Source organism: Rana temporaria, chromosome 4, assembly GCF_905171775.1.
Source record: "Rana temporaria chromosome 4, aRanTem1.1, whole genome shotgun sequence".
Lineage (NCBI taxonomy): Eukaryota > Metazoa > Chordata > Amphibia > Anura > Ranidae > Rana > Rana temporaria.
In genome coordinates this window covers 79,167,491-79,311,669 of record NC_053492.1, presented here as the reverse complement: position 1 = coordinate 79,311,669, position 144,179 = coordinate 79,167,491, and the positions used below count along the sequence as shown (strand labels likewise).

Here is a 144,179-nt window from a genome sequence, read left to right as displayed (position 1 = left end):
ATGTCAATTGTCGATAATGCCGTTCAGCGATGAGAATTGTCGATAACGCCGTCCAGCAATGAAAATTGTCGATAATGCTGTCCAGCGATGAAAATTGTGGATAACGCCATCCAGCGATGTCCATAACACTATCCAGCGATGAAAATTTTCGATAACGCTTTCCAGAGATGTCAATTGTCGATAATGCCGTCCAGCGATGAAAATTGTGGATAATGCTGTCCAGCGATGTCCATAGCACTATCCAGCGAAGAAAATTTCGATAACGCTTTTCAGCGATGTCAATTGTCGATAATGCCGTCCAGCAATGAAAATTGTCAATGCCATTCAGCGATGTCAATTGTCGATAATGCCGTCCAGCGATGAAAATTGTCGATAACGCCATCCAGCGATGTCCATAACACTATCCAGCGATGAAAATTTCGATAACGCTTTCCAGAGATGTCAATTGTCGATAATGCTGTCCAGCGACAAAAATTGTCAATAACGCAGTCCAGCAATGAAAATTGTCGATAACGCCATCCAGCGATGTCCATAGCACTGTCTAGCGATGAAAATTTCGATAACGATTTCCAGCGATGTCAATTGTCGATAACGCCGTCCAGCAATGAAAATTGTCGATAATGCTGTCCAGCGATGAAAATTGTCGATAACGCCATCCAGCGATGTCCATAACACTATCCAGCGATGAAAATTGTCGATAATGCCGTCCAGCGATGTCAATTGACGATAATGCCGTCCAGCGATGAAAATTGTGGATAATGCTGTCCAGCGATGTCCATAACACTATCCAGCGATGAAAATTTCGATAACGCTTTCCAGCAATGTCAATTGTCGATAATGCCGTCCAGCGATGAAAATTGTCGATAACGCCATCCAGCGATGTCCATAACACTATCCAGCGATGAAAATTTCGATAACGCTTTCCAGAGATGTCAATTGTCGATAATGCTGTCCAGCGATGAAAATTGTCGATAACGCCGTCCAGCGATGAAAATTGTCGATAATGCTGTCCAGCGATGTCCATAACACTGTCCAGCGATGACAATTTCGATAACGCTTTCCAGCGATGTCAATTGTCGATAATGCTGTCCAGCGATGTCCATAACACCGTCCAGCGATGAAAATTGTTGATAATGCCGTCCAGCGATGAAAATTGTCGATAATGCTGTCCAGCGATGTCCATAACACTGTCCAGCGATGAAAATTTCGATAACGCTTTCCAGCGATGTCAATTGTCGATAATGCCGTCCAGCGATGAAAATTGTCGATAATGCCGTCCAGCGATGAAAATTGTCGATAATGCTGTCCAACGATTTCCATAACACTGTCCAGCGATGAAAATTTCGATAACGCTTTCCAGCGATGTCAATTGTGGATAATGCCGTCCAGCGATGAAAATTGTGGATAATGCTGTCCAGCGATGTCCATAACACTATCCAGCGATGAAAATTTCGATAACGCTTTCCAGCAATGTCAATTGTCGATAATGCCGTCCAGCGATGAAAATTGTCGATAACGCCATCCAGCGATGTCCATAACACTATCCAGCGATGAAAATTTCGATAACGCTTTCCAGAGATGTCAATTGTCGATAATGCTGTCCAGCGATGAAAATTGTCGATAACGCCGTCCAGCGATGAAAATTGTCGATAATGCTGTCCAGCGATGTCCATAACACTGTCCAGCGATGACAATTTCGATAACGCTTTCCAGCGATGTCAATTGTCGATAATGCTGTCCAGCGATGTCCATAACACCGTCCAGCGATGAAAATTGTTGATAATGCCGTCCAGCGATGAAAATTGACGATAATGCTGTCCAGCGATGTCCATAACACTGTCCAACGATGAAAATTTCGATAACGCTTTCCAGCGATGTCAATTGTCGATAATGCCGTCCAGCGATGAAAATTGTCGATAATGCCGTCCAGCGATGAAAATTGTCGATAATGCTGTCCAACGATTTCCATAACACTGTCCAGCGATGAAAATTTCGATAACGCTTTCCAGCGATGTCAATTGTGGATAATGCCGTCCAGCGATGAAAATTGTGGATAATGCTGTCCAGCGATTTCCATAACACTGTCCAGCGATGAAAATTTCGATAACGCTTTCCAGCGATGTCAATTGTCGATAATGCTGTCCAGCGATGTCAATTGTCGATAATGCTGTCCAGCGATGAAAATTGTCGATAATGCTGTCCAGCGATGTCCATAACACTGTCCAGCGATAAAAATTGTCGATAATGCCGTCCAGCGATGTCCATAACACTGTCCAGCGATGAAAATTTCGATAACGATTTTCAGCGATGTCAATTGTCGATAATGCCGTCCAGCGATGAAAATTGTCGATAACGCCGTCCAGCAATGAAAATTGTCGATAATGCCGTCCAGCGATGAAAATTGACGATAATGCTGTCCAGCGATGTCCATAACACTGTCCAACGATGAAAATTTCGATAACGCTTTCCAGCGATGTCAATTGTCGATAATGCCGTCCAGCGATGAAAATTGTCGATAATGCCGTCCAGCGATGAAAATTGTCGATAATGCTGTCCAACGATTTCCATAACACTGTCCAGCGATGAAAATTTCGATAACGCTTTCCAGCGATGTCAATTGTCGATAATGCCGTCCAGCGATGAAAATTGTGGATAATGCTGTCCAGCGATTTCCATAACACTGTCCAGCGATGAAAATTTCGATAACGCTTTCCAGCGATGTCAATTGTCGATAATGCTGTCCAGCGATGTCAATTGTCGATAATGCTGTCCAGCGATGAAAATTGTCGATAATGCTGTCCAGCGATGTCCATAACACTGTCCAGCAATGAAAATTGTTGATAACGCCATCCAGCGATGTCCATAACACTGTCCAGCGATGAAAATTTCGATAACGCTTTCCAGCGATGTCAATTGACGATAATGCCGTCCAGCGATGAAAATTGTCGATAATGCTGTCCAGCGATTTCCATAACACTGTCCAGCGATGAAAATTTCGATAATGCCGTCCAGCGATGAAAATTGTGGATAACGCCATCCAGCGATGTCCATAACACTGTCCAACGATGAAAATTTCGATAACGATTTTCAGCGATGTCAATTGTCGATAATGCCGTCAAGCGATGAAAATTGTCGATAACGCCGTCCAGCAATGAAAATTGTCGATAACGCCATCCAGCGATGTCCATAACACTGTCGAGCGATGAAAATTTCGATAACGCTTTCCAGCAATGTCAATTGACGATAATGCCATCCAGCGATGAAAATTGTCGATAACGCCGTCCAGCAATAAAAATTGTCGATAATGCTGTCCAGCGATGTCCATAACACTGTCCAGCGATGAAAATTGTCGATAATGCCGTCCAGCGATGTCCATAACACTGTCCAGCGATGAAAATTTCGATAACGATTTTCAGCGATGTCAATTGTCGATAATGCCGTCCAGCGATGAAAATTGTCGATAACGCCGTCCAGCAATGAAAATTGTCGATAATGCTATCCAGCGATGTCCATAACACTGTCCAGCGATGAAAATTTCGATAACGCTTTCCAGCGATGTCAATTGTCGATAATGCCGTCCAGCGATGAAAATTGTTGATAACGCCACCCAGCGATGTCCATAGCACTGTCTAGCGATGAAAATTTCGATAACGATTTCCAGCGATGTCAATTGTCGATAATGCCGTCCAGCGATGAGAATTGTCGATAACGCCGTCCAGCAATGAAAATTGTCGATAATGCTGTCCAGCGATGAAAATTGTCGATAACGCCATCCAGCGATGTCCATAACACTATCCAGCGATGAAAATTTCGATAACGCTTTCCAGAGATGTCAATTGTCGATAATGCTGTCCAGCGATGAAAATTGTCGATAACGCCGTCCAGCGATGAAAATTGTCGATAATGCTGTCCAGCGATGTCCATAACACTGTCCAGCGATGAAAATTTCGATAACGCTTTCCAGAGATGTCAATTGTCGATAATGCTGTCCAGCGATGAAAATTGTTGATAATGCCGTCCAGCGATGTCCATAACACTGTCCAGCGATGAAAATTTCGATAATGCTTTCCAGTAATGTCAATTGTCGATAATGCCGTCCAGCGATGAAAATTGTCGATAACGCCGTCCAGCAATGAAAATTGTCGATAATGCTGTCCAGCGATGTCCATAACACTGTCCAGCGATGAAAATTGTCGATAATGCCGTCCAGCGATGTCCATAACACTGTCCAGCGATGAAAATTTCGATAACGCTTTCCAGCGATGTCAATTGTCGATAATGCCGTCCAGCGATGAAAATTGTGGATAATGCTGTCCAGCGATGTCCATAGCACTATCCAGCGAAGAAAATTTCGATAACGCTTTTCAGCGATGTCAATTGTCGATAATGCCGTCCAGCAATGAAAATTGTCGATAATGCTGTCCAGCGATGAAAATTGTCGATAATGCTGTCCAGCGATGTCCATAACACTATCCAGCGATGAAAATTTCGATAACGCTTTCCAGAGATGTCAATTGTCGATAATGCTGTCCAGCGATGAAAATTGTTGATAATGCCGTCCAGCGATTTCCATAACACTGTCCAGCGATGAAAATTTCGATAACGCTTTCCAGCGATGTCAATTGTCGATAATGCTGTCCAGCGATGAAAATTGTCGATAACGCCGTCCAGCAATGAAAATTGTCGAAAATGCTGTCCAGCGATGTCCATAACACTGTCCAGCGATGAAAATTGTGGATAATGCTGTCCAGCGATTTCCATAACACTGTCCAGCGATGAAAATTTCGATAACGCTTTCCAGCGATGTCAATTGTCGATAATGCCGTCCAGCGATGAAAATTGTTGATAACGCCATCCAGCGATGTCCATAACACTGTCCAGCGATGAAAATTTCGATAACGCTTTCCAGCGATGTCAATTGACGATAATGCCGTCCAGCGATGAAAATTGTCGATAATGCCGTCCAGCGATGAAAATTGTCGATAATGCTGTCCAGCGATTTTCATAACACTGTCCAGCGATGAAAATTTCGATAACGATTTTCAGCAATGTCAATTCTCGATAATGCCGTCCAGCGATGAAAAATTTCGATAATGCCGTCCAGCAATGAAAATTGTCGATAATGCTGTCCAGCGGTGAAAATTGTGGATAATGCTGTCCAGCGATGTCCATAACACTGTCCTGCGATGAAAATTTCGATAACGATTTTCAGCGATGTCAATTGTCGATAATGCCGTCCAGCGATGAAAATTGTCGATAACGCCGTCCAGCAATGAAAATTGTCGATAATGCTGTCCAGCGATGTCCATAACACTGTCCAGCGATGAAAATTGTCGATAACGCCGTCCAGTGTTGAAAATTGATGATAACGCCGTCCAGCAATGAAAATTGTCGATAACGCCGTCCAGCAATGAAAATTGTCGATAATGCCGTCCAGCAATGAAAATTGTCCATAACGCCGTCCAGCAATGAAAATTGTCGATAACGCCATCCAGCGATGTCCATAACACTGTCGAGCGATGAAAATTTCGATAACGCTTTCCAGCGATGTCAATTGACGATAATGCCGTCCAGCGATGAAAATTGTCGATAACGCCGTCCAGCGATGTCCATAGCACTGTCCAGCGAAGAAAATTTCGATAACGCTTTCCAGCAATGTCAATTGTCGATAATGCCGTCCAGCAATGAAAATTGTCGATAATGCCGCCCAGCGATGAAAATTGTCGATAACGCCATCCAGCAATGAAAATTGACGATAATGCTGTCCAGCGATGTCCATAACACTGTCCAGCGATGAAAATTTCGATAACGCTTTCCAGCGATGTCCATAACACTGTCCAGCAATGAAAATTGTTGATAACGCCATCCAGCGATGTCCATAACACTGTCCAGCGATGAAAATTTCGATAACGCTTTCCAGCGATGTCAATTGACGATAATGCCGTCCAGCGATGAAAATTGTCGATAATGCTGTCCAGCGATTTCCATAACACTGTCCAGCGATGAAAATTTCGATAATGCCGTCCAGCGATGAAAATTGTGGATAACGCCATCCAGCGATGTCCATAACACTGTCCAACGATGAAAATTTCGATAACGATTTTCAGCGATGTCAATTGTCGATAATGCCGTCAAGCGATGAAAATTGTCGATAACGCCGTCCAGCAATGAAAATTGTCGATAACGCCATCCAGCGATGTCCATAACACTGTCCAGCAATGAAAATTGTTGATAACGCCATCCAGCGATGTCCATAACACTGTCCAGCGATGAAAATTTCGATAACGCTTTCCAGCGATGTCAATTGTCGATAATGCCGTCCAGCGATGAAAATTGTGGATAACGCCATCCAGCGATGTCCATAACACTGTCCAGCGATGAAAATTTCGATAACGCTTTCCAGCTATGTCAATTGTCGATAATGCTGTCCAGCGATGTCAATTGTCGATAATGCCGTCCAGCGATGAAAATTGTCGATAATGCTGTCCAGCGATGTCCATAACACTGTCCAGCAATGAAAATTGTCGATAATGCCGTCCAGCGATGAAAATTGTTGATAACGCCATCCAGCGATGTCCATAACACTGTCCAGCGATGAAAATTTCGATAACGCTTTCCAGCGATGTCAATTGACGATAATGCCGTCCAGCGATGAAAATTGTCGATAATGCTGTCCAGCGATTTCCATAACACTGTCCAGCGATGAACATTTTGATAACGCTTTCCAGCGATGTCAATTATCGATAATGCCGTCCAGCGATGAAAATTGTGGATAACGCCATCCAGCGATGTCCATAACACTATCCAGCGATGAAAATTTCGATAACGATTTTCAGCGATGTCAATTCTCGATAATGCCGTCCAGCGATGAAAAATTTCGATAATGCCATCCAGCGATGTCCATAACACTGTCCAGCGATGAAAATTTTGAGAACGATATCCAGCGATGTCAATTGTCGATAATGCTGTCCAGCGATGTCCATAACACTGTCCAGCGATGAAAATTTCGATAACGCTTTCCAGCGATGTCAATTGTCGATAATGCTGTCCAGCGATTTCCATAACACTGTCCAGCGATGAAAATTTAGATAATGCCGTCCAGCGATGAAAATTGTGGATAACGCCATCCAGCGATGTCCATAACACTGTCCAACGATGAAAATTTCGATAACGATTTTCAGCGATGTCAATTGTCGATAATGCCGTCCAGCAATGAAAATTGTCGATAACGCCATCCAGCGATGTCCATAACACTGTCGAGCGATGAAAATTTCGATAACGCTTTCCAGCGATGTCAATTGTCGATAATGCCGTCCAGCAATGAAAATTGTCGATAATGCTGTCCAGCGATTTCCATAACACTGTCCAGCGATGAAAATTTCGATAACGCTTTCCAGCGATGTCAATTGTCGATAATGCCGTCCAGCAATGAAAATTGTCGATAATGCTGTCCAGCGATGTCCATAACACTGTCCAGCGATGAAAATTGTCGATAATGCCGTCCAGCGATGAAAATTGTTGATAACGCCATCCAGCGATGTCCATAACACTATCCAGCGATGAAAATTTTGAGAACGATTTCCAGCGATGTCAATTGTCGATAATGCTGTCCAGCGATGAAAATTGTCGATAATGCTGTCCAGCGATGTCCATAACACTATCCAGCGATGAAAATTTCTTTTTTTTTCATTTAAATTTATGTTTATTTTCAATAAAAGTACATACATTTGTACTAAAACAGCAGTATACAATTTAGTAATACACAGTAAATAATAAATCCAATGCATTGTTTTACATAGAAGATGTTCTTGTCATAGAAACTGACTATCATATACAGCCATATCATATGCTATCACCATATGGTGAGAGTATGACATATTGTAATAGATAATAGAAAAGCTAGGTATAACCAATAATTTATAATTAAATAAATAAAAGGATATTTCCATATATTATATAATTCCTTAAACTTATTGTCGTCACACAATAAAAAAAAAAACCCCATGTGTGTACTGGGTTTAATTTCATGGAATGAACAAAGGGTAGGACTTCTGTATAACCAAGACCTCTCTGACACCCCTACTGGGAACAGTCTGTGTCCAAGAGGTTAAGCAAACCCTTAAATCCCCCTTTCCTCCCTCCAATAACCAACACCAATACCCACCAGTAACTGTAGATATATATTTTCAATACCCTTAACATACCTAACATCCCCAAAAATTTGGTGGAATCTTTAGATAACTCAAACATATGCTAATACAAATGTTTATATATATCTTTTTTTTTTTTTTCTAAACATATCACTCTGAGAGTGAGAAATAACAAGGATGTTATCCTCGTGTAAAAAACAAAATTATCAAATCAAATAACAATCAATGAAAAGAGAAAAAGAGAAGAAAAGAAAAATAAAAAGAAAGTCAGGGGAAAGTAAAAGGAAAAAGAGATGGCAGCCTGCCTGCCAACGAACAACATCGTCTTATGGATATATATATCACCACAGCCTTTATGGGATAAAAGATATTCCCATAAATTTCATCCATGGTTCCCATATTTCATGGAAAAGAGTAGACATATCCAACATGGAACAGACCCTCTTTTCTTGTTCCATAATCCATGTAACCTTTTGTTTCATATACCTGATGGAGACAGTAGATTTTTTCCACGCAGCTGCAATTGTGATCCTGGCACCTGTCAGAATGTATAGGATGAGTTTTCTAGTAACCTTGGAGGTTTGGGGTAACATCCCGTGAAGTAAAGCGATAGTGGGGGATTGATGCAAATTACAGCCTGTGACACGTCTTATTATGTTGAACACCTTATTCCAGTATCCACGTATTTTGGGACATTCCCACCATATATGTATCATAGACCCCAATCCTTGACAACCTCTGAAGCAAAGGGGCGAAGTTGACGGATACATGGAAGCCAGTTTAACGGGAACCAGATACCACCTAGTGTAAATTTTAACATTAGCCTCTATAAGGGATATATTCACATATCCTTTAATGGATCTAGAATAATTACTGCACCAGTCAGATAAGTCCCAGTTGATATTAAGTTCCCTTTCCCAGGCCAGCATATGAGGTAATTTGGTGTAGTTATTAGCAAGCGATTGATATATGATTGAAATATTCCCCTTCCTGATTAAACCCTGATCACAGTTACTTTCATAAGGTGTCAATAGTCCAGATATCGAGCCACTATCCCATAGACTTTGTGCATAGTCATGTATTTGAGAAAATCTTAATTGTTCTGAGACAGGAAGACCTAGCTTGTCAATGAAGTGTTGTTCAGGAAGTGGACCCGAGCGCGAAAAAAAACGGCCTATACGATACAACCCTTTGTCATGCCACCATTTGAACGAATCTACTTCAATTTTAGAAACAAAGAGTGGGTCTAGAAAAATACTCGATAAAGGTCTGCCTTTAGAAATTAGAGAAGGATTTTTTTTTAGTGAGTCCCATAAAACAAAAGTTTGAGAAAGAGTCGGAGATAAAATAGAAGGTCTATTCTTGGTAGAACTCCACATTAATTCCTCTATCGTTAGATTCGGGGTCGCCTGCTCTTCTATATCTAACCAGTCAGGGCGTTCATGTTTAAGAAAAGTTTCCGATAACTGTGCCAATCTTGCTGATTGATAGTACCATAATAAGTTGGGTACCCCCAGACCCCCCTGTTCAGGTAAGTTATAGAGAGTGCGAGATGAAAGGCGTGGACCCTTATTGTTCCAAATAAACTTGATGATCTTTCCTTGAAAGGATTTTAGATGACTTTTAATTATCGGTATGGGTAATGATCTAAAAAGATACAAAAGCCTAGGGAGAAGAGTCATCTTAACCAAGTTAATTCTACCAATCCAACCTATATTCTGAGTCCCCCAATCTCTCAAATCTTTCTCAAGTTTTCTATACATAGGTGGATAATTAGCCGAATACAAGTTTTGGATGTTGGGGGTCAAATATATACCTAGGTATTTGATATAAGAGGTGTCCCATTTGAATCCATAATTTTCCTTCAGTAGAGAAACCGTGGATTCAGAGAGAGAAACATTGAGGGCCCTAGACTTGGCCATATTTACGGTTAGACCTGAAACCAAAGAAAATTTGTCTAAAAGAGAGTATAATTCCGGAAGGGATGTAACTGGAGCGGTCAAAAACAGTAAAAGGTCATCTGCAAACAAGGCACATTTATGCTCCATTTTGGCACATCTAACTCCTCTGATGTTTGTGTTTTCACGAATGGCTATAGCCAAGGATTCCATAACTATTGCAAACACCAGGGGAGACAGAGGACAACCCTGCCTAGTACCCCTATGAATCTCAATAGGTTCCGAAAAAATACCCTGAAAGCGTATATTAGCTTTAGGGTGAGAGTAAAGTGCAGATAAGACTCCAAGAAATTTCGTGCCAAACCCCCAACGTTTCATCACTTCTAACATGAATGGCCATGATACTGAGTCAAATGCTTTCTGTAGATCAATAGAAAGAAGCATTCCCCTTTGATTAGTATCACCAGTCCAACCCGAGTTCAAAATAGAGATCAGATCCACAGCCCTCCTAACCTGATCAGGACCTTGCCTTCCAGCTATGAAGCCTACCTGATCTTTACTAACATATTGGCCAATGAAAGAGGACATTCTATTGGCCATTACCTTAGTGAGTATCTTAAGATCGTTGTTTATGAGGGATATAGGTCTATAGTTTTCCACCAGGCTATGGTCTTTTTCTGGCTTTGGGATAACCGAAATATAAGCTAAGTTAAGTTGCCTGTCTATGGGAACTCCATCGGTCATGTGATTGAAAAATTTAACCATATAGGGTGTTAAAATGCTCGAATATGTTTTATAATAAGCACTTGAAAACCCATCAGGTCCCGGGGCTTTATCTAATTTCAGGTTTTTAATTACTAACGACACTTCTTCAGCTGATATGGGAGATTCCATCATTTCTCTATGTATTTCAGTCAATTGAGGTAGGTTCAAATTGTCTAGAAAATCATCCATTCCCTCTGAAGAAGAATCGTCAGTGGATGCATAAAGCTTAGAAAAAAAATCATGAAAGGCCTCCATTATCTTCCTAGGATTCAGGGTAAGAGAACCATCAGTCATCCTTATTTTAGGGAGAGATCGTGATTGAAATCTGGGAGAGAGTTTATGAGCTAGCATCGGGCCTATTTTATCTTTAAATTTATAGAAATTAGCTCCAGTCCATTTCATATCTTCCCCAGCTTTAGTGGTAAGTATCAAGTTTAGGGCTGATCTAGCTGCATCAAGTGCCTGAGTAGGAAAGTTAAGAGGATCAGATTTATGTTTTTTACGGAGCTCTATGTAGTTGTTTTCCAGCTTCCTTATGTCTATGTTTCTTTGTTTCTTAAGGCCAGCGGCTACTTGTATGATTTTGCCTCTGATAGAAGCCTTGTGGGCAGCCCACAGAGTTTCAGGGGACACATCTCCTGTATCATTATGCTTAAAGTATTCTAGAAGAGATTGCTCAATATCCTTCATTAGGGCAGGGTCCTTCAAAATAGACTTATTTAGTGTCCAATGAGACACTTTAGGAGAAGTGTCCTCTCTCCTCAGTGACAATAGAACCATCGAGTGATCTGACCAAGAAACATCAACTATGTGAGACTTAATAGCAGCTGGGACGTGATGGTTAGAGATTAATATATGATCTATACGCGAATAAGAATGGTGAGGGCTAGAATAGTGAGTATAGTCCTTAATTTTGGGGTTCAACTCCCTCCAGATGTCAGTTAATCTAGACTGATGTAGAATGCGTGCTACTTGTAGACTAAGTTTAGTCGGTCTGACGATTCCATTGGCAGAAGGTTTGGATTTATCCAATCCCGTGTCAAAAGCTAGATTAGAGTCTCCACCCATAAGAATGATCCCCTCCATAAATGGTCGAAGGGTATCAAGCATCTGTGAGAAAAACTTTTTCTGACCTCTGTTAGGAGCATAATAAGAGATAAATGTGTATAGTCTGCCATCAAGGGTACCTTGTATCAATAGAAACCTACCTTCCGGATCTCCAAATTCTTTAGTCAGGCTAAAGTTACAATACCTAGAAAATAAAATGGCCACCCCCTTAGTTTTGTTTTCTGCTTTAGCTAGGTAAAACAATGGAAAGTGGGCATGCATAAAGGAAGGGTTGTATCGTTTAGGAAAGTGGGTTTCTTGAAGGAAAACCACATCTACACGGAGAGACTTGTATACTTGAAAGGCTTTGCGCCTCTTAACAGGAGAATTCAACCCCTGAGTGTTGTGAGTAACAACACTAAGGGGTTTAGATACATCATTCGATCCAGCCATAAGTCTTGTCTACATCTATGAACATGCGGGACCGTACAGTTATCATCAATAGTCTCGCAAATACGAACAATGGCAGGCAGGCTGAAGAAACGAAGAGAGTATGAAGAAGAAAGAAAAAGAAGTGAAAAGGAGAGATAAAAAGAGAAAAATAAAAAAACATATGGCACAATAAACTATTAGATCGTGTAAGGTCAATTCGTGACCCAGAATGGGGGAAGAGAATGATTCTCCTTCCCTCATTCAAACAAGAAATTTTTGCATAGTCCCAGAAAAGGACTATATTCTTACCCATTGGGTCGACAAAGTGTCGACACAAGAGGTAAGTTGAGGTTCAATACCTCACCGTCGTCAGTTGCCGACATATTAAACATTACACCTTAAAACAAGTTTAAGAAAAAAGGCATGTGAATCATAGGATGACCCAAAAACAATAGGAGAATAATCTAAAGAAAAACGGCATTAAACTAGACATGTAATTCTGGAGTCTTCTTTTTTAAAACGCATCCAGGATAAAAATTCATCTGAATTAAAGATTAAGAGATACGTCCTGGGTAAGTCTATTCAATATCAGGGTGTTTGGTCACCTCCAATTTTCCTGTACTTGACCTTGTTCCAAGGATTTTGAGTCGGACTAGTAGGTGTGTTCCTCTTGGCAGATGGAAGTTGAGGCGGATTAGTGTCCATGACAGGATCAAGAGATATAATTTTCAGATCATACAGAAGTCGTTCACCTTCTTGGAAATTATGAATTATATGGTTTCTACCATTATAATTGAATTTTAAGGCGAAGGGGAAAGCCCATTTATACTTGATATTTTTGTTGATGAGGGCAGACAATAACGGTTTCATTGCTCTTCTTTTCTGAATGGTATATGGTGAAATGTCAGAAAATATTTGTATATTAGTACCTTGGTATTGAAGATTCTCCTGTTGCCTGGACCGTTTCATAATGTCTTCTTTGGTGGAGAAATAATGAGGTTTGACCACCACATCTCTGGGCAAACCATCTCTTCTCAGTGGACCTAATGATCTATGAGCCCTATCAATTTCCAATTTTATATCAGGTGCAGATGGAAGGAGGATTCTCATAATGTCTCGTATTGCTGAATGAACGTCCATAATGGACTCAGGAAGACCCCTAACCCTGAAGTTTTCTCTTCTTGACCTGTTTTCCAAATCGTCTATCTTAGCCTGAGCGGCCTCCAGTTGGTCTTGTAGGAAATGGATATGATCATCATGTTGTTCAGTTTTAGAGACGTTAGCGTCCAATTTATGCTCAACTGAGTCAATCCTGTTGCCAAGACATTGGAAGTCTGCCCTAATATCTTTAGTAATTTTCTCAGCCGTGTGAGCTAAACCCCTTTCCAGCATTTCAGAGATCCTGTTATAGAGTTCAGTAACATTAAAAGAAACTTCTGGGGCAGTTTCAACATTAGCAGTTACTTGTATAGGGTCATGTGAGGGAGAAACCATAGGAGTCCCGTGATCAGCCATTATAGGTATTATACCCTCCCTTACTACAGATGAAAATAAAGCTGAAGATGTAGTAGTATTTAAGGGAGGAGGTGATGAGGAGGGTGTCACATGAGACGAGAAATGTACAGTAGACTTAGGATCCACCACCGGCACCTGAGGACTTGTATGAGGAGGGGTGTCCATATCAAAAAGACTCTCCTTGATAATCGAGTTCTTATTTTTTTGCCCTGTTTCCCCTTCATATATAAGAAGTGCTATAATGAATTTGAATCAGCAGGAGTTAAGTCGTACTATATTTCAGAATCAGCAGTTCACTCCTATATAAGCTCCTATAGGTATAACAGTCCTATAACCATCATCATTCAGCGGGTGCTAATCATGTGATCAGTCCAAACCTAGCTTTGAACCTTTACAGTAAGTATTGTAGAAAGACCAGCATCATAAAAATGCCTCAAATTACGTATCATGCAGATGTCATATTAGTGGATAGGTCTGCAGCTTTCGTCGACTAACATCTGACGGTGAGTAGGAACACTTCAGTAGTTTTCCATTGAAGGGATAATCATAGGATAATCCAATAATGTATAACACAGGCCCTGGGCACCGTATCGAGTTGGTATCCAATCTCTGACTACTGTGATTAGTCTATTATTGCAGTCAGGCATCCAGTGTAAAAAAAAAAAAATTACCTCAGTTTAGAGAAGGAATAAATATAATAAAAATTCAAAAAAGTGTGATATAATGAATTATTTAGGTTGCAAGATGATACGGTGACCTGGAGATAAAATCCATCTACATTCTATCAGATCCTCGCAGTAGTTTTGTAGAATAATGGTCACAAGTCACCACACACTGAGTTTTAGTCACTGAGTTGGATTATGAGAGAAAAGTGTTTAATTTCAGCAGTTTTCGCCTCAGAAAAGCAGTTACACTTTTTTTTTTTTTTTGAAGTCTGTGGTAATATACTCGTAGGCCACAAGATGGCGGCGTCGCTTCCTCAGTTTAAATATATATCAAGTTTGTGGTAATATACTTACAGGCCACAAGATGGCGGTGTCACCTCTGTATTTTAGATATTAATTAATTAATTGGAAACAATAAAAAATAAAAAGGCCAATCTGAATCCATGCAGTCTATAGTACATAAGAACTAGTTCTGTAGTAATATATTCTTAGGCCACAAGATGGCGACGTTTCCCCTCACAGCCTGATTATAAAGTCCCGTGACTGGATTTCAAGGGCCTTTTTTCACCTTACCAATATTGTCAGGCATCCATCCGAGGAGATGACGCAGTAAATTAAAGAAAAAGTTCTCTTTTTTTTTTTTTTTTTTCGCCCTGAGGCAGTACTGGGCCTAGAGGAGGAAGGAGCATACAAGATGCGATGTAGTGGGTGAAGCAAGATGGCCGCCGGGCCTCCGGAGGCAGGCCGAGACTGCAGACCCTGAGTGACTGATCCAGAGGGGAAAATGTCACCCGTCCTCTCCGACGACCGGCAGAAGAGCAGGGGACCAAACCGGAGGTAAAGTAGTTCACATAGGAAGCGGTATTGTTCTTGGCGGGTAGCAAATCCCGATCGAGTCCGCGGATCACGGAGGGAGTATAGGCCTCAGGGGTGAGGGATCCGGTACGGGGCCTTCTGATTGCTTTGTCCCCACCGGGGAATGATCCTCACTATTTGGGAGGTTTGGCGATCTCCGGATACTATAGACTGGTCCGATCCCTGTCAGGAATATCGTCCCGGAACTTTCACCAGGCCTCAAGATAGCTATGGGTCTCCAGGTTAGAGGCCTGCTCCCGCCCCAATAATTGCCTCAAATCTTCACCCGGTCTTGTGTCTATCGGGCCATCACCCAGATCGCTGACCGTATGAGGTAAAAAGGCACAGTGGTAGTATCGATAACCACTGTGTTCGCCTTACTCTAGCGCGGCTGTGATTAAGGCCTCGAAGGCCCCAAAATGGCGACGGGATGCTTCAGACTGAACTCAGTCACGGATCTTATTTCACCGCCGGCTGACCTATATAAGGCACAAAAACGGCACAGGGCTGTGCAGGGAGATTTCCTGAATCAGGATGGTGGGGTTAGGAGCCCAAATCACTGATTCTCGGTACCGGATGGTATCGGATTCAAATCAGCTAGATGGAGCCTCCTCAGAATGCGTCCATTGCCATCCGCGTCCAGCCACGCCCCACGTCTCCATTTCTGTCACACATGAAAGACTTCTAAGATGGAGAGGCTCACTACTAGGCTCCTCTGGCAGGCTCAGAGATTTACCAAATCCTGCGTGTCCAGCGATGAAAATTTCAATAACGCTTTCCAGCGATGTCAATTGTCCATAACACTGTCCAGCGATGAAAATTGTGGATAATGCTGTCCAGCGATTTCCATAACACTGTCCAGCGATGAAAATTTCGATAACGCTTTCCAGCGATGTCAATTGTCGATAATGCTGTCCAGCGATGAAAATTGTCGATAACGCCGTCCAGCGATGAAAATTGTTGATAACGCCATCCAGCGATGTCCATAACACTGTCCAGCGATGAAAATTTCGATAACGCTTTCCAGCGATGTCAATTGACGATAATGCCGTCCAGAGATGAAAATTGTCGATAATGCCGTCCAGCGATGAAAATTGTCGATAATGCTGTCCAGCGATTTTCATAACACTGTCCAGCGATGAAAATTTCGATAACGATTTTCAGCAATGTCAATTCTCGATAATGCCGTCCAGCGATGAAAAATTTCGATAATGCCGTCCAGCAATGAAAATTGTCGATAATGCTGTCCAGCGATGAAAATTGTGGATAACGCAGTCCAGCGATGTCCATAACACTGTCCAGCGATGAAAATTTCGATAATGCTTTCCAGTAATGTCAATTGTCGATAATGCCGTCCAGCAATGAAAATTGTCCATAACGCCGTCCAGCAATGAAAATTGTCGATAACGCCATCCAGCGATGTCCATAACACTGTCGAGCGATGAAAATTTCGATAACGCTTCCCAGCGATGTCAATTGTCGATAATGCCGTCCAGCGATGAAAATTGTTGATAACGCCATCCAGCGATGTCCATAGCACTGTCTAGCGATGAAAATTTCGATAACGATTTCCAGCGATGTCAATTGTCGATAATGCCGTCCAGCGATGAGAATTGTCGATAACGCCGTCCAGCGATGAAAATTGTCGATAATGCTGTCCAGCGATGTCCATAACACTGTCCAGCGATTAAAATTTTGATAACGCTTTCCAGCTATGTCAATTGTCGATAATGCCGTCCAGCGATGAAAATTGTGGATAATGCTGTCCAGCGATGTCCATAGCACTGTCCAGCGATGAAAATTTCGATAACGCTTTCCAGCGATGTCAATTGTCGATAATGCTGTCCAGCGATGTCAATTGTCGATAATGCTGTCCAGCGATGTCCATAACACTGTCCAGCGATGAAAATTGTCGATAATGCTGTCCAGCGATGTCCATAACACTGTCCAGCGATGAAAATTGTCGATAATGCCGTCCAGCGATGAAAATTGACGATAATGCTGTCCAGCGATGTCCATAACACTGTCCAGCGATGAAAATTTCAATAATGCTTTCCAGTAATGTCAATTGTCGATAATGCCGTCCAGCAATGAAAATTGTCCATAACGCCGTCCAGCAATGAAAATTGTCGATAACGCCATCCAGCGATGTCCATAACACTGTCGAGCGATGAAAATTTCGATAACGCATTCCAGCGATGTCAATTGACGATAATGCCGCCCAGCGATGAAAATTGTCGATAACGCCGTCCAGCGATGAAAATTTTGATAACGCTTTCCAGCAATTTCAATTGTCGATAATGCCGCCCTGCGATGAAAATTGTCGATAACGCCGTCCAGCAATGAAAATTGTCGATAACGCCATCCAGCAATGTCCATAACACTGTCCAGCGATGAAAATTTCGATAACGCTTTCCAGCGATGTCAATTGTCGATAATGTGTATGGAGGGAACTAATGCGCAAAACCAACCTAACCGTAAATATCTAAATAATATCAATAACAGCTAAAATGTATAAAAGCAGCAGCCACTACCAAAATAGTGCTCACGCACCAAAAGACATATGTAAAAGGGGTATGTAGAGGCGCTTGCCAGTTAAAATAAATAAATAACTATAATGCCAAATATCGCACAGCAACGTATGGATAATGATCATTAGATCCAATATATATGTTCCACTCCTTTTTTCCAATAACCTTCAAAGCATCTACATTGAGATGTGCAAGGTGGAAATAGTGAGAATTAATAGAATTAAAATAAAGACTAAAAATATTAATTGATAGTCAATACATTAATAGCAATCCAATATTGTCACCAAACAGTGATAACGTGAGTGATAATTTCCATAAGAAAATCCAAAAACACACAGTGTAAACTCTGGGTGATAAATAATGTAAAAAGGCAAAACATCAATAATTGTGAATAAATACGTCCAAGTAGAAAATTATATATACATACATAAAAAATATAAAAAATATTATAATTAATATATTCAAGTTTATATAGTGTTCCAAGTCAATCTCAGCTTTTGATAAAAAGTTCCAAAAACAGGTGCAAAAAGACTTATAATAAAGTGCGAGTCCAAACTTTTCCAAAAAAGTGCAAATAGTGTTTTAAAGCAGATAAATAAGTGCTGCAATCCACCGCACGATAATCCAGTGTAGTTAGTGCAGACCCAAACGTGAAGGTAATTCTAGCCTCTCACCTCAGAACAGGTTAAACCAGCCTGTTAGATGTAATTAAGGATTCAGCAATACACACTCTCAATCCAAGGAAGCTATGGGTCACTCCAAAACGTCCAACAAAGGGTTACTCCAGACCACTCACATGAAAGTAAATGCAAGCTCCATAGTGTAATATGTTCAACAAGATTTTAATAAAACGATTAAAATATATATTACACTCACCTTGCACATCTCAATGTAGATGCTTATGGTTATTGGAAAAAAGGAGTGGAACATATATATTCGATCTAATGATCATTATCCATACGTTGCTGTGCGATATTTGGCATTATAGTTATTTATTTATTTTAACTGGCAAGCGCCTCTACATACCCCTTTTACAAGTGTCGATAACGCCGTCCAGCGATGAAAATTGTCGATAACGCCATCCAGCGATGTCCATAACACTGTCCAGCAATGAAAATTTCGATAATGCTGTCCAGCGATGAAAATTGTCGATAATGCCGTCCAGCGATGAAAATTGTCGATAACGCCATCCAGCGATGTCCATAACACTGTCCAGCAATGAAAATTTCTATAACAATTTCCAGCGATGAAAATTGTCGATAATGCCGTCCAGCGATGAAAATTGTCTATAACGCCATCCAGCAATGTCCATAACACTGTCCAGCGATGAAAATTTCGATAACGATTTCCAGCGATGTCAATTGTCGATAATGCTGTCCAGCGGCAAAAATTGTCAATAATGCAGTCCAGCGATGTCCATAACACTGTCCAGCGTTGAAAATTGTAGATAACGCCATCCAGCGATGTCCATAACACTGTCCAGCGATGAAAATTTTTATAACGCTTTCAAGCGATGTCAATTGTCGATAACGCTTTCCAGCGATGAAAATTGTCGATAATGCCGTCCAGCAATAAAAATTGTCGATAACGCCATCCAGCGATGTCCATAACACTATCCAGCGATGAAAATTTCGATAGTGATGTCAATTGTCGATAATGCCGTCCAGCGATGAAAATTGTGGATAATGATGTCCATAACACTGTCCAGCGATGTCAATTGTCGATAATGCCGTCCAGCAATGAAAATTGTCGATAACGCTGTCCAGCAATGTCCATAACACTGTCCAGCGATGAAAATGTCGATAACGCTTTCCAGCGATGTCAATTGACGATACTGCCGTCCAGCGATGAAAATTGTCAATAACGCAGTCCAGCGATGTCCATAACACTGTCCAGCGATGTCAATTGTCGATAATGCCGTCCAGCAAAGAAAATTGTCGATAACGCCGTCCAGCAATGAAAATTGTCGATAACGCCATCCAGCCATGTCCATAACACTGTCCAGCGATGAAAATTTCGATAACGATTTTCAGCGATTTCAATTGTCGATAATGCCGTCCAGCGATGAAAATTGTCGATAATGCCGTCCAGCAAAAAAAATTGTCAATAACGCAGTCCAGCGATGTCCATAACACTATCCAGCGATGAAAATTTCGATAACGCTTTCCAGCGATGTCAATTGTCGATAATGCTGTCCAGCGATGTCAATTGTCGATAATGCCGTCCAGCGATGAAAATTGTCGATAATGCTGTCCAGCGATGTCCATAACACTATCCAGCGATGAAAATTTCGATAACGCTTTCCAGCGATGTCAATTGTCGATAATGCCGTCCAGCGATGAAAATTGTCGATAATGCTGTCCAGCGATGAAAATTGTTGATAACGCCATCCAGCGATGTCCATAACACTGTCCAGCGAAGAAAATTTCGATAACGCTTTCCAGTAATGTCAATTGTCGATAATGCCGTCCAGCAATGAAAATTGTCGATAACGCCATCCAGCGATGTCCATAACACTATCCAGCGATGAAAACTTTGAGAACACTTTCCAGCGATGCCAATTGTCGATAATGCTGTCCAGCGATGAAAATTGTCGAAAATGCTGTCCAGCGATGTCCATAACACTGTCCAGCAATGAAAATTTCGATAATGCTTTCCAGCGATGTCAATTGTCGATAATGTGTATGGGGGGAACTAATGCGCAAAACCAACCTAACCGTAAATATCTAAATAATATCAATAACAGCTAAAATGTATAAAAGCAGCAGCCACTACCAAAATAGTGCTCACGCACCAAAAGACATATGTAAAAGGGGTATGTAGAGGCGCTTGCCAGTTAAAATAAATAAATAACTATAATGCCAAATATCGCACAGCAACGTATGGATAATGATCATTAGATCCAATATATATGTTCCACTCCTTTTTTCCAATAACCTTCAAAGCATCTACATTGAGATGCGCAAGGTGGAAATAGTGAGAATTAATAGAATTAAAATAAAGACTAAAAATATTAATTGATAGTCAATACATTAATAGCAATCCAATATTGTCACCAAACAGTGATAACGTGAGTGATAATTTCCATAAGAAAATCCAAAAACACACAGTGTAAACTCTGGGTGATAAATAATGTAAAAAGGCAAAACATCAATAATTGTGAATAAATACGTTCAAGTAGAAAATTATATATACATACATAAAAAATATAAAAAATATTATAATTAATATATTCAAGTTTATATAGTGTTCCAAGTCAATCTCAGCTTTTGATAAAAAGTTCCAAAAACAGGTGCAAAAAGACTTATAATAAAGTGCGAGTCCAAACTTTTCCAAAAAAGTGCAAATAGTGTTTTAAAGCAGATAAATAAGTGCTGCAATCCACCGCACGATAATCCAGTGTAGTTAGTGCAGACCCAAACGTGAAGGTAATTCTAGCCTCTCACCTCAGAACAGGTTAAACCAGCCTGTTAGATGTAATTAAGGATTCAGCAATGCACACTCTCAATCCAAGGAAGCTATGGGTCACTCCAAAACGTCCAACAAAGGGTTACTCCAGACCACTCACATGAAAGTAAATGCAAGCTCCATAGTGTAATATGTTCAACAAGATTTTAATAAAACTATTAAAATATATATTACACTCACCTTGCACATCTCAATGTAGATGCTTTGAAGGTTATTGGAAAAAAGGAGTGGAACATATATATTGGATCTAATGATCATTATCCATACGTTGCTGTGCGATATTTGGCATTATAGTTATTTATTTATTTTAACTGGCAAGCGCCCCTTTTACAATTGTCGATAATGCCGTCCAGCGATGAAAATTGTCGATAACGCCATCCAGCGATGTCCATAACACTATCCAGCGATTAAAATTGTCGATAACGCCATCCAGCGATGAAAATTGTCGAAAATGCTGTCCAGCGGCAAAAATTTTCAATAACGCAGTCCAACGATGTCCATAACACTGTCCAGCGATGAAAATTTTGATAACGCTTTCCAGCGATGTCAATTGTTGATAATGCCGTCCAGCGATGTCCATAACACTGTCCAGCGATGTCAATTGTCGATAATGCCGTTCAGCAAAGAAAATTGTCGATAACGCCGTCCAGCAATGAAAATTGTCGATAACGCCATCCAGCGATGTCCATAACACTGTCCAGCGATGAAAATTTTGATAACGATATCCAGCGATGTCAATTGTGGATAGTGCCGTCCAGCAATGAAAATTGTCGATAATGCCGTCCAGCGATGAAAATGGTCGATAACGCCATTCAGCGATGTCCATAACACTATCCAGCGATGAAAATTTCGATAACGATGTCCAACAATGAAAATTGTGGATAATGCTGTCCAGCGATGTCCAAAACACTGTCAGCAATGAAAATTTCGATAACGATTTCCAGCGATGTCAATTGTCGATAATGCTGTCCAGCGGCAAAAACTGTCCAGCGATGAAAATTGTCGATAACGCTGTCCAGCGATGTCCATAACACTGTCCAGCGATGAAAATGTCGATAACGCTTTCCAGCGATGTCAATTGACGATACTGCCGTCCAGCGATGAAAATTGTCAATAACGCAGTCCAGCGATGTCCATAACACTGTCCAGCGATGTCAATTGTCGATAATGCCGTCCAGCAAAGAAAATTGTCGATAATGCTGTCCAGCAATGAAAATTGTCGATAACGCCGTCCAGCAATGAAAATTGTCGATAACGCCATCCAGCCATGTCCATAACACTGTCCAGCGATGAAAATTTCGATAACGCTTTCCAGCGATGTCAATTGTTGATAATGCTGTCCAGCGGCAAAAATTGTCAATAACGCAGTCCAGCGATGAAAATTTCAATAATGCTTTCCAGCGATGTCAATTGTCGATAATGCCGTCCAGTGATGTCGATAACGCTGTCCAGCAATAAAAATCGTCGATAATTCTTTCCAGCAATGAAAATTGTCGATAACGCCATCCAGCCATGTCCATAACACTGTCCAGCGATGAAAATTTCGATAACGCTTTCCAGCGATGTCAATTGTTGATAATGCTGTCCAGCGGCAAAAATTGTCAATAACGCAGTCCAGCGATGAAAATTTCAATAATGCTTTCCAGCGATGTCAATTGTCGATAATGCCGTCCAGTGATGTCGATAACGCTGTCCAGCAATAAAAATCGTCGATAATTCTTTCCAGCAATGAAAATTGTCGATAACGCAGTTTAGCGATGTCAATTACGGAGTCCAGCGATGTCAATTGTCGAGAAAGCTGTCCAGCAGCGAAAATGTACTGTTTTTGGAGGATGGTGGTGCCCTTCTGGCCACTGGGTCTTTTGGGGTAGTCGTTTGGGCCTTCTTTTGAGGGGGTAGTGCCCTTTTTTGCCATTGGGTCTTTTGGGATAAGTTGGATTCTTTTTTGGAGGATGGAGGTGCCCTTCTTGGCCACTGGGTCTTTTGGGATGTTTTGGCCTTTTTTGAAAGGGGGAAGGAGTGCCCTTTTGCCCATTGGGTCTTTTAGGACAGATTAAGCCTTTGTTTGGGCAGGGTTGCCCTTGTTGACAATGAGAAAGTTTACAGCATTGTTGTTTGGGGGAGGGGGAACCCTTACTCTGGAGTCCTAAATCACACACCTTCGTGCACCAGGGGGCCAGGTACTGCTTGTCTGTCCTCCGTAAAGGGGTAACCCTTCTTCCCCACTTTACGGCCGAGACGAGGCACACAGACGGGACAGCAGCGAAGAGACATTTTGAAAACTCTTTGCACCTGATGCATCCAGGTGGGTGTCGGTTTCTGCCCAAGCTAACAATCTAAGGAGAAAATCACTGCCCACAAGAGCTTAACATCTGATATGACAAAGAAAATCCTGCTCATAAGAGCTTACAATCTAACAAGAAAGCCCACAAGAGCTTACGATTCAAGATGAAAAGAATATAGCACTTACCTTGCAGATATCCACTTACCTTTTCTGGAATAATATAATTTTGGAGGATGGTTGTGCCCAAGTGGCATTGTTGAGTGAATTTAGACCTATAATTCATGGGTCTGTAAGAGAGAGGAGCGGTGAATTCTTACAATGGTGGGGAGTGAGGTGTGGCACAGACACTGGGATCTAGTATACACCGATCTGCACTCACTTGTTGTGTAAAGTGTTCCATCCACAAGGAACATCCAACAATAATATTTGTGATCGCATGGGCAGTGACAGGTACTCTTTCCTGAGAGATATGGGGTCTATTAGATCCCAGATCTCTCTTCTGCCCTTAGAATGAAGCTTACCTGTAGGTAAAATGAATATCTCCTAAACATGAACCATTTAGGAGATATTATCAGCCGGTCTTGCCACTGGTGCATGCACTCTGAAGGAACGGCATACCCGTGCCATTCCTTCAGAGCTGTGTGCCATAGCCGAGACTCCCGCACATAAGCGCAGGCGCAAAGTCATCGCGGCTCGTGAACAGGGAAGGAAAACTCGGTGAAGAAGGAAGACTATCGCTTGAGGGCTCAGTTTTAGTGGAAGCCTTTCATAAAGTGCTAGTATGTGGTACACACTAGCACATTATGATATTACCTTGCAGGAGTAAACTTTTTTATATTTATCCTACAAAAAGTTTACTACCGTTTTGAAAGCATCTGATTATACCAAGATAGGTTTCATCCATTGCTTTCCCAAGCCAGTAATGACCTGTTTGCATCCGGCGAAACCGGAAGTGACAAAATACTTGCTTCTGGTTTCTTAGACCAGCCTTTCTCAATCGGGGTGCCGTGGCATCCTGGTTGGAAAAGGCCGCTGTAACTCTCGCTCAGCACTGCAGGAGCTTGGCTGACACAGTACAATGAAGAGTGCAGTGGAAGAGGGAGTATGCAGGGCCGGTGGGGGGGAGTTGGAGCAGAAGGGGGTATGTGCCCCCTACATCCTACTAAGTGCATGCAGAGCTACACCAGTACTTCTTCCACACTCTGCCAGCACCGCCCACAGCTTTGTAGTTTATAATGGAAGAGTGGCCCTGCCCTGAGGTTTTGCTGAGAGGAAAGTAGGGCACGGGGGGGATCAAAAGGGAGGGTGGGGGTTAGCTTTCAAAAGAGGGTTTGGGGTACAGAGGGGAGTTTTGAGGTACAGAGATTAGCAGAAAAAGAGGGGCGTGGGGTGTGAGGGTGACCAGAGAGCAGGTTTGGTGAGCGGAGGTTAGCAGAGAGGGGGGTTTGGTGTGCAAAGAGGGGGGTTTTGGGGTATGGAAGTGAGCAGAGACAGGAGGGTTGGGGGTATGGAGATAAGCAAAGTGGGATTGTCTGTAAACAAGGCCGATCGTTGTTCTAACAGGGGGCAATGAATGGATTCTGTGTTCCTGTGTTTTATTTGGGTACAGCATTGCATGACCATGCAACCATTTTTACTGAATGAAACTGATTCATTCAGCAAATTTTGTTGTGATTAGCAGTGATTGGCCAAAGCTAATCACATATGGGCTGTGATTGGCCCTGTCTGTACCATGTGATCACTGTGACCAATGACAGTGAGAGAGAGAGAGAGAGAGAGAATAGACCCTAAAGAATAAAATGGTGGGTTTTAAAATATATTTTTTATGTCACACGGTACTTGTGCAGAAGTTTTTCAAACACATTTTTTGGGGGAAAATACACACGTTTTACATTTTAAGGCAGAAAAAAGACATAACCCAATTTTTGGTGAAAAATAAAAGGATGATGTTACGCCAAGTAAATAAAGACCAAGCCGTGCAACGGTGACAAACAGCGTACATTTTACTACCCCTAGCCAACGATTTTAAAGCCTTCACAGGTTACCACTTCAGATTTACACAGGAGGTCTGGTTGTAGAATTACTGCCCATGATCTGAGGTTCGTGGCGACACCTTACATGTTATGGGACGATCGCTGTTTGCATGTGTGCGGGACAGACGTCTGCATTCGCCTTTGCACAGCGGCACTTTCATTTTTTATTTATTTGTTTTTACAATGTCGCTTTAAATTATTTTATTTTTTTTACTTTTATTGCTGTCACAAGGAATGTATACATCCCTTGTGACAGCAATAGGCATCTTTATGGAGAGATCTCCCTCCTCTGCTCTTAGAAGCATTTCATCACACCAAGATCCTCATCTCTTCTAGGTTACTATAATCATAGAGCCCAACAAAGCTGATTGGGTCTTTGCTGGGCTCTATAATCAGCTGGCAGAATCACCAGCTGGTTGATCGGGACTCCCGGTGGGACAGAAGATCCAGGTACAGACACAGAAAGCGGCGGGAGATGTCCCCTCCCGCTGCTTGTGAAAGCAGTCCATCGGCTAGTTAGCCACTAGGATTACTTTTACAAGAGAGCCGACCGTCAGCTCTAAAAAAACGATACCGGTGTGATGCCCGCAGTTGCAAGCATCATCCTGGTATAACCACCTAAAGCCTAGTGATGTACGGATACATTGTTGGTTGGCAGGTGGTTACAACCTTACAAATACAACCTGTGCCTTCTTATTTCAGGGGTCCCCATCAGAGTCTCCCTTAAATCAAGTGCTCCCATCAGAGTGCCCCCCTTAAATCAAGTGCTCTCATCAGAGTGCCCCCCTTAAATCAGGTACTCCCATCAGACTGCCCCCCTTAAATCAGGTACTCCCATCAGAGTGCCCCCCTTAAATAAGGTACCCCCATCAGAGTGCCCCCCTTAAATCAGGTACTCCCATCAGACTGCCCCCCTTAAATCAGGTGTTCCCATCAGTGTCCCCCTTAAATCAGGTACTCCCATCAGAGTGCCCCCCTTAAATAAGGTACCCCCATCAGAGTGCCCCCTTTAAATCAGGTACTCCCATCAGACTGCCCCCCTTAAATCAGGTACTCCCATCAGACTGCCCCCCTTAAATCAGGTACTCCCATCAGAGTGCCCCCCTTAAATAAGGTACCCCCATCAGAGTGCCCCCCTTAAATCAGGTACTCCCATCAGACTGCCCCCCTTAAATCAGGTACTCCCATCAGAGTGCCCCCCTTAAATCAGGTACTCCCATCAGAGTGCCCCCTAAAATCAGGTGCTCCCATCAGAGTGCCCCCCTTAAATCAGGTACTCCCATCAGACTGCCCCCTTAAATCAGGTACTCCCATCAGAGTGCCCCCCTTAAATCAGGTACTCCCATCAGACTGCCCCCCTTAAATCAGGTGTTCCCATCAGTGTCCCCCTTAAATCAGGTGTTCCCATTAGAAGTCTTTTTGAAATCAGGAGCTCCCATCAGAGTGCCCCCTAAAATCAGGTGTTCCCATTAGAGGTCCTCCTTAACCACTTCAATACCGGGCATTTTCACCCCCTTCCTGCCCAGACCAATTTTTAGTTTTCAGCACAGTCGCACGTTGAATAAAAATTGCACGGTCATGTACCCAAATTAAATCTTTATGGTTTTTTTCCCCACAAATAGAGCTTTCTTTTGGTGGTATTTGATCACCTCTGCGGTTTGAATTGTTTGCGCTATAAACAAAAATAGAGCGACAATTTTGAAAAAAAATTATATTTTTTACTTTTTGCTATAATAAATATCCCCAAAAAATGTATTTAAAAAAAATGTTTTCCTCAGTTTAGGCCGATACGTATTCTTATTGCGATTTTTTTTTTTACCAAAAATATGAAGAAGCGTTTATTGATTGGTTTGCGCAAAAGTTATAACGTCTACATAGTATGGGATAGTTTTATGGCATTTTTATTTCCATACTATTTTTATCTTGACTGCGACATTATGGAGGACACATTGGACACTTTTGGGACCATTGTCATTTTTACAGCGATCAGTGCTATAAAAATGCACCGATTACTGTGAAAATGACACTGGCAGTAAAGGGGTTAACCTGTAGGGGGTGCTGAAGGGGTTAAGTGTGACCTAATGTGTGATTCTTACTGTGTGGGGGGTGTGGCTTGGCACGTGACGTCACTGATCGTCGTTCCGATCAGTGACAGTCTCACTAGGCAGCACGGGGAGAGGTTTGTTTACACTTACCTCTCCCCGTTCTTCAGCTCTGTGACCCGATCTTTAAATGGTTAAATCAGGCGCTCCCATCGGAATGCCCCCTTAAATCAGGTGCTCCCATCGGAATGCCCCCTTAAATCAGGTGCTCCCATCGGAATGCCCCCTTAAATCAGGTGCTCCCATCGGAATGCCCCCTTAAATCAGGTGCTCCCATCGGAATGCCCCCTTAAATCAGGCGCTCCCATTAGATTTCCGCCTTAAAAATCGGATGTTCCCAATAGAGTTCCCATCACAGTGCCACCTTAAAATCAGGTGTTCCCATTGGAGGTCCCTCCTAAAATCGGGTGCTCCTATCAGGTTCCCCTTAATATCAGGTATTCTCATCAGAGTTCCCCCTTTAGATCAAGTGCTCCAATGAGGGTCCCCCTTACAGTGAGGTGTTCCCATCAGACTGATGATTGGCTGCATTCTCATAGACTTGGAGAGGATAGCCCCTCCCCCTGATCTGTGTGTACGGCACTGTATATCTGATCACATTCATGTTACACAATGATTTCTCCTCCCCCTACATCACATGACACGGCGGACACTCCCCTCACCTACAACACTTCGCCTCTCTTGAGGTCTTACTCTGCTCTGAGGGGAGCTCCAGTAACTCAGCTGTAAATAGGGCGAGGAGGCGGGGCACAGGAATGAAGAGGCGGGGCTACACTCCCCTGCGCGCGGCAACTTCTTCTGAGTGTCGAGCTTTGGAGAAACGCGAGCGCCCCCTGGAGGGCCTGTAATGGTGAATACACAAAACGGAGGGGGTGAGGCTCTGTATAGACTCCGCCCGGCTCCAGCACCGCCTACGGGCGTGTCTTTTCCTCGTTTCTGGGCGTCCTGTGGCGAAGATATGGTCGGTCTCTCCTGTGCTCCGGAGCTCTCTGTTACACGTCCTCTCCTGAGCTGCGCGCACTCACTACTGCTGTACCTTCCCTGCGTGCGGCTATTTATTGCCGCTGGACGGTGACGTCACAATGGAGTGGCCATATCCTTATAACGAATTGCGGACCGTTGGAGGCACGCGAGCGCCCCCTGGAGAGCCTGTAATGGTAAATACACAAAAGGGTGGAGGTGAGGACCTGTAAAGACTCCGCCCGGCTCCAGCACAGTCTTAGCATTGTAGTTATGATGCGCTGTATGAGTATGGCCTATATGACTATGTTATCCTTATGGAGGTATGAATAGAAAGAAATAACTATAAAAAATACAAATGTATATATATATTATTTATTTTTGATAGTTCATATTCATTCTCAGACACATATCTGCTCATCTATGACCATTCCCAGTGTCTGTGGATGATTTCTATGACGTAGTATACATACCTCCCAACTTTTCAACTTCAGAATGAGGGACAAATGAGCATACCCCCCAAACGAAGTTGTTGAGCGGGGGGGGGGGGGCGCGGATCAAAGCCGCGACTCACGGGGGTGCAAAATCGGCGGACAATAGCACTGCTCGCGGGATTTATAGCGAATCACGGTAATCGCGGGGGGGAGGGAAATCGGACAATAGCACTGCTCGCGGGACCGTAACAATCCTGGGATGAAGAGAGCCCACCAATAATCAGTGTTGTAAGTTACGGCGTTTAACTACTTGCCGACCAGCCGCCGTCATTCTACGGCGGCAGGTCGCCTCTCCTGGGCGAGAGCCCGTAGCTATACGGCGGGTCTTTGGGCGGCCACTAGGCGCCGCCGACTCCCGTGCGAGTGCCCGGCGGGCACACAGCTCCCGGTCCTGTCAGGGGGGGAAATGCTGATCCTCTGTTCATAAAATGTATGAACAGAGAATCAGTGTTTCCCCTAGTGAGGACACCCCCCCCCCCCACAGTAAGAACACACCCAGGGACATACTTAACCCCTTCCCCGCCCCCTAGTGTTAACCCCTTCACTGCCAGTGGCATTTTTATAGTAATCCAATGCATTTTTATAGCACTGATCGCTATAAAAATGCCAATGGTCCCAAAAATGTGTCCGAAGTGTCTGCCATAATGTCGCAGTACCGAAAAAAAATCGCTGATCGCCGCCATTACTAGTAAAAAAAATATATTAATAAAAATTCCATAAAAATACCCCCTATTTTGTAAACGCTATAACTTTTGCACAAACCAATCAATAAACACTTATTGCGATTTTTTTTTTTTTACGAAAAATATGTAGAAGAATACGTATCGGCCTAAACTGAGGAAAAAAAATGTTTTTTTAAATATTTTTGGGGGATATTTATTATAGCAAAAAGTAAAAAATATAATTTTTTTTCAAAATTGTCGCTCTATTTTTGTTTAAAGCGCAAAAAATAAAAAACGCAGAGGTGATCAAATACTACCAAAAGAAAGCTCTATTTGTGGGAAAAAAAGGACGCCAATTTTGTTTGGGAGAAACGTCGCACGACCACGCAATTGTCAGTTAAAGCGGCGCAGTCCCGAATCGCAAAAAGTGCTCTGGTCTTTGGGCAGCAATATGGTCCGGGGGTTAAGTGGTTAAATAAACGCTGTTACGTAACGATGGGCCTCCTGAGGGAAACGAGTAATCTACCAGATTGCTCTTTCCCTCTCGGCAACGCCGTTCCCATTACTTGGGCGGCGTTACCGAAATTACATTGAGTGCGCGGGGGGGGGGGCAGTCCGGGCAGACTCTGACTGAGGTCATTGTCACGGCGGGATGGAGCTGGCCTGTGATTGGGTCACAGGCCAGCTCCGGGTCATGTGTCGTCGACGTCGTGACTGGCGCTAGCGCATGCACACGCCTGAAGACTCCCGCCCGCAGCAGTGTCATGTGACGGGTCGGGAGGGAGTGAGACTGGCTCACCTCCTCACCGTCACCTCAGTGGTCATCTCCCCCAGCCGCCGCAGAGGCTCCGCTCCACCACCACCGGTCCGGACTCCGGGGACACTCACCGCGCCAGCAGACCAGCAGTGCACCGACCAACTGTGGGCCGTGGCCCTGCGCAGGTGAGGAGCCGGGCGGCATCGGATTGGGAGTGGGGGGGCCGAGGGGGAAAGAGCTCAGAGCACAAGTAATTAGGGTGTGCTGCCTGGTATGTAGCTCCTTGAGGATCACTTGTACCAGTCCCATGTTGGTTTCCAGAACCACACCAATTTGTATTTTTTAAACCCTGCAAAGTAAAGGCATAATGTGCTAGTATGCATCACATACTAGCACATTCAGAAATACATAGAACGATGTGCTGTCAGCACTGACAGGTGGTTCCATCTTCACCCGGTCTTCCTTCCAGGTTCATGGCCTCCAGCCATCTGATTGGCAGCACCCGAATGACATAACTCCTGCACATGCGCGTGGAAGTCGGGGACAGCGCCACGGAGCTCTGAAGGGACAGCACGGGTATACCGTCCCTTCAGAGCATATGCACCAGTGACATCACCGGCTGCATGCAGTGTGAATATCTCCTAAACGGTGCAGGTTTAGAAGATATTCATAGTACCTACAGGTAAACCTTATTATAGACTTACCTGTAGGTACACATTTACAGAAAGGGTTTACTTTCGTTTTTTGTGAACTGGTGCCCAGCCACCTCTGTACCCCCCGTCCACAGCCACCTCTGTACCCCCCGTCCACAGCCACCTCTGTACCCCCCTCCCTGTCCACAGGCACCTCTGTACCCCCTCCCTGTCCACAGCCACCTTTGTACCCCCCCCTGTCCGCAGTCACCTCTGTGCCCCCCCATCCACAGCCACCTCTCCCCCCCCCCCTGTCCACAGCCATCCCTCTACCCCCTACCCCCCCCCCTGTTCACAGCCTCCTCTGTACCCCCCTGTTCACAGCCACCTCTGTACCCCCTCTGTTCACAGCCACCTCTATACCCAAAGAGGGGGGTTTGGTGTGCAAAGAGGGGGGTTTTGGGGTATGGAAGTGAGCAGAGACAGGAGGGTTGGGGGTATGGAGATAAGCCAGGGGTTTACAAATTTGCTTGGAATCTAGGAGCCAGCTAAAAAAGTTAGGAGCCAGAAAACGCACCCCGTCCCGACGAGCTTGTGCGCAGAAGCGAACACATACGTGAGCAGTGCCCGCATATGTAAACGGTGTTCAAACGCAATTTTGAAGCGTGACATGTTGGGTATGAATTTACTCGGCGTAACATTATCTTTCATAATATTAAAAAAAATGAGGATAACTTTACTGTTGTCTTATTTTTTAATTAAAAAAAGTGTAATTTTTTCCCAAAAAAGTGCGCTTGTAAGACCGCTGCGCAAATACGGCGTGACAGAAAGTATTGCAACGATCGCCGTTTTATTCTCTAGGGTGTTAGGATAAAAAATATATATAATGTTTGGGGGTTCTAATTAGAGGGAAGAAGATGGCAGTGAAAATAGTGAAAAATGACATTAGAATTTCTGTTTAACTTGTAATGCTTAACTTGTAATACCAACGGCCACCACCAGGTGGCGCCAGCTCACATCTGGTGGTAATAACTTGTAATACCAACGGCTCACCACCAGATGGCACCAGCTCACAAAAAAAACAAAAAACTTTTTTTTTTTTTTTGCCCACCTTCCAAGCCAAGTCGCCAGGACACTATTTCTAGCCGCCATGCGACCTGGCGCCCGGGATTTGTCGATCCCTGAGATAAGCAAAGAGGGATTGTCTGTAAACAAGGCCGATCGTTGTTCTAACAGGGGGCAATAAATGGATTCTGTGTTCCTGTGTTTTATTTGGGTACAGCATTGCATGACCATGCAACCATTTTTACTGAATGAAACGGATTCATTCAGCAAATTTTGTTGTGATTAGCAGTGATTGGCCAAAGATAATCACATATGGGCTGTGATTGGCCCTGTCTGTACCATGTGATCACTGTGACCAATGACAGTTGGCAACGCAATTGTATACAATTAGTGACATGTCATGTGATTTACATAGATATAGAGAGAGAGAGAATAGACCCTAAAGAATAAAATGGTGAGTTTTAAAATATATTTTTTATGTCACACGGTACTTGTGCAGAAGTTTTCAAAACTTTTCAAACTTTTTTGGGGGAAAATATACACTTTTTTACATTTTAGGGCAAAAAAAGAAAAAAAGACCTAACCCAATTTTTGGTGAAAAATAAAAGGATGATGTTACGCCAAGTAAATAAAGACCAAGCCGTGCAACGGTGACAAACAGCGTACATTTTACTACCCCTAGCCAACGCTTTTAAAGCCTTCACAGGTTACCACTTCAGATTTACACAGGAGGTCTGGTTGTAGAATTACTGCCCATGATCTAAGGTTCGTGGCGACACCTTACATGTTATGGGACGATCGCTGTTTGCATGTGTGCGGGACAGACGTCTGCATTCGCCTTTGCACAGCGGCACTTTCATTTTTTATTTATTTGTTTTTACAATGTCGTTTTAAATTATTTTATTTTTTTACTTTTATTGCTGTCACAAGGAATGTATACATCCCTTGTGACAGCAATAGGCATCTTTATGGAGAGATCTCCCTCCTCTGCTCTTAGAAGCATTTCATCACACCAAGATCCTCATCACTTCTGAGTTACTATAATCATAGAGCCCAACAAAGCTGATCGGGTCTTTGCTGGGCTCTATAATCAGCTGGCAGAAGCACCAGCTGGTTGATCGGGACTCCCGGTGGGACAGAAGATCCAGGTACAGACACGGAAAGTGGCGGGAGATGTCCCCTCCCGCTGCTTGTAAAAGCAGTCCATCGGCTAGTTAGCCATTAGGATTACTTTTACAAGAGAGCCGACCGTCGGCTCTAAAAAACGATACCGGTGTGATGCCCGCAGCTGCAAGCATCATCCTGGTATAACCACCTAAAGCCTAGTGATGTACGGATACATTGTTGGTTGGCAGGTGGTTACACACAACCTGTGCCTTCCTATTTCAGGGGTCCCTATCAGAGTGCCACCTTAAATCAGGTGTCCCCATCAGAGTCTCCCTTAAATCAGGTGTAAAAATTACAGTGGTCCCAAAATAGTCTCAAAAGTGTCCGATGTGTCCGCCGTCTAGGAGGCGCATCCTAGAACTTACGCGGCGTATCAACAGATACGCCGGCGTAAGATGTCTCTGAATCCGGCCCTTTATGTTTTTTTCCCCACAAATAGAGCTTTCGTTTGGTGGTATTTGATCACCTCTGCGGTTTAAATTTTTTATCGTGACTGCGACATTATGGCGGACACATCGGACACTTTTGAGACTAATAGTTTTACTAGTAATTGCGGCGATCAGCGATTTTTATCGTTTCCGGCGACATTATGGCGGACACATCGGACACTTTTGAGACTATTTTGGGACCACTGTAATTTTTACAGCGATCAGTGCTATAAAAATGCACCGATTACTGTGAAAATTACACTGCCAGTGACGGGGTTAACATGTAGAGGGTGCTGAAGGGTTAAATGTGACCTAATGTGTGATTCTTACTGTTTTGGGGTGTCGCTTGGCGTGTGTTGTCACTAATCGTCGTTCCTTACGATCAGTGACAGGCTCACTAGGCAGCACGGGGAGAGGTTTGTTTACACTTACCTCTCCCCATTCTTCAGCTCTGTGACCCAAACTCGGGACACCGGCGGCAATCGGGTGTGCGCCCGGTCACGGAGCTCAGGACTGGCTTGCGGTGCGCGACCCACGGCTGGGATCTTAATGGGGACATACCTGTCCCCATCTGTCGACGTATATGGTAATGCAGCGATCTTTAACCACTTAAGACCCGGACCATTATGCAGGTAAAGGACCTGGCCAGTTTTTGCAATTCGGCACTGCGTCGCTTTAACTGACAATTGCGCGGTCGCGCGACATGGCTCCCAAACAAAATTGGTGTGCTTTTTTCCCACACATAGAGCTTTCGTTTGGTGATATTTGATCACCTCTGCGTTTTTTATTTTTTGCACTATAAACAAAAATAGAGCGACAATTTTGAAAAAAAAATCTATATTTTTTACTTTTTGCTATAATAAATATCCCTAAAAAATATATAAAAAAAAACATATTTTTTTCCTGTTTAGGCCGATATGTATTCTTCTACATATTGATTGGTTTGCGCAAAAGTTATAGCGTTTACAAAATAGGGGATAGTTTTATGGCATTTTTATTAATATTCTTTTTTTTCACATGTAATGGCGGCGATCAGTGATTTTTTTCGTGACTGCGACATTATGGCGGACACATCAGACACTTTTGACACATTTTTGGGACCATTGTCATTTTCACAGCGAAAAGTGCTATAAAAATGCGCCGATTACTGTAAAAATGACAATGTCAGTGAAGGGGTTAACCACTAGGGGGCGCTAAGGGGTTAAGTGTACCCTAAGGGAGTGATACTTACTGTAGGGGGAGTGGCTGGACGTGTGACGTCACTGATCGTTGTTCCCTATAACAGGGAACAGACGATCAGTGTCACTGCCACAGAGAAGAACAGGGAAGGTTTGTTTACACACACCTCTTCCCGTTCTTCAGCTCCTGTGACCGATTGTGGGACAACAATGGCGAGCGGGTCCCGTCACAGAGCTTCATACCAGGACGCAAGTGTGCCGCCGGCATAGCACGACCCACGGCTGGACACTTAAAGGGCAACGTACCTGTACGTGCCTGTGCCCAGCCGTGCCATTCTGCCAATGTATATCGGCGTTAGGCAGTGCTTAAGTAGTTAACCACTTAAGCCCCGGACCATTTTGCAGCTAAATGCCCAGGCCAGGTTTTGCGATTCGGCACTGCGTCGCTTTAACAGACAATTGTGCGGTCGTGCGACGTGACTCCGAAACAAAATTGGCGTCCTTTTTTTCCCCACAAATAGAACTTTCTTTTGGTGGTATTTGATCACCTCTGCGGTTTTTATTTTTTGCGCTATAAACAAAAATAGAGCGACAATTTTGAAAAAAAATGCAATCTTTTTAACTTTTTGCTATAATAAATATCCCCCAAAAACATATATTAAAAAAAAATTCCTCAGTTTAGGCCGATACGTATTCTTCTACCTATTTTTGGTAAAAAAAAATCACAATAAGCGTTTATCGATTGGTTTGCGCAAAATTTATAGGGTTTACAAAATAGGGGATAGTTTTATTGCATTTTTATTAATTATTTTTTTGTTAATACTATTGGCGGCGATCAGCGATTTTTTTCGTGACTGCGACATTATGGCGGACACTTCGGACAATTTTGACACATTTTTGGGACCATTGGCATTTTCGCAGCAAAAAATGCATTTAAATTGCATTGTTTATTGTGAAAATGACAGTTGCAGTTTGGGAGTTAACCACAGGGGGCGCTGTAGGAGTTAGGGTTCACCTAGTGTGTGTTTACAACTGATAGGGGGGTGTGGCTGTAGGACTGACATCATCGACCGAGTCTCCCTTATATAAGGGATCACTCGATCGATACGCCGCCACAGTGAAGCACGGGGAAGCCGTGTTTACATACGGCTCTCCCCGTGCTTCAGCTCCGGGGAGCGATCGCGACGGAGCGGCTATAAACGAATAGCCGCGCCGTCGTCCCGGATCGCTCCCCGAGGGAACCCGACCGCCGCACGCAGCGGAGGGGGTCCAGATCGGACCCCCCACCGGCTAGAAGGCAGGGACGTATATATACGCCCATCTGCCTGTCCGTGCCATTGTGCGGACGTAAATAGTCGTGCGGCAGGCGTTAAGCGGTTAGATCAGGTGCTCCCATCACAGTGCCCCCTTAAATCAGGTGCTCCCATCACAGTGCCCCCTTAAACCAGGTGCTCCCATCACAGTGCCCCCTTAAATCAGGCGCTCCCATCAAAGTGCCCCCTTAAATCAGGTGCTCCCATTAGAGTTCCGCCTTAAAAATCGGATGTTCCCATCACAGTGCCACCTTAAAATCAGGTGTTCCCATTGGAAACGGTGGGAGTGAGGAAGGATCTGTAAAGACTCCGCCCGGCTCCAGAACCGCCTATGGGCGTGTCTTTTCCTCGTTTCTGGGCGTCCTGTGTCGAAGATATGGTCGGTCTCTCCTGTGCTCCGGAGCTCTCTGTCACACGTCCTCTCCTGAGCTCCGCGCACTCACTACTGCTGATACTTCCTTGCGTGCGGCTATTTATTGCCGCTGGACGGTGACGTCATGTGGGAGGGGCCACATCCTTATAAGGAATTGCGGACCGTTGGAGGCACGCGAGCGCCCCCTGGAGAGCCTGTAATGGTGAATACACAAAAGGGTGGGGGTGAGGATCTTTAAAGACTCCGCCCGGCCCCAGCACCGCCTATGGGCGTGTCTTTTCAAGTTTCTGGGCGTCCTGTATCTACGCTGTGGTCTCGCCTATGCTCCGGAGCTCTCTGTCACACGTCCTCTCCTGAGCTCCGCGCACTCACTAGCCCAAGGCTAACGTATGTACTCGAGTATAAGCCAGGGCACGTAATTTCACCACAAAAAAATGGGAAAACGTATTGACTCAAGTATAAGCCTAGGGTGTCCATCTGCATGCCTCACTGTGCCTCAAGTACGATACCTTGATCGGCGTTCTCATCCGGCACTGTGCCCATCTTTAGTATTATCTCCCGGCGCTGTGATACATTCCGTGTAAGCCGTGTAGTGTAACCAAGCACCGCCTCCAAACATCCCAGTCTGTCAGCCCGCCCACCACCTGCATTGCTTTAGTATTCTTAACTGTTGGGGATTTGGTCCCGACATTTTCTGCCGGCTTCTATCCCCGCCCACCACCTGTAACACTTCCTCAGACTATGTTCTACAGGTCTGATAGGAAGTGGGCGGGCCAGTGGGCAGGACAGAAGATGCCAAAAAATGCCAGGTCTCAACCTGGACAGAGCTAAGAATACTAAAGCAATGCAAATAGTGGGCAGGCTGACAGACTGGGACAAAAGCAGACTGAAGATGCCAGGACTAAAACCCGAGCGGATCTAAGCATACTAAAGCCTTAGGCCCCGTACACACGAGAGGATCCATCCGCTGGAATTGATCCGCGGACCGGCTCCAGCGGATAGATCCCCTGGTGTGTACAATCCAATGGATCTGTTTCCGCGGATTTTTATCCCCTGGGATGGATTTCAAGCGGATAAAAATTTGAAGACATTTCCTTTAAATCTATCCGCTTGAATCCATCCCAACGGATTGATCCGCTGGTCTGTACAGACTCACCGGATCAATCCGTCCGAATGGATCCCCCACATGCGTCGTAATGATTTGACGCATGCGTGGAATTCCTTATATGACAGCGTCGCGCACGTCGCCACGTCATCATCGCGGCGACGGCGCGACACGTCATCGCGATGGGATTTCGGCGCAGATTTAGATCCGATGGTGAGTACACTCAATCAAAATCCACGGAAATCCTCGAGAGGATTTATCCGCGGATACAGTCCGGTGGACCGTATCCGCGGATAAATCCTCTCGTGTGTACTAGGCCTTGGGCCCCGTACACACGACCAGATCTATCCGCTGATATTTGTCCGACGGACAGTTCCAGCGGATCGATCCGGTCGTGTGTAGGCCCGACCGGACAATTGTCCGGCGGATCGGACAGTTTCCAGCGGACACAAATTGCTTAGCATGCTAAGCAATCTGTCCGCTGGAAACCTGTCCGTCGGACATGTTCGGTCGTCTGTACAGACTCACCGGACACGTCCGACCGACCGCCATCCCCCGCATGCTTCGTACTGAATCGACGCATACGTGGAAGCTTTGAACTTCAAGGCCGCCCGCGTCGCCGCGGCGACGGCGCGGCCACGCCCTGTGTATTGTTTACGCGCGGATTTCTGTCTGATGGTGTGTACAACCATCAGTCAGAAATCCGGCAGCGGATCTGTCCGCTGAAAACGGTCCGGCGGACCGTTTTCAGCGGACAGATCCGATGGTGTGTACGCCGCCTTACAGGTGGTGGGCGGGGATTTGGGGACAGAAGCTAACAGTTTTGATCCTATCACTAAGAAGCAGTAGGAACTGAGGCTGCCACAGCGCCCCCTTAACACTGCGCTGGTGGCGGGAAGGTGACCCTTCGGCTTATCCCCTTTTGTACTGTCCCTGCCTGACAGGTTGGGACTAACTGTGTCCGGGTTTCAGGAAGACAAGAACCCGGGCACAAGTGTCATTACCATTCAGGTGGCAACCCTAATCCCTGGGCATGATCCAAGAGATGGGTAGAGATTGGTGACATCATACAAGAGACTGAAAAATTAATAGCATCACATGAGGGACCTGAGAAGGCAGGAGAAGGTGAAGGGAAGCCGTGCTGTGCACTGCACAAACCAACTCGGCACCTTTTGCTGCTCTGTCATTGAACTCACACATCCAGCTCATTACTGCCACTTCACAAGACAAGAGATGGTCAGAGATTATGGGTATGATACAAGAGAAAGTGGAAATGTTACAAGAGACTACTGGCAGAGACTGTGATCAGAATATAGAAGTTGTGAATGTGTAAAATGTTACCTTTTAACAAAATGATGTATAAACTGGAAAAATAGAGGTGCTAAAGTGATGCACTATATAACAACAACTGTAAGTGATAACAATAATTTATATATAATAAACGTGGATGCTAAAAATATCCCCCAGTGACATGTGATAAATCAATAGTCTATAAAGCAAAACAAATGAATAAAGAATTCCAAATGATGAATCTTCTTATATCTTCCACCACACCAACGTGCCCATGACACCTCTCCCTCTGAAACCGCACTCACCAGCTCACAATGCCTCCCACTTTCTTGTTTGGCTCAGATGCTTTTTAAAGCTCACAATGGGTTAAAAAACGATCCTCCGATGTTCAACCGTGTTCCAAACAAGATCTCATTGCATGCATCTGATGAGTTAAAAATATGGAATAAACCAAACTGATGTGCGTTGGGTAATTATGCTGCTGAGTACAATGCCCACTTTCAGGAGGTGATGCCGTCGCTGGGATTTGAACTCACGACTTGAACCTTTGAGTGCAGCAGGGAGTACCGCTATGCTTCAGAGCTGAGCACATACCCGGCAAATCAGCAGCACCTCCTCTTTGCTGAAGAGAGACCTCGCCATGTCCACCTAGGTGGGTCTCCATCTATTTGTCACTATCTGAAGGATTTGATCGACAGTAAGAAGTTTGTGAACCTTTATTATTTTATTGTTCTGTAATAAGCAGTATTTAATAAAGTGTCTGATACAAGATCCATCTGTATGTTCTGTGGCTGTGTAATAATAAATACATTCTTCCATGATTACCGTCTGAAGGTTCCTATGTATCCAGGTCATAGCAGAGCTAGTAGTAGTCACAGTCAACTGGACTTGTTCTGTAATGTTGAAGGCCCATCATACCGTCTCCAGAACTGAGGAAGTGGGTTGGAGAAGCTAGAAAACGACTTCAACATTACAGAAAGTCTGGCTGAATGTGACAATCCACTACCAACAATGCTAATAAAATATTGCTAGACAGGGTTGGTAAAGGTTGGTACCCTAAGCCTGAGGACTGACAGCTGTTAGACTGTTGCCAGGGCATGTTAGGTGGGTGTGACAGAGAACAGCCGAATCACACACTGAGCCTCTCGCTCAGCTACGCAGTATTCAAATGAGACTCCCGCCACGCGTTTGAACTTGATTGACTACTTCTCTGTCTGGTGCAGACTTGGCTCCACCCCCTTCCAACCACGCTGCATTGAAATGACACTCCCGCTGCGCCCTCGAACCTGATTCGCTGCCTCTCTGTCTGGCCCTTTAGCATTTGGGGGGGTCTGTACTAATGGGGGTGCGGTGCTTTGCCCTGGGGGAAGGGGTCTGTACTAATAGAGGGGGTGCTTTGTCCTGGGGGAGGGGTCTATACTAGAAGAGGGGGTGCTTTGTCCTGAGGGAGGGGTCTGTACAAATAGAGGGGATGCTTTATCCTGGGGGATGGGTCTGTACTAATGGAGGGGGTGCTTTGTCCTGGGGGAGGGGTCTATACTAGAAGAGGGGGTGCTTTGTCCCGGAGGAGGGGGTCTGTTCTAATGGAGGGGGCGCTTTGTCCTGGAGGAGGGGTCTGTACCTTACACCGTATAGAATGGCAACATTTTCTAACTCCAAACTCCCGATGTGTTGGAGAGAATGCGGCACAGTGGGCAACCTCCTACATGTGTTCTGGTCCTGTAAACATCTCACCAGTTTCTGGGAGAGTCTATTTAAATGCATCTCACAAATTACAGGAATTCTGACACCACTGGACCCTGCGTTGGCCCCACTAAATTTAGGCATTGGACCTTCCCCCATCCCCCCCCCCTTGTTTTCGCATGGTGATCACACACATCTTACTAGTGGCCAGGTCATTAATAACCAGAAATTGGAAATCCAATAAGGTCCCCAACAAACAGCACCCTGCACCTCTGGACCCCTTTACATTACACAGCACCCTGCACCTCTGGACCCCTTTACATTACACAGCACCCTGCACCTCTGGACCCCTTTACATTACACAGCACCCTGTATCTCTGGACCACTTTAAATTACACAGCACTCAGAATACAGAATCCCCCCTCATATACAGAACCACCCCCTACAATACAGAACCCCCCCCACAATACAGAACCCCCCCTATACAGATACCACCCGCCTACAATACAGAACACCCCCCCCCCAGAATACAGAACCCCCCCTATACAGATACCACCCCCCTACAATACAGAACTCCCCCCACACAATACAGAACCCCCCAGAATACAGAACCCCCCTCATATACAGAACCCCCCCCATACAGATACCACCCCCTACAATACACAACACCCCCCCCCCACAATACAGAACCCCCCAGAATACAGAACCCCTCTCATATACAGAACCACCCCCTACAATACAGAACACCCCCCCCCCCCAGAATACAGAACCACCCCAGAATACAGAATACCCCCTCATATACAGAACCACCCCCTACAATACAGAACACCCCCCCCCCCAGAATACAGAACCACCCCAGAATACAGAATACCCCCTCATATACAGAACCACCCCCTACAATACAGAACACCCCCCCCCCCCAGAATACAGAACCCCCCTATACAGATACCACCCCCTACAATACAGAACACACCCCCCCCACAATACAGAACCCCCCCAGAATACAGAACCCCCCCTATACAGATACCACCCCCCTACAATACAGAACTCCACCTCCTACAATACAGAACACCCCCCCCACAATACAGAACCCCCCCTCATGTACAGCACACCCCCCCCCCTCATATACAGAACACACCCCCCCTTACAATAGTGCACACACCCCCCTTGCCTTCAGACCCATAATGCCGTCAGACAGATGATCATCAGCGCGCCGCGTGTTACACTGTCTACACACACAGGCAGCACAGCACAGGGGGAGGCGGCTGCAGCTTCACGCTCCTCGGCGGTGTGACTGTCAGTGTCAGACAGTCACAGCCGTATCTATCAGAGCCGCGGGCGCTGCGCTGCCACAGAGAAAGGGATAATTGCGGTCCCGGGTATGGGTACGGCTCGCACGAGTCACCCCCCCCCCCTGAAAAGCCACGCTTCAGCTGTGTCTTACCATAGACTGCCGCTAGCGCTGCCTCCCTGTTACCGTGCGACGCGCCATCATCATGCCGCACGCTAAGTAGTCCTCTTCATTCGCGGAGGGGTTGCGTTGGCCTGACACCCCCCCAGTGTGTGGCACCCGGTGCGGCCCGCCCCCTCCGCCCCATGCTTAGTACGCCTCTGCCCATGATGCTCAATTACACTGCAGAGTGCATGGGCATGATAGGAAATGTAGTTCCAAAACATTTGGGGTGCCAAGGTTCCCCATCACTGGCCTATAGGTTCTGTTGCAGGGGAGCAGGTCATTCTCTCCTCCATACCAGTAAGTGCTGTGTATTTTTTATGAGGGAGGGGGGATCAAGGAGCTTCAAGAGAGAGCAGAAAGAACACTGTCATTTCTTCCTGCATGGACAAGCTGTACTTTCCAATAACATTATTATTATTTAAGGTACTTATATAGCGCTGTCAATTTACACAGCGCTTTACATATACATTGTACATTCACATCAGTCCCTACCCTCAAGGAGGTTACAACCTGAGGTCCCAAAGGCTGGGTTCACACTACTACACTACTTTCATCCTACTTTGCTCTGCTACATTGGTCCTACATTTATCCTACATTGGTCCTACATCCATCCTACTTTCATGAACAGGATACTACTTTGGTCCGACTTCAATGATATTCAATGGGCCTGAAGTAGGATCAATGTAGGACCAAAAGTAGTACAGGGAGCATTTTCAAAGTCGGACCGACTTGTGTAGGACCAGTTAAGACGGCTCTCATAGTGAAACATTGATTTTCACACGTCATGCTACATGAGGCTCCCAATGTAGGACCGTTTGTAGGACAAGTGTGAACCCAGCCTTATCCTACTTTGCGCTGCTACATTGGTCCTACATTGATCCTACATCCATCCTACTTTCATGAACAGGATACTACTTTGATCCGACTTTGTGATAGTCTGACTTGTTCTTTGACCAATCAAAACAGTCCCAGAGTGAGATCAATTCCTTTAAGGCTGGGTTCACACTACTACACTACTTTCATCCTACTTTGCTCTGCTACATTGGTCCTACATTTATCCTACATTGGTCCTACATCCATCCTACTTTCATGAACAGGATACTACTTTGGTCCGACTTCAATGATATTCAATGGGCCTGAAGTAGGATCAATGTAGGACCAAAAGTAGTACAGGGAGCATTTTCAAAGTCGGACCGACTTGTGTAGGACGCTACAAGACGCTCTCGTAGGGAAACATTGAACACCGAGCAAAGTAGGATGAAAGTAGTGTAGTAGTGTGAACCCAGCCTTACTGCTGCTGTAATCACATGTCAGATGTCAAAAGTCAGATGGTAAAGACAAGGGTCCTACTTCGGTCCGACTTCAATGACCTTCAATGGGTTGAAGTAGGATCAAAGTCAGACCAAAGTAGTACGGGGAGCATTTCCAAAGTCGGACCGACATGTGTCGGACCAGTTAAAGTGGAGGTTCACCCGAAAAGTTAATTTTTAACCTTAGATTGATGCTCATTTTGTCAAGGGGAATCGGGTAGTTTTTTTTAAATCAAAGCCGTACTTACCGTTTTAGAGATGCATCTTCTCCGCCGCTTCCGGGACTGGGCGTTCCTACTTGATTGACAGGCTTCCGACGGTCGCATCTATCGTGTCACGATTTTCCGAAAGTAGCCGAACGTCGGTGCGCAGGCGCCGTATAGAGCCGCACCGACGTTCGGCTACTCGTGACGCGATGTATGCGACCGTCGGAAGCCTGTAAATCAAATAGGAACGCCCAGTCCCGAAGACCATACCCGGAAGCGGCGGAGAAGATCGCTCTCTAAAACGGTAAGTACGGCTTCGATTTTTAAAAAACTACCCGATTCCCCTTGACAAAATGAGCCTCAATCTAATGTTAAAAAAAAATTTTCGGGTGAACTCCCGCTTTAAGACGGCTCTCATAGGGAATCATTGATTTTCACACGTCATGCGACATGAGCTCCCAATGTCGGAGTGTGAACCCGGCCTAACTCGCATTCATGTACTAGGGCCAATTTAGACAGGAGCCAATTAACCTACCAGCATGTCTTTGAAGTGTGGGAGGAAACTGAAGAATCCAGAGGAAACCCACGCAGGCACAGGGAGAACATGCAAACTCCAGGCAGGTAGTGTCATGGTTGGGATTCAAACCTTTTTACTGCTAGGTGAGAGTGCTACCCACTACACCACTATGTGCTACCCACTATGCCCATATATGTGTGTCCAGTAATCAAGCATAACGTGAAAGCAAGAGTAACTTGGAAGACATAAGTGACTGTACAGAGTCCCTACATAAAGAAAGAGAACATGACATCCATACAAATACAAACATCCCCTGAAATGTAGATCTGGAAAGGTCCTACCAATTGTAGAAGATCACCTTCTTCCTTGCTTGAGCTGAGCAGGTTCATCCAGCTCTTCTGGGGGAACATCCCACCTTCTCCTCCAGCCTCTGATGAAGGAAGGTTTTTTTTGGGTCCCCATCAGAGTGCCCCCTTAAATCAAGTGTGCCCATCAGAGTCTCCCCTTAAATCAGGTGTCCCCATCAGAGTCCCCCCTTAAATAATGTGATCCCAGCACAGTGCCCCTTTTAAATTAGGGGCTCCCATCAGAGTGCCCCCTAAAATCAGGTGTCCCCATCAGAGTCCACCCTTAAATCAGGTGTCCCCTTTAAAGTGCCCCCTTAAATCAGGTGCTCCCAGCAGAGTGTCCCCTTAAATCAGGTCTTCTTAATAGTGTGCCCCCTTAAATCAGGTGTCCCCATCACTGTGCCCCTTAAATCAGGTGCTTCCATCAGAGTGCCCCCTTAAATCAGGTGTTCCCATCACAGTGTCCCCTTAAATCAGGTGCTCCCAGCAGAGTGCACCCTTAAATCAGGTGCTTCCATTAGAGTGCTCCCTTAAATCAGGTGTCCCCAGCAGAGTGCTCCCTTTAAATCAGGTGTCCCCATCAGAGTCCCCCCTAAATCAGGTGTCCCCATCAGAGTGTCCCTTTAGAGTGCCCCCTTAAATCAGGTGCTCCCAGCAGAGCTTCCCCTTAAATCAGGTGCTCCCAGCAGAGTGCCCCCTTAAATCAGGCGCTCCCAGCAGAGTGCCCCCTTAAATCAGGTGTCTCCATCAGAGTCCCCCTTAAATCAGGTGCTCCCTTAAATCAGATGCTCCCAGCAGAGTGCCCCCTTAAATCAGGTGTCCACATCAGAATCCCCCCTTAAATCTGGTGCTCCCAGCAGAATGCCCTCTTAAATCAGGTGTTCCCATCGAAGTGCCCCCTTAAATCAAAAGCTCCCAGAAAAGTAACCCCTTAAATCAGGTGCTCGCATCAGAGTGTCCCCTTAATTCAGGTGTCTCATCAAAGTCCCCCCTTAAATCAGGTGCTCCCATCAGAGTGCCTCCTTAAATCAGCTGCTCCCAGCAGAGTGCCCCTTAAATCAGATCTTCTTTTTAGAGCGTTCCCTTAAATCAGGTCTTCTTATTAGAGCCCCCCATAAACAAGGTGTCCCCATCAGAGTCCCTCCCTAAATCAGGTGCTCCCAGCAGAGTCCCCCCTTAAATCTGGTGCTCCCAGCAGAGTCCCCCCTTAAAACAGGTGTTCCTATCAGAGTACCCCCTTAAAACAGGTGTTCCTATCAGAGTCCCCCCTTAACTCAGGTGCTCCCATCAGAGTGCCCCTTTAAATCTGGTGTTCCCATCAGAGTGCCCCCTTAAATCAGGTGTTCTCATCAGAGTGCCCCCTTAAATCAGGTGTTCTCATCAGAGTGCCCCCTTAAATCAGGTGCTCCCATCAGAATGCCCCCTTAAATCAGGTGCTCCCAGCAGAGTCCCCCCTTAAATCAGGTGTTCCCATCAGAGTGTCCCCTTAAATCAGGTGCTCTCATCAGAGTGCTCCCTTAAATCTGGTGCTGCCATCAGAGTCCCCCCTTAAATTGGATACTGCAATCAGAGTCCCCCCTTAAATCAGGTGTTCCCATCAGAGTGCCCCCTTAAATCAGGTGTTTTTCATCAGAGTCCCCCCTTAAATTGGGTGCTGCCATCAGAGTGCCCCCTTAAATCAGGTGCTGCCATCAGAGTGCCCCCTTAAATCAGGTGCTGCCATCAGAGTCCTCCCTTAAATCAGACGCTGCCATCCCTTAGTGGAGATGGCGGTGGCAACACGCGATAGCCAATTGAAAAATCTTGGGTGAGGATACCTCTGAATTCCTGGACAGGTAAGTGTCCTAATATTAAAAGCCAGCAGCTACAGTATTTGTAGCTGCTGACTTTTAACTTTTTCTGAGAAAGTCTGGAGCTCCTCTTTAACTGCTTGCCGACCCTATACTGTACATATACGATGGCAAGGGTCTTCCAGGTATGGGGCGCACACGTACACCGGTGGCTTCCTGCTCCCGTCGTGATTGGACACAATGGGAGCCAATCAACGGGTCCGGCGGACTCAATGTCCGCCGGTACCCACTGATCGTTCAGGACAGAAGCAGAACAGTGGTCTGCCTATGTAAACAAGGCAGACTGCCGTTCTGTCAGTAGGGAAGGTAGTTATCCTGTGTTTCTGCAAAAGCACGAACACGGATGTCTGCCTTTTCATACTACAAGCACTTGCCACACAGTGAGTAAGCATGTTTCTGGCACACATTTAATCCTTTGATTGCCTCAGATGTTAACTGGCAGTGTCATTAGTACAGTGACAGTGCATATTTTTAGAACTGATCACTCAATTAGTGTCTGATTTGTCTGCCGAAATATCGCAGTCCCTCTATAAGTTGCTAATCGCTGCCATTACTAGTAAAAATAAATAAAAATTCCATAAATATATATCCCCTATTTTGTAGACGCTATAACTTTTGCGCAAACCAATCAATATACCCTTATTTTTGTTTATTAACCACTTGCCGCCCGCCAATGACAAATTGACGTCGGCAAAGTGGTTGTAGAATCCTGACTGGACGTCATATGACGTCCTCAGGATTCTGAGCCGCTGCGTGCCCCCGGGGGCGCGCATCGCAGCGATCGTTGTTGCAGGGTGTCAGTCTGACACCCTGCAACACCGATCTCGGTAAAGAGTCTCTCATGGAGACTCTTTACCACGTGATCAGCCGTGTCCAACCACGGCTGATCACGATGTAAACAGGAAGAGCCGTTGATGGCTCTTCCTCACTCGCGTCTGACAGACGCGAGTAGAGGAGAGCCGATCGGCGACTCTCCTGACAGGGGGGGTTCGTGCTGATTGTTTATCAGCGCAGCCCCCCCTCTGATCGCCACATGGACCACCAGGGAAGCCCACCCTGGACCACCAGGGAAGGGCAAAAAATAAAAAAAGGGGGCAAAAAAAAGTCTGGAAAAAAAAATAAAAAAAAGTCTGAAAAAAAAATAAAAAAAAGTGTGGAAAAAAAAAGATGCCAATCAGTGCCCACAAATGGGCACTGACTGGCAACATAAGTAAATCAGTGCCGCCCCACAGTGTCCATCAGTGCCACCCCACAGTGTCCATCAGTGCCATCCCACAGTGCCCATCTGTGCCGCCCATAAGTGCCGCCCATGAGTGCCCATCTGTGCCGCCTATGAGTGCCCAGTGCCGCCCATGAGTGCCCATCAGTGCCGCCCATGAGTGCCCATCAGTGCCGCCCATGAGTGCCCATCAGTGCCGCCTATGAGTGCCCATCAGTGCCGCATACCAGCGCCGCCAATCAGTGCCACCTCATCTGTGCCCGTCAGTACTACCTCATCGATGTCCATCAGTGCCATCTCATCTGTGCCCATCAGTGCCGCCATATCAGTGCCCGTAATTGAAAGAGAAAACTTACTTATTTACAAAAAAAATTACAGAAAAAAATAAAAACGTATTTTTTTTACAAAATCTTCAGTCTTTTTTTAGTTGTTGCGCAAAAAAAAAAATCGCAGAGGTGATCAAATACCACCAAAAAAAAAGCTCTATTTGTGGGGAAAAAAGGACGCCAATTTTGTTTGGGTACAATGTAGCATGACCACGCAATTGCCATTCAAAGTGCGACAGTGCTGAAAGCTGAAAATTGGCCTGGGCAGGAAGGTGCGTAAGTGCCCGGTATGGAAGTGGTTAAAAATATGTAGCAGAATACAAATTGGGATAAATTGACGAAGAAATTTGATTTAAAAAAAAAATTTAATGGATGTTTTATAGCAGAAATTCGAAAATTATTAGTTTTTTCAACATTTTCTGTCTTTTTTTGTTTATAGTGCAAAAAATAAAAACTGCAGAGGTGATCAAATACCACCAAAAGAAAGCTCTATTTGTGAGAAGAAAAAACACACATACATTTTTTTTTGGGTACAACGTCGCACGATGATGAAATTGTCAGTTAAAATAACGCAGTGCTGTATCGCAAAAAATGGCCTGGTCGTGAAGGGGCGGTAAATCTTCCGGAGCTGAAGTGGTTAAATCCACACTTCAGGCAGTAAGTTAAATGCTTGTTTGACTTGGTGGTACCCGGTGCTCTCCTCTTCCCTCTGACACTCCCAGGTTGTGGATGGCCCCACGGCGTGTACAATGTAAGGCTGCGTGGTGCGAATTGCAGCTCTGGTTTCCCTGCAAAGATAAAAATCAGTTGTTTAGCGGTTCCTCAATGTTTTAAGGGAGAGGGGGAGGTGTAGTGAGGAGAGAATTTGTGTTCAGAACGGAACATATTTGCAAATCGGATGTGTTCCCATTGAAGAGCGTGTGCCTGCAATTCTCACGGCGCTGCCTAGAAAACGCACATGTTTTTTGTGCAAAGCGGACTGCGGATGCAACGCACATATGTGAACCAGACCCATTGAAAAGAACATATTTTCAAATGTTTTGCGAATTGGATGCTATGTAGGCCACATCCAATTTGCCTATGTGTGAACCCAGCCTAAAACTGCTGATCCTGCATTGTACAAGGATGACGTCGGAGAGCTGCAGCTGGCTGGACAGCGAAGTGAAGCAGCATTGGTTGCACAGGAAAAAGGAAGCCTACAGGAATGAAGATTAAGATTATTATTTGTGCTTATTCCTTCCTCCCTAGTCAAACAAGCATTGAACCCATACAGGACCCCACTACAGCAGCCCAGAGCGGAACTTTAGGGAGAATTCACACCATTCAGGCTGGGTTCACACCATTGCAAATTGGATGCGGTTTACCACATCCAATTCGCAATAGCAGGAGATTTTGGCCAGCTCTCTATGGAGCCAGTTGACATATCTCCGGTGTGAATTGCACAGGAGTCCTGTGCGTTTTTTGGTCTGTTTCAGGTCCGAATTTAGCCCAAAATGAAAGGGGTTGTAAAGGTAAAAAAAATTCCCCTAAATAGCTTCCTTTACCTTAGTGCAGTCCTCCTTCACTTACCTCATCCTTCCATTTTGCTTTTAAATGTCCTTATTTCTTCTGAGAAATCCTCACTTCCTGTTCTTCTGTCTGTAACTCCACACAGTAATGCAAGGCTTTCTCCCTGGTGTGGAGAAAGCCTCTTGAGGGGGGGAGGGGGTGAGCAGGGGGGTCAGGACACTCTCTACTTTGCAGATAGAGAAAGGAGCTGTGTGTTAGTGGGCGTCCTGACACTCCTGCTCGCCCCCTTCCCCCTCAAGAGGCTTTCTCCACACCAGGGAGAAAGCCTTGCATTACTGTGTGTAGTTACAGACAGAAGAACAGGAAGTGAGGATTTCTCAGAATAAGGACATTTAAAGCGGGATTCCATCCGCATTTTTTTTTTAAAGTCAGCAGCTACAAACACTGCTGACTTTTAATAAGGACACTTACCTGTCCTACTTGCCCGCGATGTCAGCCCCCCCCTCCCCCCGAGGCTGTTCCCTCGATCCTGTCAGCTCCCGGCGCAGTAAGGGAAACAGGCTTCACTGCCCGTTTCCTACTGCGTATGCGCGAGCCGCGCTGTGCTTTGTGAATGGGCCAGCTGCTCTCTGGGATACACACAGTTCCCAGAAGGAAGCGCGCCCCATTCACCAGAAGACACCACGAGTAGGACGAGGAGGATGACCAGCCGCGGATGATTAAGAGGCAGATTAAGGACTTCCGCATAGCAACCACTATTTCTGGTAAGTAAAAATATATATATTTTTTTTAGGATTTTTTGTAAAAATAAAATAAAATTTCAGGGTGGAACTCCACTTTAATGTTCATTAAACCGCATTAATCTGCATAGGTCAATGCTGGCTTGACACAAGGGCACATAGAAAGCAATTGTTATCTACGTGCGTCTGCTTTTTTTTTTTTTGCAGTGCGAGAACATCAGTGCATCCATCCCAATGCTCTGCAGTCCAAAGAATTAAAAGAAGTGTCATTTTGTGTGATAAAACATGAAAAAATAAACAGTGCAATGTGCTATAACAACACATTACTCCTCAGTGTGCGCACGTTACAGCCTACAGGCTGGTGGTAGGAAATTGTTAACCACTTCAGCCCTGGACCATTTTGCTGGTCAAAACCAGGCCACTTTTTGCGATTCGGCACTGCGTCGCTTTAACTGACAATTGTGCTGTCGTGCGACGTGGCTCCCAAACAAAATTGGCGGTTTTTATTTTTTGCGCTATTAAACAAAAAAAAAAGGGACAGTTTTGAAAAAAATTCAATATTTTTTACTTTTTGCTATAATAAATATCCCCAAAAAATATATATATATAAAAAAAACATTTTTTTCCCTCAGTTTAGGCCGATATGTATTCCTCTACATATTTTTGGTAAAAAAAATCACAATAAGCGTTTATTGATCGTTTTGCGCAAAAGTTATAGCGTATACAAAATAGGGGATAGTTTTATGGCATTTTTATTAATATTTTTTTTTGTTTACTAATAATGGTGGCGATCAGCGATTTTTATTGTGACTGACATTATGGTGGACACTTTTGACACATTTTTGGGACCATTGTCATTTTTACAGCGATCAGTGCTATAAAAATGTACTGGTTACCGTGAAAATTACACTGGCAGTGAAGGGGTTGACCACTAGGTGGCACTGTAGGGGTTAAGTGTGCCCTGATGGGTGCTTCTAACTGCAGGGGGGGTGGGCTGTGTGTGACAAGACAGTCATCCGATTACAGGAAGCGGTGATCACTGTCACTAGGCAGAGCGGGGAGATGCTTGTTTACATAAGCATCTCCCCGATCTATCTCTCGCGGGTATCCCCGCGGCAATCAAGTCCGCAGGCGCCGCGGTCAGACTCACAGAGAAGGCGGTAGGGTCAAGAGTGCGCAGGCGCGTGACCACACGGCGGCATCTTAAAGGGGACGTACCTTTACGTACCTATGCCTGTCTGTGCCATTCTGCCGACGTAAATATACAGGCGGCGGTCCTTAACCACTTCCATACCGGGCACTTATACACCTTCCTGCCCAGACCAATTTTTAGCTTTCAGCGCTGTTGCACTTTGAATGACAATTGTGCGGTCATGCTACACTGTACCCAAACTAAATTTTTATCATTTTGTACCCACAAATAGAGCTTTCTTTTGGTGGTATTTGATCACCTCTGGGATATTTGTTTTCCAGAAAAAAAAAAAAAAAAATGACTGAAAATTTTGAAAAAAAAAGTTTTTTTTGTTTCTGTTATAAAACATTGTAAATAAGTACGTTTTCTCCTTCACTGATGGGCACTGATGGTACTGCACTGACGGGCACTGATAAGGCGGCACTGATGGGCACCGATGAGGTGGCACTGATTTGGTGGCATTGATGGGCACTAATATGCGGCACTGATGGGCGGCACGGATGGGCACTGATAGGCGGCATGGATGGGCTTGGATAGGCGGCACGGATGGGCACGGATAGGTGGCACAGATGGGCGGCACAGCTAGGCACGGATAGGCGGCACGGATGGGCACGGATTGGCGGCACGGATGGGCACGGATAGGCGGCACAGATGGGCACTGATAGGCGGCATGGATGGGCACTGATAGCCGGCATGGATGGGCACTGATAGGTGGCACGGATGGGCATAGATGGGCACTGTCGTATGTGTTGTACTAATGGATGCCAATCAGTGCCAAACAATGCCTGCCAATCAGTGATGCCCATTGTGGGCACTGATTGGCATCCATTGCGGCACTGATTGGCATCGATTTTTTGTGTCCTCCTCATCCCTGGTGGTCTAGGGTGGCATACTTTTTTTTTTTTAATCCCTGGTGGTCTAGTGGCCATCCCTAGTGGTCCAGTGGGCATCCTCGGGGGGGCTGTGATGATAATCGATCAGCACAATCTCCCCCCTGTCACAGGAGCAGCCGATCGGCTCTCCTCTACTCGCGTCTGACAGACGCGAGTGAGGAAAAGCCGATTACCGGCTTTTCCTATTTACATCGTGATCAGCCGTGATTGGACACGGCTGATCACGTGGTAAAGAGTCTCCGTGAGAGACTCTTTACCTTGATCGGTGTTGCGGGGTGTCAGACTGACACCCTGCAACAACGATCGCCGCGATGCGCGACCCCGGGGGAGCGCAGCGGCTCAGAATCCTGAGGACGTCATATAACGTCCAGTCAGGATTCTACAACTACTTTGCCAACGTCAATCTGTCATTGGCGGGCGGCAAGTGGTTAAAGTAGAATGGAAGCCATTTCTTTCCATTTTGGATAGAGTAGTGAGTTTTTTTTGGATAGAGTGAGTTTTTTTCCCCCTGATCATTTGTTGTCCCATTGGAGAGATTTGCCTTCACTTCCTGTGCCATAGTCAAAACAGGAAGTAAGAGGAAATCCTTTTACTGTGAGTGAATCCCTGACTGTCACCAGAACGAGTGTCCCCGTTGGATGCTTTCTTCTCTATTCCTGTTCTGGTGACAACTAAACATTTGAGATTTTCTTCCACTCTTAGTGATAAGCATAAACATGTCATATAAAAACAGTGAATCTCCTAAACAGGGGCATAGATAGTTATAAACAGCCGACAGGGGTTCTAATTCCTCTCCACCCCTTCCAAAACAAAAACAAAAAAGTTTATTTTTGTTTCTACATTATGGAAATAGTTTGTCTGCTGATTATGCAGCAGATAATTACTGGTAAGCGCTCATATTTATTAGGGGAGTGCGGAAATATTGGAAAAGGATTTTTTTTTCTCTTCAAACAGGTACTTTATTGTTCAGAATACCATCAGATTTGACATAATAGATTCCTATATGTCATGTGACACAGAGCAGAGCAAGAGAACGTCTAATCTGTGCACAGAGAAAATGCCATATGGAAGCCTAGGGCATTGTGTCTTCTAAAATTCAATACGTCGGCCATTTTCCTGGAGAGCAAGTCGTATGGCTTACTACGGAATACGGCTCAGGTAAGATGGCGGCCGATTGGAGACAGCGTGACATTCTCGTTCCAGGTCTGGCAGCGGATTTCCGGTACTTGTAGTCATTTCCTCCCGTGTTCTGTGTGTGCTGGCAGCCGGTAGACATGGCGGCGTTTGGAGGTGAGGATTACACAGGGCTATAGATATAAATACATGTTGTATGCATTGGTGAATCTGCTGGTGAACTACAAGCTCCAGCATGCCCTGACAGCAAGAGTGGTGCACAGTACAAGGCCTGCTTTAGTGCAATGGACAGATCTGACATGTGTCACTTCGTGGATGAGGATTAGAGCCAAGTCCTTTCTCTCTTCTATATCATATACAATTCATTGCATTCATATACATTGATCAGCCATATCATTATGACCACTGACTGGGTAAATGAATAGCATTGGTTACCTTGTTACAGTCAATGGCATCTGAAAGTGGGTGGCATAAATGAAAACGATGATGTGATGTGTTGAAAGTAGAAAAAATGGGCAAGAGAAAGGATTTGGGTGACTTTGACAAGAGCCAAATTTGTGATGACAAGATGCCTGGGTCAGACAGAGCAACTCCAAACATGACAGCTCTTTGTGGGATGCCCCCGGGCCAGAGGGGGTCAGGACTGACCAATAATGGAGCAAGGAAAGAAAACTGTTGATAGGGTCATGGTTGGCCAAGGCTCTTTGATGCACGAGAGCAGGGGTCTCCAAACTGCGGCCCCGTGCCCTTTGCTTGCCTTTATCTGGCATTGGAGGCATTATTTACACCACTGACACCAACAATGGGGCATAATTCCTGCAGCTGACACCAATGTAGGGGGGGCACTATTTCTGCCACTAGCACCAATGTAAGGGGCACTATTTCTGCCACTAGCGCCAATGTAGGGGGCACTATTTCTGCCACTAGCGCCAATGTAGGGGGCACTATTTCTGCCACTAGCGCCAATGTAGGGGGCACTATTTCTGCCACTAGCGCCAATGTAGCGGGCACTATTTCTGCCACTATCGCCAATGTAGGGGGCACTATTTCTGCCACTAGCGCCAATGTAAGGGGCACTATTTCTGCCACTAGCGCCAATGTAGCGGGCACTATTTCTGCCACTAGCGCCAATGTAGGGGGCACTATTTCTGCCACTAGCGCCAATGTAGGGGGCACTATTTCTGCCACTAGCGCCAATGTAGGGGGCACTATTTCTGCCACTAGCGCCAATGTAGGGGGCACTATTTCTGCCACTAGCGCCAATGTAGGGGGCACTATTTCTGCCACTAGCGCCAATGTAAGGGGCACTATTTCTGCCACTAGCGCCAATGTAAGAGGCACTATTTCTACCACTAGCGCCAATGTAAGGGGCACTATTTCTGCCACTAGCGCCAATGTAAGGGGCACTATTTCTGCCACTAGCGCCAATGTAAGGGGCACTATTTCTGCCACTAGCGCCAATGTAAGGGGCACTATTTCTGCCACTAGCGCCAATGTAAGGGGCACTATTTCTGCCACTAGCGCCAATGTAAGGGGCACTATTTCTGCCACTAGCGCCAATGTAAGGGGCACTATTTCTGCCACTAATGCCAATGTAGGGGGGGGGGCAGCACTATTTCTGCCACTAATGCCAATGTATGGGGGGCACTATTTCTGCCACTAATTCCAATGTAGGGGGGGGGCACTATTTCTCCCACTAATACCAATGTAGGGGGCACTAACCAATATTGGAGTACTAGTTCTCCTACTGACGCCAACTATTTCTCCCCCAATACCAAAGGTGGAGCATTGTTTACTCCCACCGGGCACAGTCCGGTCCCTTTTAAGTCTGAAGGGCAGTAAACTGGCCCTTTGTATAGAAAGTTTGGTGACCCCTGCACTAGAGGAGTAAAGGCTGGCCCCTGTATTCTGATCAAATAGAAGAGTTACTTTAGCTAAAGCTGCTGAGAAAGTTAATGCTGGTTCTGATGGGTGTCAGAGCACACAATGCATTGTGGTTTGTTGTGTTTGGGGCTGCCAAGCTGCAGACACGTCAGGGTGCCCAGGCTGACCCGTGTCCACAGTCAAAAGTGCCTACATGAGCATCAGAACTGGACCACGGAGCAATGGAAGAAGGTGGCCTGATCTGATGAATCACATTTTCTTTTCCGTAGATAGCGTGGGGTGCTGCAGTATGGGAAGAAGAAGAAAAAATGAAAACGAAATAAAGGATAAACACACCCTAAGGAGTTACCTCTACAAAAATGATTTATTAGCATGTATAATGCATTGGGACCCAACACCGCCCACAAAGATGACAATGCCTCCAATATAAACCCCACAACACTGTGCACCCTTAACTGGTGATGTCCCTCATTGGCTGGTGTAATATAGCTGCTGGGTCCCGCCCACCTTGGCTGGGTCCCGCCCACCCTCACATCGAGCTCAATTCTGACAGCTCTCCTCTGTTGTTTGTCAGTTTCACACACAGTTACATTTGGCTCAGTGTTAAACCTGCTAGTGCTACCGCCAATCAGTGACACCTGCCAGTCAGTCAATCAGTGCCATCTGTCAGTGCCATATGTCAGTTCCAAACCAGTGCCATCTGTACTGAGGACATCAAGTGTGTGCTAGAGTGACAGGAGCAAGCAGGAAGGAGTGGAGTGGGTGAGGTGTTTTTTTTTTTTTTTTTTTTTTTAATCGGCCCAAAATATCGGCATCAAACATCGGCCACCCCAACTTTTAAATATCGGCATCGGCCAGCCAGAGAAAAACCCATATCGGTCGACCTCTAGTGCAAGGGTCTGCCTGATTGCATACAAATTGAAACTCTTAGCCCCGTACACACGATCCGAAAATCGTACGAAAAATGTCGCTTTCGAAACGATCATACGATAATCGGATCGTTAGTACAGAGCTTCCGAGAGCCGATCAGGACAGTTCATCCGATTTTATTCTATCGGACATGCACGGAATTTTTTTTCGTACGATGCCAGATCGTACGATTTTCGTTTAATCAGTCGTTTTAAGCTGTCGTTCAAAAATGCAATACAAATACATTCCAACACATGACATCACTTCCGATTTTTTTATTCAGCCGTTCGAGAATTTTCGTGACTTTAGTAAACTCATCAGATTCGACGTGAGATTAGCATACAAAAATAAAACGGATGATCATTCGTCCGATAATCGGATCGTGTGTACCGGGCATAAGGCCGGGTTCACAATTCGCATAACATTATAAAATACATTGATTTTAATGAGGCTGGTTCACATATATGCGATGCGTTCGCACTGTGCATTGCCTAAAAAACGTGCGCATTGCGGTGCGGCTCAGGTGCGAATTCAGAATCCATTATCTTCTATGGGCACGCATCTGATTTGCAGATGTGTTAATTTTTCATCAGGATTTCTCTCATCAATACACTCCCCCCCCCCCCCCCCCCCCTCCACCTCCCCTCTGCCAGGTCTCCAAATTCGCAGATAAAACGGAGATGATCTGCTGAACAGCTCTCTCGTCTCTTTGCAGAGATCGGAGAGCTGGAATTTGCACCACACAAGTGTGAATCCAGCCTTTAAGGTTTGACCTTGCATTATATGGTTTGGGTAAATCTGAATACAAAAATCTGCAGAAAATCTAATAGTGTGTATGGGGTCTTGGATTGTATAGCCATGTAGTAAGGTTGCATTACCACTGACGGCAATTGCTACTCTCACTGAATGCTGGTACTCGTCGAACTCGAGCAGTTCACACAGGTCCAGAGAAGGGAGAAATAAGTCATAAAAACCATCAAACAAACTCAAAGCAGGTCAGGCGGCAACACAGGGAAGGGGTCCCGTCCTTGCGGCTACATGTTTCTTTCCGCCAACTGTAACTTTGTCAGTAGCCAGCGGGGGCAGTGTGATGCTTGGGGCAATGTTCCGCTGGGAGACCCTGGGTCCTTCATGTGGATGTTAATTTGACATTTATCGCCTACCTGAACATTGTTGTTGCCCATGTATACCCGGGTCTTCATGGAAATGGTATTTCCTGATGGCAGTGGACTTTTTAGCAGGATAATGTACCCTGCCACACTGTAAAATGTGTTCTAGAATGGTTTGAGGAACACAATGGTAAGTTTGAGGTGATAACTTGGACTCCAAATCTCCAGATCTCAATCCATCAAGTATCTTTGGCATATGCTGGAAAACCAAGTCAGATCCATGGAGACTCCAACTCGCCACTCCAGGACCTAAAGGATCCGATAGTGACAGCTCGGTGCCAAATACCACAGCATAGGGTCAGGTCTAGTGCTATCTGTGCTTCGACAGGTCAGGGCTGTATTGGTAGCAAAAGGGGAACCTACTCGGTATTATATGGGTGGTCATAATGTTTTGGCTGATCCGTGTATTATTTTGCTACAAGTACTTGTATAGCGCCGTCAATTTAATCATCGCTTTACATGACCTCACCTCAAGTCCTGACCTCACCCCGATAGAACACCTTTTGGGATGAATTAGAGTGGAGACTGCGAGCCATGCCTTTTCTCCAACATCAGTGCCTGACTTCACAAATGCGCTTCTGGAAGAATGGTCAATCATTCCCACAGACACACTCCTAAACCTTGTGGACAGACTTCCCAGAAGAGTTGATGCTGTTATAGCTGTAAAGGTTGAGCCAACTCAATTTTGAACCCTACGGACTAAGACTGGGATGCCATTAAAGTTCATGTAAAGGCTTGACAATATAGTGTATAGATATACAATTTAATACGCTCTTGTGTACTGTATGTATAAGGTTCATTTCACTCTTATATATTCTGTAGGATTCATACCACACTTATACTGTATAATATTTGGGAGTCATTCCACTCTTATACTGTATTATAGGAGTCATTCCACACTTGTATAGTATACAGTTAAATGGCACATTTGAAGTATCGCCTATAGGTGATTTTGGGTACTGAAGTTTGTAGCTGTTTCACATGTGCACGCTATTTTATGTTTAGTATCTATTTACTCAACGCCCCCTCATGTTTTATATCTTGGAAATTCATAAAGGTTGTCTATGATAGAATTACATTGTGCCACAACATCACATCACAGTGCAGGCAATAGTCTCATTTACCTGTTGGAAACCAGTATATGAAATTTGGGCAATCTGTGCGATGAGGCAGGACGGTTTATATGGACTTTCTTCCCTCAGTGCAGCTGAGAAACTTTATTTAAAAAAGCAGCAAGCACGAGTTCAAAGCACTGCATTCATAATGCACCAAAAATGAGCACCTCAGTCTGACCCCTCCAGCACCACCCCAAAAATGTTTCACAAGAATTCTCTGATCACTTCTGGATGCCGTGTATAATAAACTGTCTTCTATTTACAGAAATGGGTGTGATGCCGGAGATTGCTCAGGCTGTGGAGGAGATGGACTGGCTGTAAGTTGTACATCCGCAAGTATAGAAAATGTTGGGAATAGTGAATGGATGGCGATATGTGCTCGCTGGAAGAGATTAAAGCTATACACAAGAGAATTCATTGTCAAGGTGTTGGCTAAGGCTGGCCATACATTATACAATTTTCTTCTATCGATTTCCTTTAGGGCCTGTACACACGACCGGATCTGTCCGCTGATACTTGTCCGCGGACCAGTTTCAGCAGACAAGTTCGGTCGTGTGTACGGCCGACCGGACAGGTTTCCAGCGGACATTTGTCCAGCCGACCGTTTTCCATCTGGTAAAATTCTGTAAAATTCACATCTTCTATTGTGATCAGCATATCTTTCCCCATCTAAGCCCTGATGAAGGGGGTGTTTTCTGGCCCCCAACATGTGTTGGTTCTGTGACAGTCTTTTATCCCCCCCCCTTTTTTTTTTTTACATATTGGAATTAATTTTCAGTGTTGCACTTTAAAGATCCATTTACTTACAAACTAAAGAACCAGTGTTAATTTCGTTGACTAAAACATTTTAGTCTACTAAATTAATACTATTTTAGTTGACTAAAATATGACTAAAACAATTGAGATGACTAAAATACAACTAAAATGGCATTTTAGTCAAAAGACTAAAACTAAATTGAAATTTGACTTGAAAATGAACACTGGTCTGCAGTGCATGTTTATACCTCAATACCATAAATAATGCGATTTTTCACTCCAGCAGTATATAATGAGTTTGAAAATTGTAGAGAAATGTTAAATGATGAATTACACTCATTAGATTTTAGACAACTAAAATGAGTTACTAAAACAATTGCAGAAAACAATTTTAGTCCTAAGACTAAAACTAAATTGAAATTTTCTGCTAAAATGAACACTGCAAAGAACCTGTAGAAATGCCAGCTCAGCATTTAGATATACCCATTCCTAATAGCACCTCATTCCCTATACCAGTAAGGTAAATGTGTTTCCGCACTACGCCTACTGTGTCCCAAAACACTATGGGCTGGATTCAGAAAGATGAGCGGATCTTTCTGCGGGCGTAACGTATCTCAGATACGTTACGCCGCCGTAAATTTGGGCGCAAGTTCCGTATTCAGAAAGCACTTGCGCCCTAAGTTGCGGCGTAACGTATGTGGGCCGGCGTAAGCCCGCCTAATTCAAATGGGGATGTTGTGGGCGTGTTTTATTTAAATTTAAGATGACCCGCGTATGTTACGTTTTTTGTGAACGGCGCATGCGCCGTTCGTGAAAAAATCCCAGTGCGCATGCTCAAAATTACGCCGCAAGTAGTCATTGCTTTAGACGTGAACGTAACTTACATACAGCCCTATTCGCGAACGACTTGCGCAAACAACGTAAACATTTCAAAACTCGGCGCAGGAACGACGTCCATACTTAACATTAGCTATATAGCAGAGGTAACTTTACCCTGGAAAAAGCCTAACGTAAACAACGTAAAAAAATGCGCCGGACGTACGTTTCTGAATCGGCGTAAATACCTAATTAGCATATTCCTCGCGTAACTATACGGAAGCGCCACCTAGTGGCCAGCATAAATATGCAGCCTAAGATACGACACTTACGCCAGTCGGATCTTAGGGAAATCTATGCATAACTGATTCTATGAATCAGGCGCACAGATCCGAGGCACGATCACCGCCGGGCACCTGCGATCGCTCGTGACAGAGCGAGAACCGGGAGCTGTGTGTGTAACCACACAGCTCCCGGTTCTTTCAGGGGGAGAAATTACCGATCGCATGGTCATACAATGTATGTACATCGATCTGTCATTTCCCCGAGTCAGTCTCACACCCCCCCCCCCCTTTCAGTTGAGGGAACATAATTAACCCCTTTATCGCCCCTAGTGTTAACCCCTTCCCTGCCAGTGACATTTTTACAATAATCAATGCATTTTTATAGCACTGATCGCTATAAAAATGCCAATGGTTCCAAAAATATGTCAAAAGTGTCCGCCATAATGTCGCAGTACCGATAAAAATCACAGATTGCCGCCATTACTAGTAAAAAAAAAATATTAATAAAAATGCCATAAAACTATCCCCTATTTTGTAGATGCTATAACTTTTGCACAAACCAATCAATACTCACTTATTGCGATTTATTTATTTACGAAAAATATGTATTTTTGGGGGATATTTATTATAGCAAAAAGTAAAAAATATATATTTTTTCAAAATTGTCGCTCTATTTTTGTCTATAGCGCAAAAAAGAAAAACCGCAGAGGTGATCAAATACCACCAAAAGAAAGCTCTATTTGTGGGAAAAAAAGGACGCCAACTTTTGTTTGGGAGCCACGTCGCAGGACCGCGCAATTGTCAGTTAAACCAACGCAGTGCCGAATCGCAAAAAGTGGCCGCTCATTGACCAGCAAAATGGTTCGGGGCTGAAGTGGTTAAAATATAAAGAACTTTCCACAAGTATATAGGTCAGGGTTTCAGGCTCACTTGGGTAGTGAGGCAAGGCGGAGAATGACTGCGCTCAAATTTGCACCTTTAAAAAACAAAACAAAAAACAAAGTTAATACTTAATATTTTAATTCATAAAAATATTTTTTTTCTTTTGTCTGTTAAACTTTACACTTGTTGCTTTTACATGCCTGTTACATGGGGACGGAGTTGTCATTTTATGAGAATTCTTTACCTAGGAGATTGAATCCAAGATGATGCTGCTCTATTCTTGTTTAAATACCTGTTTTTGTTTTACTGCACAGCCTTCCTACTGACATTCAGGCGGAGTCTATACCAATGATTCTAGGCGGCGGTGATGTTCTTATGGTAAGTTTAGTATCCTATAAGGCAAAGAATCCATGACTTGTAACGTAAACTGTGTCGCTAAACATTGTGCTAATTTTTGTTGTGACATGCGGCGATCGTTGTCAGTCTGACACCCCGCAACACCGATCTCGGTAAAGAGTCTCTCACGGAGACTCTTTACCACGTGATCAGCCGTGTCGAATCACGGCTGATCACGATGTAAACAGGAAGAGCCGTTGACGGCTCTTCCTCACTCGCGTCTGACAGACGCGAGTAGAGGAGAGCTGATCGGCGGCTCTCCTGACAGGGGGGGTTCGCGCTGATTGTTTATCAGCGCAGCCCCCCCTCGGATCACCACATGGACCACCAGGGAAGCCCACCCTGAACCACCAGGGAAGAGCAGATCAAAAAAAAAAAAAGCATTAAAAAAAAAAAAGATGCCAATCAGTGCCCACAAATGGGCACTGACTGGCAACATAGGTTAAACAGTGCCGCCCCAGTGTCCATCAGTGCCACCCTACAGTGTCCAGTGCCACCCACAGTGCCCATCCATGCCCAGTGCCCACCTATCAGTGCCCATCTGTGCCACCCAAAAGTAGCCATCAGTGCCACCCATCAGTGCCGCCTATGTGTGCCCATCAGTGCCACCTATGTGTGCCCATCAGTGCCGCATACAAGCGCCGCCAATCAGTGCCACCTCATCTCTGCCCGTCAGTACTACCTCATCGATGTCCATCAGTGCCATCTCATCAGTGCCGCCATATCAGTGCCCGTAATTGAAAGAGAAAACTTACTTATTTACAAAAAATTAACAGAAAAAAATAAAAACGTATTTTTTTTTCAAAATTTTCAGTCTTTTCTTTTTAGTTGTTGCGCAAAAAAAAAATTGCAGAGGTGATCAAATACCACCAAAAGAAAGCTCTATTTGTGGGAAAAAAGGACGCCAATTTTGTTTGGGTACAGTGTAGCATGACCGCGCAATTGCCATTCAAAGTGTGACAGTGCTGAAAGCTGAAAATTGGCTTGGGCGGGAAGGTGTATACGTGCCCTGTATGGAAGTGGTTAATGGTGTAAGGTCAACACAAGACATACTGTCAGTGCCCCTGATCACCGCTACACCAGTTATCTGATAACGCCGTACTGCACTGGTAAAAATTTGGAAACATATTTTTTTTTTAAACTCGCCATGCCTCTTACTAAATACGTTGGACTGTCTAGGTTCCAAAAATGGGTTATTTGTTGGATATCTGTACTGTCCTGCTGTTTTTGGCCTCAAGAAATAAGAGAGGCTGTTGGTACCTCAGGATTGACAGATTTTCAGACATTTATACCATAGTTTGTGGACATTCCTACAGACTAAACAATAAACACTGATTTGCCTTTTTTTCACCAAGGAAATGTAGCAGAATACATTTTGCAAAAACCGAAACGGAGAAAAACGTATTTTTTTTTATTTGTTGATTTAGCAAAATAAAAAAAAAAACAGTGGGGGATAAATACCACCAAAAGAAAGCTTTGTTTGTGTGACAGGATAACAAATTTTTATTTGCTTGACTGCGCACTTGTCGTTCAAAATGTGATAGTGCTGAAAATTAGCCTGGGCAGGAAGGGGGTAAAAGTGCCAGATTATTGAGGTGGTTAAATATAAGTTTCCACTGAAAACTTGTGATCTTTGGATCTGTCTCACATAAGTCCCACCTTCCTGACATGCAGTGGCGACTGGTGTGTGTGTTGTTTTTATTTGGGGGGGGGGGCAGCAAACAACCTCCAATCGCCCCTCCGCATTGGAATCCATGCGCCGGTGTCATGAAAGAGGCCGTACGCATGGATAGGGGAGGCACCCTTAATGGACGGGCCCTGCTGAGATGGATTTAAGTGTCTGTTGTGTGCACAGATCAACATCTTTTCCCCCTGATTTCATGATCTTGGTGCTCATGGTTGCTGCTGCGGGATGTAATTGGTTTAATATGGGATCTATGATATTAATGGCTTGAATTTTGTTTGTTACAGGCTGCTGAGACTGGTAGTGGCAAGACAGGGGTAAGTTTATTTGGTGCTGGTACTGATTACAGTACATTTCTTCTTTCCTGTACAAAAGATCGAATAAAGTGCTGCAAATGGTGGAGATATTTTGAGCAAACGAGCGCACGATCCACAGCCTCACAACTGCAGCATTGTAATCCAAATATAAGGTCCACAGCACTGTATAGAGCTCTTAACATTTTCATTTATTGACTACTCCACCGTAAACACATTCTATATACAGAGATGTTGACGCGTTTCGGCCTTAATTGGCTTTAGTCATAACAGGTTATGACTAAGGCTGATTTATGGCTGAAACATGTCAATGTCTCTCTCTGTATAACCACTTAAGGACTGCCTAATGCCGATATAAGTCGGCAGAATGGAACGGCTGGGCACAGGCACATACCTGTACGCCACCTTTAAGAGCCCAGCCGTGGGTCGTGCGCGCGACCCAGTCCGAAGCTCCGTGACCGTGGGACCCGATCGCCGCCGGTGTCCGGCGATCGGGTCACAGGAGCTGAAGAACGGAGAGAGGTGTGTGTAAACACACCTTCCCCGTTCTGTATGGCAGTCGCTGATAGTCTGTTCCCTGTTATAGGGAACAACGATCAGTGACGTCACACCTACAGTAAGAATCACTCCCTTAGAGCACACTTAACCCCTTAGAGCACACTTAACCCCTTAGCGCCCCCTAGTGGTTAACCCCTTCACTGCCATTGGCATTTTCACAGTAATCGTGCATTTTTATAGCACTTTTCGCGGTGAAAATGACAATGGTCCCAAAAATGTGTCAAAAGTGTCCGATGTGTCCACCATAATTTCGCAGTCACGAAAAAAATCGCTGATCGCCGCCATTACTAGTAAAAAAAATTTTTTTTTTAAAAATGCCATAAAACTATCCCCTATTTTGTAAACGCTTTAACTTTTGCGCAAACCAATCAATATTTTTGTTTATAGCACACAAGATAAAAACCGCAGAGGTGATCAAATACCACCAAAAGAAAGCTCTATTTGTGGGGGAAAAAGGACGACAATTTTGTTTGGGAGCCACTTCGTATGACCGCGCAACTGTCAGTTAAAGCGACGCAATGCAGAATCGCAAAAAGGGACAAGGTCCTTAACCTGCATAATGGTCCGGGTCTTAAGTGGATATAGAATGTGTTTACTGTGGAGTAGTCGATAAACAAGGATTTTAAGATCACTATATGGTGTTGCAGACCTTCTATTTGGATTACATTTTCTCCCCTGCATGCTAAAAATTATGTATGAAGAACGTTGAATTCAATGACAACAGGGTTGTCAGCTGTAGATCATGACTACCCCTGGACAGGAAGTGATCGTCCTACTGGGCCCAGATTGCAGAACAAAACTGTATTAAAGTTGGCTCCACCCAAGAGGTAGTTGTGTTTGCTTTGTTTTTTTGTAAGATTGTAATTTGTGAATTTTTATAGTTTTGTTTTTTGAAGTCCATTTCTGTTTTTAACCTCCTTCCTTTTTTTTTTTTTTTTTAGGCTTTTAGTATCCCTGTCATTCAGATTGTGTATGAAACCTTGAAAGATCATCAAGAAGGCAAGAAAGGAAAGGCCGCTGTTAAGACTGGCAGCTCAGGTAATTCTGTATGATTTAACAGTAGTTCATCATCTGTTGATATTTTAGCAGTAGGTTCCAGATTAAGCAAATTAAAGAGAATTGGTTTAAATCTCTGTTCATCCAAGAATTTGTATATTTTCAGTCTTAAAGCGGAGGTTCGCCCTCAAAATGAACTTTCCAGCATCCTTAAAGCGGAAGTAAACCCATCAATTTAACAGTTTGAAAAAGCAGTTACATTCCTGGCATGCCGGGAATGCTAACTGTCACATTGGTTGTGCTCTCAACCAAACTGTCAAACCATCCAATGGCTGGAGTCATAACTGATCACATGTGCAACATAATGGCAGTAGAAGATTAAACAGAGGCCAAGACGCGCCTTAGCAGCCGTCAATCAACTACTCTTTGCTTATAAACGCCCATTCCCCGCAGGATTCCCCGCTCGGAGCCGAAAAACAAGGGCTCATATAACGATAAGTACAAGAAAAAAAAAAAAAAAAACAGCATACTGCAGATGTTAGCAGTATGCTATAGCTAATGTCAAAAAGTGGATTTTTGGGTGAACCTCCGCTTTAAATTGCTAAAGGGGTTAAATCGGAACTGAACGCATCAATTTAACAGGTTAAAAAAACTGTTTCTTTCACAGCAACTGTCACATTTGTTTGTGTTCTCTGAACCAAACTGTCTGGTGTCATAAATGATCACATGTGCAGCACCATGGCAGTTGGAAATCAGAGGTCAAGGTGCCGGCTTGCTTGGATGAAAATAGGAGGGTTTAAAGGGGAAGCTCTGCTTGTCTGTCGTCTCCCCCACCCGCCAGGTACCTGCTCCCGGCTCAGTTGGCTGCAGGAAAGTAAGCTGGTAGTTCGTCCCCCTCCTCCTTTCCCCAGCAGCTGGCCATTTATACACTGTTTGTATCTGCTGACTTTTATTTTTAAATTTTTGGGCATTTGGCGCAGTAGTTTGTATTGCCGGGGGTGGGGCTTATGGCCATGTGACTGCTATGATTGGCTGACAACGCAGTCGCATGGTCTGAAATACCCCGATTGCAAGCAGTGACCGAGAGCTTTCTGTGAGTCGTCGATCACCGTGCAGGGCGCACGCTCTCGGCACAGCTCTGTTGGTGCTATTGCACGCAAATATGCGGCCCGGTATTTTTGCATGTGCTCTGCACCAAGAGGTTAAGGGAAGAAGTTCATTCCAAACGGAGACTTTGGGTATTCCCTGGCTCAAAAGAAAACCTAAACTAACAAAACGATCACAGCTGTAGTCACGGCTGTGGTACCTCTTGATCACGAGGGTAGCAGAATTTAGACACAATACATAATAAAGTGCAGTATGAGCAATTTATAGCCCCAGGAAGATAAGAAATGGTAGAGGGGGTACCCGTGGTGGACCATACCAGGTAACCCCCCCCCCCCCACCCCGCAAAGCCCCTCCTTCTCAAGGAACATAGAACTTGCACACCATCCACTTAGTCAGGCACAGTACTGGCTCTAGCGTTCGTAGTGGAGGGAGATTCAATCCAAATGTCCCAGACCTTATGGCATTTTTTGTGGCAACCTCGGAATAGATATTTCATTTTATTCAATGGGACCACTAAATTAACAAAGTAGGGGCCTATCCGATTTCCATGCCAAACAATGGCTTTTCTGGCATAGAACAGAAGTTGCACTTTAATCATTTATACGGCCCCCTTGCTGCTGTGTAAAGTTGTGTAGATGGCCAAATTCCCCAATGCTTTCTAAGTGCCTTTAGCCTACATTGGAGATGAGATTGCGATGCTTCTGAGATCAGAGTAACTCAGTTGCATATAACACTCTGACCAACATTTCACCTCCTCCTAAGCTGTGTCAACTTGCTGCAAGCTACTTTTGCATTCTTGTTGACATGCAAGAAAAACTGTCCTGGCACAAACCATCAATCGCCGATCTCGCAACTGGCTTCTGCCGAACAAGCATGCTGGAAAATCAGCAGCCAATTAGCATCCGAACGGTGTGTTCTGGAGGGGGGGCAATCCTCCTGTCAGAACACATCAGCACTTGTTGAGGTCCCTGTACTAACTAGGGCTGCAACCAACGATTACTTTCATAATAGATTAGTTGGCCGATTTATTATTGTTTCGAATTATCGGTTAATAACCTTAAAAAAAAAAAAAGGTGATTTTGCAGCGATTTGCATTTTTACATTTTTTTGGGGCCAATTTGCTGTTGGACAGATTAAAAAACACAAATTGCCGCAAAAACGCATTACATGCTTTTCTGCAGCTTCTCCATTAAAGCCGTATTTATCGGCGTATACCGCGCACTATTTTGCCCTGAAAATCAGGGCAAAATCGTGGGTACGCGATATACGCCGATACCCGCTTTCCGGCCACGAGTTTGAATACTGCGCCGGCATATACCGAGCGCAGTACACTCGTGTATCTTCGGGCAGTCTCAGCGCCTCTCGCACTGACGTCCTGAGCGTACAGGGTATATGTCGGCGCATTATTCAAACTCGGCGCAGGAAATGAGCGAGGAGGACGCCGCCGAGGACGGACGCCGAAGTTGCCGAAGACGGACGCCCGAAGCCGCAGAAGGACGCCGGACCCGACGAGGCCGCCGATGGACGGCGCACAAGACACCAAAACTGTAAGTACAAAAAAAACAAAAAAACTTTTTTTCCACAGGATTGGGGGCCACTTTAGGGGTGCGCGGTATACACGGGAGCGCGTTATAACGCAATAAATACGGTATATTGAACCAAAAAAACGAAAAAGCACAGTTTTTTGCATTAATCCTTGACCTTTCCAAATACGCAGCAGCTGAAAATATCATGGATGTGAACGTGTCCCATAGGAAAACATGAAAATGAACTGTAGTGTGTTTCTGCAAAAAGCACCAAAAAACAGAGGTGTGACCCAGGCCTGAGATGTTTAGTAACATAATGGGGTTAAAAAAAAAAATGGTACAAAGAACAAATAATCGCTACTGAAAGAGGTACATTTTTTTACTGTGGGACAATGAAAGTAACATTTACAGTAGCGATTTGCTCTTTTTGCACTATAAAGGGCTGGGTTGAGCGGAAAAAAAAACTTGGTGTATACCTGGCATAAGTCTAGTATTTTCTGCAGTTCCCCTGTATTAAAAAACGTTATTTTGTTTTTTATAGTGATGAATAAGTGGCAGATGAATCCATATGACAGAGGCTCTGCTTTTGGTAAGTATTTTATCATTTGCTTAGAATTGGGGGCGAGCTTGTGTTAGGCCCAAACTTGGGTTTATCCTGAACCAATAAGGAATCTGTCGCTGTCCCCCAATCAGCCCATACATTCCCTATTTCGCAGGGGCAGAGATCCTTGTGACATCATTGACCTAATATGCCTACGTTGGGTCAATGACATTGGCTCCAGTTTCTATAAGTTATCTCTTATATCATTGTTTAAAACTTAAATTGTACAATGTGCTCTTTGTGTTTTTTATTTTGTTTGTTTATTTTTTTGTGGTTGAACTGGATGGACTTGTGTCTTTTTTCAACCTGACTAACTATGTAACTATGTAAAGGTTAAAGCTGAACTACAACATTACTTTTAGTCTTGCACAGCTGTAAAGGCTCTTCTCATGTACTGAAATTGGTTAACCTGATTTCACTGCACACCTTGAGCATCTCACAGTGTGCAGCGTTGGCACAGAAAGTCAGAGCCTGCCTCATTTTCTGGTTGGAAGACCTCCAGCAGCACCTAGTCACTCCCCCCCCCCCCCCCATTTCCAGCCTGACTGCCCCTGCCATTCATTGGATTTCAATGTTCTCAATCATGGAGGCTGAGCATCAACTGTGGGTGTTACCTAGGGTGGTCTTCAGACAACCACAGCCTGTCTGTGTGCGCACTCCTTTAGACTCAAATCCACCAATTAAGGCGCTCTATTTGTCCCTAGAACCAGTCTGCTACTTGCATCAGGACTGAGGGCTAGAGCAGAGTACTGAGGCAGGATGCAGTGATGTTACATAGTTACATAGTTACATAGTTAGTCAGGTTGAAAAAAGACACAAGTCCATCCAGTTCAACCACAAAAAATAAACAAACAAAATAAAAAACACAGTACAATCCCACACCCAACTCCATACCCACAGTTGATCCAGAGGAAGGCAAAAAACCCCAGCAGAGCATGATCCAATTTGCTACAGCAGGGGAAAAAATTCCTTCCTGATCCCCCGAGAGGCAATCGGATTTACCCTGGATCAACTTTACCTACAAATCTTAGTACTCAGTTATTTTATGTACATTTAGGAAAGTATCCAGGCCTTTCTTAAAGCAATCTACTGAGCTGGCCAGAACCACCTCTGGAGGGAGTCTGTTCCACATTTTCACAGCTCTTGCTGTGAAGAAACCTTTCCGTATTTGGAGGTGAAATCTATTTTCCTCTAGACGTAAAGAGTGCCCCCTTGTCCTCAGTGTTGACCGTAAAGTGAATAACTCAACACCAAGTACACTGTATGGACCTCTTATATATTTGTACATGTTGATCATATCCCCCCTTATTCTCATCTTCTCAAGAGAATAAATTCAGTTCCTCTAATCTTTCCTCATAGCTGAGCTCCTCCATGCCTCTTATCAGTTTGGTTGCCCTTCTCTGCACTTTCTCCAGTTCCCCGATATCCTTTTTGAGAACCAGTGCCCAAAACTGAACTGCATATTCCTTTAAATCTAAAGCAACTCCCATCCTGGTATATTAAAACAAAAAATTATGTGGACATTCTGACCAGCTGCAGGTTTCATGGAAGTAATGTGCAGTTAACTGATGGATTTCTTATGTTGTTGGAAGTTGCTTTTTTAATTTATATATTTTTTTTATCTTCTACAGCCATCGGTTCTGATGGACTTTGTTGTCAGAGCAGAGAAATGAAGGAGTGGCATGGATGTAGGTCAACCCGTGGAGTCAGCAAAGGTAAACGAAGCCAAAGAGCATTCTGATTATACAAATAAAATGACAGCTACTGAAGATTCCATGTAACATGGATAAAGTACTGTATATCTTAGCAGTCTTTAGGTTTAGTGGCTGAATTTTTCTTTATTTCTTTCACCTGGTGATTTTGCCAGTAACTCACTTCCTGTCTTAGGATGAAAGCCCTCACTTGCTGTACCATATTTTTGGAGGAGCAGCACGGTCACCTTTAGAACAACAAGTGCTTGAGGTCTACAGAACGCCACCTTCATCTTCTCAAATACATAAAGAGGGGGAGGAGTTCTGTAGCTCAGTGGCAACCTGTGCAAGGCTGATGAGATTCTTTGCTGCAGAGACGCTGTGTTTGTTCGCTTGAAGTTACGAGCTCACAACATTTCTGACAGGATCAATCAGTATTTTTGCATTTAGTGAAGCGATACAGTCCTGTGTAACAAAACGCATTCACACAAAACTTTTCACAAATACTGGGCATGCAGCAGACTTTGTCAGTGGGAAGGACACTTGAGGAAACTTTCCCCTTTCTTATTCTACCTCTGGTCTTCATGCTTGGAACATGCATAATACACACGGTAAAGAAGGAGCGCTAGTGACCATCATTAACCCCCATAGGCCCGGAAGAAGTGTGGCTTCTCGGTCACCCTGTGCCCCTAGTAGACACAGGGTTACTTGCACATAAGAGGGGCTTGGGGAGCTGAAAAGTTTCCTGACCTCTCTAAGGTAAGCTGGGTTCCACAGACCCCTGCCCAAAGTGACTCCCGTCACAGTACCTAAAGGGTACATGTAGTTCTAAACAAGATCCAGTTTACCATCTGTAACGAAACGTCCCACACTCCACTTGAGTGCTTTCGTCGTATACCACTTTCTCCCAGTCTGAATATAGATATCGGATATTCCAACCCTATCAACGACAAACAAGACGATACCTGCTTTATTGTTGAACATGAACTCTTTATTAGAGCCAGAATACAAGTCTTGTATACAGTAGAAGAGGAGGTGCATACCGCCTGCTCATATTGCTCTACTGTACATTTGTAACCAGAAAGATAAATTAACTTGAGCTAATCAACTAATCCCTTATGCAGCCGTTGTGACTCCCTAACTACAATACACATTATCATACATATCAACACAGAACTCCTTCATACAATTGCAGGGTCAATTGGCACAATCAACAATGGGTGAAAGACCCTTAGACGTTCTACAAGACTCATTTATATTATAACAGACAGGGGGCTGGCATTGACATCAGCATCTCCTAACTGTATGAATCTCACTCTTTCTAATATGACATATACAGGGTTCCCAGAGTCTGTGTCTCTTGGGGGACATGGACCTGAATCCAAAGTAACACCACTAGAGGTCGACCGATATATCGGTCGGCCGATATATCGGCCGATATTTGGCCGTTTTTGTGAAATCGGCATCGGCCGATTATCGTGAAAAAATCGGCCGATTCGCCGCTACAATATCCAGGCCTTGAGGTCCCTTGCCTTCCAGTCATGTACTGACCAGTCACCAGTGCCCCCGCCATGAATCCTCCATCCGCATTGGCCTCTGCTACTCACCGCAGGTCCTGGAAGTCTACGTACGGCGGCGAGTAGGGGCGTGACGTCACGGTCCTTCCCCCGCAGCTCGCGGTCCACTCCGTGCTCACATTGCGAGTAGGGGGCCACGCCTGTCTCTCACGTCACCCTTGCGTGCCCCACCCCCTGCTGCTCCTGGTTCCCGGGTCTTCTACTGGCTCTCCGTTGCGAGTAGAGGCGTGACGCCCAGTGCGCGCCCCGCCCCCTGCTACTCCTTCCCGGCTTCTTATTTTGCAGCATCCCCTGCATTCGAGCTAGGTATGTGGCATATTCGTTCATTGATGTAGATCACTATGGGCATTTATTTTTTGTCAACACTAACACTGCTGGGCAAGGTCACGCTGATGGGCACTTTTTTATGTTAAGGGGCACTCTGATGGGTATATTTTTAATGTGCGCACTGATAAGCATATTGTTTTAAGAGGCACACTGATGGACACATTTTGTTGTGCCCATCAGATTGCCCCTTAACATAAAATATGCCCATCAGCATACACATTAAAAATATACCCATCAGAGTGCCCCTTAACATAAAATTTGCCCATCAGAGTGTCCCTTAATAACAATAAATGTGCTCATGGGCACATTTTATGTTATTAAGGGACACTGTGATGGGCAAATTTTATGTCAAGGGGCACTCTGATGGGCACAACAAAACTTTTATGTTAAGGGGCACGCTGATGGGTATATTTTTAATGTGTTCGCTGATGGGCATATTGCATGTTAAGGGGCACTCTGATGGGCAAATTTTATGTTAAGGAGCACGTTTTGTTTTGCCCATCAGAGTGCCCCTTAACATAAAATGTGCCCATCAGCGTGACCCTTATTTTAAGTTAAGGGGCACAATGCATCCCCACCCATCCCTCTCCACAACACATGGCTGTGGAGGAGGCGTGTACAGAGAGGTGGCTGTAGAGGAGGGGGTACAGAGAGGTAGCTTTACAGCCACCTCTGTACCTCCCTCCGCCACAACCACCTCTCTGTACCTCCCTCCTCCACAACCACCTCTCTGTACCTCCCTCCTCCACAACCACCTCTCTGTACCTCCCTCCTCCACAACCACCTCTCTGTACCCCCCTCCTTAAAATGACTAAGATTGTATTTTTTTTCTTTTTTAATAATTATGAGGTGGCACTGATGGGCTGCACTGGTGGGCACTAATGAGGTGGTACTGATGGACACTAATGGGCTGAACTGGTAGGCACTGATGAGGTTGCACTGACAGGCTGAACTGGGGGACACTAATGAGGTGGCACTGATGGACACTGATAGGCTACACTGGTGAGCTGCATTGGTGGGCACTGATGGACACTGATAGGCTGCACTCCACCTTTCCACCCTAAACAATAACCTCCTCCCCAACCTAGGTTTTCTAAAATAATGGGAAAGAAAAAAAAAAATCGGCCTAAAATATCGGCCGCAAAAATCGGCCTAAAATATCGGCCATCGGCCATCGGCCGCCCCGATTTTGAAATATCGGCATCGGCCAGAGAAAAACCCATATCGGTCGACCTCTAAACACCACCTCAAGGGTCCCCAGGCATACAGCTCACAAAGCGCACCGTTCCCCCAAGTGCCAGGGCCCATGATCGCAAGACAAGAGGCTAGCATTCAGTCCCCTCCAAAAGCCTCTTTCCCGGGTGAGTCTGTCACACCATCTTTCACAATCATCAAATCTGTAATAACAACAGTTCTGAGATGCAGTCAAATGTTCCTTGTTACTGCCATGGCTTGCAAGGTGGTCAAGCTGTGCATACCTAAAATTCTGGATGGACTCTCTGGATACTGCTATATACCCCTTTTAGCAAACTTTGCCAACAACATGGATTTTTAGTTTACATATACTGTAATATATTAACCACTTCCCGACGGCCGCATGTATATGTACGTCCACAATATGGCACGTACAGGCAAATGGGCGTACATGTACGTCCTTGCCTTTCCGCGGGTCGGTACCCCCCTCGCTACATGCGGCGGGCGGGTTCCCTCGGGGAGCGATCCGGGACGACGGCGCGGCTATTTGTTTTTAGCCGCTCCGTCGCGATCGCTCCCCGGAGCTGAAGAACGGAGAGAGCCGTATGTAAACACGGCTTCCCCGTGCTTCACTGTGGCGGCGTATCGATCGAGTGATCCCTTATATAAGGGAGACTCGATCGATGACGTCAGTCCTACAGCCACACCCCCCTACAGTTGTAAACACATACTAGGTGTACCCTAACTCCTACAGCGCCCCCTGTGGTTAACTCCCAAACTGCAACTGTCATTTTCACAATAAAGAATGCAATTTAAATGCATTTTTTGCTGTGAAAATGACAATGGTCCCAAAAATGTGTCAAAATTGTCCGAAGTGTCCGCCATAATGTCGCAGTCACGAAAAAAAATTGCTGATTGCCGCCATTAGTAGTAAAAAAAAAAAATAATTAATAAAAATGCAATAAAACTATCCCCTATTTTGTAAACGCTCTAAATTTTGCGCAAACCAATCGATAAACGCTTATTGCGATTTTTTTTTTTTTTTTTACTAAAAATAGATCGAAGAATACGTATCGGCCTAAACTGAGGGAAAAAAAAATGTTATATGTTTTTGGGGGATATTTATTATAACAAAAAGTAAAAAATAATGCATTTTTTTCAAAATTGTCGCTTTATTTTTGTTCATAGCGCAAAAAATAAAAACCGCAGAGGTGATCAAATACCACCAAAAGAAAGCTCTATTTGTGGGGAAAAAAGGACGCCAATTTTGTTTGGAAGCCACGTCGCACGACCGCGCAATTGTCTGTTAAAGCGACGCAGTGCCGAATCGCAAAACCTGGCCTGGGCATTAAGCTGCCTAAAGGTCCGGGGCTTAAGTGGTTAAACTTGTATTGCAATATATGTTTAAGCTGGCCAACTGCATCCAAGTAATCCCTCTATGGCCAGTCCCTACTCTGCTCTGCAAAATGTGAATTCTTCAGTGCACATAGTGCCAGTATGGGGCAGATAGAAACAAGTTGGGGCAGATAGAAACAAGGTTTAGGTCTGGTCACTGACATGCAATAGAAATAATATATACATGTGCTCAAATCCCAATGGCTTTTTCATGTCTATAATACATCAGGTGCTAAAGGGTGTCACCACATTAACACTAAAAATTCAGGATGAACTGATTTGTAGTTCACTTATATTGCAATACATGTTTAAGCTGGCGAACTGTGTTAAAGTAATCCATCATACGGCCAGTCCCTACTCTGCTCTGCAACTTGCAAATGCCCCAGTAGATCTAGTGCCAATATGCAGGAAATGGACACAAGTTTAAGGAGAACTACAGGATCATATCTGGCCACAGACCTGCAATGCAATAGAAGTAAGATATACCTTATGAAATGTTGCGCAAGCTGCGGGCCTGGGCGTACACAATTTATCTTTAACTGGGCACATTCACCTAAAACGGACATTATTCTCTGGTCAGACCTGACGTGTGACCTTTTGTAGGATTCCAATGGTTTCATCAGTTCCCTAATTGAACTAAAACTCAAAAGCTTTGGCACTCAAAGAGAATATTGCGCAGCGCTGCTGTAATACTTGTTGCCTTTGTTTTTACAGGGAAGTATTACTATGAAGTGTCCTGCCATGACCAGGGTTTGTGTCGAGTTGGTTGGTCTTCTCTTCAGGCGTCCTTAGATCTTGGTAAGTGTATTGTGTACCTTGCAAACTACATATTGCCTTATGGAAATGTTCACCCAAACTGGCATAACATGTTTTACATAGTCTTGCTTTCTTATCTCCTATGGATATAATCATTAAAGGCCCTTGTGCGGGCTCCGCTTTGCTCAGTAGGGATCACTCCGTCCCCCGCTGAGCAGGCAGATGACATGTTTGTCTCTGCACACTGTGCAGGGACCGACCTGTCAGAGTGCCACTCTTCTCTATGGGGGATCAGATGAAGACGAACCGTAGAGTCAGTTTTCATCCGATCCGCCAGATGGATGGGAAATGTGGTTTTCATCCGTCACACTTTAGCAAGTCGGATGTCGGCGGACATGTTGCCATTGACATCCGTTGCTCCATAGACCTCTATGAAGTGCTCGTTCAGGTCCGCCTAAAAAAACTGACAAGCGGACCTGAAGGGGCTAGTTGTGGATAATGAATGAGAAAACTCATATCTAAATTCAGGCTGTTTTATTATTTTTTTTTTCTGTCAAATAGAACTCTCATTCTTAGTTCAAAAGTTTTCCTTTCCTGAAAAGTCTTAAAGTTTCCATTTAAGAACTAAACACTGAGGTCTTCCATAGTGTGGTCTGGTTGTGAGAAATGGTGTCCCACAGGTGTGCAGAAATCCTCCATGTTCCTTGATGGTATGTCTGTGCAAATTCATCCTTGTTCGCAACATCTTTCCTGTTTTACCAATATAAGATCCTTTGCTACATCTTATACATTGGGTGAGGTACACAACATTACCGGAGGTGCAGTTGTATGATCCCGTGATATTCAAGGTCTCTTATGGGTGTGTGACACTTTGTTTTTGATAGATTCATTTGGTTGCACAGTATGCAGCGTTTTTTTTTTTTTTTTTTTTTTTATTGCAGTTTGCTTCCATTATTTGTGACTTCATATTTGGAATGAAGTTTCCTGTTGATTAGTTTTTGAGCTTGGGTGGTTGTCTGAATGCCAGTATTGGGCATGGTTGTAATATTTCTTTTAGCATATTATCCTGTATTTAGATGGTAGAGCTGCACGATTCTGGTTAAAATGAGAATCACTATTTTTTTGCTTAGAAGATGGATCACGATTCTCACAGCGTAACATCTTTTACATTAAAACAAAAAAAAATTGGGCTAACTTTTATTTTTTTATTTTTTTCATTGAAGTGTATTTTTTCCCAAAAAAATGCATTTGAAAGACACCTGGGCAAACAGTGTGACATAAAATATTGCAGCAGTTGACATTTTATTCCCTAGGGTCTCTGCTAAAATATATATGTTTGGGGGTTCCAAGTAATTTTCTAGCAAAAAATATTGGTTTTAACTTAAAGGGTCACTAAAGATAACATGTTATACTTTCCTCCACTGTGCAGCTCGCTTTGCAGAGTGGCCCCGATCCACGTCTTCTGGGGTCCCTCGGCGGCTGTCTTGGCCCCCCCCGCAAGGACTCAACACCTTGCACGGTGTTGAGTACTTGCGGGCGCGCTCCTGTGATACAGTGAGCGGCTATGGCCGCCGGCTGTATCACTCGGCTCTGCCCCCCGGCGCTCTGTGTCATTGGATGTGATTGACAGCAGTGCAAGCCAATGGCTGCGCTGCTTTCAATCAACCAGTGAATGACCTGGGAAGACGGCCAAGAAGCCTGTGCGTTCACGGCGTGGAACTTTCAAAGGGTCAGGTAAGTAAAGGGGGGCTCCTGGGGGGGGGGTGCTAATACAGATGTTTTTTCACCTTAATGCATTAAGGTGAGAAAACTTTTACCTTTTACAGCTTTAGGTGGACTTTAAGTGCCTAAACTTTCTGAATTTACACAGAAGTTTGCTCTAAGAAGGAAGTTAGTTACAATGTTTCATGTTAGACTTGGCAGACTGACAAATTTTTTTCTTACACACAGAAGTTTATCCCTTTGATCTAAGAAGGAAGCATTAGTTACAATGTTTCCTGTTAAGAACTTGGCAGACTGCCCCGATTATTTTCTTTTGACAGCTGAGAGAGCAGATAAAGCCTCTCCTCTTGTTACATGAAAGAATCGGCAAACAAACTCTGCATTGGAGATCGTCAGGGGGGTTGAATCGAGATCATGATTTTTTAGCGATTAATTGTGCAGATCTATTAGATGGGTTGCAAATTCTTTATGATTTATCTTCTTTATCCCTTCTAGTGCTGGATTGTATGTGGATATTTAAGGTACACGGCTATTTTTTCTCTTTTGGATTTCAAAGCTGTGTATGTGCTGGTTTTGATGGTTTTGTCTTGGTAACCTTTCTTATGGAAGTAGTCTGTTGGGGTTCTGTGATATATATATTTTTTTTTATTTGTCCCCTGTATCTGAACATATTCTGAGATATCTGATGGCCGGCTGTGTATGATGGCCCATTTAGTGTGTTGGGGGTGAAAACTGGAACTTTGGAAATACTTCCATCGGTCAGTCGGTTTCCTGTATATCGAAGTGCGAAGCTTGTCATCTCTGATGTATACTGTGGTTTATCCATTATAGTAATAGTATCTGCATGGCTTTTGTATGCTCTTCAAGAATTTGTCTTCCAGGTCAGCCATACACTGGAGATAGAGATAAAAGTAAGCAGCTGCAGTATTTGTAGCTGCTGACTTTAAAAAAAAATCGGCGGACCTCCGCTTTAAGGTTTTTAACTTGCAAGGCCTGAGATTTGTTCATTTTAGTGTATTCATACCTGTTATGTTTGGTCTGGCTGGATTTCCTAGCCAGTCCCCTATTTGTGGATTATCTGGAATCTCATTAATAAGTTCTGAATGTAGATGGGTTGGTAGTGTTTTAACTGCTTAGTAAAATCCTAGTTCGGATCCAGTTTTTTTTTTTTTTTTTTTTTTTTACAGTAAATGGCATTTGCCAGCTGCCTCTTTCCCTCTTGTATGTATTTGATTTGTTATACACTAATAAAGATTTGGTGATATTTTATAGATTTACTTTTCTGTGTATTATGACGCACCAAACATCCCCCTACTCCAGGCTCCTTGATTAGGGACCTCTTTTTCGTTCTTGGGTACTTCTATAAATTCTGGACATTGGCTGTAGAGAAGGGAAGACTGCAGATAAAAAGTTTATAACTTGTACATAAAACAAACCCTCCTATATCACCTAAAGCCAATCCCTTAACTGGGCATGTGTTGGGGTTTACAACCACACTGGTGACCCCACAATAGGGATACAACTTTTTCATGGAATGGAGTTTAACAAGACACGTGGCCACGCTTTAAAATTAGAAGAGAAAAGGTTTAACCTTAAACTAAGTAGAGGGTTCTTTACTGTAAGAGCGGCAAGGATGTGGTATTTCCTTCCACAGGCAGTGGTTTCAGCAGGGAGCATCGATAGTTTCGGAAAACTATTAGGGCCCGTACACACACGATCGGATTTTCCGATGGGAATTGTGTTATGGCAGGCTGTTGTCGGAAAATCCGACCGTTTTGTATGCTCCATCGGACAATTGTCAGATTTTCCGCCAACAAATGTTGGATAGCATGCGTTGGAGCTGCACGATTAATCGCGGAGAGAATCGCAATTTCGATTCTCCCTCCCTGCGGGATGACCTGCGATTCTTCTGTTTTCACCGCTGGTTCCACGTAACCAGCGTGGAACGCAAATGGCGCCGATATCAAAACTGACGTCAGCAGCCTGCGCCGCTGGATAAATGCCCGAGCTTCAAGTCTCAGTTCTGTACAACAGTAGTTTGTATCCATGCGCCACCCAGTGGTTGCCGGCGGTACTGCTTCTGATGTATTAATCCTTCTCACAGTTCTGTACAACTGTGTGTATCCATGCGCCACCCAATGGTTGCTGGCAGTACTGCTTCTGATGTATAAAAAAAAAAAAAAAAGAGACCAGTGATATGTCTATAATGTTAAAGACCATATAACTCCTATGAAAAAAGCAGAATCAAAGTTTGATTCTGCTTTTTTCATAGGAGTTATATAATCTTTAACATTATAGACATATCACTGGTCTCTTTTTTTTATATATTCATATTTTTCAGATAAATCGCAGGTTTATTTTTTTTTATTTTTTTTGGGGGGGGGGGGGGGGGTTCTGGCATAATTTTTTTGAGAATCGTGAGAGAATCGTGATCTTTAGTCTAAGCAAAAGAATCATTCTCATTTTGACCAGAATCGTGCAGCCCTAGCATGCGTGTGTTTTGTGTTGCCGCATTATACGATTGTGTGTGTGTGTGTGTGTGTGTGTGTGTGTACACAAGTTATTCGGACAAAACTCCAAAGTACAAACACGCATGCTCGGAAGCAATGCTAACCATAACGCAACATTAGCAGAAGTTGCCCAAAGGGTGGCGCTAAAGAGCTGAAAAAACATGTTTTGGGTTTGTTGGCCGACAATTATTTGCCATTTGTATGCAAGACAAGTTCATGGCCAACGCCCTTCGGACAAAAGTCCTACGCTTTGTCCGCGGAAAATCCGATCGTGTGTACAAGGTAACACTGACATATAATCACACATGTAGGTTGGACTTGTATCTTTTTTTCAACCTCACCTATTATGTAACCACTTTAAATTCAGATGGGTTATTGTAGTCCGCGCACTGCTTTGTCCTTTCTATCCTTGGACTTTGTTTCCGGATATGATTCTTTTTTTTCTTTTTTTTATCAATGTTTTCATCTAATATATTAATGAAATGCTCAGATTTGTTTTCATCCAGAGGAAAAAACGAATATTGATCTCTTTCTTTAGGAACGGACAAGTTTGGCTTTGGGTTTGGAGGAACAGGAAAGAAGTCTCACAATAAGCAGTTTGATAATTATGGCGAGGTAATTCCATTCTTTTTCTGTGTAGTGGAGGGACCTATAGGTTTCATACGGTTACAAAACATTGAGTGGTCTGGTTAATATGCTATTTCTAAATTCAGATTTTTTCAGGATTTTTTTGTAAATAAAAGCTTTATAGACTGTTATATTTACTGTCATTAGACTAGTGCTTATATGGGACACTCACATTGGTCTCTGCCTCAGTATAGCTTACAGAGCGATATGTCTCCCATAGGCAGATAAAACCCCAAGCTCTATATCTCTTCCAGCCAGAACATCTCTATACACTGATATTCTGAACCTTCCTCATCAACAAGTAGTCCATTCTGCCACGAGTATTGCTGTTCATGGTACTGGGCAAACTTCTTGTAATATGACCATCAATGCAGCTCTAATCGCACATTACATTGAGTGGGAAATGATTAACCACTTAACCCCCGGACCATATTGCTGGTCAAAGACCAGAGCACTTTTTGCGATTCGGCACTGCGTCGCGTTCAACAATTGCGCGGTCGTGCGACGTGGCTCCTAAACAAAATTGGCGTCCCTTTTTTCCCCACAAATGAAACTTTCTTGTGGTGGTATTTGATTACCTCTGCGGTTTTTAGTTTTTGCGCTATAAACAAAAATAGAGCAACAATTTTTGAAAAAAAAAAATATATATATTTTTTACTTTTTACCATAATTTCCCCCCCCAAAAAATAAATAAATATATATATATATATATATATATATATATATATATATATATATATATATATATATTCCTCAGTTTAGGCTGATACGTATTCTTCTACATATTTTTCGTAAAAAAATCGCAATAAACGTTTATTGATTGGTATGCGCAAAAGTTATAGCGTTTACAAAATAGGGGGTAGTTTTTTATGGCATTTTTATTTATTTTTTTACTAGTAATTTTTTTTTTTCGGTACTGCGACATTATGGCGGACACTTTTGACACATTATTGGGACCATTGGCATTTTTATAGCGATCAGTGCTATAAAAATGCATTGGATTACTATAAAAATGCCACTGGCAGGGAAGGGGTTAACACTAGGGGGCAGGGAAGGGGTTAGGTATGTTCCCTGGGTGTGTTCTAACTGTAGGGGGGTGGCCTCACTAGTAGAAATGACTGATCGCTGTTCATACATTGTATGAACAGACAGTCAGGCATTTCTCCCCCTGACAGGAGACAGCTCCCGGTCCTCGCTCTGTAACGAGCAATCGCGGGTGCCCGGCGGCCATCGCGCCCGCCGGGCACCCGCATGGGAGTCAGGGACGAGCGGGGGGCGCGTGCCTCCGGCCCCCTAGTGGCTGCTTAGAGAGCCGACGTTATTGTACGGGCTCTCGCGCAGGGGAGCCAACCTGCCGCCATAGAACTGCGGCGGCAGGTCGGCAAGTAGTTAAAGGAGTTGTAAAGTCAGAAGTTTTTTTTTTTTATATTAAAGCATTGAGATAAAAAAACCTTCTGTGTGCAGCAGCTGCCCTCAGCCCCCTTAATACTTGCCTGAGCCTCGTCTCTGTCTAGCGATGTCCACGAGTGTCTCGGCTGTCTAAAACTCTCCCTCCTGATTGGCTGAGATACAGTAGTGGCGCCATTGGCTCCCGCTGCAGTCAGCCAATCAGGAGGGGGTGGGGCCGCAGCTCCGTGTCTGAATCGATACAGGGAGCTGTGACTCAGCTCGGGTGCCCCCATAGCAAGGTGCTTGCTGTGGGGGCACTCATCAAGAGGGAGGGTTCAGGAGTAGAGAAGAGGGACCCGAGAAGAGGAGGATCCAGGCTGCCCACTGCACAGAGCAGGTAAGTATAACATGTTTGTAAAGTGTGTTTATTTTTTTCTTTCAATAGAAATAATCACTTTAAGGGCTTAATTTTTGCTGCATAAAGTAACTCTTGGCCTTGAAAGTTTTTTATTCTTCACCTCCTTTCTGGAGTATATTTACTTATTAGAGACAGATTTAGAGCATCAGAACCACAGTGTTTCCTGGCCGCATGTGACCCATTTGCTAACATATAACATGTACTTTGTGAATAGACCTAGGCTTTAAAGGAGAAGCCCAGCCTGAGCTTTTTAGGCTGTGCTTCTCCTCTGGGTCACAGGATGCAATTCGTTTTGTGACCCGTTTTCAGCGGAGAGTGCTCTGAAGTCTGCTCTCCGCTGGCATCAGTTGGCGCAGCGCGTCGTCATGACTTCCAAGTCGGGATCCACCAGCTGCCTTGATGGCAGTCTCGGTGAGCACCTCCTATATGGGCTTGAAGGTATATAATGCCTATGGTGAAATCCACTATGCCCTGGGGGTCTGAGTCCACCCTTTGCTGGGTTCAAAACACTCCAGGTTTGGTAGCTTCCCCAAGCCACCTCTTCTTCTGTACCAGGGATATGCAATTAGCGGACCTCCAGCTGTTGCAAAATTACAAGTCCCTTCATGCCTCTGGGTGTCATGCTTGTGGCTGTCAGTCTTGCTATGCCTCATGGGACTTGTAGTTCTGCAACAGCTGGAGGTCCGCTAATTGCATATCCCTCGTCTATACTCTCAACTGATGAAGTGGCTTGAAGAAACATTACAGAACAAGTCCGGCTGAACGTGACTTACTAATTACTAGCTATTCCATGACCTGGATAATTGAGAACCTTCAGACACTCCATGGGTTTTAGATTACTTACTTTGAGGCAAGCAGAACTCAACACGGGTGTTCCATATTTGCTGAAAAAAAGCCTGTGTACATTTAGAGTAATTTGATCATGTGACGGGTATTGCAGTATTCTGTGTAAACAATAGTATGTACAGTCTTATGGTGCCCATACACCAGATGAAAAATCTTTGAGAATCTGTCATTCGGACTGTTCATTTGTTTTTAGTCCAGTTAATGGGCACAAATGGATAATCGATTTTGGTGTTTTCTATGCCAAAAAGTCTAAGGAAAAGTTTGGAAAACTTCTGCCAAACGATAAATTGAAAGGTAACGTGTTTCTCGTCCGTGGAAAAAAAAAAAAAAAAACTGTTACTGCACATGTGTGACAAGCATTTTAACCCAGAAGATAAACGTGTGTGTTCATGAACAGTCATGTCAAACATAAAGAGCATAGTAAGAGTGCACACAAGAAACATACAACCATCAAGATAGGCAACATTTATATACCCTTTTTGTTTCTTTAAATGTCCCCTGAAAAAAAATTAGAGTTCAAAGTAATGCAATAATAAACGCTTTATTGCAATAAAAAAAAAAAAAAATATGTATATATATATACATTATCCACTTGCAGCCCACGTCACTTTAGCTTTACTGCTATATATATGTGATTCTGCCCTTTCATGGTAGGAGGCACATTAGGGTTCCAACCAATGGATGACCACCGACACCCGCTGAATGGTGAGGTTGTGGACGGGGCATAGAGCTCTGTCTATGTAAATAACACAGAGCTCTGTCCTGTCACCAGGGATGTGCTAGATTTTGTTTCCCCCGCAAAGCAGGGAATAAAATCCAGCACATCCCTTATTGAAAGCACTTCACATTACCCACATAAACACTGGCTAAGCACACATTTAACCCTTTGATCGCCCTAGATGTTTAACCCCTTCCCAGCCAGTGTCTTTAGTGCTTTAGCACTTATCACTGGTTCCCACAAAGTGTCAGATCGCCTGCCATGCAGTCCTGCTTTAAGGCGCTAATTTCCACCATTACTAGTATAACAAAAATAAATACATTCCGGTGTGTATATACCTCATAGTTTGTAGACGCTATAACTTTTGCGCAAACCAATCAATAAATGCTTATTGGGGTTTGTTGTGTGTGTTGTTTTTGGTAAAAAAAAAAAAAAATATGTGGCCTAAATTTGTAGCCTGTTTTTTTTTTGTGTTATAGCAGAAAGCAAATACTGTGTGATGATTTTTTTTTTTTTTTTTGTTTATAGCGCAAAAAATAAAAAACCCAATACTACCAAAAGCAAGCTCTATTTGTGCCAATAAAATATAAATTTTGTTTGTGTACAACGTTGCATGACCGCACAATTGTCCGTTAATGTAACGCACTGCCGTATACCAAAAATGGCCTGGTCATGAAAAGGGGTAAATCTACTGGAGGTCGGCTGGAGGCCATGTGGAAAGGTCAAATATATTTCATCACTTCCTTTTTCTTATATGGGGAAAAACGTACGACCCAACGATTAAATGATTTATTGTTTGTAAATCAGCCATTACATGATGGCAAAATCGTTGGCTGTCACAATACATTCGAACGATTTTTCATCTAGTGTATGGTCAGCTTTACAGCTATTCACATTTATACCCAACATTACTCCTTTTCTCAGCGTGGCAAATTGTAGTCAACTTCTATTTTGTAGTTTTGAATTCTGTTTTTAATCTCTAGGAGTTCACAATGCACGATACCATTGGTTGCTACGTGGACATAGACGGTGGTCGTGTGAAGTTCTCTAAGAATGGTGAGTGATTTCATATTTTTAGTAGGATTTGCTGTTTTTAGGAGCTTTTTGATTTTCATCATTTCTTTACCTTCTATTTAGGCAAAGACCTCGGAAACGCATTTGATATTCCCCCGCACTTGAAGAACCAAGCATTGTTTGCGGCATGTGTTCTGAAGGTTAGCACAATGTCTTCTAGTATTTCCATTGTTGGTGTGTGTGTGTGTGTGTGTGTGTGTGTGTGTGTGTGTGTTTTTTTTTTTTTTTTTCATATATGGGTTATCTGTTATCTTGACTAGTTCCATTACCAAAGACTGGATTATACATTTATCACGACCCTGTAACAACTTGAGCACAAAATGGCTTCTACTGGCAGAACCATGTTGTTTATACACAGATACTTGGGTGGTAAAAGCTTTGAAAACGTGAGCTTCAGTTCGCACTGCACACCGAACGTGGTTCACAGGAATCGCACCACATTCCTGTGCAAATCACATGTGGTTGTGTGCGGTGCGATTTGAGCTTTATTGTGAATTGGCTCAAATTGCACTACATCCGTATAAAAAGGGTGCAGGCGTTTATATTTATTTTGTCTGGATAACGCCCATGCAATTTGGTTCAGACAAGCGCACTGCGCTTTGCAACCTGCTTTTGGGTTGTCATTGTATTTTAACCACTTGCCAGCCAGCGACGTACCTGTCTATCCCATTATCGTTTTTTTTTTTTTTTTTAGAGCCAGCACTTGGCTCTCTTGCAAAAGCAATCCTAGTGACTAACTAGTGGATTTCTTTTTACAAGCAGCGGAAGTAGGAGGCCTTCCAGGGCTTTCTCAGGCTCTCCTACCCTACCGGTAAAGCCAAGCAACCAGCTGGTGCTTCTGCCGGCTGATCGGAGAGCAGAACAAAGACCAGATCGGCTTTGTTTGTCTTTCGGCTATGGTAACCCAGAAGAGATGACCTGACATCGCCTCCAATTTACCTGGATGTCAATGGTGCCATTTTCAAAAAAATCAAGTGCATTGGAAAACACTGTTGTTTGTGATCGAATGGCTTTTAAGGGCAGAGGAGGGATTTTGGTTCTTACAGACCCCAGGTCTCGCCATAAAGAGTACACATCACAAGCCTATTGCTGTCACAAGGAATAAAAGCGATTAAACAAAATATCGCGGCAATGGGTGGTGCGGTGTGTCAGTCTGACACAATGCTACACCGATCTTGGTAAAGAGCCTCCGGTGCTCTTTACCACGTGATCAGTCGTGTCCAGGGGCGATCACAATGTAAACGGGAAAAGCCGCTGATCGGCTTTTCCTCACTCGCGTCTGACAGACGCGAGTAGAGGAGAGACGATCGGCTGCTCTCCTGACGGGGGGCTATGTGCTGATAGTTTATCATCACAGCCCCCCTTTGGATCACCACACAGGACAACCAGCATGTGGCCCAGACCACCAGGGATGGCCTTCCACACTGGACCACCAGCTATGGCCCCTAGACCACCAGGGAATGCCAATCTGTGCCAAGGCAGCTGCCAATCAATGCCCACTCAAAATCCCTGCCAGTGCGACCAAGGATACTCAGCAGTGCCCATTGATGCCCATCAGTGCCATGTATCGATGCATATCAGTGCCCAGCAGTGCCACCTATTAATGCCACCCATAAGTACCCACCAGTGCAGCCTTTTAGTGCCCACCAGTGCCACCCATGAGTGCCCATCAGTGCCGCCTATCAATGCCCATCAGTGCTACATATTCGTGCCTGTCAGTGCCACCTCATTGGTGCTGCCTTATCGGTGCCCATCAGTGAAAGAGAAAACACACTTCTTTACAACATTTTATAACAGAAAAAAAGAAACCTTTTATTTTATTTTTTTCTAATTTTTTGGTCTTTTTTTTATTTGTATAGCAAAAATTAAAAATCCCAGAGGCGATAAAATACCACCAAAAAAAAGCTATTTGTGGGGATAAAAAAGATAAAAATGATGTTTGGGTACAGTGTAGCATGACCGCGCAATTGTCATTTAAACAGCGACAGCGCAGAAAGTTGAAAATTGGCTTGGGCAGGATGGAGCGCAAGTGCCTGGTATTGAAGTGGTTAAAGTGTCGCCTTTGTGTAGTAAAATGTACGTAGTTTGTCACTATTGCACGGGCCTGCGCAATTTTGATGCCTATTTACTCAGCGTGACATCTTTTATATGTTGCCAAAAAGTTGGGTTATGTATTGTTGGTTGTTTTTCTGTTTTTGTTTTTTTTGCGTTAAACTTCAAAAAATTGTATTTTTGTTTCCCCAAAAAAAGTAAAAAAACGCTACCCACGTGACAGGAAAAAAAATTGCTAATCCCACCAATTTTTTTTTTTTTAGGGCTTCTGCTATTAAAATAATATATAATGTTTGGGGGTTCTAAGATATATTTTAGCCAAAAATACTAATACGTGCGAACCAAAAGTGGTAGAAATGGATTGGCCTTCAAGTGGGTAATTGACACCCGCACCAGTAGCAGATCGCATGAACACTGTACTATGCAGTGCAGGAAACGCACAGGAAACGCTGCGTTTCCCATACCGCACCAATGTGAACCCGGACTTTATAGATTTATGAAGATCTTTTTTTGGAGTGGGCTCTCGTACAACTGAGGTTTCAACGTTCTTTAGGTTTCTCTTTATCAAGACTGTCACGTTGATAAAATATACCTGTGTGTCTGGAAAATGTAGGAGGTATGGCTCAAGACTCTTACAACAGTAATACTCCAGACAAACCTTTTCCAGTGCTGGGTTTTACACCCCATTCACACTTGTGCGACTTTGGACATCAAGTCGTACCCCATGTTTTTCAGTGATAAAACATTAAAGTCGTAGCGACATGCACTACTTTGGTCCAACTTCCATGCAACTTGAGGGCCATAGACTTCACTGTTAACCCTCAAAAGTTGCATGAAAGTTGCTCCTGAATGTTTTACATTCAACAGGGGGACTTTGCAGAGGGACAGCAAGTCGCATCCAAGCTGCACCCATTCAAAGTTGCACTGCTTTGGAGTCGTACAAGTGTGAATGGAGCCCTATTCAGGCTCACTCAATGGTGCCACCGTTTGATTAATCATCTACAGTGCTAAGATGGCTTCAGAATTGTGTGTGTGTGTGTGTGTGTGTGTGTGTGTGTGTGTGCGCAGGATAGCTGTAATCCTGGCAGATGTAGCACACAAGATATTAGAGTAATCTTGAGAAGATAATGGAAGGCCTTTATAGCTTCCAGTTTCTACTCTGAGTGTATATTAGTCTATTAGAATGTAGGACAAGCCAATGTTTTTGTGGCTTTGGATAGAGGGGGGAAGGATTAGAACTCCCGTAGGGTTTTTCACACTGCTCCGACATAAAAGTAGTAGGCTTGCGATCCGACTTTGCCCTGCAACTTAAGCCCCCTTTCACCCTTTTGCGATCTCAAAGTCGCGCGATTTTACTGCAACTTTGCGGTCGTGTCTTTGCCGCGATTCTTGCTGCGATTTTAAGGAATGCCTGTGTAATTGGCATCGAAATCGGACCAAAGTAGTGCAAGGACTACTTTTGAAGTTGGAACGACTTGAAGCCGTACTAATATGAATGGTTGTCATTGGAAATCATGGGGAACTTGTCCTACTATTTTGCAGTTCCAAATCGTGGGACAAGTCGTACAAGTGGGAAAGGGATCTCAGTCCAACTTTTATCCAACTTATTGTGACTTTTTACACTCTATGGCATTAAAGTCGTGTCAAAGTTGGATCAAAGTAGTGCAGGAAGCATTTTCAACGCTGGAACGACACAAGTAGGATCAGTTAAGAAGGCTCTCATAGGGCCCCATTGATTTAGACATGTCATGCGACTTGTGCTCTGGAAGTCGGAGCACCTTTTGGACCAGCCCTAAGCCTAGGTTCACACTGAATGCGGGTTGGAAATTGTCCAACTTCGGCAGCGATTTTGAGAGACATCTGTGTGGCTTCATGCACAGATGTCTATTGAAATCGCCCCTGAAGTCGCCAAAAGTAGTGCAGGAATTACTCTTGGCAATCGGCGCGGCACTGGAAAGAAAAATCTGCCTTCCCCAAGTCTCCTAAATAACAGCATTATATTTCTTTGTTGCTTTTGGAGAGTTACTCTCTTCCTGTCTGATATGTTTACAGCAGTACAGGAAGTGTGGGGAAGTCTCTCAAATTGTTTACATTAGTGGTGCCCCCTGAAGAGCGATCATCAGTGAATTTATTTTCAAAGGGTGTTTGACAGTAATGGAGGCCCTGTATTGGCTACTTACCACCTATTTTAACCCCTAAAAACCCACACCACTGAGCTGCAACCGCACGCATTGCTTGTGGTTATGGCACGACCCCATTAATTTTGAATGGTTTGTGCTTGGTGGGTGCTACTGCCTGCTGGACGCAACAGGGAGAATATTTTTGCTGTGCTGTGGCATCTGTATACCCCTGTCGGCTGTCTTTACAGGTTAAGGGGGAGCCATTGGGGTGGGGGGTTGTTAAAAACCTCTCTCAACCTTGCCACTCCCCAAATGCAAGGGTATAACAAGCCTAATGGCGCCCTGGATAGCAGTAAAACTGGCAAAGGGGTTCTAGTTCTTCATCTAAAACTGAGAAGAGTTTAGGTTGGACATACACTTTACATTTATTTTACCATTGCTGATGTGGAACGTATTGGTAATTTCAGAATGCTGAGCTGAAATTTAATTTTGGAGATGAGGACTTCAAATTCCCACCTAAGGACGGGTTTGTTGCTTTTTCCAAAGCCCCAGATGGCCACGTAGTCAAATCCCAGAACGCTGGTATGTATAAAGCTCTGCTCTCTTAAGATCCTATCCGTTTTCTAGGTTAGGAAATGAAAGCCACTTGGTTTGCAGCATAACTGCTGTGCTGCTGCTTCCTCTCCTAGTCTGATCTCTGCTGTACAATGGATTGCAAAAAGCTAATATAAAGGTAGATTCAGGTACTTGAACAGCTTGCATGGAAAAAAAAATACTTTTGATATATTTAATGAATACAGAGTTGAATTAATGTGTTTAGTTTCTATCTACAAAGCTTGGCTATAAGATTTGCAATTAAAAATGTATAGCTCCTATCACTTGGTTGCTTCAGTATCTATAAAGTGATGATTTCCTGTAGCACATGCCTTCCGTGGAGCATGACAATAGAAATAAATTTACTACAACTGTAGAGTACAAAATCTGGTGCAGCTCTGCATAGAAACCAATCAGCTTCCAGGTAATTTTTTGTCAAAGCTTAAAGCGGGGGTTCCGCAGGTTTTCGTTTTTTTTTTTTTTTGTTTTTTTTTTTTATGGCTTCTGCCGCTCTTACCTTGTAAAAGTTATCACTCATCTGTCCCAGTCTTTTTTAGCCCGCTCCCTTACTAATCGCCAGAAAAGAAGATCTTTTAAAAATCCGTGATGGACATTTCCATCTTTACTGTGGGCACTGTGAAGCCCAGCTGCTGTTCCTTCCGGGATGCGGTGAATGCTGACGTCCCAGCATTCACCGCTCTATCACGCGCATGTGCAGTGTTGATGGCAAGCGTCGCCATCAACACTGCACTGTTGTCATCACAACGGCGGGTGTCGGTCACGCCCCGCTTGACTAGTCACGCCCCGCTTGACTAGTCACGCCCCGCTTGACTAGTCACGTGACCCGCGGGATTTCAGCACAGCGCGTCTCCTGGGATTCTCAGGACTCACTCCCAGGAGACATAGCGCTGGTCGGGGGAATTTGAAATCCACGCCCACTCCCGCGGGGAAAAGTGAGTGAGAGCTCACAAATGGCTCGGGTACAAAGGTAAGGACGGCGATTAAAAAAAAATAAAGAAAAACTGAATCATTATTATCAAGGGCTGGTGGTTTTAGACAGCCAAAGTTGTAATTTAGGGTGAACCTCCGCTTTAAGGCCCCTTTCACACTGAGGTGTATTTCAGATGTTTTGGCGCTAAAAATATTGCATAAATAATGCCTGAAATGCTCCTGCCCCAGCATTCTCAATGTGAAAGCTCAAGGGCTTTCACACTGAGGCGATGCGCTGGCGGGATAGAAAAAATCTCCTGCAAGCAGCATATTTGGAGCGGTGAGAGGACCGGTGTGTATACCGCTCCTTCCCATTGAAAACAATGGGACACCGCGATAATTCCACCGACAATGCGCCGCTGTACTAAATATCTGATGTTGGTACAATGATCTCCCACGCTGAACTATTGTGTTCTGATAGGAAACACACTAGTCATCGTTTTTAGCCATTGGCTGAGAGCGCTCACTGGTAGCCAGATCTTTTTCGGTCATACTCCAAAAGAAGCTGGCTAACCAGCCCGCTTCTCTAAGACCTGCTGCTGTATACATGGGCAGAGTTTCTATTCAACTGGCTGATATTTGGCCCCTGTGTACGACCCTTTAGGATTTAGGTCATTCCTTTACACCTGTATTTACCATTTTCTAGGTCTGATGTTCTTCCACCATGTTTACTGACATCTTGCTATTATGTGGTGTTTTTATTTCAGGAAGTGCCCAAGTGAGTCAGGCAAAGAATCTGCCTAATGCACCAAAAGCCCTGATTATTGAACCCTCCCGGGAGCTGGCGGAGCAGACTCTGAATAATGTCAAGCAGTTCAAGAAATATGTGGACAATCCAAAGCTAAGGTGATCACTATGAGCAGCTAAAAAATAATCATGCGCCACACTAATTTTGCTTTTGACTTTAAGTTGTGTTTACTTGGGCTGATGAATGGCGAGGAGAGCCTGTCCGATGTACAAATACCTATACGTAGATTTGTATTCCTGGCCCATAAACTTCTACTACAGTGTTGGATTGCTCCCACTTCATCAGGTTCCAAAATGTGGATAGCGACTGTTAATGACATCCATTTTATTTATTTTTTTATTAGAAAGATTAGCCCATACACGGAAAACCTGCCTGCTTCAATTTTGTGTCATTAATAGCTCCTGCTTTCTAGTCCTTTAATATGTATGCATGAAGTATCTGGTGGGGTTGGAATTTCTCTTTACCCTCTTATTCTCTGAACAAAGCAATGACTGCTTGTTGTATATCCTTGGCTTCTCCTGCTTATGACAACACCTTACATTTTTGTGTAGTGTGTTTATTATTTTACACATGGCCCTATTGCATTATTTATCCATTTTAGAATTGATTTAAAACAGTAAAAACCCAGAAGCAAACATTTTTCTATATTGCAGCTTATCAATTCTTAGATATGGTGGCTGCATTTGTTTTCTTTTATTTTAGGCTTTCTTTTGTTTTTTTTTTTTGTTTTTCTATCTCACCAGAACAAGCTCTCCTGCAAATTTAGCCCTTTAGGCTCCATTCACACTAATGCTCTTTTGGTGCATTTTGCAGAAATGCAGGGAAATTTTTTAACATGGTTTCCTATGGAACATTTTCACATCAATGCTTTTTTGTGCCTCTGAGTTTTTGAAAAGGGTCAGGGACTTTTTTCCTGCAAAAAGCAGCATCTTGCATGCAATAGAATTCACAGAATGGACCTGCATCAAAAACGTGTTTTGCAGGGGTTTTTTCAACCTGTTCATAGCTGGTTGTTAAAGGAAATGTAAAAAAAAAAATTACTGGCTTAAAAAAAAAAAAACGCAAATCGCGGAGAAACGCACGTCAAAAAATGCAGCAAGCACCGCAAAAAGCATTGCAAAAACGCTCAAAAGCAACATGCATAGGTGTGAATCGAGCCTAAATCCTCTCGAGGATTTGCGCGGATTTCCATGCGATAGAGTGTACTCACCATTGCATTGAAATCCGCGCCGAAATCCTCTGGCGATGACGTGTCGCGCCGTCGCCGCGATTATGACGCGGCGACGTGCGCGACGCTGTCATATAAGGAATTCCACGCATGCGTCGAATCATTACGACGCATGCGGGGGATCCCTTCGGACGGATGGATCCGGTGAGTCTGTACAGACCAGCGGATCCACCCGTTGGGGTGGATTCCAGCGGATAGATTTGATAGCATGTCATCAAATATTTATCCGCTGGAAATCCATCCCAGGGGATAAATATCCGCGGAAACAGATCCGCTGGAGTGTACACACCATAGGATCTATCCGCTGAAACCCAATCGCTGGGATTTTTCAGCGGATGGATTCTATCGTGTGTATGGGGCCTTAGAGTGTTGCGACAAACTAGTTACCAATGACATGGGTACTTACAATCGGCTTTTATTTATTAATTTAAAACCTTTATCCCAAAAGAAGAAAACATGTTGCTGTGACTGCCTGTTTAACTGCAATGTAAGCCGAGTTTGGCCTTTAGTTGGTGTATTTCAATCTGCTAGTACATCAAACGCTCCAGTCCCCCCAGACCAACAATGCTGCTGTTCAAATCTGCCCCCTGTTCTCCCTTATCCAGAGGGATGGAACTATAATACAGGAGGTGTGTTAATGGAAATAGATCACCAGGTGCAAACGGAGGAAAACTAATGCAGCCATCATGTATGATGATTGCTAAGCTGCAATATATGTTTGGTTTTGGGATTACTGCAGCTTTAAGAAAAGATGAGCATAAATTGTCAAGCCATATCACTATTGTTGGTATTGGAACTGAGATTTGTGACACACAAAGAGAGCTTTGAGGGAATGGGTAAAGGTTGTTTGGTGTGTGTGTGTGTGTGTGTGTGTGTGTTTTTTGTATTGACTGAATACTTTTTAATTAAAACACCTGCTGTTTAAAAAGATGCTGATGCTATCATTTTATTATGTAGGGAGCTCCTGATTATTGGTGGAGTAGCAGCAAAGGAGCAACTGGCAACGCTGGAGAGTGGAGTATGTTTACATTTTTTCCTTCCATTTCAGACTGGTGTTCTTGTCAAAGCTGAACTCCAGGCATATAAAAAGACTTTATAATACATAAATACATGTGTTTTTTTTTTTTCTTCCCCCTGCTTTCTGCCTTTCATTTATAGGCTGTGGGTGGATGGGAAGCCACGCAGATCGCACACCCGGGAGCCCGATGATTGGTGTGTCCCCTGGACATAGCGGATCCCATTACCGATGTGTCCGGGTGATCACATGGTCTTATACAGAAATGACCTAGTACTCGATGGAAACAAATGTAGACATTGGTTCTCTCTGCTCTCACACAGATCAGCCTGTGAGTGTACAGCAGCCTGTCACAGTGCATATACACTCTCAGACTGTGGTGTCAGCCTGCTTCAGTGTCTGAGTGCCCTAGTGTAAGACCAGCCCCTGTCACCTGTTCCAGTGTCTCTAATTCTCATAGTAACACTGCCATATACCAGCATTGTGATTACCAGTGTACTAATCACTGTCATACCCCATACCAGCTTCCTGATCACTGCCTTACCCTATACCAGCATCTTGATCACCTTTACGTCATACCAGCTTCCTAATCACCACCATACTCCATGCCGGTGTCCTAATCCCCTCCATACACAATACCCGCATCCTGATCACCACCATTTCATACCAGTGTCCTAATCATTGCCATATGCTATACCAGCATTATGTTCACCTCCACATCATACCAGCGCCCTAATCGCTGCCATACTCCATGCCAGCATCCTAATTACCTCCATATTCCATGCCAGCATCTTAATCGCCTCCACATACCATACTGGCATTCCGATCACCTCCCATAAACCATACTAGCATCCCGATCACCTCCCATACACCATACTAGCATCCCGATCACCTCCCATACACCATACTAGCATCCGGATCACCTCCCATACACCATACTAGTATCCGGATCACCTCCCATACACCATACTAGCATCCCGATCACCTCCCATACACCATACTAGCATCCGGATCACCTCCCATACACCATACTAGTATCCGGATCACCTCCCATACACCATACTAGCATCCCGATCACCTCCCATACACCATACTAGCATCCGGATCACCTCCCATACACCATACTAGTATCCGGATCACCTCCCATACACCATACTAGCATCCCGATCACCTCCCATACACCATACTAGCATCCCGATCACCTCCCATACACCATACTAGCATCCCGATCACCTCCCATACACCATACTAGCATCCCGATCACCTCCCATACACCATACTAGCATCCCGATCACCTCCCATACACCATACTAGCATCCCGATCACCTCCCATACACCATACTAGCATCCCGATCACCTCCCATACACCATACTAGCATCCCGATCACCTCCCATACACCATACTAGCATCCCGATCACCTCCCATACACCATACTAGCATCCCGATCACCTCCCATACACCATACTAGCATCCCGATCACCTCCCATACACCATACTAGCATCCCGATCACCTCCCATACACCATACTAGTATCCCGATCACCTCCCATACACCATACTAGTATCCGGATCACCTCCCATACACCATACTAGCATCCCGATCACCTCCCATACACCATACTAGCATCCTGATCACCTCCCATACACCATACTAGCATCCTGATCACCGCCCATACACCATACTAGCATCCTGATCACCTCCCATACACCATACTAGCATCCCGATCACCTCCCATACACCATACTAGTATCTGGATCACCTCCCATACACCATACTAGTATCTGGATCACCTCCCATACACCATACTAGCATCCTGATCACCGCCCATACACCATACTAGCATCCCGATCACCTCCCATACACCATACTAGCATCCCGATCACCTCCCATACACCATACTAGTATCCGGATCACCTCCCATACACCATACTAGTATCTGGATCACCTCCCATACACCATACTAGCATCCTGATCACCGCCCATACACCATACTAGCATCCTGATCACCGCCCATACACCATACTAGCATCCTGATCACCTCCCATACACCATACTAGCATCCCGATCACCTCCCATACACCATTAATCGCCGCCATACTCAATTAAAAGCTGAACTCCAGGCAAACTGCACAGATGAAATAGAGCGGTTGTACATGCCTGAGGATTTGTATTTTTGCCAATCTAGTACTGGGATTTATGCAGCTCTGTCACACCGTACCACCCTGACTAGCAAGGCAAAAGATGAGATTTTTTTTTTTTTTTTGCTACAGTTAGTCAAGCCAGATTTTGTCCATCTCTCGGCCTGTGAAAGGACAGGGAAGGAGAAGCAGCAAACCGATGAACTCTCCTCTGTTACTCTGCTGTCTCCTATCAGCATATTACTTGTTAGCACCTAAACACAGCAGTACAACAGATTTGCTCTTTGTACTACATTCCCCTCTTCCAGCATAAGCTCTGCTGTAGAGTGGATTGCCAGAGGCTGATGCCAGGTTCCAATCGGGTAGTTACACAGCTTGGATTTAACCACCTCAAGTCCAGACACTTTCACCCCCTTCCTGTCCAGGCCAATTTTCATCTTTCAGTGCTGTTGCACTTTGAGTGACACTTGGTCATACAACTCTGTACCCAAAATACATTTTTATAATTTTTTTTTTTTTTTTTTGAGACCTGCTTTCTTTCGGGGGTATTTATTCGCCATCCTGATCGCCGCCATACTCAATACCGGCGTCCTGATAGATGACATACCATAGTTTGTAGACTCTAACTTTCACATGGACTAAATAATATATTTTTACAAAACATCTTTTCAAAATTATCAGTATTTTTTTGTTTTTATTCCAAAAAATAAAAACCTCAGTGGCGATTAAATACCACCAAAAGAAAGCTCTGTCTCAAAAAATAAAAAGGTGATACTCAAAGGAGCTTCATTGGGGGCTTTGGTGAAATATCCAGGATCTAAACAGACCCCTGATGTCTCCCTTTTGAGATGGGGACTGAGGACAGGGACTCCCCAGTCTTTCTTTGCAGCCATACTGGACAATGAATGAATAGGAAGTGTTCTGTGCTGAGCGGCTTTTTGTTCATTCACAAAATGAAACGTAAAAAAAAAAAAGATTTTGGCTGTTTGCTGAGTAAGGAAGGATTGGAACCTCTCTCAAGCAAAGTTGGGCATTTGGATTTATATGTTTATTGTCTGTACTTTTATAGTATAGATATACTTTAGATAAAGGGCCCTTTCACATTGGCGATCCATCAAGCCCGCCCGCCTGTCCATATTTCAGGCAGCCTGACCAAAAGGTCAATGAATTTTTATTGATCGGTGGGTGTAAGCAGACTTGTGTCCATTTACACCCACCTACCTCTTCTGTTTGGGTGGACTGGATTGGATGTAGCCGAGTGTAAACGGACATCAGTCTGTTTACTCCCAACCACCCATAGAGCAGAGTGTTCTCTCTGTATAAACTGAACAGACAAGGACCTGTCATCCACCCCTCTTCTCCGATCAGCTCACAGATCCCAACGCTGATCTGAACGGAAGGTGTCGTGTGAAATGGCCCAAACTGACACAGCAGAAGTTACTTGGCAATCATCTGATGTTGCCAATGGCTGTAGATGATATTGTTGCTGAGAAGTACTGTTCTTGTGTCAGGAATAGTTTACTTTGACATTTAATGTACATTTTTCTTGTGTTCCCAATAGGTAGATATTGTAGTGGGCACTCCAGGCAGAATTGATGACCTTGTTTCAACTGGAAAACTGAACCTGTCCCAAGTGCGCTTCCTGGTGCTCGATGAAGCTGTAAGTTGTCGTTTTCTTTACCCAGTGGGTTTATGCCAATGTCCTGGTGCTCACTATTGATATGTCTTGTTCTATAGTGGTGTCTAGTTTTCTCCTTGCTGATATCTCTGGTGTTGTGTTGTAGGATGGCCTCCTGTCTCAGGGATATACAGACTTCATCAACAGAATTCATCAACAAATTCCTCAGATCACTTCCGACGGGAAAAGGCTGCAGGTAAGACGAGGAGCAAACATCTGCTATATAAAACCAATCGGCCTTAATATTATGACCACCCGCCCATTGAGGCATAAACTCCGCTAGACCTAGAAGGTATCTGGCACTCCACTAGACCACTGTGATAACTGGCATCAAGCAGTCCGTATCGGATCCCTAATAACCTGCAAGTTTCCAGATGGGTCCTCCATAGATCCAACTTGTTTTTCCAGCACATCCCACAGATGCCAGATTGGATTGAAATCTAGAGAATTTGAAGGCCAAGTCAACATCTCAAACTCATATTGTTCCTCAAATTTGTCTTGAATTCATCAGACTGGGCCACCTACTTCTTTTGCTCTGTGGTCCAGTTCTGATACCCATGTGCTCAGCTTTTGGCTGTGGACACAGATCAGCAGCATGGGCACCCTGACCAGTCTGCAGCTACGCAGCCCCAATTAGTAACAAACTGCAATGCATTGTTTGTTCTGACATCTTTCTGTTGGAACCAGGATTTTTGTAAACCCTTTACAACCACTTTTTACCACAGGCAAGTCTATAATAAGTGCTCTTGTACCTTTAAAGGAGGGGTGGCTTCCCTTCAGTTCACCTGCCCCTGTCTATCCATTAAAATGCATGTGCCTCCACTGTGGGGACGCTCATTGTTTAGTGTTAGGACCACAGATATTACAGGGTGCCTTGGCGCGGCTCTGTGGCTCACGCATGCGTTTGCAAATGCGTGCGGACTGAACCCCTGTTTTTAACGCATACTGTAGACAGGTTAATTGGTTTTCTGCAAGCTGGTCGGTAAGTAGGCTTGGTTTTTCCCTGGGCATTCCCCAGGTTTTTGTTGTTATCTGCTTTAGCCTTCCAATGCTACTTACTGTTATGGCCAGCTATAGACGTGGGCAGTGGACATGTTTATGCTTCACCTGTGGTGTTTATATTGGTCCATCAGTGCACCAACACCTTTGCAGCCATTGTGCTATATGCTGGGTGCTTGGTGTGCTCTTGTACCTTTAAAGGAGGGGTGGCTTCCCTTCAGTTCACCTGCCCCTGTCTATCCATTAAAATGCATGTGCCTCCACTGTGGGGACGCTCATTGTTTAGTGTTAGGACCACAGATATTACAGGGTGCCTTGGCGCGGCTCTGTGGCTCACGCATGCGTTTGCAAATGCGTGCGGACTGAACCCCTGTTTTTAACGCATACTGTAGACAGGTTAATTGGTTTTCTGCAAGCTGGTCGGTAAGTAGGCTTGGTTTTTCCCTGGGCATTCCCCAGGTTTTTGTTGTTATCTATAATAAGGCTCGCCTGTAGCTTCCCCCGGATATCTCCTAAACCACGGTTTAGGACATATCCCCTGTATCTGCATGTGCTGACGTCATCATCGCATGCACACTGAAGCAACGGCACGTACGTGCCTTTGCTTCAGTTAGTGTGCCATTACCGGTGGCTCCTACGCGCATGGGCGTGAGTTAGAGCTGCACAATTAATCGTTAAAACAATTGTGATCTCGATTCAACCTCCCTGAGATCTCCAATGCAGAGTTTGCTGATTCATTCATATAACAAGTGGAGAGACTTTATCTGCTCACTCAGATGTCAAAAGAAAAAATCCAGGCAGTCTGCCAAGTTTGTAACAACATGAAACATTGTAACTAACTTCCTTCTTAGATCAAACTTCTGTGTGTAAATGCAGGAAGTTTAACCACTTAAAGTCCAAATCTTTTTCTGACACTTGTTTTTTAAGTTAAAATCAATATTTTTTGCTAGAAAATTACTTGGAACCCCCAAACATTATATATAAATTTTAGCAGAAACCCTAGGGAATAAAATGACAATTGCTGCAATATTTTATGTCGCACTGTATTTGCCAAGCGGTCTTTTAAATGCAATTTTTTGGGAAAAAATACACTTCAATGAATATTAATAAAAAAAATAAAAAAACGAAACGGTAAAGTTAGCCCAATTTTTTTGTTTTAATCATATGAAAGATGATGCTATGCCACGAGAATCGTAATCTATCTTCTAAGCCAAAAAATTGTGATTTCTCATTTTAGCCAGAATCTTACAGCTCTAGCGTGAGTGCCTTTGTCTTGCAGATTTTTTTTATTTTGGTAGTGGGTTTACAACCACTTTTAAGTTTTTAAAGTAATTTTGAGCTATGGTAGTTTTTCTATTAGATTGGACTTCACAGCTTTCACTTCCTACGTGAGCCGTGGCCACCCATGATCTTCTCGCGGTTTACTGGTTTTCCTTCCTTGGACTAATTTTGGTAGGTCCTGACCACTGCAAACAGGGACATCCCAAGAGCTGCATGTTTTTGAGTTTCTCTGACCCAGTCATCTAGCCATTACAATTTGGCCCTTTTCAAAGTTTCCCACCTTACGCTTGGCCATTTTTTTCTGCTTTCAACACATCAACTTCAGGGCCAACATGTTCAGATGTTCAGTTACTGCCCAATATATGCCACCCATTTACAGATGTCATTGTCGTGGGATAATCAATGTTCACTTTACCTGTCAGTGGTCATCAAAATATTGCAGATCTGTGAAATTAAACAGTCATGCCCAAAAAAAAAAAGATGTAGGCTGGTCAGAGCCTGACCTTAAAAACTTACTGAGAAGTGATTCTGAGGTTGCTTCAGAGACACATAAGTGGTACCACAAGCTGCCTGATGTGTAAATAGGTTAGCTGATGGCAAGTTCTCTTTATTCACCCGGCTGGCCATTTTCTTATTCAATTTCCTTTATTTACCTTCAGCTATGTAGTACAAGGGCCTGCCTGACTGCATACAAATTAAAAATGTTTAGGTTTTGGAATATTGCACAAGAAAATTTTGTTTAATGTGTGGCCAGTTTTATGCACCTACGTACATTTATCATGCAAAGAATGAATTGCAGTGATTTTGATTCCTATATAGTATCATTATGCAGACATTAATTAGATCTGAATGGGAATTTTTAAGCGAAATAAAGATGTCTTTCGCTAATTTTACAAAAGGAATACTGACATGTACATTTTTCTGCCAGGGATGTAAAGCCCGAGTTCATGTATTGACTTTTGTTCTGCTCAGGTGATCGTGTGTTCGGCCACTCTGCATTCGTTCGATGTGAAGAAACTGTCTGAGAAAATCATGCACTTCCCTACCTGGGTGGATCTGAAAGGAGAAGATTCTGTCCCTGAAACCGTTCACCATGTTGTTGTGCCAGTCAACCCAAAGAAGGATAAACTGTGGGAGCGACTTGGCAGCAAACATATCCGAGTAAGTGTAGTGCTCCGGGGGATCTGTATATCATTTATTTAGGTACTTGGATTACAAAACATGAAAGACGATGGTGGATTTATATTCCTCCTAAAAAACAAAACAAAAGCCTGTTGGTATCTGTTATTGCCGACATGTCATCTGTGCAAGTCTCAGGGCTGTCATCCCAATTCTGGCTTTACTATCCAGCGCAGGGTGGAAGGAATAAGTCCTAGGACATTATTAAAGTATACCTAAAGTCGTCAGTTTTTATTGCTGTCTATGCCCCCCTGTTAAAGCGGGGGTTCACCCAAAAAAACATTTTTTAACATTAGATTCGAGTTGTCATAATGACAATCGGCTGTTTTTTTTTTTTTTTATCCCTGTACATATACCGTATTTTCACTGCCGCTTCCAGGTATGTCTTCTGCGGGACTGGGCGTTCCTAATTGATTGACATCCTTCCGACCGTCGCATGCTGCGCGTCACAAGTTGCCGACCGTCGGTGCGCAGGCCGGCTTCTTTCTGCAACTCCTGACGCACTGTATGCGACGGTCGGAAGCCTGTCAATCAATTAGGAACGCCCAGCCCCGCAGAATACATACCCGGAAGCGGCGGTGAAAATACGGTATGTACGGGGATAAAAAAAAAAAAAACAGCCGATTGTCATTCTGACTACTCGGCTGAATCTAATGTAAATTTTTTTTTTTTTTGGGGTGAACCCCCGCTTTAAGGTGATTTATCCTCTCTATTTGTCCTGTTTAACATTATTGAAAGTAATGGGTACTCAGTGCGCTTTCCAATTAACAGACTTGTCCCGATACCACCCCCCCCGCACAGGCATTCACTGGGAAGCTCAGTGTGCTGCCTCTCCTCCTCCCCCCGACTCTTATGCAACTGCATATAGAGGGATCATTTATAAAAACACTTTATAATGGATTTTTATGTTTATACAAAATTGTTTTGCCTTTTATTTATATTTTAAACTGAATGGGTTGTTTTAAACAGAAGTTTTTGACAATATTTTTTTTATAAAGTAAATGCTGTAAACTAATTTAGTAGTGAGAAATTGACATCCCGCACTCTCATGCCTCAGATCAGCCCCAATTCCTGCAACTCTACACTTCCGATCACTGTCACCGCTGCAAATGTGTTTCACCACTGTAACCCTCTGCTTTTCTGTCCCACGCTGAACCCCCTTCTCATCCCTCCCACCACTGTACCTCCTTTTACATCTGCTCCACCACTGTACCCCCTTGCTCTTCTGTTCCACCGCTGTCCCCTCCTGCTCATCTGCCCCACCGCTTGTGATATGCAGGAATGAGACACATATACCTATCCTGGCACACTCATCCTGCTGATCCAACTCTCATATCCAGCCCACGTTCTTGTATGTGATGTAACCTAACAGCATATGGAATGGATGCGCAATGAGGGGCATTTTCTCAAAGCAGTGGGCCTGTGTGCAGGAGCATACGTTGGGCCCTGCGGCTGAGAAAACGTAATTGGGTGTGATTTTCATTGCGCTGAATACTGGCTCTGGCTTAACTACTTAACCCCCGGACCATATTGCTGGTCAAAGACCAGAGCACTTTTTGCGATTCGGCACTGCTTTGCTTTAACTGACAATTGCACGGTCGTGCGACGTAGCTCCCAAACAAAATTGGTGTCCTTTTTTTCCCCACAAATAGAGCTTTCTTTTGGTGGTATTTGATCACCTCTTCAGTTTTTAATTTTTGCGCTATAAACAAAAATAGAGTGACAATTTTGAAAAAAAATGAATATTTTTTTACTTTGTGCTATAATAAAGAACACCCAAAAATAAAAAAATAATACAATTTTTTTCCTCAGTTTAGGCCGATACGTATTCTTCTACATATTTTTCGTAAAAAAAAAAAAAAAGCAATAAGCGTTTATTGGTTTGCGCAAAATTTATAGCGTTTACAAAATAGGGGGTATTTTTATGGCATTTTTATTATTTTATTTTTTTTACTAGTAATGGCGGCGATCAGCATTTTTTTTTTTTTCCGGTACTGCGACATTATGGCGGACACTTTTGACACAGTTTTGGGACCATTGGCATTTTTATAGCAATCGGTGCTATAAAAATGCCACTCGCAGTGAAGGGGTTAACACTAGGGGGCGGAGAAGGGGTTAAGTATGTCCCTGGGTGTGTTCTAACTGTAGGGGGGGTGGACTTACATGGGTAAATTACTGATCTTCTGTTCATACATTGTATGAACAGAAGATCAACATTTCTCTCCCTGCCAGGACCGGGAGCTGTGTTTACACACACAGCTCCTGGTCCCCGCTCTGTAACGAGCGATCGCGCCCCCCGGGCACGGGAGTCGGGGGGCGCGCACGCACCTCCGTCGGCGCGTACACGCCCCTAGTGGCCTGCGCGAGAGCCGACGTATAGCTAGGGGAGCCGACTTGCCGCCGTAAAACGATGGCGGCTGGTCGGCAACCAGTTAAAGGGACACAGTGCAGGGGTTCAGTAGTAAGTGACGCAAAGGTTCAGGAATAATTTCAACAAAGTTCCCAGAAGCTCAACAGTAATTCCACAAACTGTCTCCTGATTGTGGTTTTCTCAATCACAGTGAAATCCCTTCTTTGTGAGATTGGTAGTGGCAACCAAGCAAGTCCTCTTCCTCCAGATGGTGGATGGGGCTAGCAGGACTGTGATATTGGCTTTATCCATGGCCAAAGAAAAACCTCCTCCTGGAAACAGGGAACCCCCCCCCCCCCAGAAGAACTGCACCAATCTCTTCCCCATCTCAAAAGCTGACGATTGTAGTTACAGCAAAATGATGTAGCCAAACAATGTTTCCCATCTTTTGCAATGTGTGGGGGCACAGTGCCTCCCCCTCAGTGCAGGTGCAGCATGGTAAATTCTGAAATTGGAATACATTAGTGTCTCACTGACGCTTCCCTGCGCTGCTCTGCTAATGGGGAGGGAAGTCAAGTGCCGGCAAAATAGGCTTTGTGTGTTGCTTGCTGCACCGGTGTCGGGAGTTGTCTACCCCTGGACTATGACCTGCTGTAGCATATTGTGCAGCTTTTTTCACCATCGGCTCACAGAAGAATGTAGAGATTCCTCTTCTATTCTATGATTAAAGGTAAAGTTCACCACCTAGAACAAGTTGCACTCGTATTTGGGCTGTAACATGTTCAGCCCCCTTCACCTCCGAGTTCCTCCTCCTCTCTGATAGTTGGCGAGGGTTCCTCCGCTGTTGCATTTAAATTCAGTGCAGCTGTGCTGTCTGCACGGTCACATCAAGTAATCACAGTAATCTGATGAATGCATAAACTACAAGTCCCATCTTCCACTGCAGCAGATGGTTTGGGGACACAGCAAACATGTGGAAGAAGGTGCTCTGGTCAGATGAGACCAAAATAGAACTTTTTGGCCTTCAAGGGGTTGTAAAGGAAATTTCTCTTCCGTTCATGGATAGACACAGCCTTAATCTTGACAACGTGGGAAATAGCCTATCTTTAGGAGTGACTAGGCAGAAAGAGTTGACTTCAAAGCCGAACCGCCCCCGCCCAGGGTGCGGTCCCACTGACTATATCCCCTCAGCCTGCACCAACAATTCAGTTTTTTTTTTTCTGCCTAGTGCTAGAAGAAGACATGGCCCCTTCAGGACCAAGGCTTGGAGGCTTTTAATTCAAATTTATTTTTTGGGATTTTTTTATTTTATTAAAGTTTTTCCTGCGATCTTCGATCAACTGCCGACTGGGCGACAGGCTGGATCCGAGATCCTTGTATTCTTCCCAGTTTCGGCCATCGAGCGTGTGCCGACCATAGCTGCGCGCTGGATAGTCCACGACATTCCCGTCGCTATACGCTCCAGGGCTTGCATAAGGACTGGTCTACAGGGCCAAGTCGTAGTAGCCTGACAGACAGTCATCTCCGTTACCATGCGGAAAATGCACTGTCCAGGATGCTTCCACCATAAACCCACAGGAAGGGTAAGTAGCTACTACCTTGCTTTAGCAAGAAGACAGAGCTGGGCATCCGTGTAGAGATGAGTATAGGGCCTTTTCCCCGTTCTCCCCTTCCTCCTTAGGCTCCCTGAGCTAGCTGCTGGGCAGGGGTTCCTCTGGGGAGCTTCACTTGGGAAACCATAAGTCTAAATCGGTGTATAAAGCTGCATAAGAGATTCTGCTTTCCTGTATGTCCTGCTCCATACTGTCGGCGCCTATGTTTGGTGTGTCCATGCTGTATTTCTCTTGTAGCCACATCTGTATTGGCCTAGCGACACTCCGTGGCCATTTTCCTGGCGATTTCTGCTGAAGTGTACTGACTGCTGCATTACTCTGCTGCACCGTGGTTTTCTGCCCTGTTGGCTTCTAGTGTCAAATCAGCGGCCATTGTACCATGGATCAGACCATTGAAGGACGGAAGATGAACAGACACACGCTGCTGACTGAACCAGCCTTCGATCCCAGCTTTGGAGAGCACAGATCGACAGACACGCTCTGCAGGAAGCAGCTCTGCTATCCAAACCATCTACTACGGTTCCTGGGTGGTGAGCCCTCTGGGGGGGAACCCCTTGTCTCTGCTGCAGCCAGGAGGGGAGTCCCTGTGTCAGGCAGGGAAGACTGCCCAGACAGTGAGGACGACCTCGGCAGGTCAGCACACGATAAGGCTCTAGTAAGTGACCCTATCACCACAGTGCGAGATACTCAAAAGATAGAGGGGTCTGCAGAAGCAGCAGACGCGCCGGTCCCTTTTGGGTTCCGTAAGGCAACCCGCACTGCTAAAGTGTCTCCTTGTGTGTCTTATTGGACAAACTTTTATACAAGGAGTGGGATAAACCACAGAAGGTTTTTTTTCAGTCCCTAAAAATCTGCATTACCCTCTTGAAGAGAGTCTCTTGAAAATATGGACCTCACCCCCGATAGCGGACCCTCCTGTGTCCAGATTAAACAAGCTAACCACCATACCAGTGGAGGGGGCTCTCACCTTCAAAGACCCTGCGGACGAGAAGGCTGAGGCGATCACCCACAACCTGTACACGGTAGTGGGTTTGGGGGGTACGCCCAACCATAGTTGGGGCCCTGGTGTCTGACACTCACGGAATGGGCCTAAAATGTATTTGTGAATCAGCCTTGGACACTATTCCTCTGCTGGCCAGAGCTTCAGGTCAGGCGGTGGTGTTACGCCGTCTACTTCGGTTAAGATTTGGTCCACCAACCAATCTTCCAAGTAAGCCCTGATGGACATGCCCTTTAAGGGCGACAGACTTTTGGAACTTCCCTGGATGACATAAATAAAGATGCTACAGGAGATAAGAGCACTGCTCCCACAGTCCAAGAAGGGGGAAGGAGCCACGCCGTAGGCAAGGGCCCTTCTTACCGCACACAATCGTTTTTATCGTCCGCCAAGTACGGTGGGTAGAAGACCACAGGCCGATAAAGCACCTGTTCAGGGACAGAGACGTCCCTGGTTTCGCAAACCCAACAACCTGCAGACAAAGCTACGGCCGCATGAAGGTTTGCTTCCACCCATCTCTCGGGTTGGGGGAAGTCTTCGCGAATGCACGACTCGGTAGACATCTCAGGTCCCCGACCGGTGGGTTTGCAAAGTAGTGTCTTCAGAGTACAAGATAGAACTTCTATCTTGCCCACCTAACAGATTATTTTTATTTATTTTTTGTCTCGCTACAACCGACTTGTCAGGAAGCCCTATTTGGGGCAGTTCAAGACCTGCTGAAATGCAGGGTGGTTATCCCTGTCCCAGTAAAGGATCGGTTTCAGGGGTTTTACTCCAATCTGTTCATAGTACCAAAGAAGGAGGGCGTTCGCCCAATTAGGGACCTCAGGGCCCTCAATTGCTTTGTGAAGGTACAAGATTCCGGATGCATACGGTTCGCTCTGTCGTCGCTGCCCTCCAGCCGGGGGACTTTCTGGCATCCTTGGACATCAGGGATGCCTATTTACATGTTCCCATATGCACAAGCATCAGAGACTTCTGCGCTTGCGGTCGGGGAAGACCACTATCAATTTGTGGCCCTCCCCTTTTGCCTGGCATCGGCACCAAGGTGCTTGCCCCAATTCTCACCCTACTAAGACAACGTGGCATCACTATCGTGGGCTTCTTGGACGACCTGCTTCTGAGGGCCGCTTCAGCCTCAGAATTGGAGTTGAGCGTGTCTATAACATGTCAGACCCTAAGACACTTTGGGTGGCTACTGAACATTCAGAAGTCAGTAATGGTACCGACTCAACGCCTAGTATATCTGGGATTGATTTTGTACTCCTCAGAGGCAAAGGTTTGCTTCCCTGTGGAAAAGTTGCAGACCCTTCGGGCTGCGGTGCGGTAGTTAACATATCAGAAAGGGTCGTCGCTCCGCTTTTGCATGCGAGTCCTGGGCCTCATGGTGGCCTCCTTTCGAGGCGGTACCATATGCGCAATCTCACACGAGTGCTACAGAAGGAAATTCTGTCCAGATGGGACAAGTGCCCATCATCCCTGGATTATCAAATTAGGGTGAGCCACTTGGTCAGGACCTCCCTTGTTTGGTGGCTGACCTCACCGGCACTTCTGTCCGGGAAGTCGTTCCTTCCTTATCACTGGATAGTCATCATGACGGACACCAGCCTTACCGGGGGGGGGGGGGGGGGTCTGGGGGGTTCAGTCGACCCAGGGTCGCTGGTCTCCAGAGGACTCCCATCCCATTTGCCGATCAATGTCCTGGAACTTCGGACGATCAGGCTGTGCCTCTCCACATGGTCTCAGAGGCTACGAGGGCGTCCAGTCAGGATCCAGTAGGATAAGGCCACGGCGGTGGCAAATGTCAACCGTCCGGGAGGAACAAGAAGCTTGGTTGCAGCGTCAGAAGTTGCTCAAATCCTAAGGTGGGCAGAAAGGAGCATACCGGCCCTGTCGGCCATATACATTCCGGGTGTGGAAAACTGGTAGGCGGACTACCTGAGTAGCCAGATGCTGGACCAAGGAGAATGGTCTCTGCACCCAGAGACGTTTCGGCTCCTTTGCTCAAGATGGGGCACACCAGACGTAGATCTCTTGGCATCTCGACTCAATCGGAGGGTATTAAGGTTTGTGGCCAGGTCAAAATACCCATGGGCAGTGGCGCTGTGGAGTCAGTACCGGCTAATATATGCCTAAGCTCCTGCCTCTTCTGCTTGAGTGGAGGCAGAAGGGATTCCAATAACTTTAAATGCTCCGGATTGGCCTCTGCGTCCTTGGTACACCGATCTAGTGCGGTTAGTAGCAGACGTTCCTGGCGTCTACCGCTGAGAGAGGACCTGCTGTCACAAGGTCCCATACTGCATCCTGCTTTACAGTCGCTGGCTTTAACGGCATGGCTATTGAAAGCCAGGTTCTAAGAGACCGGGGCCTATCGGATTCTGTAATTCCTACCATGAGAAAGGCTAGAAAGTTATCCTCTAGGAGGATGTATTATCGCATTTGGAGAGCTTACTTGGCCCTTTGCGAGGAAATGAAGTGTAATACACTGACTTATTTGGTGTCCAGAGTCCTGCTGTTCTTACAGCGCAGGGTGGTCCAAGAGCTTGCTTTAAGCACGATTAAGGGGCAGATATCTTCCCTGGCTGTTTTCTTTCAGCGACCCCTGGCGACTCGCACTCTCTCTTTCTCTCTCTCTCTAGTGAAAACATTTCTACAGGGTGTTCGGCATGTGGCCCCTCCAGTCCGTCCTCCACTACCACTGTGGGGATTTGAATAGCAGACGTCCCTTGTCGTCTACCGCTACGAGAGTACCTGCTGTCGCAAGGTCGCATACGGCATCCTGCTTACAGTCAATGGCCTTCACAGCATGACCTCTAGGTGCCTCAGAAACCACCGTTTGAGAACATTGGGGAAGTTCCCTTGTTGACACTTTCTCAGAAAGTGGTCCTTTTGCTGGCTGTTAGGTCAGCTTAGACGGGTTCTGAGCTGGCAGCCTTGTCATGAAAGGCTCCCTATTTTGATCTTCCACAAGGATAAGATGGTGCTGCGTTCGCAGCCTTAGATTCTTCCTAAGGTCATTTCGACCTTCCATCTCAAGGAAGACATTGTACTGCCATACTTGTGTACTCATCCGTCGAATCCTAAGGGGACGACGTGGCATTCCTCGGACGCTGTCCGAGCTCCGAGAATATACTTGTCTGTTACTGCTCCGTTCCGGAGTTCAGACTCACTGTTTGTTTCGGGGGCTGGTCCAAAGAATGGCCCAGCGGTCTCATCGGCCACCATTTTGAGGTGGACCCGACAGATCCTGATCAGGCTTACGCCATAAAGGGTCGGGCACCTCCCTATCACGATGCATTCGACCAGGGCAATGGTGACTCTTGGGCTTTCTGACATCAAGTGTCTGTTTCCCAGGTGTGTAAGGCGGCGACCTGGTCGCTCGGTCACACTTTCACTAAACTTTACAAGTTGATGTGAGTGCATCTTCGGATGCAAAGTTTTGCAGGCGGCTGTTTAGAGTTACAACTCCTCAGTTGAGGAGCTCTGTTTTGTTTTGGGGTGAAGTTTAATTTTATGCTTCCCACCCCTCATGTTGACACTGCTTTGGGATGTCCCACTTTGTCCAGATTAAGGCTGTGTCCATCCATGAATGGAAGAGAAAATAGGATTTTATGCTCACCGTAAAATCTTTCTCTGAGTTCATGGATGGACACAGCACCCACCCATCTTTGTCTGTACTGCTTGCTACGAACTGAATTGCTTGGCGCAGGCTGAGGGGATATAGTCAGTGGGACCGCACCCTGGGCGGGGCGGTTCGGCTTTGAAGTTGTTAGCCTATCTTTAGGAGTGACTAGGAAGAAAGAGTTAACAACTTCAAAGCCGAACCGCCCCGCCCAGGGTGCGGTCCCACTGACTATATCCCCTCAGCCTGCGCCAAGCAATTCAGTTCGTAGCAAGCAGTACAGACAAAGAGGGGTGGGTGCTGTGTCCATCCATGAACTCAGAGAAAGAAAGATTTTACAATGAGCATAAAATCCTATTTTTTTTTTCCCCCCTAAATAGCTTCCATTTACCTTAGTGCAGTCCTCCTTCACTTACCTCATCCTTCGATTTTGCTTTTAAATGTTCTTATTTCTTCTGAGAAATCCTCACTTCCTGTTCTTCTGTCTATAACTCCACACAGTAATGCGAGGCTTTCTCCCTGGTGTGGAGAAAGCCTCTTGAGGAGGGAGGGGGCGAGCAGGCAAGTCAGGACGCCATCTACTTTGCAGATAGAGAAAAGAGCTGTGTGTTAGTGGGCGTCCTGACACTCCTGCTCGCCCCCTTCCCCTCAAGAGGCTTTCTCCACACCAGGGAGAAAGTCTTACATTACTGTGTGGAGTTAGACAGAAGAACAGGAAGTGAAGATTTCTCAGAAGAAATAAGAACATTTAAAAGCAAAATCGAAGGATGAGGTAAGTGAAGGAGGACTGCACTAAGGTAAAAGAAGCTATTTAGGGAAATGTTTTTTTTTTCCTTTACAACCCCTTTAAAGCAAAACTCTATATGTGGCGGAAAACTAACACTGCACATCACCCTGAACGCACCATCCCCACCTTGAAACATGGCGGTGGCAACGTCGTGTTGTGAGGATGCTTTTCATCAGCAGGGACAGGAAGCTGGTCAGAGTTGATGGGAAGGTGGATGGAGCCAAATACAGGGCAATCTTGAGAAAACCTGTAAAAGACTTGAGACTGGGGCGGAGGTTCACCTTCCAGCAAGACAACCCTAAACATACAAGCCAGAGTTGCAAAGGAATGGTTTAGATCACAGCATATTCATGTGTAACAATGGCCCAGTCAATGTCCAGACCTAAATCCAATTGAGAATCTGTGGCAAGACTTGAAAATTGCTGTTCACGGACGCTCTCCATCCAATCTGACAGTTTGAGATATTTTGCAAAGCAGAATGGGCAAAAATGTGACTCTAGATGTGCAAAGCTGGCAGAGACATCCCTAAAAAGACTTGCAGAAGTAATTGCAGTGGAAGATGGTTCTACAAAGTATTGACTCAGGGGGGCTGAATACAAATGCACGCCACACTTTTCACATATTTATTTGTAGAAAAATTTGAAAACCAATTATCACTTTCCTTCCACTTCTTTAAAATGATGTGCCACTTTGTGTAGGTCTATCGCATCAAATCACAATAATTTACGTTTTTAGTTGTAACATGACAATGTGGAAAATTTCAAGGGGTATGAATACTTTTTCCAAGGCACTGTACACTTGCAAGTTTGGGCAGCGTGATGCACTGCCCTACATTGTATGTTCTGATTTGGGCTGGTGTGCGGCGATAAAATGAAGCATGTCTGCATTTTACCACAGTACTAGGATGCATTGCAGTGTAAATGGGGAACATAGGAAATAATTGTTTAGCTGCAGTGACAGATGTTTTACCGTTCGGGGAAGCATCCATCACTGCACGTATTGTGAATTGGCCCATAATGTGGGTTTACTGTTTGATTTTTCTCTGAAATGAAGTTCTCATTTAATGTTTTTTTGTTGCATAGACTGATGGAGTCCACGACAAAGATAACACTAGAGCAGGAGGAATCTCCCCAGGTAATGTGTGATGTCTTGTAACACAATAAGCGCCATTCTCTAAGCTATAACTATACTTTGTCATAGCGATTTAACTTTAGCCATATGACTTTTTTAACCACTTCAGCCCCGGACCAAAATGCAGCTAAAGGACCCGGCCCCTTTTTGCAAATCGGGACTGCGTCGCTTTAACTGACAATTGCGCGGTCGTGCGATGTGGCTCCCAAACAAAATTGGCGTCCTTTTTTTCCCCACAAATGGAGCTTTCTTTTGGTGGTATTTGATCACCTCTGCGGTTTTTATTTTTTGCGCTATAAACAAAAATAGAGCGACAATTTTGAAAAAAATTCTATATTTTTTACGTTTTTGGCTATAATAAATATCCCCCAAAAATATATAAAAAAAATTTTTTTTTCCTCAGTTTAGGCCGATACGTATTCTTCTACCTATTTTTGTAAAAAAAAAACGCAATAAGCGTTTATCGATTGGTTTGCACAAAATTTATAGCGTTTACAAAATAGGGGATAGTTTTATTGCATTTTTATTAATTTTTTTTTTTTTACTACTAATGGCGGCGATCAGCCATTTTTTTAATTTTTTTTTTTCGTGACTGCGACATTATGGCGGACACTTCGGACAATTTTGACACATTTTTGGGACCATTGTCATTTTCACAGCAAAAAATGCATTTAAAATGCATTGTTTACTGTGGAAATGACAGTTGCAGTTTGGGAGTTAACCACAGGGGGCGCTGATGGGGTTATGTGTGACCTGAAGTGTGTTTACAACTTTAGGGGGGTGTGGCTGTAGGTGTGATGTCATTGATTGTGTCCCCCTATAAAATGGATCACACGATCGATGACGCCGCCACAGTGAAGAACGGGGAAGCTGTTCTTCAAGCGGGGGTTCACCCAATAAAAAAATAAAAAATACAATTTCCTCTAGCATAAAATTAGGCATAGTAGTGCGAGCTACAGTATGCCTGTATTTATTTTTTTAGCCCGGTACTCACTGTGCAATAGTATATTGAAGATTTCGACTCCCCGCGGGGAATGGGCGTTCCTATCCAGAGGGAAGGTGATTGACGGCCGGCTCTGGCACGTCACGCTTCTCCGGAAATAGCCGAAATAGGACTTGGCTCTTCACGGCGCCTGCGCATAGTCTGTGCGCAGGCGCCGTGAAGAGCCGAGACCTACTCCGGCTGTCTTCGGGGAGCGTGACGTGCCAGAGCCGGCCGTCAATCACCTTCCCTCTGGATAGCTCGCGCTACTATGCCTCATTTTATGCTAAAATCTTGTTATGGAGGGTGAACCACCGCTTTCAGCTCCGGGGACCGATCGCGGGACTCCAGCGGCGATCGGGTCTGCAGGTCCCGCGGTCACGGAGCTTCGGACCGGGACGCGGGCGCGCCCGTGACCCCATGGCTGGGCTTAAAGGGCAACGTACATATACGTTGATGTGCCCAGCCGTGCCATTCTGCCGACGTATATCGTCGTGCAGCGGTCCTTAAGTGGTTAATCCGAACACAAAAGTGGTTATGACAAATACCAGTAGCTTTAGCTTAGTAAATTAGCCCCCTTTTGTTATGCAGCAGCATATGGGAGAAAAGTCACTATGAAATCCATGGATTTCTGTTCTCTTTGTACAGAAGCCATGTCCGAAGCCATTAAGATCCTGAAGGGAGAGTACACAGTTCGTGCCATCAAAGAACACAACATGGACCAAGCCATCATCTTCTGCCGAACCAAGCTGGACTGTGACAACATGGAGCAATATTTTATACAGTATGGAGGAGGTAATTACTGCATTCTATATAGAGAATGACCGCAAATGTTTATAATCCAATGAAATCATTACTACAGTATAGTTTGCTAAAACACAGTTTACCTATATAAGTCATATTCACATGACTTCATGTTTTTAAAGCTCACACCTAGTTTGTCATTCCCCGTCTTGCCTTCCTCCACGATTGATCAGATAGACTGTGGCCATCACATTGCTGGGCCAGTAGTATATTGCATGGGGAGTAGAGCTGCATGATTAATCGTAAAATAATCGCAATCTCGATTCACCCCCCCCAGACGATCTCCAGGCCGGATGACCCGCGATTTTCTGGTGCGGCCATACGAAAGTCCCCAGGCTTCAACCTAGCTCCGGAGCGCGGCCATCTTGGTGCACCCGGTGGCAGCTGTCTCGTCAGGAAGTGACATTTCATTGCCGCCCTCTTGCTCCACCCCACACTCCTGTACAGTAATGTTAGTTAGAAGGGGGGCAAGCGGACATCTTGTTACACCCAACAGAGTAATAACTTTCAGAGTTATTTTCAACACAAAACAGAGCTTATATGCTTAAATAAAGTATATGTAAATCTGACGGACTGTTTCCATGTTACATTTTAAAAGCCGCAGCAAACCTCACATGCTTGCTAATGTGACCGAATACCTCTGATTTTCAAATTTAGTTAAATGAAAATCAGAGTTGTTCTTTCACATTAGCAAGCATGTAAGGTCAGCAGGTTTGCTGCGGCTTTTAAAATGTAATATGGAAACAGTCCGTCAGATTTACATATACGTTATTTAAGCATATAAGCTCAGTTTTGTGTTGAAAATAACTTTAAAGTGGTAGTATACTCTGTACTACCACTTTTACCTACAGGTAAGCCTATAATAAGGCTTACCTGTAGGTATAAAGAATATCTCCTAAACCTGAACGGTTTAGGAGATATTCCCCTCGCAATGCGCTGCTGACTGCATCGGCGCATGCGCAGCGGGGATCCTCGGCTAAAGGCTCGGCAGCCGCCAGACCTTGCCGGCAAGAAGTCTCCCGCGCGTGACGACATCGACACTCCAGCCACTCACAGCGCTGGAGCGGCGATACCCGGAAGACACGCCGAGGCAAGATGACATCTCCCTCGCCGTGGACCAGTTAAGTTCCCTACGACTCGTTCCAAGGTAAGTATTTCCTAATGAGCTAGTATGCGGTGCATATTTGCTCATTATGGCTTTTAGGTAGGTTTAAAAAAAATAAAAAAAACGGGGCTTACTACCACTTTAAATTAAAAAAAAAATTGAGAATCATTTTATGCAAAAGAATCGCGATTCTCATTTTTCCCAGAATCGTGCAGCCCTAATGGGGAGTGGTGGATCTAAAAATTGGCTTCCTAGTTACTTTCAGCAGTTTTGTAGTAAAGCACCATGGGTTTTGGAGTTTGTGCGGTGCTGTAAAAAATACCTGAGGTTGTAGGTTTTTATCATCGCATGGTTACTACCTTCTCATTGGCTACTGGGTTTTCTTTAAGGTGGAATGCCAGATAAATTGTGGCTGCTCCAAAACACACTCATTGTATTTATTTATTGCAGGTACTCCTATCGTGCTATCAATTTACGCAGTAATTTACATGTATATTCTACATTTACATCAGTCCATGCTCCCAAGGAGTCTACAGTGCCCGACTCACATTCATACATACACATACTAGGGCCAATTTAGACAGTATGAAAAAATAGGCCCGGTCCTTAAGTGGTTAAAACGCCTTCTAATTATTTTTAGACTGGTGAATGGCTAGCATAAATTTCACTTAGGCTGCTCAGTGTTTAGCAGAATCTACTGAATTTTTTTTTTTTTTTTATTGTATTAATTTTTTTCCCCATCTGGACTCCCATTCCAGCTGAAAAACTTTTGCCTGCCTTATTCACAAAACATGCACACAGTACATTCGCTGTACTTCTGCTACTGAAACACAACCACAAGAGACATGGTCAGCATGGGTTATCATAGCTTCTGTATTCCTTCCCCATCCAGTTCTATGGGTACCCTACCAGGGATTCCCTCACTTTAGCAACGGCAGACCACACTTGTCTTTGCCTAGTAGCACCCAATTCTCCACAGCCAAAAGAAGCCCCTATAGGGACTTGATAGGCTGGCAAATTCCAAACGAATACTACATGAGGATTGGCCTAATGCTGAAAGGATGTTCAGTCCTAAGGTTTTTGCTGAAAAGGATCCTGCAATTTCAGTCTTTAAAGGGTCACTAAAGGATTTTTTTTTTTAGCTAAATAGCTTCCTTTACCGTACTGCAGTCCTGGTTTCATGTCCTCATTGTTCGTTTTTGCTCTGATGTTGCTGAAATCCTTCTCTGTTCTGGACACTTCCTGGTTGTCTGTTTCCTGATGACCACAGTACTGGGAGATTCTAGTTTCATTTTCCAAACCATCACGGCTCTATGGCTCTGTCTAGCACAGAGGCAGGATAACATGCAAAAATGAAACTAGAGGTACATTATATGATTGATTTTTATCTATTTTTTATCAATTTTAAAAGGAATCAGTTAACTATTATGTCTCTATACCCTGTAAACAGTCATTTCAGCAAAAAAAATGTTTTCTTTTACAACTCCTTTAATCATTTCCGTGGCTCCATTTGAGGATGTACCCTCATTTAGGGTTCTGTTCATAGATGTTTTGAAACCTTCTTAAAGTGATTGTAAGCCCTTACAGGTCACTTTTACCTACAGGTAAGTCTAGATTAAGGCTTACCTGTAGGTGCTAGAAATATCTCCTAAACCTCCACGGTTTAGGAGATATTTGCAAAAAATACAGGTGCACTGAGCGTGCCCTTTCTAATACCAATGACTGGTGGCTCCCACACGCATGCCTGTCACAGCGCCGGAGTCGTGATACCCAGAAATCACACGGGGAGAGATGGCGGTCACAGGAGGGGAACAAGGACCGCTTCGATCCCAGGTAAGTTATTCATAATGAGCTAGTATGCTATGCATACTAGCTCATTATGCCTTTTGTCTTGCAGGGTGTATTTTTATTTTTATTTTCAGATTATTTACTTCCTCTTTAAAGGCTTCCTTTTCCCTTGCAGGTCTAGCCCTGCAGCTAATTCTCTTGGTTTCCAGTGATGCTGACCGTACCCAAATAGCCCAGGACGACGTTGTCCACCGACATATTCCTGGTGGACAAGCCTCGGCCTCTTTCAGACTTAAATAGTTACATAGTTGGACTCAGAGATCCCCCCCCCCCCCCACTATTGAGCTGGTTACAAATATCCGTTTAGGAGACATGCAAGGTTTCTTTCCTGGTGGCCATTACATCTGTTATGTATGTTTTTGAGCTGGCAGCCCTTTGTGTAAAGAGCCATTTGTTGTATTACACATGGGCAAAGTGATCTTGAGACCGGGGCCTTTTCTGCCCATGGTGGTCTCCTATTTTTCCACCTCAATGAAGAGCTTGTCCTTCCTTCCCCGTATCCTGCTCCAAAACACTCCATAGGAATCTCCCTACAATGCTTGTATGTTGTGCGGGCTTTAGACGCCATTCTGCCTCTTGTTCCACTATTGCCAAGTGGACTGACATGGCCTATACCCTCAAGAAAAATATTTCCCCTCTACCCTTTAAGAACTTGCGCCACCAGGTCAGTTGCTGTTTTTTGGGCTTTCCAGCATCAAGCATCTGTATGCCAGATTTGCAAGGCTGCTTCCTGATTCAGTTTTCACGCATTCTCTTAAGGTTTTATGAGGTGGATGTTCAGGCCGCGGCTGATGCAGGCTTTGGCCACAGGGTGCTTCAAGCCTTCCCCTCATGTGGTCACTTCTTGCATAAAAAGTTATGAGTGTGCATTAGGGGCAGCCCAAGAAATGTTTTTGCTAGTGTCCAACCACCTGAAGGTAGCCTACACTACAAGGGTCGGTTGTGTTTTTTTTTTTTGAATGTCAACCATCGCATTACCTGCATGGATTTTCCATTTTCTCACTGTGCCTGCGTGGGTTTCCTCTGGGTACTCCAGTTTCTTCCCAAACTACAAAGACAATTTAGCTTAATTGGATCCTGTTTAAATGGGCCCTAGTATGTATATGTATCGATGTGAATTAGTGACCTTAGATTGCAAGCGTCTTAAGGGCAGGGACTGATGTGAATCTACAATATATATCAGTATAAGTGTGTGTATGTGTATATGTGTGTGTGTGTGTGTATATGTGTGTGTGTGTGTGTGTGTGTGTGTGTGTGTGTGTATATATATATATATATATATATATATATATATATATATATATATATATACACACACACACACACACACACACACACACACACACACACACACACACACACACACACACACACACACACATATATATATATATATATATATATATATATATATATATATATATATATATATATTTACTCATTTTTTTATATGTGTGTATCATAAATAAATAACCCCATTGTCTAAAAAACAAGTCCTGTACTCTAATCCCGCGTACACACGACAGTTATTCATGTCATTGAAAAAAAAAAACAATGTTTTTCTCGACGTGATTCCTCTTGAGCCTGCCTTGCATACACGCGATCGTGAAAAAAAATGCTCGAGCAAAGCGCGGTGACGTACAACGGCACTATAAAGGGGAAGTTCCATTCGGATGGCGCCACCCTTGGGGCTGATTTCGTGTTATTAAAAGTTTGAGAGACGATTCGCGCTTTTCAGTCTTTGTGCTTTTCAGTCTGTTACAGCGTGATGAATGTGCCATCTCCATTACAAACGCTAGTTTTACCAGAACAAGGGCTCCCGTCTCATAACTTGCTTCTGAGCATGCGCATTTTTCACCCCTCGTTAAAGCCCACACACGACCGTTTTTCACGCCGTGAAATTGAACGACGTGAAGAAACGATGAGAAAAAATAGAGCATGTTCTAAATTTTTAACAACCTTTTTTTCTCGTCGAGAAAAATGCTCTGGAGCCTACACACGATCGTTTTTCACGACCAATTAAAAAAATTGCATTTTTTTCGTCATGAAAAATGGTCGTGTGTACGCGGCATAAGATAAGGAATTTATAGGCAAGGCAAGAAGTTTAACTGCTGGTTTTGGGTAGAATGGAAGGAAGGGATAAAACTTCTGTCTGGTTTCATTTTTTTTTTTTTTACCATCTTTGTCGCTATTGGAGAGATGCCTTCTAGCATTTTGTTCTGCCATCTCCAATAAAACAAAGCTCATTCAATTTCAAATGTATTTATTAAAATGTTTCAGGACCTGACAGGAAAGGACACCAATTCTCATGCGTCTGTCTGCACAGTGACAGGAAGCCACAGGAGAGAAAGCAAAACTTGGAGAGATTTAAGGTATGTGCTTGGGAGCCACTGCTGTGATATGTGTCGCTAGTGTTTTGTAGTGCTAGACATTTGATCTATTATCCTTAGAGAGAAGTGCATTATTTGATATGGCCTGCAGATGTCAGTCTTGCTCTCTACAGAACAGTTTATTATTTGAAATGGCCTGTAGTTGTCATTGTTGATTTTTACAGAACAGTGCATTATTTGATATGGACTGTAGATGTCAGTGTTTAGCAGTGATAACAAATACAGATTATGCTTTATAATTCTTTGGTTACACAGATACATTTTGATTGTTATGATACATTGGGGTTAATTTACTAAGGCCTGATTGTCACCTAATGAAGGTTTAAATTTGCATATTGCAGTTGCATTTTTGCATTTTTCAGTACATGTTTTTGATCAATTGAAGTCTATGCAACCAAAAACTAGAAAAGTCCCTGGCCCTTTCCATAAAATGCACAGATCGTGAACTACATCCATAGGAAACCATGTTATTATGGACTGTAGTGCGTTTCTGCAAAACTAAAAACCCAGTAAAAAAAAATGCAATGTGAACCGGGCCTAAAATGAGACAATTTGCAGTTACACTCATGTTTCTCAAGTAAATCTAATAAAGCTTCTTTCTTTGGCCTTTTTTCTTTTGCCTTTTTTCTTTTGCTTTTTTTCTGTCTTTCTTTGCTTCTTTTCTGTCTTTCTTTGCTTCTTTTCTGTCTTTCTTTGCTTCTTTTCTTTTTCTTTCTTTGCTTCTTTTCTTTTTCTTTCTTTGCTTCTTTTCTGTCTTTCTTTGCTTCTTTTCTTTCTTTCTTTCTTTCTTTCTTTCTTTGCTTCTTTTTTTTTCTTTGCTTCTTTTTTTTTTTTTTTTTTCTTCTTTTTTTTTTTTTCTTCTTCTTTTTTTTTTTTTTTTTTCTTTGCTTCTTTTTCTTTCTTTCTTTGCTTCTTTTTCTTTCTTTCTTTGCTTCTTTTTCTTTCTTTCTTTGCTTCTTTTTCTTTCTTTCTTTGCTTCTTTTTCTTTCTTTCTTTGCTTCTTTTTCTTTCTTTCTTTGCTTCTTTTTCTTTCTTTCTTTGCTTCTTTTTCTTTTTCTTTCATCAAATAATTTTTATCAACCTTTATTTTCCAAAAACAAGACATCTGTTACACAAAGAGGAGGAAATAATACTGTTCACAACACACAAATACAGTATGATATATTGTCAATTAGTTCGCTAACCACTAAACGCACCGAACATGATAATACATTGAGACAGTTTAAAGCTTCACTTTCTAAAGCATACCCAATCAGTATGCTGCATATATAAAATAGTATGCAAAGCGAATGGAGGGAAGCTTCAGAATGACAAAGATGTTTTTATTACAAATTATGTGAACAGACTGCAGTTCCTCTTTTAAGGACAGTTCGTAGAGATACATTTCAAATTCGAGCTGCTGCTATGTGGTGACATGAATGAAATGTTACTTTGTGCACTTTAACTAAAGTTGATGGCAAAAAAAAGGGACACATATGAAAAATGCACATCCCACCACACCACACCCTGCCCCGGTCTCACTGCAGCCCAAAATTCACAACTGCCACATGCTAAAACTGAGTGTTTAGTGTGCTATCGGTGTGAATTGGCCCTAATAAGGAGCTGCAACAAAGCTTTGTAGACATTTTCCCTTATTAAGCTGGTGTGGGCTCTGAGACTTCCCACTCCTGATGTACAGGCAAGATGGAGGCATTGTGGTGAGGTTTAGAATTAAACGTGGGGCATTGGACGCAGTTCACCAATAGTCTGTAGTTGGAGTTTTGCAGCCTTGCTTCCGCTCACATTGTGGAGTAGATTTACTAAAACTGGAACACTTAAAAACTGGAACGAGTTCCACCCGTTTTTTTAGTTTATTAAGTCTTTATAATAAACCAACACATATCTACCCCAATGTCCAGCGACGCGGACCTGAATTGTGTCCCAGAAGATGGCTGGCAGGGAGGGGCCGCCTAGGGCGAGAGGAGGAGTCGCCTAGGCGGCCGAAGAAAGGAAGCGGGACCAGAAGTACCACTAAAGAGGGTGCATCCCCCCCCCCCCAAAAAAAATGACATGCCAAATGTGGCAAGTCGGGGAGCGAGGAGTGCGTAAAGCGGTAGTTCCACTTTTGGCTTACTTGGTTTCTATGCAGAGTTGCAGCAGATTTTGCACTCTCCAGTTTTAGTAAATACAGTGATTCAGTACATTCATCTTGAAATAACAAACGTTGCGATTGAATTGCATTACCACTTCGTCAATGCACCTTTTCATACTCCCATTATTTTGTGTTAAGAAAAATGAAGTTCGATTCCTGGTCTGCACAGATGTGGCTGCCAGAGGTATTGATATCCACGGAGTTCCTTATGGTGAGTTGGTTTCTGGATATTTGATTATTGATGTTTGTATAAGAATGATTGGCTATAATGATATCTGTTCATCATTCAGTTATCAATGTGACCCTTCCGGATGAGAAGCAGAACTATGTCCATCGTATTGGAAGAGTCGGCAGAGCTGAGAGGTATTGTATATTTGTGAATTATGCTCTACTCTATTTTATAGTAAACGATGGAAGCTTTTCTTCTCGGCCTGGTTTACACTTGGAGGACAATAAAATTGACCTGCCCCCTTCCCCGCCACAATCACCTGAAATAGGATGCACCGCAACTACGTGCAATACATTCTGTTGTGGCATGGTGGTGCAAGTTTTTTTTAGAGGTTAAAAAAAGACTGTGAGAAAGTAACATCACATCTCCTCACCACCCTGTGAAGAGTGATCCACCACAGAATGCTCTTTAGGGGGCACCACAACTGTAAACAAGCCCTTAATGTGACCATATGCTAGAGAAACTTTGCATACTGCTCAAAGTTCCCATCTCTTTTTCCGGTGACCCATACAGAAGGAGGGTGCTGGCGTGGAAAAGGGCTTCTGTGGCTTAAAGGATAAGTTCACCTTTTAACAAAAAATAATAAATGCACATTTTTTCTTTTTTTGTTTCTGAAGCCTCTAAAGCAGTGATCTCAAACTGGTGGCCCTCCAGCTGTTGCAAAACTACAAGTTCCATCATGCCTCTGCCTGTTGGAGTCATGCTTGTAACTGTCAGCCTTGCAATGCCTCATGGGACTTGTAGTTTTGCAACAGCTGGAGGTCCGCCAGTTTGAGGCCCCTAGTCTAAAGCATTGCACCAGTGATTAGCAGATCATTGGTGCCATGCAGGTCTCCTGCAGACCTGTCAGTGTATCTGTGTCCCCGTACATTGTATGGCAAGCCGATGCGATCTGATAGACTCCATGACCTTCCACAACGCCATGGCAGTCCATTGAGAACTTCAAGCCAACTACAAACTACAGTGGGACTTGTAGTTCTGCAAAAGCTGGAGGGCCCCCAGGTTGCCTACCCCTGCTTTTTATTCATACGAATAAGAGAAAAGAAAAAATTAAAATAAAAAAAAACAGCAAAGCCTGGGTGCATCCCGAATGAAAGCAGCTTCAGCCCTGATCTGTCTAGGCCATGCCCCTGGGGCTTAGTCAAGGATAACTGGGGCCTAGGGTGGCAGGGCGAAACGCGTCATGTTGGTCTGGACGGAGCCAGGCAGACGCTGCTTTCATTCAGGATACACTGACTTTGTCAGTGGGCAGCAATTAGAGGGGTTTTTCCTTTCGGTTTTCGGTAAGTTCTCTTAATGTGATTCAAAAGCTTTCCTCCCTCATTAATGGCCATTCACAACAAGCGTTGCAGTAACACATTAAGTGCATTAATATGCATTGTGAGTGGCTCCTCGATGTGCTTGCCTTGCAGTGCAATGCACAGTACTGTACCACCAAGTATGAACTTTGCATTCCTGTGGTGCGTTGGCAGCCCATTCAAATAAGCTGTTCTATTGCTAAAGGGACAGATTCTTGTAGTTTCTGCGGCGGCGTCGCGTAAGCCATTTACACTACGCCGCCCCAACTTACAGGAGCAAGTGCTGTATTCCCCAAACACTTGCTCCGTAGTTTGGGGCGGTGTAGTGTAATTGGCCCGGCGTATCCCCGCGTAATTCCAAGGGGGCGGCTTGTATTTAAATTAAGCGCGCCCCCATGCCGTTCGAACTGCGCATGCGCCGAGCTTAAAATAGCCCAGTGCGCATGCTCCAGTTCTCGACGGAAAACGTCAATGACGCCGACGTGTGCCTCATTGACGTAAAGTCGTATTCAAGAACGACTTAATAAAACGACGTACCCGACGGGAAAAGACGACGCGGACCCGATGCCATACTTAACATGGCCTACGTGGGACTGGCGTAAGGTTACCCCTCATATAGCAGGGGTAACCTTACGCTTACGCAAACGACGTAAGCGACGCGATTTCGTTCGGGAATCGGCGTATCAGGCTCATTTGCATAAACAAATGAGACCTGAGCGTAAACGCCATCTAGCGGCCGGCGGCGAATTACATTTAGGATCCGACAGTGTAAGTGACTTACACTAGTCGGATCCTAGCCTAAATCCGGCGTATCTTGTTTTGTAAATACAAAACAATGATACGCCGGCGGGAAATTCGATTTACGCCGGTGTATCAGTAGATACACCGGCGTAACTTGTTTGAGAATATGGCCCATACACTTTAGCATGTATTAAACGCTCCGTAGTGGACCACCCTGGTGTTGGTGGGCCCTTACTGAGCATGCACTTCTGCTTTATAACTTTTTTTGTACAGCCGTGCCTTGGACTGTTGAACAGAGCTTTACCCAGTTAGATGGATGTTGGCGGCCTTGTTTCTCTCCCCTCGGTGCTAGCCTAGAAGGGTGATGTTTAATGGAAGTACATGTCCACACATACATGTGCACTTTTTTTTTATTATTATTTCAAAGTAAATCTATATGCAGCGTTGGCTAGAAAGATATGCTATTTTTTATTTTATTTTTTTCTCCAATCTCTTCTCTCACACGGCTGCCGCCTCTCTTCTCTCTTCTCTCATCTCTTCCATAGAGGAGCAAGTCTGCCTTTTCCCTCTCTGCAAAGCTTTCCATTATTCACTTTGTCCTGTGTACTTATCCCACAGGTTTCCATTGTTTGGAGGTGAAGTGTGCAGTGAACTGGCGCTGTAATTGGATACAGACAAAGCCACTGCATATTGGACTATTTTAAACATTTTACTTAACACTGTGCTGGAAAATGTAGCAAAAACACACACACACCTTCTCTTTAATGGTTAGAGATTATTTATTACTGGCTTACTAAACAGATGTTTCCATTTTTAGAATGGGATTGGCCATTTCTCTGGTGGCAGCGGAAAAAGAGAAGGTAAGGAGTTTGATGAAGGAATGATTGTGCTGTAATCGCTGCATGTTTCTACGGGGGGGGGGGGGGGGGGGGGGTACAAACTCTTCTGTAGATATAAGGGACTGGCAGAAAGTTGCACATTTTTTATTATATTTTAAAAGGAATTAAATTAATTCAAATTAAATAAATTTAGATGACTTGTTACAAAATGTTATTTAACCACTTCAGCTCCGGAAGGTTTTACCCCCTACCTGACCAGGCCATTTTTTTGCGATATGACACTGCGTCTCTTTAACTGACAATTGCGCGGCCGTGCAAAGTTGTACCCAAATAAAATTGATGTCCTTGCAAATTAAGGGAAATTTTTGGGGACCCTTAGGTCACCAGAACTAGTGTCCCCATTAGAAAATGTACCCTCTTCTCTGGGTACAACCCAAAATGTGGGACTTTCTTTTAACCTCTTCACATCCGCACTATAGCGGCTACAACGCGAACCTACTTTGCCGGGAGGCCGTCAATAGACATCCTCCCGTGCTCATACAGCTCTGTGATCAGCGAGTCTGAGACTTGCTGGATCACAGATCGGAGTACCACTTTAACAAAAGAAAGGCAAAAAAAGTGTGGTGGTCACTCTTGACTTGTTTAGGAAAAGCTAATCACAACCAGTCGCTAATCATAGCTAGTGTCCCGACCCCCTACCACGTGATCAGCTGTCAGCCAATGACAGCTGATCATGTGATGGAAACAGTCGGTAATAGGCAATTTTTTTTCTCCTCATGCTGATAGCGCGAGGAGAAAAAAAAAAGCCCATCACGGCAAAAAAAAAGAGGGACATCGGTCCTGATCAGGGAGAGCTGCCGCCAGCTCATCTGTGCCCATGTGTGCCACCTACCAATTTCCCAATTGTGCCACCTATCAATGTCACCAATCAGTGCCTCATAAACCATGCTGCCCATCAGTGTCACCTATCATTAACACCTATCAGTGCCATCTTATCTGTGCCCATCAGTGCCGCCTTATCTGTGCCTATCATTGCTGCCTCATCAGCGCATATCAATGAAGAAAACTTACCTGTTGGCAAAATTGTATTACAAAAATATGAAACCTGATTTATTTATTTTTTTCAAAATTTTTCATCTCTTTTTTTGTTTTGTTTGTTTAGCAAAAAATAAAAACCGCAGTGGTGATTAAATCTGAGGTCCAGCTGAAAAAAAATAAATAAAGTCAGCAGCTACAAACACTGTAGCTGCTGACTTTTAATAAGCACACTTGCCTGTCCAGCGTGCCCGCGATGTTGGCCGCCTGAGGCCGATCTATCCTCTGGATCGTGTGTCGACGCCGCCATCCTCACTAAGGGAAACGGGCAGCGAAGCCTTGCGTCTTCACTGCCCATTTCCTACTGCGCATGTGCGAGTCGTGCGGCGCTTTGTGAATAGGCGGCTGTCCTCTGGGAGACACACAGTTCCCAGAAGACAGCGTGCCCCATTTCCCAGGAGGCAAAGAGAGATCACAGCGGACAAGGAAGTGGCAGATTAGGACAATCTGCCTAGCAACAGCCATGTCTGCTAAGTATAAAAAAAATTAAGATTTTTGAGCCTTTTTGGATATATATATATATATATATATATATATATATATATATATATATATATATATATATATATATATATATATATATATATATATATATATATATATATATATATATAATATTTTTAAAGGTGGACCTCTGCTTTAAATACCAACAAAAGAAAGCTCTATTTGTGTAAAAAAAATATATAAAAATTGAATTTGGGTACAGTGTTGTATGATCGCGCAATTGTCATTCAAAGTGCATCAGTGCTGAAAGCTGGTCTAGGCAGGAGGGGGGTTTAAGTGCCCAATAAGCAAGTGGTTAATTTCACTTTTCAATGGTAAAGGTTGAAAAACTGGACAAATAGGGTGACGCGCCTAACGGGGGCACAGACAGCAATAAAAACTGATGGGTTCTAATCCCTCTGCACTCTATCAAAAACTCGAAAAAAAAGTTTTGCCTTTATTTAAACTTTAAAGAAACATTTAAAAGTCGGCAGCTACAAATACTGTAGCTGCTGACTTTTAGAAACGCACACTTACTTTCCTATGACCCAGCTCTTTGCCGGTTTTCGGGCCCAGGTGTTGGCATCTTAACTGTGGGCAAACCTTGCGGCTTCACAGCTGACTGCACATGTGAATGGTCCCGCAATCTCTTGGGACCTTTGATGTGTCAATAGGGTACCTGCTCCCCTCCCAAAAAAAGACAAATATGGAGAAGGAAACTTTTTTACATAGAAAAAATTAAAAAAAAGTTTCACATCGGTAATTACTAGTGAATGTAAAATGCATGGAATATTTGATTTAACAATGTATATATTGAAAGCAAACTGAAATAATGTGGAGGACTGCCATTGCTTTCCGCACCTTGTTTGTTGCCTGGCTGTCACCCTGATCGTCTGGCTTCAATACTTTTCGAGTCACTGACCTTTAACAATTCTGGACATCAGTCATTCTGATCTCACTCTGACTTTATACTCTGGATGCTTGATCCAGGGTGGTGACTCAGAAAATATGAACGCTACCATCATTGGGCTTAAAAAGAGCCCAATGATGGCAGCCACCATACCTTTCTAAGTGTGTTTCCTTTAATTCCACACACATAGCAGTTTTCCTTTCATATGATCACATACTGTAAGGATAAGAAAAAAAAAAAAACCTTTGTTGGACTATCCTACAGATGCATGCTAATATCCGTATTTAATCCAGTACATCAATTTATGCTTTTTAGATTACATTATTGGGAACCAGAGAATTAGATGATCTAGTCATGATCATTGGAGAAGGATTTATATCTGGGGGCATTATTTGATCCTTATATCTGAATGTGTTTTTTTTTTTTTAAGTTCAGTGTTTTTTTTTGTTTAGTTCAGATTGAGTAATTCCAGCACTTGACTCCATAAAGTTTTTTAAGTTTTATGCAAAAAAAAGAAATACATTCACCCCTCAAGCACACTGTTGACGTTGCTTTGCAGAACCCTGTCCCCCTTCCTGAGTTTGTTTTATTCCATGCCTGATTAACATGAAACAAAGTTCTGTTTTTGAGCGTCCTTATGTAGGTGTAATCACTTATCGCCTCCTTGTTCTGACCACAGGTTTGGTATCATGTGTGCAGCAGTCGTGGTAAAGGATGTTATAATACCAGGCTGAAGGACGAAGGTGGCTGTACCATATGGTACAATGAGATGCAGGTATGTTCCACTACAATGTTTCAGTTACAATTCTAGTCTCTTTTGGGCAGATGGTGGGTGCATAAGGACTCATAGTTACATAGTAGGTGAGGTTGGAAAAAGACACAAGTCCAAGTCCAACCTGTGTGTGTGATTATATGTCAGTATTACATTGTATATCCCTGTATGTTGTGGTTGTTCAGGTGCTTTTATATAATAGTTTCTTGAAACCATCAAGGCTCCCTGCTGATACCCACCGCCTGTGAAAGGGAATTCCACATCCTTGCCGCTCTTACAGTAAAGAACCCTCTACGTAGTTTAACGTTAAACCTCTTTTCTTCAAATTTTAATGAGTGGCCACGTGTCTTGTTAAACTCCCTTCCACAAAAAAGTTGTATCCCTATTGTGGGGTCACCAGTGTGGTATTTGTAAATTTAAATCCTATCCCCTCTCAAGCGTCTCTTCTCTCTTGTAGCCAGTTTTCAATCCATGTACTCACCCTATGGTCCATGCCAACAGACTTTATTTTTTATAGTAACTGTTTATGGGGAACTGTGTCAAATGATTTTGCAAAATCCACATACATCACGTCTACGGGCCTTCCTTTTATCTAGATGGCAACTCCTACTCTTCGTAGAAGGTTAATAGATTGGTTTGGCAAGAACAATTCTTAATGAATGAATGCTGAATACTGCTAATGATACCGTTCTCATTACTATAATAGTCCCTTATCATTCCCTCCAAGAGCTTACATACTATTGATGTTGGGCTAACTGGTCTGTAATTCCCAGGGATGTATTTTGTGCCCTTTTTTTAAATATTGGTGCTACATTGGCTTTCTCCAATCAGCTGGTACCATTCCAATCAGTAGACTGTCTGTCTGTAAAAATTTGTAACAATGGTCTGGCAATTACAGTGGAACCTTGGATTTCAAGCATTATCCATTTCAGGAGAATGCTTGTAATCCAAAGCACTCGCATATCAAAGCGAGTTTCCCCATAGAAGTCAATGAAAATTAAGATAATTCGTTCCACATTGACTTCTATTGCACGCAATACCGCATGTGCCCAGAAGTGGGGGGAACTGAGTATTTCTGAACGGGTCAGAGTGTCGCCGGCTCGTATTGTGAAACGCTTGTTAACTGCTTTACTCGCAATCCGAGGTTCTACTGTACTTGACTATGTTTCCTAAGTACCTTCGGGTGCAAGCCATCTGGTCCTGGTGATTTATTAATGTTATGTTTCCCAAGTCTAAGTTTAATTCTGTCCTCTGTTAACCATGGAGGTACTTCCTGTGATGTGTCATGAGGATAAACACTGCCGTTTTGGTTACTAAAGCCCCCAATTCCCTTGTGAAGACTGAGGAGAAGAATAAATTCAATACCTTTCCCCCTCTCCCCCTATCCTTTGTAACCAGATTTCCTTCCTCATTCTTTATGGGGCCAATATGGTCTATCCTCCCTTTTTTTTTTTTTTTTCTGTTTACATACTTAAAGCGGGGGTTCACCCCAAAAAAATGTTTTTAACATTACATCCAGCATACTAAGGACATTTACTGTATGCAGGTCATTTTTTTTTTTTCCTCCGTACATACCGTTATATGGTCTTTTTGTCCAGGGCTTACGGGTTCTGATGACTGGGCGTTCCTATCCTTGGATTACATGATTGACGGCTTGTGAAACCGTTCCCCTGTCGCACAACGCACATCACCAGATTTCTGGAAATAGCTGAGCTGCGCCGAGCACTATACAGCCGTGTAGAGCTGACTGCGCAGGCACCGTATAGTGCCGACTCGCAGCTTGGCTATTTCCGGAAATCTGGTGACGCGCGTTGTGCGACAGGGGAACGGTTTCACAAGCCGTCAATCATGTAATCCAAGGATAGGAACGCCCAGTCCCGCAGTCATCAGAACCCTGAGACAGGGATAGGAACGCCCAGTCCTGCAGTCATCAGAACCCTGAGACAGGGATAGGAACGCCCAGTCCCGCAGTCATCAGAACCCTGAGACAGGGATAGGAACGCCCAGTCCCGCAGTCATCAGAACCCTGAGACAGGGATAGGAACGCTCAGTCCCGCAGTCATCAGAACCCGGAAGTCCTGGACAAAATCAGAATATAGCGGTATGTAAGGAGAAAAAAGAAGACCTGCATACAGTAAATGTCCTTAGTATGCTGGCTCTAATGTTAGAAATTTGTTTTTAGGGTGAACCCTCGCTTTAATTTCTTGGGATTTTTTTATTTTATTTTTTTGCTCTCCTCCATGTGTCTTTCATGTTTTATCTTAGAATTGCACCCTTTCATTTCTTGTTGCATTCTTTATAAAGTCTGAATGCTGATGATGATCCCTCAGCCTTGTATCTTTTGAAGGCCTTCTCCTTTGCTTTTATATGCACTTTTACTTTGTTAAGCCATGCAGGACTTTTGTTCACTCTTTTAAATATATTACCCAATGGGATGCATTGGCTAGTGCCCTTATTTAATATGCTCGTAAAGCAAACCCATCTCTCCTCTGTGTTCTTTGTTAAGATTTTATCCCAATTTATGCCTTCTAGCAAGGTTCTTGGTTAAGGGAAGTTGGCTCTTTTGAAATTCAGTGTCTTTGTATTCCCCTTATGTTTCCCATTTGTGTGATTTATACTGAAACTAATTCACCTGTGATCGCTGTTTCCTAAATTGCGCCTTTTTTTCTCATCCGTGATCAGGTCTGTATTGTTGGTAATCAGTATGTCTAGTAACGCTTTTTTTCTCATAGAACATAAAAACTGGATGTTGTTTGACACAAGGAGGCACGGGTGCAGCATACAGCCCACGACTTAATGTTGGTCTAATTTGTTCTCCCAATTAAGACTGTATGAGTTCAGATGCATATGCCCCGAGCACAGGCATTTCATGCTTTGAGAACTACATCCCTAAACGCACACCTTTAACCATAAGTGCCAATCAAGACAGTGTCCAGCTGCGTTTTTAAAGTGGAGGTTCACCCTATAAAAAATTTCTAACAATACATCCAGCCCAGTCCTGCATATAAAATGACACTAACCTTTTACCCCTCTTTGCCGTAGATATCGTTTAGCCGTGGAATTCACCGCAGCTTCCGGGTAGGGAATCCCGCGGGAGTGGGCGTTCCTATTGTCATGCCAATTGATTGACATGCTAAACGATGGCGCGCACACAGCGCGTCACGACTTCCCGAAGGAAGCTCGGCTCTATTCAGCGCCGGTGCGCAGGCGCCGAATAGAGCCGACCCGAGCTTCCTTCGGGAAGTCGTGACGCGCTGTGTGCGCCGTCGTTTGGCATGACAATAGGAACGCCCACTCCCGCGGGATTCCCTACCCGGAAGCCGCGGTGAATTCCACGGCTAAACGATATCTACGGCAAAGAAAAAAAAAAGGTTAGTATCATTTTATATGCAGGACTGGGTTGGATGTATTGTTAGAAATTTTTTATAGGGTGAACCTCCACTTTAAGCTTATCATTGATTTTGACAGGCTTCTGGCAGCAGGCTGTACACTTATCTTCTCCCTTCTTGCACCCAAAAACTTCTGTTTTTTGTTCTATGAGCCAGAACCCCATGTATGGATTTAGGTTAATGGGTACGTTTTATAGGATGTGAAGCAGGACTGATGTGTAAACTTTATTCCAATATATTCATCTAAATTGGACAGTTTCAGTAAGATGTAAAACAATACTATCTGCAAAAATAAATATTTCATAAATATTCAGTTTTATAGTAAATTTTCTTCCTGCATTTTATTTGCATTCTCTAATGTAGAAAATTCCTTTATTTTCCTGTAATGCAATGTTAATTCTTGCTGTGCTAAATACATCCCCTGACAATGGCTGTAACTAATTTGTAATTCCTCTATAGCTGCTGTCAGAAATTGAGGAGCACCTGACTTGCACCATAACACATGTAGAGCAGGACATGAAGGTGCCTTTGGATGAATTTGATGGAAAAGTATCATATGGACAACGGAGAGCTACTGGTGGTAAGTTTTCATTCATCAGACGTTTGTATTCCATTTCATGAGGTTCTTTTGTATGGCTGCATAAATGGTGTAATGTACCATACAACAATTCAAAACAAGTGTGTCTCTATAAGTCACAAACTGTGACACTGGTTGTCAACCCTGGGACCTGCTAAAGTCCTCTGTGTGGGCCCTTTGGAAACAAAAATAAGCTTCGCCCACAAGCCCTAGCTAGCGTTAAACTGACCCTAACACCCCTCACCTAAACCCTAAGACATAATTCCCTTGAGTAAACCTTAGCGGTGAACTTTGCTTCAGACTTTAAAGCCAACGTTTAAATAAAAAACATGTGCCCCTTCCTGGTTATGCAGATATGTTTCTCCAGTGTCCCTACATTCTGCTGCTGTAATCTTTTTGGTGTGGCAGAGTTTATTAGAATTGAGTGAGCTCAAGAATGTGTATCTATGCCAATCCTTTTAGTCCAGCCAACACAGTCTATGAATGGAAAGCATGGACCTTTGATTCATAAAAGCTGTAGTGCGGACAGGGCATAGTGTGGTACTCTTGATGAGCAGTAGTGCACTCATTTAGTGGTCATTGGGCTCTGCAGTGTTTTGATTTGTCAAAAGAAAGGAAATATATATATCACATTTGCCAGTGTATAAGGCGACTGGGCGTATAAGACGATCCCCTAATTTTCCAGCTAAAATGTTGGTTTTGGGATATACTCGCCGTATAAGACGACGCCCCCCCCCCCCTCACTGTGCCATTGCCTCGCCTCACTGTGCCATTGCCTCACTGTGCCAATCTTCATTCCTTTATGCCTGGTAGAGTGAGTCAGACTGCAGGTGTTCGTTTTTTAAAAGCCGCGCCGCCTCCTCGTGCTGTTCCGTGATAGGCGGAACACTTGGTTTCCCAGCAGAGCCTGTGTTCAGTGTTCCGCCTATCACGGACGTAGTCTCGTCCTTTTATTGTGCCACCTATCGGCACTGTATATTAGACCACAACCTGCATACCATGGGTATGCTGCCTTGCTAAACGGAAATACACACACATAACCCTTTTTATTTTATCGGGGTGTACGGACGGCTCAATCCATAATGAATGGGCTGCCCTAATGCATTGCATGTTAACGTGCTACAATGGAAAACTTAAGTTTGAGTCGTCTGTAAAGGATTCCTTGCTGATCAGGTGTTTTGGTGAAGCTACCATTTGTATGGCCTTGGTATGTCTATAGGTTTTTAGGCCCATTGGTCTGCTACAGAACACAATCCACAATGATTTTTATGCTGTTAGAAACCCAAGCAGTGTCGCTGACTTATTTTTTTGGTGGAGAATGCGGGCATCTACAGTGTCACTGACTTCTGATAAAGTTGCAGCCACCTTGTAAGGCTGGCAAACAAGAAATATATCTCTGCTAAATAATGGGAGCCAAAGTTTAGCATGTGTAGCTCTCTAAGATAGGTTGTGTGTGTGTGTGTGTTTATATAATATTATAAATACACACACACATTTTTTATATATATTGTGTATGAGCTGCCATTGTCTCCTTGTTAAAGATGCAATCTCTGGGACTATCATCTATACTCCCTATACGAATAGCTAAAGTCATATACCAGGGACAAATATGCAGCCAATGAAATGTTGGGACTCCTGTCCTTACCTTGGCTTGCTAATAAATGATGCAGGGACAAGGGTATCATCCCCAGTATGTGATTATCTGTGCTAACCAATACCTTCTACATAATGTGCATCTGGTGACGGGTTCATTTCATGCACTGCACATACAGACTTTGTTCCTTGTACTCGAGCCATTTCACATTGGAGTCTTTCTTTCTTTGCAGGTGGACTCTATAAAGGGCATGTAGAAATGTTGGCGCCTACTGTACAAGAGCTGGCTTCTTTGGAGAAAGAGGCTCAGACCTCCTTTTTGGGTCTGGGTTATCTGCCCAACCAGCTCTTCAGAACCTTCTGAGCCTCTGTAGTGTCAGTATATGTGCCCTTCAATGGAGAGACCCATTGAATAGAGCATCCTATGCAGCATGGAACATCAAACTAAGCAACAGTCACTACGCCTGGAGCTGCACTCCCAGGAATTAAGCGAATATGGACACTAGTTTATTTCCTTGTTTTTTTTTTTCTTCTATACCAGCTAATGCTTGGTATTAAGTGACGAGGTACATCGGAGTTTCCTTTTACTGGTTAATAATGTTTGACAGTGATTTTGTGCATGCTGTAACAATAAAAATACAAACATACATGCAAAGTCTTTTTATTTTTTATTGGAGAATACAACAGTACTGAAGCACCAAAAATCCAGAAGTGCAAGCTATAGGGCTTCATCATGCAATCGCGGATTTCCTCTTCCTGCGAACTGTCTCTGAAAACAGGTACAGAATGAAATTCAAGTACGGTACACAGAAATTAAATTAATGGAATAATATATATTCTATATCGGTTAACTCAGTGAAAGTCTCACTTTCCCGTTTTTACATGTGAGTACTAGTCTATTAACTTTATAAAAAAGGAAGGAAAAAGGTTGTTTGATATCTGAATGCACCACTCTCAACTGCGTAGTCAGATATAAATTTTGCTTTTCTTATATTCCTATAAATATGAGTCCACAGAACGCTTCTTTTTAGTTGACAGCCCTAGGGATTGGTGCTTGGACGCTAGGACAGGCAGAGGTGTCAGATGTGGTTGGGGAAAACGTTCTTAGACTTGTGTAATCTCCATTTCACAGCACAGGGATTCCTTTTTTTTTTTTTTTTCAATCCTGATGGTTAAATGGAGCAGCAAAAACTAAAAATAAAGTATATGCATGGGCTTGGGCTGCTTTTACTGTGACTAGAGAAAAATTGCCTGTGGCGCTCAACCTGTTCAGGAACCCCCCAAAAAACAACGTTGATGGTATCGCTGGCCCTAAGGTTGGATTCACACCTATGCATTTTTAGTGCTTTTTGCATTTTTCAGATTTGCACTACAGACCGTGTTCCATAGGAAGCCATGTTAAATGGACTGTAGTGCAAATCTGCAAAAAGCACTAAAAATGCATAGGTGGGAATCCAGCTTAAAAAGGCGATGGCCTACTTTTATAGTGTACCTGCTGTTTTGCCCTGCAGGGATGATGTGCAGATTAGTTTTGTGATCTGCTAGTATTAAATTTGCATCTGAGAGAGGCAGGCCTTAAAGTGATTGTAAACGATCACCTTGTAAAACAACCCACTTAGTTTGAAATGGAAATGAAAGGCATAACATTTGTGTATAGATTAACCACTTGAGACCGGCACTGTAGACGAAAGACGTCCACAGCGCGGCTCTCATCTGCCGGGTGGACGTCCTTTTATTTGCATTCCCCGCGCACGCCGCTGGGGGCGCGCAGCGGGGAAAAACTGTGCCTGGCGCATCGCTGAGATGCCGATGCGCGTGCCTGACGGCCGCTATGTCCGCCGGGTACCTGTGACGGCAGGGACTTGGCGCTCTGTGTGTAAACTGTCAGGGAGAGAGGAGACCGATCTGTGTCCCTTGTACATAGGGATACAGCATCGGTCACCTCCCCCCAATCAGTCCCCTCCCCCCACAGTAAGAATCACACCAGGGAATACATTTAACCCATTCCTCACCCCCTAGTGTTAACCCCTTCCCTGCCAGTCACATTTACACAGTAATCGGTGCATTTTTATAGCACTGATCGCTGTATAAATGTGAATGGTCCCAAAATAGTGTCAAAAGTGTCCGATATGTCCGCCGCAATATCGCAGGCCTGACAAAAAAATCGCAGATCGCCGCCATTACTAGTAAAAAATAAAATAAAAAATCATAAATCTATCCCCTATTTTGTAGGCGCTATAACTTTTGCGCAAACCAATCAATATACGCTTATTGCGATATTTTTGTTCAAAAAAAAAATGTAAAAATACGTATCGGCCTAAACTGAGGAAAAAAATTAAAAAAAAAAAAAAAATGGGAGATTATTATAACAAAAAGTAAAAAAATAGTCATTTTTTTTTTTTTATTTTTTTTTTTTGTTTATAGCACAAAAAATAAAAATCGCAGAGATGATCAAATACCACCAAAAAAAATGATAAAAGTATAATTTAGGTACAGTGCTGTATGACCGCGCAATTGTCATTCAAAATGCGTCGGCGCTGAAAATTGGTCTGGGCAGGAAGGGGGTTTAAGTGCCCAGTAATTTAGTGGTTAAAAAAAATATTGTAAATACTTTTTATTTTTTTATTTTTCGCCATCGTTCTCAGCTGCATAAGAGCTGGTGGGAGGGGACGCAGCAGCACACTGAGCCTCCCAGTGAACGGCTGTGCGGGGGGGGGGGGGGGGTTTAGGGCAAGTCTGATCATTGGAGATCACACTGAGTTCCCAGCATACCTAGAGAACTGACCACAGTTTGCTTTCCTGCTTAGTGTGGTCAGTTTTTATTAGGAAAGCAGAGGGACTGGCAGAAACACCAGGGATTTCACACAAGGGAAGTCATTTTATATTACAATTAATAAAAAGAGAAGTGTTGAGGTAACAAATGCCTTTAAGGTAAATAAAAAAAACACCATACATGCTCACCTGTGTGATTGCAGCATCGGTTCAATGCTGCAGCTGTCCCTCACCGGCTCGAAGACTGAAAACTCAACGATCACATGACTGCTGGTCTCTCAGTTATTGGTCTTCACTGTCATTCACCACTCTTTACTGTGCCCCTTCACCACTCGCTGGAGCACTGGACTGTGGAGGGTGCAAGAGCAGCTGGCTAAGGCAGTGTGTTGTAGAGCTGAGCGAGTTGTCTATCAGGCATCTGGGTGGATCCCGTCCTTAATGTTGGGATCCTTTCAGAGCCTGGGACCACCTCTGTAAGGTCAGCCAACAGCGGAGTTTAGCCCACTGTCGGCTGAATCTGCACAGGAGTGCAGAGATAAGTGTATTCCTATCGCCAAGAAGAGAGGTATGGCCAAGTAAAGCTTTGGACTGACTTCTCTTTTAAAACTGTATGTAAAGCCCCCAATTTTTTGTTTCTTGGGATGGTTGCCAAACAGAGGGTGAATCTGCTTGACAGGGGCATAGACGGCATTGAAAACCTGATGGGGGTTCTGACCCTTCTATATACTCCTTCCTAAATGTTGGCTATATATGGGTTATGTAAATTTGACCAAGTCCTTGTTCACACCAGTGCGACTTGTCATGCTATTTGGCAGGTCAAATCGCACCCTATTGTTCAACTGTTCAAATCTGTGCAACGTGACTTTGCTATGCCCACCAATTTAAAGAAGTAGTTCCTGCGCTACTTTTTAGCGATTTCAGGTGCGACTTGCATAGACTTCTGTGCATGAAGTCGCACCTATGTCGGCCAAGTAGAACCTGAAGTCGCACTGACATGCGGATTTAAAATTGTGTGAAGTTGTGCGATTTCAAACCCAGGGCTTAGATGGTCTCATGTATCACAGAGAAGACAGATGAGCATTTTTTTTCTTTTCTGGTTCATTTACTTACAAGGAGCAATGTTCTCTTTTATCCATACAAAATGTACCCGATGGTGTTGATAAATACTATTTATAATGAATACAGTTTAAATGCCATTTGCTTTCCTATGCTTCTTTACAATGCCACGCTTCATAGAAAAAAAGCGTGAGATCTACCGGTATATAATTTTGTTGCTGAACCGTTATTAAAGTATTTTACATAAAACTGTCTCTCGTAGGTGAAGAATTGTTTATTGCTTTCCATAGGCTACATGATAACGCTGTCTTGAGCCATCTCTTCCATACGAGTAAATGGGAAGTGATGTCTGGCCTACTTTCTGAGCTCTGCTGATGTTGCCATGGTAACATAGCTTTGTTTATCCTAGATTGTCAACAAGTAGTCATGAAGGGCCAATCCCCTTTCCAGCCTTGTGACCCAGCCTTGAAAATGTACAATATCATTACATAGAATGTAGACGAGTGATGCCAGAAATTGTGGTCCATCGAGTCTACTTTTTGTTTTGATTTTGTATAGAGTATAGATCTGTGTTTGTCCCAATCATGTTTGAAACCACTACAACTGCTGGAAGGACATCCCAAGCATCAACTACTCTTTTAGTAAAATAATACTTTCTAACCTTGGTTTTTGAGCTTTCCTCCTCCTAGTTTGAGCTCATGTCCCGTGTTTTTGATCCTGGCATCGGGTTGAAAATACTGTCGTCCTGAACCTTATTCACCCCTTCATGTAATCTTTCTTCAACACAGTATTCATTAAATTCTAAACAGTCTATCCTCCTATACTTTATCCCTCCAGACTTGTCATTACTTTTGTTGATCATCTCTGGACTTGTTCTATCTTATCAATATCATTTTGTAAGTGAAGTCTCCAGAACTGGACACAGTATTGTGACGTCTAGCTAAAGATCTATATGGGAGGATCCTACTGCTGATCCCTCTAATGATAATTTAGGATATATTATAGATGGAGGAACCAGGACCTCCTGCTGGGGATCCCTCTAGTGACAGCTAAAGATCTTTATAGGAGGAATCGGACCTCCTCCTGCTGGGGATCCCTCTAGTGACAGCTAAAGATCTTTATAGGAGGAATCGGGACCTTCTTCCTCTTGCAGGGATCCCTCTAGTGACCACTAAAGATCTTTATAGGAGGAATCAGGACTTTCTTCCCCCTGCTGGGGATCCCTCTAGTGACCACTAAAGATCTTTATAGGAGGAATCGGACCTCCTCCTGCTGGGGATCCCTCTAGTGACAGCTAAAGATCTTTATAGGAGGAATCGGGACCTTCTTCCTCTTGCAGGGATCCCTCTAGTGACCACTAAAAATCTTTATAGGAGGAATCGGGACTTTCTTCCCCCTGCTGGGGATCCCTCTAGTGACCACTAAAGATCTTTATAGGAGGAATCGGACCTCCTCCTGCTGGGGATCCCTCTAGTGACAGCTAAAGATCTTTATAGAAGGAATCGGGGACTTCCTTCCTCCTGCTGGGGATCCCTCTAGTGATAACTAAAAATGTACTGTATATCTAGGTGCAGACTGCCCTATAGCAGCTTTACTGCTATAGGGAGGTCGCTCTGTGCAGAATCACGTGTGTGTGTGTGTGTGTGTGTATAGCTATGATTCTACACTTCTGGGTAGGGGGAAGGTGATCCTCCTCGTTCTGCTGGTGAGCCCTCTAGTGATCATTAACCTCCCTAGCAGTATTCCCGATTGTGACTCGGGGGTGAATTTTCCAAACCAAAAGCGGTAACCCCAAGCCACACTCTCGGGATCGCGTTGCAGGATCCAGGCAATGTTGCTTACCTTGTCTCCAGGATCCTGCGATGTCTCCCCACTGTGTCTGCAAGCCGTGTCCTCCGCTCCATGTATCACAGTGCCAAGCTCAGTTCCCTGCGAGCGTTGCGGAGCCTGGTGCCAAATTCAAAAAGTTGATTGTCCATAGCAACCAAAAAGTGTTCCTTTACATCAGAAGCGGTTTTAGACGGCAATAATAAATTAGAATCTTGAAAATGTACAGTATAATTACATAGAAGCTCTATATAGCTGAATTGGCACCTAATGCTGGTGATCCCGCATTTATACATGCCACATTTGTCTTCTCTTATGACGATCTAGTCTAAAAAAAAAAAAAAAAATCTAAGAAAAAAATGAAAAGAACAAGGGGTAAGGGTAAAACAAACCCCCCACCCCCCCCCCCCAAAAAAAGATGGAGTAAAAGAAACGTGACTATTTAATAATTACCGTATTGTGAAGGTATTTTTACCTGTAGGTCTTGTGTGTCTTTATTACCTTCACCACATGATGGTGCTAATAATCCATTCTTACTGATTCAGTTCATAGTGTCTGTGTTGTTGCATTCTGGTGTCTGGAAAAATTCAGACTGGTTTTCCAGACCTTCCTAGTCATTTTCTCCGTAATAGGCCAAATTGTGTGTGTTAAAAGTTTACTTTATTATTTAGATTGATTCACAGCTGTCAGATTTTATTTATACATTTTTTTATATAGTTTTGTGTGTGTGCCTATATTGTGTATGTAATTTTTATTTATTTATTATATATATATGCGCACACACACGTGTCTATACATTTTTCAGTATACTTTTTTAAAGAGAATTTACACGTCTCTGTGTTCCCTATAACATCTTCACTATTTGAGTTCAGTTCCACTTTAAACTTATACCTTTTTCACTATAAGCTAAGACTAATTCTACATCCCCTTTTTTTTTGGCTAATGCTATAGAGAGAGAGAGAGATTATTCTCTAATACACAGTATATAGTTTAAATTCTCTGGTATGAATGTGAGTGTGTCTAGGAACTGCTGTATATCCACAGTATGGGATCTAAGGCACTGCTGCCTCTGACTTGTAGTCTCGCCAAATTTGGAATGCGATTTTGCTGAAGTCACTATTCTGCTGTTCAATGTTCTCCTTGCTGGAGGCTCTGACATGAGGAAGCAAAGCCCTGCCTCTAACCAAAAGCATCACAATATGGGATTGGGAGCACCACATCAGAAATATAAAAGTCCAGATTAAAAATTATTCCAAAAATGAGATTAAACTAGTTTGTGCTGTGACAGATTATTTTAAGCGGTTGTAAACCCTTTCATATACCTAGTGAAGTGACTAGCCTCAGGTGATGCACATAGATTAAACAAATATCCTACATAAATTGTATCTGTTTATCTGCAGTCTTCTCTATATCGATTCAAAATGCAAACATTTTAAATGGCTGCATGAGAGTTCAGAAAAAGGGTGGCGGAGAGCTGAACTTATACTCTGCAAAGCTCAATAGGGAGAGCTCTGGGAGCTGATTGGATGGAAGGGACACACCCCCTGAACACAGTAACAGAGCAGGGGCTGTCAGTCGGCTGGAGCTCCCTCCCCGTTTTTACCCTCTTGTCAGGAAAACTTGTCAGAAGTAACACTTGGGCTCCATTCACACTTGTGGACTTAGGATCTGACTTGTGAGACCCCAAGTCGCAGGACATGTGAAATGCCATGTATCTCTAGGAGATCCGTTCCAATTGACACTACTAAAATTGCTGTGACTTCAGAAAAGGTTCCTGCACTACTTTGATCTGACTTTGACACGACTTCAACGGCAGAAAGTGTAAGGCTCAGTTCACACCCCTGCGAACTTAATCGCAATATTCCCTATGCACACATTCATGGAAATGGCTGTAATAATGCTGGGTGCTGTAATGACCAATCTGAATAGAGAAATGTCAGCAGAACACCAAGGATTCCTCAGAAGGGTCCAAAGCTTTAGTTGCATGGCCACACGGTACACATCCGGCAACGTTTCGGAGCCACGCGGGACTTTTTCATCAGACAAGTCTTGAATGATGAAGGGGCCCTGCGTGGCTCTGAAACTTTGCCGGATGTGAATTGTGTGACCATGTGAATAAAGCTTTGGACTCTTCTGAGGAATCCTTGGTGTGCTGATGACATTTCTTCATTACAGTGCGTCTTTGAAGCAACTTCAGGGAATGACTGGGTAATGATCCGGCAATATCGCATCCAAATCACATGAATTAAGAGGAGGATCCGAGTTGGAGGCCACTTCCTTTAAAGTCTATGGGCACCAGTCGGATAGAAGTTGCCTTGAAGTAGAATAGGAACCTTTTCTAAAGTCTGTGCGACTTCAGTAGCACTAATTTAGAAATTTTTTATTAACTAACATGGGATTTCACATGTCACACAACTTGGGATCCCAAATTGCGGCAGTGTGATCCGAGACTAAGTCTTATCAAAGTCAAACTCCAAAGTTACACTTAAAATTGCTCAACTTTGGAGTCAGCTAGTGTGAAAGGAGCCTAATTCCGTGTACACACGATTGGACATTCTGACAAGAAAACCGTGGATTTTATTCCGACGGAATTTTGGCTCAAACACTGTCACACAAAATTCCGACCGTCAAGAGCGTAGTGACGAACAACGCTACAACGAGCCGAGAACAATTAAGTTCAACGATTCCGAGCATGATTTCCGACAATAACTTTTCCCATCGGAAAATTTGAGAACCAGCTCTCATGTTTTTGCTGTTGGAAATTCCGACAGAAAAAGTCCGATGGGGCCTACACACGGTTCGGAAATTCCGACCAAAAGCTCACATAGAATTTATCTTGTTGGAAATTCCGACCGTGTGTATGCGGCATTAGTGTTCTGGATTGAGACAAGTACACACTATAGAGCAGTGTTGGCACCCCAGATGTTTTGGAACTACATTTCCCATGATGCTCATGTACTCTGCAGTGTAGTTGGGCATCATGGGAAATGTAGTTCCAAAACATCTGGGGTGCCAAGGTTCGCCATCTATCACTGCTATAGAGGGATATGCTTTGTTCATTTTCATGTCTGAGGTTTACAACCACGTGATTGCTCAAACCAGCCGCTGTCAGACTCTGTCCTTCACCATACACCCAGACCCACAACGGATTATCCATATACAGTACATCTTCATTCTCTAGTCCTGATGGAGATGGTGAATTGCTGACCCTCAAAACGCATTGTGACAAATAATTTTATCAACATTTTTGAATAAATTTAATGCTGAATTTTTAAATGTCTAATTGGACACTTCAACCTTAGGTTGGTTTAGTCCAGGGGTCTCCAAACTGCGGCCCGAGGGCCAGATGTAGCCCTTTGCTAGCCTTTATGCGGCGCTTGGGGCACTATTCCTCCAACTGATATGAGGCACTTATTCCTTCCACTGACACCAACAAGGAGGCACTATTTCTTCCTCTGATACCAATGATGGGATACTATTCCTCCTACTGATAGGGACCCTACTCCTCCTCCTACTGACCACCAACCCTGAGGCCAGATTTAATCTTACTGGTGCTGGGCCCGGACATTTTCTGCACCCACTGGCCACAATCCGGCCCTTTCTAAAGTCTGAAGGACAATAAAGTGGCCCTTTGTTTGAAAAGTTTGGAGACCCCTGGTTTAGTCACAAGCCGAGAGAACGGAAGCAATGGAATTTCTTTGGTGTATATAAGCTGCCAGCCTGTAATCCAGAGCCCCCCTGTCCAAATATAGGGGTAAACCCCAGGTCCCCGTGCTTCTGTTTTATTTCTTTCAAACTGTGCAGAACAAGGTATAGTAAGTCATTAATGGTGAAATGATCGGATGCAGGAAGACCGCAAGCGAAAATGGTGCCCTCTGCGTGCCCTTTTGTGGTCACAGCTTCTAGAGTTCAGTTCTTCTTTGTGTTATAAAATAAGTACATTGTATGAAAAGTTCAATACGTCTACTGTGTTTGAGATAAAACCACTACGAAAAAGGCACAAAGTACAAGCGACGCCTAGAAGGCCATTTTCACACGTTTGCCATAGAAATCCATTATTTGGGGCAGTTTTGGTGCACTTTTCTGACAATTTTTTTTAACCACTTTACCTCCGGAAGGTTTACCCCTCTTTATGACCTTGCCATTTTTTTTGTGATATGGCACTTTAACTGACAATTGATGTCCTTTTTTCCCCCACAAATTGAGATTTCTTTTGGTTTTTATTTTTTGCACTATAAAAAAAAAAAAAAAAAAAAAGATGGTTCTGAGAAAAAAAACAATACATTTTTTCTTTCTGCTATTAATCCTGTCTAATTAAAAAAATAAAAAAAAAATGTCTTCATAAATTTAGGCCAATATGTATTCTGCTAAATATTTTTGGTAAACAAAATCCCAATAAGCATAGGTTGATATGAGCAAAGGTTATAGCAACTACAAACTATTGGATATATTTGTTTATTTTTTAGTAGTAATGGTGGCAATCAGTGACTTATAGCAGGACTGCAATATTACAGAGGACAATTGGACACTAACTGACACTTTTGATACTTTTTGGGGACCAGTGACACTAATACAGTGCTAAAAATATGCACTGTACTAACAACACTGGCTGGAAAGGGGTTAACATCAGGGGCGATCAAAGGTGTGCCTATCCAAGTGGTGGCTGGTGCCCCAGGGGGGGGAGTGGTGGCAAGCAAACCTCCCAGCACCCCTGTCCGCAGCCACACCCTGCTTCTCCTACCGGCCAGTACGGTTGCTTCTCCTCTTTTAATTGGCAAACCAATTTCAGCAGTTGAGTGAGCTTATAAATATATATGAGAGAGCGAGATATCTAGATCTATAGAGAGAGATAAATATATATATATATATATATATATATATATATATATACATACATAATTTCTGCTAATGTAAGCAGTAATTCCTGTACTGACTCTGCCTCCTCAAACTCCTCTTCTCAGCACCTCTGTAGATCAGAAGACAGGCTCTGTGAAATGTGTGACACAGCAGTGCCTAATCACAGGGCATGATAAACACATGCCCACACCTCCCAACTTTTTGAGATGGGATTAAGGGACACCTATTGGCAAAATTATGTATGTATAGCACACACCCTGCCACGCCCGCTTAACCACTTCCCGACCCCCGCATGTACATATACGTCCACAATATGGCACGTACAGGCACATGGGCGTATAGGTACGTCCTCGCCTATTAGCGGGTGGGGGGTCCGATCGGGACCCCCCCCCGCTACATGCGGAGGTCGGGTCCGCTCGGGGAGCGATCCGGGACCACGGCGCGGCTATTTGTTTATAGCCGCTCCGTCGCGATCGCTCCCCGGAGCTGAAGAACGAGGAGAGCCGTGTGTAAACACGGCTTCCCCGTGCTTCACTGTGTCGGCGCATCGATCGCGTCATTCCCTTTATAGGGAAGACACGATCGATGACGTCATTCCTACAGCCACACCCCCCAACAGTTGTAAACACATACTAGGTGCACCCTAACTCCTACAGCGCCCCCTGTGGTTAACTCCCAAACTGCAACTGTCATTTTCACAATAAAGAATGCAATTTAAATGCATTTTTTGCTGTGAAAATGACAATGGTCCCAAAAATGTGTCAAAATTGTCCGAAGTGTCCGCCATAATGTCGCAGTCACGAAAAAAATCGCTGATCGCCGCCATTAGTAGTAAAAAAAAAAAAATTAATAAAAATGCAATAAAACTATCCCCTATTTTGTAAACGCTATAAATTTTGCGCAAACCAATCGATAAACGCTTATTGCGATTTTTTTTACTAAAAATAGGTAGAAGAATACGTATCGGCCTAAACTGAGGAAAAAAAATGTTTTTATATATGTTTTTGGGGGATATTTATTACAGCAAAAAGTAAAAAATATTGCATTTTTTTCAAAATTGTCGCTCTATTTTTGTTTATAGCGCAAAAAATAAAAACCGCAGAGGTGATCAAATACCACCAAAAGAAAGCTCTATTTGTGGGGAAAAAAGGACGCCAATTTTGTTT

General features: G+C 44.0%; 1 protein-coding gene across 1 annotated transcript; it reads left to right on the top strand.

Moving 5' to 3' along the window:
* Nucleotides 1–53,607: 53,607 nt before the first annotated feature.
* On the top strand, nt 53,608–133,148 carry DDX1 (DEAD-box helicase 1). The gene is made up of 26 exons (XM_040348568.1): nt 53,608–53,707; nt 58,894–58,945; nt 61,681–61,744; nt 63,734–63,763; nt 65,260–65,356; nt 68,489–68,536; nt 70,180–70,263; nt 75,447–75,530; nt 80,259–80,335; nt 84,702–84,774; nt 84,856–84,932; nt 89,432–89,546; nt 91,256–91,394; nt 93,482–93,542; nt 97,240–97,338; nt 97,463–97,552; nt 100,609–100,797; nt 111,267–111,318; nt 112,946–113,092; nt 118,335–118,426; nt 120,714–120,786; nt 120,866–120,938; nt 123,661–123,703; nt 126,850–126,945; nt 130,791–130,911; nt 132,735–133,148. Exons 1-26 carry the CDS (start codon nt 53,692–53,694, stop codon nt 132,863–132,865), a joined length of 2,223 nt encoding a protein of 740 aa, XP_040204502.1. The 5' UTR covers nt 53,608–53,691; the 3' UTR covers nt 132,866–133,148.
* Nucleotides 133,149–144,179: the final 11,031 nt, after the last annotated feature.

What these genes read in the sequence shown, in the direction of transcription:
- DDX1 (XM_040348568.1), top strand. An exon ending in AACCCGTGGAGTCAGCAAAG is followed by an intron (nt 70,264 to 75,446) that starts GTAAACGAAGCC and finishes TTGTTTTTACAG; the next exon opens with GGAAGTATTACTATGAAGTG. An exon ending in TATCCACGGAGTTCCTTATG is followed by an intron (nt 120,787 to 120,865) that starts GTGAGTTGGTTT and finishes TTCATCATTCAG; the next exon opens with TTATCAATGTGACCCTTCCG.